We start from the raw sequence: 124,231 nt of genomic DNA on the forward strand, positions 1-124,231 counted from the left end.
CCTCAATTGCCTCTGTCCATGTTGCAATCTCTATTTATGGATATCACATACTACTGTTGTATGATGTTTATAGTTGAGCCAAGACTAGTCTTCCACTTTGCGCTTTATAAAATGTTTGTATAAACTGTGAAAATAAAATACCACATTTTTTGGTAGCTAGGTCAAATAGTTCAGTAACTTATCACTTTCTCCAGTTGAGTGAGTGCAAACACAGGTAGTGGTTCAGGCTTGTTGACTGACTCAGTGTACACAGGATCTTTGGGGATGGAGTTGCCATGTTTGTTACCAAGCTATGATAGGACGCTGTACATGTATGTGATATGTTGGTCTGCTGCTTTAGATGTTGTCGTGTAAGTGAACTTTGTAAATTATTCTTAGATGGTAAATACTAGTAGTTTTTAATATTAATAAATGTACAAAATGTACAAAGTTATTTAAACCACTGCAGGCATGTACTACATACATATGTACAACCATTCTCTCCACTGTCTATGCTACAACTTGCAATAGACTGTTTACTGTACCAACTAGGCAGTTGTAAAAAGAAGTAGAATATAAAGCATAAACTTCAAAATGTTGTGTTTTATATTCCTTTGTTTACATAGAAATACTGTAACAAATTTGGTAAAAACTGAATGGTGGGCCAGAGCCAAAATTCTTGTTTTTGGCAAGATGGAATTCTGATTGACCTTTTGATTTGTAGCTCTGTGCCTGTTGATTTTATGGATACTTCATGTTCCTTGTACTATAGAAACAAGGAAGTTATAGACCATTCACGCACAAGAAAAATAGTCCAAAGATTCAGCATGTTGCCATGGTAACACAAATTTAATGATGATGTGGCTGGATGGAAAGATAAACTACATGTATAAAACTAAATTTGTAAACACAGTGCATTTGTTAAATTTTTATCAAAAGTACTGGGATAAAACTGACAAAATTGTCTTTTCTTTCACTTACAATGAAAAATAATTGTACAATTTTGGTTGAAAAAGAAATAATTTTTCTTCCTTTCTGGAACTTACAAAAATCATCTCATAAACTACCATCCCGCCACATCAAGAGGGCGCTATAGAGTACCGAAGTGATGACGTCACAGAAAACTTTTTTTGCATTTCGGCGTTTTGAATACCATGTATCGGTGGAGCATGAAAAACATCCACAGTCCAAATTTGGTGGGAATCGGATCATGAGGGCCCGAGAGATGGCCACATGAATACCTACATGTAATTAGCCCCATTGAAATCAGTGTAAATTGGCCTGGTTCATAACTTTTTGGAACCAGGCCAATTTACACTGATTTCAATGGGGCTAATTAGTTATTCATGCAGCCATATCTCGGGCCCTCATGATCGATTCCCACCAAATTTGGACTGTGGATTTTTTCATCATGTTCTACTGAAATATGGTCATGAAAATGCTGAAATACAAAAAAGTAAATTTTATGACGTCACACTTCGGTACTCTATGTGTGCATTTTAGTGCTTGCTTTCCGAAATTGATTGGGCAAATTTTGCTCTTTTTTTTTTGCCAATTCATAAACTTTGGTTAATAGTCTATTAAACCAGCGGAGAAATTCACTCCTGAGACAATTTATAAATTTTAGGTTGAGGGATGACCATTTTTGGCTCTGGCCCTGGCCTTGTAGCCTTGAATTTTGACTTTTCATATTGAAGATACACATTTTTTCCCCCATTTTTTCCCCCAAAAGACCTGAAATTTTGAGGTCTTTTGGGGAAAAATGTATGTGAAAGTCAACATTTTCAAATGATTGGTGGCTTTTCCTCCCAGCTACATACATTTTTGTAGACTTTAATAAGTACCGTACATTTATCAATATCATTAGATTTATAAAGTTTACTTTAAGGACTGTTAAATATCAAAAATAAAAAAATATCATTCTTTAATAATTTTGCCATAAAATTTGTATTATACCGTGGATTTAAAAAAAATAAAAAATTGTTTGATATCAGAAGGACATTCCTCGTATTCAGAATACAATTCAATATGTCTGATCCTTAAGGGGTACTACACCCTGTGGTAAATTTGTGACTATTTTTGCATTTTTCTCAAAAAATAATAACACACTGGTAACAAAAGTTATGTATATTATTGGGGCAAGGAATCCAATTACTACACTGAAATTTCAGTGACACAAGACAAGCGGTTCAGTATATATGATAGGAAAAGAGGTACATCCTAGCGGTACCTTATTTCTTATCATAAATAACGAACCGCTTGTCTTGGGACACTGAAATTCCGGTGTAGTAATTGGATTCCTTGCCCCTATATTATACATAACTTTTGTTACCAGTGTGTTATTAGTTTTTGAGTAAAATGCAAAAATAGAGACAAATTTATCGAGGGGTGTAGTACCCCCTTAAAGGTGGGTGACCTGATTAACATCCTCATCCCTCCACTTTATCCCATCTAAATGCAGATTTTGGCATCAGGTGAAAGGTCATATTTTTCTCATTAAAAATATTTGATATCAGAAGGACATTCCTCATATTCAGAATACAATTCGATATCTGATCTTAAGGTGGGTGACCTGATTGACATCCTCATCCCCCCACTTTATCCCATCTAAATGCAGATTTTGGTATCAGGTGAAAATTCATATTTTTCTTATTAACATATTGAAATCAGGCGCGTAGCAAGCGGGGGGACAGGGTGGACGAAGTCCATGGGCCCCGAGGGTTAGAGAAAATTAAATAAGCGGTGATTAAAGAGATGCTAAAGGCAATTTGGAGGCCAAAAATTCAACTTGAGGAAGTCATGTGGGGCCTACTATAAGATCGACGGTGGTGCCATGCAGAAGCATTGCATATTAGAGGGAGATATGCATATTTTGTTCCAATCTTACTAGGACATTAATTTGCGCAAGAAATAATTGTCAATTTCAGACAATTTTAGCCCAAAATTAAGGTGAATTTTGCTATATATGATATGCACGAAGCGCGCAAAATTTTGCAATTTTACCATATTTTGGTCCAAAACACGGCGTTGTCGGGCTAAAAGGAACATGCACGGGCAATTTTGGGGGCCCTCTGGCCCAATGGTAAATCCGGCCCTGCTAAAAGGGCCCGCTCTGTTTCTTGTCCGTGGGCCCCCGAGGCTCTTGCTATGCCCCTGATTGAAATTAGGTATTCCGAATCGGTATATTTCTGGAGAAATCATCAAAAAACTGTCAAATTACTCTTGACTGTGGTGTACCACGTTTGAGACTAATTCAACAGTTTTTTTGATATCTTCAGAAATACACTGATTTGGATCTCCTAATTTCAATATGTTAAATGAGAAAAATAGGAAAGCCTCATTTGATATCAATTTATTACATGATCATGATAATTATCATTAATAAAAACACTGTAGACTAGTATCACACTGTTTAACTGTCAGTAATTCCATCCCGTGAGAATTCCATGTGACAATTACAAGGAACATTTATGTGTTCTTTCTGCACGATATTTGAAAGGGATTAACATTTTATGTTATATGTAAGTTTTAACGAATTTGATTTTCCAAATATATCAGGTCATTCGGGCTGGCATATAGTTATAAGGAGTTAGACTTAGAGAAAGAAAAAGAAAACAAAGAAAAGAAGGCCCACATTGATAATAGTATACATCTGAATGCAGGTTTAGATATGTTGCACAACATTGTCCTACATATTTTGAATGCATTAATAAGCCTTGTATATATGTTGTATCTTAACATTTGAATAGGGTAAACAGAACCAAACCAGAGTAGAACCAGCTCTGGATGATGTTGAAGATGGGGTTATCATGACAACCAACCACATGAGAAATGCAGTACCTCCTCCTGTAGGGGGAGGTAATGGAGGGCAACAGTTGGGTTCTAATACTTCACTTCAGAGGGTAGCGGCACCAAGCAGTCTGATTCATGCAGCAGCTGTTAATGGAGAGAAACAAACCCTTCAAAAACTCTTAGCCGGTAAGACATGGGAATGTTCAGATAGTTATTCCGAAGGACCGCTATTCCGTAGGGTGGTTATTTCGATGGTTCATTACTCCAAAGGGTCATTACTCTAAATTTTCAGTTAGGTTTGTTATTCCTAAGGGTCAATACTCCGAAGGCTCCTAAGGGTCAATACTCCGAATCCAAAGGCTTATTCGGAGTAATGGCCCTTCGGAGTAACAAACATTTTAAATTTGGAGTAATCAGGAATTGACCCTTCTGAATAACAAACCTTGTTGTAAATTCAGAGTCATTGGAATAATAAACCTTCAAATAACACCCCTTAGGAATTATAGTGGTCCTTCAGAATAACTGTGAGACAATATACATGTATGTCTTACAGTTATTATATACATGTATACAGACAAACAAACATCACTCTTGGTGATGATAAGTACAATGAGACCAATTTTTGACTGCAATTAATAAGCATGCATAAACACAGAAGTGGGGTTGTGATTTGTTAATTTTTTTAATGACATTAGGAAACATTGGTATCTCATTTGCTGACCATGCTGCATAGCAATGTGATCTAGTTTGCTTTTTGCAATAAACAACAAGGCATACAGGCTGACAAATGATGAACTTTCCTACATATGATTCTGACATGATAAACCACTGGGTTTGTATTTCTCTTTGTATGTGAACAGCTCATCCTGGTGACAAAAACAAGGGTGACCAATTTGGCCGATCCCCTCTCATGTTTGCTGTTTTGGCTGACCGATTAGATTGTGCAGAAGTTTTGATCAAAATTGGAGCCAAGGTGAATGTTGAGGATAACGGAGGCAGGACAGCATTGCATTGGGCAGCATACAAGGTAAAACATCAAAGTTTTGTTACTTATCAAATAATTTGATAAATAATAGAACAATTTGTGGGATATAAGATAAAAAGTTGCAAGTTGTAAAATGTAAATAATTAGTGGTTTACAACTGGGGTTTGGATGGAGATAGTGGATTACCGTTGGAGGTTGGATAAGATCACTTCCTGCACTGTAGGGAATTGAACCTGGGATCAGTGGTGGCGCTATGGGGGGCATTCCCCCGGAGCATTCCCCCAAATATTTTTCTTGCCCCCCCACTTTTGAGGCAAAAAGCCCAAAATCACACAAATTCCCACTTTTTGCGCAGAATTTTTCCCCCATGTCCACCCCCAATTCCTGGTGCCGCCACTGCCTGGTATATAGCGATGAGGAAGTGATGTTTTTGGCTGCTGTGTACAAGCAATGCAATAATCACAGAGTTTAAATGTCATAAGTACTGGAATTTCCAAAAGATCAACAGAACAATATAGATAAAAATATATTTTTCCTGATTGTTCAAAGCACAATTGAAAGCAGATCAATTTATTCCATTGCAGGGTAATTTTCGCATGTGTAAGCTTCTGTTAGCCAAAGGTGCTAACTGGAAGAAAAAAGACCACGAAGGACAAAAGGCTCTTCACCTAGCAACAAGACATCCAAATACTAAATGTATGTCACTTATAATGAAGCAGTTGGAACCAGGGGAAGTTGATGAGCAAGATAAGGCCAATGTGAGTACAAATTAAGGCTAGAATCATAGAATGTAGTTGCATGGTCTTCATATCATTTTGATAATAGGAAATTATTAAGTACAGGCTCTATGGAACAATCAGGTCACCTTTTGCATAAACTGTATAGACCTTGTAGGGTCTATGATTTGATTAAAGCCATAATGTATGATTTCTGTCAAATTTTAATTTTGTTATTCTTTTTACCCAAAATTCCTTTCAATTTTATTAAAATTACCAAGCATGCCTAGTATCACGCATAAGCACCGATGCTTGGGTGCATTTCAAGCAAAACACAAAGCGAAAGCGTGTATCAAGATTGAAGTCTAGTCCTGGTTCTTTGGTTTAATTCTGTGCTCAGGCCTTAGTAAAAGTGAGTAGGGTACCTATGGGCTCAGGGTAACTGTGGGCTAACTATGAGTTCAAGGGCTAGTACATTAGAATATTGTGTTTTCTAGAGTCCAACTGTATAAGACAATGGACTGATAAATGGTGTCAATAAAACATTCTGTTAGTAATTCATATACCAGCAACCACTTTACTTACTGTTGGCTAATGAACCATTAGCTTAGCAAGTTGGCCAATAGCAGTTGTTTTTGTTTGAGAAGCATTAGAATCTGATTTGACTACCAAATTACTTTAACCGTCATTATTGTTTTTTTATCACAGAGGACAGCATTACATTGGAGTGCCTCATATGGCAATGAGGAAGCTGTGGTTATGTTAATGAGACATGTGAGTATTGTTACCTAATGTTTTTATTCATTATATGGGGGGGGGTACAGAGGGAGAGGGAAAGAGAGAAAGATAGGCATACAGTTAAACATGCAGACAGTTGGAGACAGAAATAGAGATGCAGAGAAGATATGCAGAGTTGTTCTATTCTATACCCGTTTTTCAGTTCATTGTAAACAAAACTGAAAAAAATAAAAACACAAACATTCTGTTGGCTTCAGTATAAAGTAGCTGATACATGGTCAATATAAATATATTTTATCCAAATATTAAAAACATGACAGTTTTTTTCCATTCACACAAAATACAATCTGCTTTGATTTCCAACAGGAGCATTCAGTGCAGTTTTGATTTCACCTTTGTTCTGTTTTTTTTTCTAAACTGTTTTGTCGCTTTTTACCCCTACAGAATTCTAATATTGGCATACCTGATACCGATGGCAAGACACCACTACACTGGGCAGCCAGCTCTGGTGATACTCCATCAGCAGTAAAGACAGTACAAATCATTCTGGTAGGTGTAATTATTGAAGGCACTGTTAGTGCCATAAAATAAGGGTGGGGGAGGTTGGCATACTTAACACGTGACACTTATCCTGTTATGGGTGATTCTTTAGACCAGTAATGTGAGTAACCAAATTTTGTTATTTGGATGATGAATTGTAGGATTGCTGGCTCAATATGTGGACCTCCCCAGAAAATGTACAGCTGTAATTGGTGAGCTACGTGTATTAGTATATGGGGGAATGAGGTGATTTTCAACTTTTTTTATTCAGAATTACAATTTACAGCCCTTGTTAAACTTGTTAATATTTCTTATATATTTGTATTTTAGGACAAGGAACCCAGTGTCATCAACTGGCAAGATTATGAAGGCAGAACAGCATTACACTTGGCAGTGGCACATGGTCATTCAACTGTGGTCCAACAACTCATTAACTTTCAGGTGAGTCTAGCATGCTCAGTTACAAGGTTACAAGCTTTTCAGGGATCAAATTTTGTGCTTCCATTTGTTTAAAGATCAGATTAGGTGACACACAGCGTCATATCCACTTGTTAGTCCATCACTTTAGACAGGTAATTTGCTTCTTGGATAGCATTATTAATGCCTTTTACAAATGTTTTAAAGTAAAGTACTGAAAAGTATTATTGAACTTGGATTAAATCAAATTAATAAATAAAAGCCATATAGTATTACAGATTTGAATTAAGTCACTGAATCCACATTGGACTGCTAAAACCTGGTCCATGGGCTATTCAGTTGAAATCCATACACCCTATGGAAGACATAACCTTAATCTTCCACACAGGGAGTGTGCATTTCAAATGGAGTTACCTGAATGGGTGACTCCATTTGAAATCTGCACCCCCCTGTGTGGGAGATTAAGGTCATGTCTTCCATAGAGTGTATATGGATTTTAGCTGAAATGTTTTTGACATCAAAATATAGGATTAGCAGTTTTTTTCAAATACTAGGTAAACATAAATTCCTATCAGTGATCACAAATGCGATTTGATGTATATTTCATTTGCTTTTTGTTTTCTTCCACTTTTAGACTCCTCTAGAAAAGTGCAATATATCTGTTCTGGACAATGCCTTCCGTACACCTCTACACTGGGCAGCTGTCTTGGGTCACACACACATAGTTAATTTATTACTAGACCACAAGGCTAACTTCACCAGCTCAGACTCCAATGGAGCTACACCATTGCACTATGCAGCTCAAAATAACCATGCTGTAAGTATGGAGGGATTGCTTTTACTCTCAGAGATAAGACTAATCAATAGAGACCGTCAGCCTTTCGCCATCTTGTGGGTACAAATGATATGTGTGTTCATGCGTCGGACACTATGCCCAGGGCGCAGCTTGCCACGCAGCTGTTATCACGCATCAGCAGCGTGTACCCACAAGATGGCGGCATATGACGTCACACTGACGGCCTCTATATCCTGTAGCAATAAAGAATGAACTGTAATCAATCGATCTCTGCATTTGTCACTTTATTTTAATTTTACCACAAGATAATACTGTTAACTTTTATTTTCCCTTCGTCAGGAAACTGTTGAATCCTTTTTAGCCCGAGAAAACATCACAGATGAGCCAGATATGGAAGGTAGAACATCGCTCATGTGGGCTGCTGGAAAAGGGGCAGAGAAAGTGATTAGAAGTATTGTTAAACACAACCCTGATATTAATGCTACCGACAAGACTGGTGCAACAGGTTAGAGAGCGTGTGTATGTGTACATGTGACGTGTTGTGGGTGTAAATGCTGTCAGTTAGAGACACACACAGTTATGAATACACTGTTTAACTGGAGTTACATGGGGAACATGGCAGTCATCAGTTGCAAGACTCTTATATAGATCACATATACAGTTTCTGCCAAAGAAGAACGGCAATTGTTTACAGTTTGAAAGTGCACAGCGTAAACACTGAAGTGGGGTTCTGATTAGCTGATTCAATTGTCTGACAATCATAACAACAGACGTGGTAATCTGATTGGCCGGTTGTGAGTCAAAATGTTGGTCAGCGTAAACAAAGCTCCATGTATGTCATTCATTAACATGGTTGATCGCGTCAATCTTAGCAAGGGACTGCTGTTCTTCTCTGAAATCTGTAGTATACATAAAAGCACATTATAAACAATGTCCGCTGATAGGGGCGTATGCACAGTTATATTCTCAGATTTGGGAAAGGTATCAAACAGTCTCTGGTTTGACTAATAGAATTCAAAATGTGCATGCCTATGGTTGGACAGTGTATTTTAAGTTTTCCTAAGTGATGTTTTTTTTATTTAACTGTGCATTTATCTGTGCATCTTGTTTAATAGTGTCTAGCTCAGTTGATTATAATTTACATACGTTCATTTCCTTGTATTTGTTTTTCATTTCTGGTGTACTACGTCAATTGAAATGTTAGTTATATTGGTGTAAATATCTTTGCATACACACAGTATTGAGGTTCAGTTTTGCATCAGCACTGTGCCTGAGTATGTGGAGTGCTATTCAGATGGTTCTCCAGATATGAACTAGCGAGATTGCATGCTAGATGTGTCTGTTCCTCATCGGTATTGAATCGTGGTTGTCAGCTGGGGTCAGCAACAGTGAGATTTATCTTTTCTTCTAACTATTATAAGGAAAGATAGGCCACCAAAGTCGGTGCATTTTCATTGCTGTTAGACGATAAACTGGGAAACCACTTCTTGGTGCTGTAACTTCATCGTCTAGCACGCATCTCACTAAACTTTGTATTGAGAACCATGTGAATAGCAATCTGCATAGTGCTGCATACAGAAAACTTAATATTGGTACTAACATCTTTGTGTGTATGCAGAGTCTATATGTATGTTCAGTATGCTGCATTTGGTGTTAAGTTTGCTTGTGACATTTGGTTTTTGTGCTTTTACCTTTTATTTAAGTTGCTGCTTGTTATTTTTATTTGTAGCTTTGCATGCTGCTGCCATGTCAGGTCATACAAGTTGTGTTTTAGTTCTGATGGAGGTAAGAATATATAACTGCCATACTTATTTTTGTGGCACCAGTGTGATGTATATGCAACCTTTTTATGCCTCCTCTTTTATCAGGTATTCCTTCCTTACCAATGCTCTCATGTGGACCTTTTTTAAACATAAACTTACTTAAAGAGGCGTGGTCCAATTTTGCATGATCTGTTTTCTATCTTAGATTGAGGCATACCATTAAAAAAGTATGTTTACAAATTTTGTGTTTATACTCTAGTGGTTTTGATAAGATGAGAAGCAAATACGTGTATAGCAATGCCTGGCATAGGATACTGCAAACACTTCTGGTGTGGTTACCACAAATCACTACATTTTTGTTCACTACGTTTTTTGTGCACCATTTAAACGAAAAATATTTTGTGCATTAAATTTCACTGGAGAAATGAGAATATTGAGCTTTCTTCTAATAGCCAAATCTCAGTTTTGATGAAGAAAAGGGGGGATGAGACTGTCAATCGGATCAAGGACCTTTAACCACCTGCATACAGTACATATATGATCTAATAAAAGTTGGCTCCAAACATGTGGTTTATATCATCATGGAGTTGGGCTATTCCTGTTGAAATCCATACACCCCCTATGAAAGACATGGCCTTAATCTCCTACACAAGGGTGTAGATTTCAAATGGAGCCCCCCCCCCATTCTGATAACCCCATTTGAAATCCACACTCCCTGTGTGGAGGATTAGGGTATAATGTCTTACTTAGGGGGTGTATGGATTTCAACTGGAATAGCCCATTGGAGTTCTCAAAACTAAGTTACGGTACAGATTTTTGGTTCAATGCCCAAAATATAGAGTTGCTGTATGGTGGGGTATGGTTATCACTCATCTGAAAAGAGTAGACCTATGGGCAATGGATCAGTATGTTTAAGTATGAAACCAAATGTATTTGATTAAGAATATTAATTTTGATTCTATGCCTACAGCTTGGAAGCAATGTGAATATATTAGATGCATCCAAACATACACCATTATTTCGAGCTGCTGAGATGGGCCATACTGATGTTGCCAAAGTCTTGATTGAAGGTAAGCCAACAGACTTTAAGTATGCAGAGTAACTAAAAATGCAGGTTCCCTTGATGGAAAAGAAATGACAAGGGAGATCTGTACATTGGTTTATGTCAAGAAGATACATACAATCAGATGATTCGCAATTTTGTAACAAAATTTAGATAGCTATATTATGTATAGGTTGGCAAAAACAGTATAAACAATGAGAACTTAGTTTAAATGGAGTAAATATACATGGTTATCAACATTTGAAAGGATTTTTTTAATTACAGGTTTATGATTTCAATAACTCAAATTTTATAATGTTCAGCAATAGACTGGATGGATTATATTGGGCATGCCACACTATCATATTAATCTCTTTCATTAATTTTTTCCCTAATATACACACTCATGTTATTTATGTATTTTCAGGTGGTGCTGAAGTTGATATCATTGATCAAGAAGGAAGATCTCCTCTTCATTGGTGAGTTACAATGATAATGCAAGTAACATCAGATGCAGTTTATTTTACTTCTGTTACTGTCTACTGTCTAGTGTATACAGGTTTATCAATTTACCTCATCTGTGATTTCAATCTTGTAACCTATTATGTAATCCTGTACAAATATATCAAAATACACATTTACATCTACTTGGGCTATATGTAATATGCAGACCCAGAACACTTAAAAACAAATCGTTGATGGCCCTTGAACATGTTCATAGCAAAACCATCTTGGCAGTTTTGTTTTAAATATGTACAAAGGCCTCAAATGCATAGGAGGTTTTCCTGTCCAAAGAAAACCACATTAATACCATTATTTCATGTAAACATTTTTTAAATATTCCACTTTTAAATATTCCAGCCTGGTCAGTTATAGTCTCAACAAGTGTATTTGTATTTCTGCTAATTTTAGCATGTGATGTACATAAACAAAAGGCTGTGGTGACAAGGTTATCAATTAGTAAAATAAATTGCCACCGAATGATTACTAGTAAAGACAGATGTTAAGCATGAGAAACTTTATCATGAAAAACAAAATATTTAAAGTCAAAAGCCTCATCAATCAGGACACTTACCCCATATCTTCACAAAGAGCCAACAGTTATACAGGTGTTAAAAGAAAATATTTTGTTAAGTCCACCCCACGCACACCTAACTCTGGACATAAATGTGTTTTCCTCTTCCCTGCCACTGTCTTTATTATGACAGTCTGGCCATACCATAGAAAAGGACATTACGTCACTGGGGGAAAACCCTCATATGTACTTTTGGCTCTTGAACATGGATGAAGCAAGCCATTCAATATAATGTCTACACCTGCAAGGCTTTATCCATTTTCAAGGGCCAAAAGTAAATATGCGGTGTTTCCTGCATGAACTTTTGGCCCTTGAACATGGATGAAGCAACCTCTTCAATATAAAGTCTACACCTACAAGGCTTTATCCATGTTCAAGGGCCAAAAGTACATATGCGTTTTTTCCCGCCCAGTGATGATTACTAGTATAATAGCAGTCTGCTCTTGTTCATATTATCCCAATGTTATTGTTTGTTTGTTTTTCACTTTCTACAGGGCTGCTCTAGGTGGCAATACTTGTATATGTACCATACTCATCAACCATGAGATAAACCCAAATATACAAGACTTTGCTGGAAGAACTCCGCTACAGTGTGCAGCATATGGAGGATTCATAAATGCTATGTCACTGTTAATTGAAAAAGGGGCGGATACAAATATACAGGATCAGCAGGTACATTCTATTGTTACTGATGTATATTAAGAAACAAGTACACAACAGTTTTATCTTATGTAGTCAGTGGCATAAGTGCATTTTCCATTGTAGTAAATATCACCCATATTAACCTACACAAAATGCCAAAATGATGAACAGAAGTGATGAAAATGTGATGCATGATATTAAATGTTTAAAAAAGGCTTGCTTTATTCAAATAAAATGTTAAAAAGATACTGTAAATAAAGTTAGTGTGTGTTTATCCTATTGTATTGTCATCTTCAACTTTTCCTTTTCATTTTTGACCTCTCTTCTGCAGGGTATGACTGCACTTCACATGGCCTGTACATCAGGTGGTTTGGATGCAGCCAAGTTGCTCCTGGAGCATGGTGCTTTCCCTAATCACATGGAATACACTGAGGATCATTTCACTCCATTGGACTATGCATTACTAAATGATCACCATGAAGTATCACAGTACATGATAGAGCAGGGTGCACTGTCTATTACAAGTATTAGAGACATTGCAGCTATAAGAATACAGGTGAGGTTTTGTTATGCTATGTTGTACAAAAATGTCTAAATTAAAAGTTATACTTGGTCATGGATACGTTTGTATGTGATCTGTAAGTTTATTTTCTCATGTTTTATATTGTTTACATTTTATTGCATCTTGACTTAACTTTTATGTATCCAACTCATTTCAGACATATTTTCGTGGATATAGAGTCCGAAAGACATTTCTTGATCGCAAGATGCTGTTGATGAAGCATGAGCAACTAAGAAAGGATGCAGCAAAGTAAGGCATTATTTTTTAAACTCAATTAACAACATATGGAATGTGTGTATTTATTGACTTGTAAATAATTGAGTACTTTATTCAATTTCTCCAAATTCTCATACCTTCACTTACCTAACGAAGTATCTTTACTTTCTCACTCAAATACGTACTCTAATCTTGAAGTAGTCATTGGATATCATGTTTTTTGTGTCTACATCAGGGTGCTCTTGTCAAACGGCAATGGTGGGTAAGCTTGTATTTTGGGAGTTAACCATTTAGAATTTGTGGTCTAGCAGGTAATATCTGTTGTAAAGCTGGTAACTATTAAGTAGTACTGGACAAATTGTACTGAACAAATTATTAGTGCCAAATTAAGTTGCAGTACAACCCTACATGCTGGTGTAGAAGTAATGTATTTTTCAGCATTTGTTTATAATTCACCAGCTAACTTTATTCTGATCACAGCTGTTGAAATTAAGTCAACTTCATTGCAATTCCCAGAATAATTTGAACACAGTGGTGATCACCCAGTGATTGTTTCGCTGTTATACAGCCATAACACAAGTATTATGAAAAATTGTCCACACACACTTCAGTTAATATCTCCAATTTGTTTTTACTTTTATAGAAAAAAGGAGGATTCTTCCATGACTGATGATGAGAGTGAGTCAGGTGCAGTGGAAACTCTGGAAGTCATGGATATCGAAGCAAGAGAAACTGTAAACCAAGAATGTGATATGGAAAGGGATATAGTGACTGATGAAGATGGGAATGAGAATCCTATTACAGTTGGCAATGATGATAATCCTAGTAATAGTAATGAGAGTCCTGCTATATATCTACCTAGTGCTGGTAATGTATTGGAAGAAGGAGAAAACAATTATGACACAGAATATCATGAACAACCAAGAAGTTATCATAGTTCTCTTCCTGATCACAATGCAGTAAATGGAAATGTGAACAACAATAATAATGTGAAAGACGTGTGGCAGCATAGCTCTTTTGATAAGCCAACTGACCATGTGGATGTAAACGATAAGCGGTGTGCCAATTTGGACATTTATGATAATGATGATAGAACTATAAGAGATCTACAAAAGAGACATGTAGCAGAAAGAAGGCGGATTATAAAGCTTGAAAGAAAGAGATTAGCACAGATGAGACAGAAGAATGACGCTGCTATTGTGATACAGAGGAACTGGAGGAAGTAAGTGTGGTATTAAGAATGTGCTTATACATGTATTACATTGGGCTATTCCAGTTGGAATACGTACACCCCCTATGGAAGACATTTCATTTATTTCCCACACAGGTGGTGTAGATTTTAAATGGCAGACCATAGTTCCATGAATGTCTAAAATTGGGAGTAGTCCTGCCCCCTCCCCTCCTCCACACACACACATGCATTTTACCACTGGTTAAGCTGATTCTTCCTATCAACTTCCACCCTTAACAGTAACACTTTATTGAGGTAATAACAGTTGCCAATTCATGCTTGTTGTTTCAATAACCATAGTGCTTTTGTTTGGTAATGAACAGAGAGCATTATTTTTATGACAGAAAAAAGGTGATCATATGTTCTCATTTCAAATAAATAGGTTTGACTAGGGAAACTTGCACTCAAATTTAACTCATTCTTCCAACATAGCAAAAACAAATCTTAAGAACTAAACTGCTTTCAGTTTCACTGCACTAGCGCTTGTCAGACTCATATTAGCGACAAAGTTTTGCCAGCTGGCTTAGACAACTAATGTAATCTATTTTGTGAACACATTTCAGTTTCAAAGTCCGTAACATTGGCATTGTTAAAGCCCTGGTGAGATATCACAACCGACTACCAGAGGACACCTCTACATGGGAACGACAAATAGCAGCCTGTACAATTCAGTTAGCATGGAGGAGATACTACAGACGTAAGCTTCTCAAGATCCTTGGTCCAAACAAGAGATATCTACATTCCTGGCAGCCTGAATTTGTGGCTTTGAAGCAACATGTTCTGTTACATGCAATATACAGTAAGTGTGGTATGGTCTGATATCAGGACACATGTTTACTGTGAAGGATTATTTGTTTTGTTTGGACTTGGACATTTCATGGTATAGTTTGATGGAGCATTATTTTGTATTACCATAGTATTATCATGATTGAATATCCACACATCGTTTGCAGTAATCAATTGAGCTATTCAAGTTGAAATCTACACTTCCCCACAGTAACTACGTATTGCAAAGTGGCATTGAACCCACTTAGTCAGGACCTCAGCCCCTTTTAACCACCCAATGAAATGCTTTTTATAGGTTACTACCTCACAACCACCTTTAGATAGGAAGTGATGCCATAAGGTGTGAACAGGTTGAATGTAGTACAAGTACTCACATGTTTAGTGACCTCATGTACAAATGAAAATGCCACATAAACCAAACCAAGAAAAAGAGGGAATGATTTGTTTTACAGGTTTTGTTTCAAAATTTGTTAAAAGTTTTATATTTGGATCTTTAATTGATCCTAATTGTTTTCATCTTGTGTTTACAGATCAAAAACCGTTGGTAACCGAATGGCATCCCACACCACCCAAGAGATATCCTAGACCAAACTATCTTCAGTATATACCATCACCTGCAGGTATGTTGAACTGTCCAATAATATGTATTAATTTAAATAAATGCTGCTGGCTGAGATGCATTAAGAAAGACTCACATTTTTTTCACATTGTCCAGGATTTTGGGTTTGTTTCATTGTGTATCATTTTGTTGTTTTGATTTTGTTTCCAAAAAAATGCTTCTATCTTAAAAATATTATGTTTGATCATCGCAGCGATTCCAGCCATCATGTCAAGATGTTTTGTGTGTATGTGTGTTAATGGGGTTGTTTCTACATTGATATTACCTAGTTATGCATTTACTTGTCTACATGTATCAGTGAACAAGGGGAGGGGGGTGGAGTTTTCTTGTAAAAAAAATGAAAATTATAAGAACTTGTGAATGATTTCATTTGGATTATATAACTAAAGCAATAATGTGTGATTTGTTTACAGTGATACCATCAATTTTGAAGTGAAGTGTTACGTGTAATCCAATTAATCACCATGTCAACTGGATCACGCTTTTTAGTTCTACACCACTATGGAAATGATCGCAATACATAATCTATGGCATGTACTATCAATTCCAAAATGTGTGTGATGCAGTTACCAGGCGTTACATAACCACTTTGCTGACGAATTGTAAAACCCAATGGTGTGCTAAAATACCCTGTGAAAGGCCAAAGCCTGAAGTGCTTTACTTACAGTGAGATTTAATCATCAATTCCACCATAGAGCTCTCCAGTTACACCACTGAGTGGCATTCTTTCATTCTACCTCATTATTTTGGCATTATATGATCAGAAAACCTCTTGACATAACTTTGTTACAAATATTATGTAATCATTTTTGGCAAAGAATAACAAAATTTAAATTTGACAGAAATCATACATTATGGCTTTAAATGTTGTAACTTGTGACCAGGCTAGTCAATTAAAAAGGCACAAGCAGACGGTTGTGGCCATTACACATTGACACTACCAGAAAATCAACTTGACTAGTACTTGACCATGTAAATTGATATCAACAATGCAACCTACCTGTAATGATTGCATTCATTGGGCTTTGTATACCTGTCATGCTCTATTTGATAAACATTTGCCATTATAAAGTCAGACTTTTTGTTTGCATGGTCAAATATTCCTAAACCTACTTAATGTTACAGAACTTTACACAGTTAATTAATGTTTCTTTCATGTGTTATTGTCTCCTATCTTCAGCTTTGTCCTACAATTTTGCAGTAGACCAATATGTAACATCCTCAAGGAATGACAGTGACAGGCATCTGGGGAAAAGGAGTATTACCCCAAGATCCTCAAGACCAATATCTGCCACATCTAGGTCAATCCCAGATGGAGCAAGACAACATGGTAGGTGAATTCCATGGAATGAATCAGCATTAAATGCCTTCAAACATAATTGCTTGTTTTGTAGGGTTATCAAATCAAAAAGTAATCATTTAAGGGGTACTACACCCCTCGATAAATTTGTGTCTATTTTTGCATTTTTCTCAAAAACTAATAACACACTGGTAACAAAAGTTATGTGTATTATAGGGGCAAGGAATCCAATTACTACACTGGAATTTCAGTGACCCAAGACAAGCAGTTCGTTATTTATGATAAGAAATAAGGTACCACTAGGATGTACCTCATTTCCTATCATATATGCTGAACCGCTTGTCTTGAGTTACTGAAATTTCAGTGTAGTAATTGGATCCCATGCCCCAATAATATACATAACTTTTGTTACCAGTGTGTTATTATTTTTGAAAAATAAAAAAATAATTTACCACAGGGTGTAGTACCCCTTAAGTTTAAAGTAGGTCTTTCTAATAGCTCAGATGATGTTTCTGTAGGTAAAAACTGTCTCTGTCTGTGTAAAACTACCCTCTTAATTTGCTATACATTTATTGTTAATGTTTATTTTTTTTGTTCTTACTTTGCAGAAACAAAAGTGACCTTCCAAGAACCAAAGAGTGCAAGTCTTTATTCCTATAACCATTACCACTGACAGCAAATATGAAAGTTATTCTTATCAAGCATATTATGCAAGATTTGAATCAGGGAGAACTTTCAGTGCCAATGATGTGGCAAATTGGATCACCAGACTGGTGAATGACTCTCAAGTAGCCCCATTTTTAAAGACTCCAAAAAGACTTTTTGGGCAGTAAATCACTTGACTGATAAAAACTTTGGTTCTTAATGGGAAGTTACTGGTCAATAAACAAACCCATTTTTATTGCAATTTGGAGCTTCAAAGACCTTTATAATTTGGCTAAATTGAAGCAAAATATGTTAAATTACTGCCGCGTCTTGATACTTGCAGAAGTAGCCCAATTTTAGGCAAGTAGCAGCATGGTTTTCTGAGTAGTGGCAAAAGACAGCTAAATAGCTTATTTCGGCACATAAGGAGTGACATTGGCATCACTGTAGAAGATAACACAAATCCAATTCATGGCTCCAGCTCCAATAACACTTTGGTTAATTATTTGGTATATGACCCAAGGCTCATTTCACAAACTTTGTGTTTGATATTGTGATTGGCTTGCAATACATAAATCTTAAAGTCAATCATGAAATTGATGCTAACTATCGAGTTTTTACAGTAGTATTATCTTGAAAACTATTACCGAAAGCATTGTCAACAATATAATATATTATTTATATTATAGCTACATAGTTATTACAGATTGTTAAACATAGGAAATTTAGTTAAAAGAAAAGTTAACAACCAGAACAAGCTATGTCCATTTAGGGTAAGTCAATTTGTGACGAAATTCCTTCCCACAAATACCATATGCGTATTGCATAACAAAGAATATTGATTAACCTCCGAAATGTATCTTTTGTTATGCAAAACGTTTACTGCATTGTGGGAAGGAATTTCAGCACAAATTGACTCTGGTAGAGAAACCCTATATCTGCTATTCTAACATGTACTTCTAAATGTAATTCTAAATTTTGTACTGTACTTGGATATAGTTTTTGTACTTGGATATAATTTGTACTTGGATATATATTTTTTGTGTCAGAGAAATGAATGTCCTATATTTAGATAATAATTTCTAGGAATTATTGTTTTTACTATCTCTATCGTGTGATGGAAGACCCTAGGCAGGTCCAATAATATAGTAGTGACAACACCATGGAACCATTGGAATTGGGTACATACAATGTACAAGCTAAAGCACACCCATTGACTAAGAATTTAAAATATCTGTTTTTTACCCAGTAAGAATAAAACTAATAACCAGAGTATCTCAAAACATCAGATTTGGACACAGTCTGTTATGGTTCTTTACTCCTGATTTAAGAAAATTACAAAACTAAGTTTTTGGAATTAAAAATTGTTATCCTTTTTTTGCCAAATGAAACATAGCTAAATACTAATACTTTAGTTGAACCTAACTGCACTAAAAGTAAAATTGCAATATTTGGCCCCTGGCACTAAAAGTAAATTTGCAATATTTGGCCCCTTTTGAAAATAAAGCCCACAATATTGTGTTTTTATGATGTTCTTTGTATGTGGAGACAATCAGACCCAACAACTTTTCTAATTTCAGTCCAAGTATTCTAAACTTTGGCACATTTTCTATTTACCTTGATGACCAATTATCAAAATCAACGTAAAATAGTAAAATTACAAAGTAATATTTTGGCCTATAGTCAAGATTCTTAATGCTTAGACTTGTGCCAAATCTTTGAATTTGTTGCCTCCCCCTCCTGCCCAACTATTAGAATTGGACTTTTATTACCAGTTAGGTTCAACCAAAGGATTAGTTAGGATTGGGCTATTTCTTGTGGTAAAACAGAATAATATTGAGTGAGCCCTCAATAAGAAGGTAGGCTATAAAAAAAACATAATGACTTTCAGACTTTGTCAACTTCAAACAAAAATAGCTCATCAAAGAATTTGAAATGTGCAATAACTAGAATAAGAAAATGAAAAATGACTTGAAGTGTGACCAGTAGAGAGAACATATTTACATGTAGGGTGAATTATGAAAGTATCAAATTATATTTTGTATGATAGAAGACATTACCTGATGTAGTTACCCAGTAAACAGTGTTTTACAGAAAGCCTTTAAAAGTCAAGCTAGATGTAAAGGGTATAAAACGTTTAAATAACAGTTAAAAACATTTTTGATAACATACTTCAAAACATAATGTTATTAAGTGTTGACAAAATATTATTAGACAAAATGATTGCCAAAAATATTTTGTAATAAGAATTTGACAACAATTTTAAAATGTTGTTGTAGTGTTTTTTCATATAAACGTTTTAAAAATCTTTTCATGACCTTTATATATATAACCTGACATATAAATGTAATTTTAAATGTTTATAACACATTTATAAACATGTTTGTGTTTGCTGGGTAGCTCTCAAAAATGAGAACATGAGTCCTTTACATATCAAATCACTGCTGTTGAATTATGCTTTGATGGTGAGAAGAATAAAACCAGAAATGTATATAACTCCAAATATATTTACACTGTTCAATTTTGTTTTGTTTTGTGCTTGTTATTAACACTTATGCCAAATGACAATATTGATATATAAATATGACATTGCTAAAAAAACCCACAACCACCAATGTTTCTTTAGACTGCTCTTTGGAAGTTTTGGAGAAGTCCATCAACTAATCCTTTGGTTCTTAAGGTTCCTTTTTGTAGGACTGAGGCATTCAAGTCATCTTTTTTCAACCGCATTGTATCTTTGTGGAATCGGCTTCCTCCTAGTACTAGGTCTTCTTTATCTTTTTCTATTTTTAAAACTAATGCGGTTCTTTTTTAAACTCAAAATTTGATTCAAATTTGAAGCCAACAATACGTGCACGTGGTTTTCTTCATGTAGCTGCACTATGTGCAGGTCTACTTAAAGGGGGAGGGACTGGGCAAGGGCGGCTTATTTTTGGTCTTGAGGTGGGATGGTCTTAGAGGTGATACGCACCTGTTGGTCCCATTCTCTGCACTGGTATTAATTCGTATTTTAAACATGTATATTATTGTAATCTTTTCAGAATGTATTTTGCTATTTTATATTTAACTGTTATTATGATATTGTGCAATCTCCAGTGTATAGAGTCTAATAAATAAATAAAAAATAAATCAATCTCCATTCACCTATTGCGCAGTTCCGCCATATATAGGAGAGCCTCGACCTGGCGATAGACATGAAAGGAAGTATTACCTAACTTTACGTAATGTTATATGACTGGTTCAATTCCCATTCATGCATGCTACCAGATCGAGGCTCTCCTTGCAAAATGAAGCCCCAATTAAAGCCATTTGGTGGACCATTTTGGCCCCAATTGAAGCCATTTGGGGGGACCATTTTGGCAGTACAAATTGGGTACAATATTTGTTCAAAACAGCCCAAAATTGTTGAAATGAAGCCCCAATTGAAGCCATTCTTAGACAAGGTTTCACATGTGTCTGAGGGGGATGTTGCCCTTACTAAGTCAAAAAATGTTGCAAAGTGAAGGTCCAATTGAAGCCATTTGGTGTATTATTTTTACACTATTAGGCCTACTGAGTACTGGCTGCTTTAAAGAAAATATAAGGGGCGAACTCAGTTTGCAAAACTTTTACACTGGTCCTCTTATACTTTACAGACTGGCTTACAGGTAAAGCATGCATGATGCATGGATTGCTGTTAAAGTCAGTACGGAGTCTGTCATAAACTGACTTTCAGTTTCAGACAGTGGCGTAGCCAGGACTTTTCCAGGGGGTGGGCAAGTGGGGCAAGGCAAATTTCCAGGGGGTGACGAAAATGGGCTAAATATTACAAAAAGGGCCTCTCATGGGGGGCTTCTCACAGGGGCAGCTGCCCCGGGGGTGGGGGGGCACTTCGAATATGAAAGTGACGTACAAAGCTAGGGGTCTATCGGTGTAGAAATTTTCCGAAAAAAGGGGGTCATTCGGTGTTGGCAGTGTCAAAAATGGGGTGATTTTGTATGGGAGCGCCCAAAATTTCACATCATTGACAAACAAAAATAGCTTTTTACCCAATTTGACAGTACAAAATAGACAAAACTCACTTATTTTACTCAGGATGCGCGCGAAGCGCGCCGAAATGTAAATTTTGAGGACTAATTGTTCAAGAAAGGGGGTCATTCAGTGTAGGCTACTGAAAAAACGTGGTCATTGGGTGTAGGGTTTGCCAAAAATAAGGAGGTCATTTCATGGGCACATGACGTAGGTCAATATATGGGAGTGCCGACTGTGAACCTAAATCGTGCAAGTCTAGATTCTTACGATGCAGAGGGTATCTGAGGGGATGTACTCCTGATTTGAAGATACAGATCCAAGCCAAAGGCCACTCCCAACATTCAAGTGAACAATTGTACTCTCTCAGCTACTGCATGGTCGAGAGGAAGGAAACTTCTTAATCAAATCTCGACTGCCACTGAGTCGTTCATGCTGGCTTGTAATAAGAGAAAAGAAAGAAACGTAATTGAAGAATAAATCAAGTTTGTTTTTTGCCCTTTCTTTGGGCCAAGAATTCTTATTCTCATGCCCTTTTATGGCTGCATAAGGAAAAGGGTAAAAGAAGCACATTTAATGACAATATAACAGAACTTTCCATAATTGATCAAATTAATTACGGTAATTACTTTTATAAAAGTGAAATTACTTGCTTCAAAGAAGAAGTAAATAGATCATGTTTATTTATTTATTTATTTATTTATTTATTTATTTATTTATTTATTTATTTATTTATTTATTTATTTATTTATTTATTTATTTATTTATTTATTTATTTATTTATTTATTTATTTATTTATTTATTTATTTATTTATTTATTTATTTATTTATTTATTTATTTATTTATTTATTTATTTTGCACCAAGATCAGGAATGGCGAAGGTTTATTTTGTTTATAGAATGGCGGCCTCGTTCTTTTATTTGACATGTTTGAGTGGTTTGAGCTGGGAGGCGCATTGTCATTACATTGTTGGATGCATTGTCTTCTAAAATCGCGAATCGCCCAACTTTTTGACTAGACTTGAACAAGTCTTAATCCACTTTCATAGTTCAGCCTGGTTCAGCGTGTCACTAGTGGGATTTTTCACATAAATCATTTTGTACAACCAGGCGTGGTAAAAACTGCTATTTTAATTTAAAATAAGCAGTCGTTAACATTGAAAATAGAAATTTTTTCAAAGTGGGAACATAACTTTGACTATAAGTCTTGAACAAGTCTACGAAAAAGTAAAAGTTGAGATTGTAACAGGTGGCTCTTCCAATCAGCGCTCGTATCCCACTGCGTTGCTGTGATTGACTATTGTACAAAATGGCCGACGGTGGTCTCCAACTACGATGATGACAAGTCCAAAATACAAGGAAAATTCTATGCAATGGATGAAGATACCATGCATATTTTAGATGATTCCAGCAGTGATCGAACAAGTGATAGTGCTAATGGATCATTTATGAGACTTTGGGATTTACATAACGGTGTAACGTGTTCATCTTTGGCAACTCTTGGTGAGTGAAAACTTGATGAAAAGTTGTGTGGAGTGATCGTGTATACATTAATTGTACAACAGTACTGTGACCAGGGTTCGGTTTTTGCCGGCAAAAACCTGTTTTTGCCGGCAAAGTGGCAAAAACCTGGCAAAAACTGTTTTTGCCAGTTTTTGCCCGGTTTAAACCGGCAAAAATGGCAAAAAGTGGCAAAAACTCACACATAGTCACTCAAATATTAAAAAGTGACACAGAAAGCTCATAAACAGTAACACACATCTTTCAACGAATCATTCAACATATTTTTTGTCTCATCAAGTCCTTAAAATTAAAAAGTTTTGAATTTGATACATGCCACATTTCGATTAAATGCACTTGAGCAATGAATACGCATGCCTTTAATTTCTTAATATATTGCTTATAATTACAAAATCTGGCCTTGTTACACTCGGGAACTTATTTTTGTAACTTAAAAATTTGTTTTGAGATGAAAAAATTGAACTATAAATCACTTTTTTAGTTTTTGCCATTTGTGCAAAAATTGGCAAAAACTGTTTTTGCCAAGTGGTTAAAACCGCGGTTAAAACCGCGGTTTTTTCCACCTGCGGCAAAAACCTGCGAACCCTGACTGTGACTGTGTTTAGAATCCAATTCAATGCCGATTCGGTCAATGGTTCACTCACTGATGATGCATGGTGTCTTTTCATTTATAATACAAATTGTCAGACCACTGAGTTAGATATATTTTGTGTAAAAGACGTACATTTTTAATACATGTAAATTGTAATATGACAATTTATTTTGATGGTTAAAAAAATGGACAAATGGGCAATGATGAGAGAGAGGATACTTTCTGAATCATGATACTTTACCAATTACCATTGTCAATGAATACAGTAATCATTGACAATAACAGTGCATCGCACTTTGGTAGCGCTTTCAGAAATATAAAGGGGCTGTGCAATAATTATGAACCGGGGGGAGGGATAAAATTTCCAAACAGCCCGCCCAAAAAACTTTGCCCCCCCCCCCTATACATGCCAAATTTTTGGGGATCCCAATTTGCAAACCTTAAATGGTGATATCATGTTGCGAGCAAGAAAATTTGCATAATATTAAAGTGTTTCCGTACTGTTTTCCTAAGCCTTTTTAGAGCGTTTTATTTAAAAGGCGCCCCAGGAATGTGTGCCAAAAATCGCTTGCCCCCCCCCCCTCTTGGCCTGCCAAAAATCTTTGCTCCCCCCCCCCAACATGCCAAAATCCCAATTTGCAAACCTTAAATGGTCTTGATAAGGCCAAGTAAAAATAAAACATGTTTCACGTCCGGTTTTCGAAAAAAAAGGAGGAAGAGGGGCTTTTTATTTTCTATTTTTATTGCAAAATTGGTGTAAATACCCATACTTAGAGCTGTTTTAGCGTATACAATAATGCCTGGAAAAAGGAGGAGGCCCTTTTTTATTTGTTGTTCTGAGAGTTACAATTACACCCCCTCTAATGATCACAAAACCTTCCTGAAGTGTTTCTTGTATCTTAACAAGGCTATAGAATGCATCCCAACTTCCTAGACATATTTTTTGAAAAGTTATAACTGAATTTCAAAAAATAAAAATATATTTGAGGAAACCTCAAAAAAGGAAGCGGGAGGGGATGTGAAACATGTTTATTTTTTTATTTGGCCTATAAATATATGTTGCGAGTACAGCGAGCAGGAAAATTTGCATATTATTATTTTTAAGCGTTTCCGTACTGTTTTCCAACATGTAAGCCTTTTTAGAGCGTTTTATTGAAAAGGCGCCCCATGAATGTGTGCCAAAAATCGCTTGCCCCCCCCCCCCTCTTTCGGCTGGCAAAAATTTCTGCCCTAAACTTCATATGCCACTACAAATTCCCTGACAAAATATATTTCATTTTCTATACCTTGCCCTACTCCACCATCCGCCAAATAAATAAATAAATAACCCTACCCCACTACCCAAAGCACCCTACCCATTCCACCCTTACCCCACTACCATCACCACCCTGCCCCTACCACCCTACCCCTACTATAGTGCTACCTGCACACCCTCCTACATGTACATGTACTTCTATACTCCACACCTTACCTTCCGGCCTACCCTACCCTGCCCTGACTCAACTACCCCCACACCCTACCCAACCATCATACCATCTGTACCACCCTACCCACTATCCCTACCATCCTATCCTACCCCACACCCTACCACACCCTACTCACACCTTACCACCCTACTCCACCTGTCCACATTTATCCTGATGTTGTGTCCTGATTCCGCTATCCTACCACCCTAACCTACCCCACTACACCGAGGTACACCACTCTACCCATTACCCCTACCAGCCTACCCAACCTAAACTCACTATACCCAGATCCCACTATTATCAACCCACCCCATCTCCCTATCTTACCACCTACCCCAACATACATGTACTACATTGTACTCCACCCCCCCCACTGTCAGCATACCTCACCATGCACATATTTTTAAAATCTGTATGCATCTCTAGTACTAATGTTTTTTTGCTTGATGCACAAATTTGGCAAATTTAATAGCTATCGGTACATATTTTATGCTAAAAATCTTAATCAGGTTGACAGGTCAAAGTACCTGAAAAAAGAAGAATTAAAAAATTTTTAAAAAAAAGTTATAGACCCTAAATTACTTATAGAATAAACGATAGGAACCTTTATTTTGACTATCCTCTACCGTGTGATAGATGACAGGCAGGTCCAATATTTTGAGTAGTGGATGCCGGTGCAACTGACTTTTGGTGCCGAGTTTAGCTACCTCTTTCATGTAACAACTTTTGCCCCTCCCCCCATGCCCCACCAAAAGGTTCCTGTTGCTGCCACACACCGTCATCATCCCTATATCTTCGTGTTAAAAATTGCCGTGATAGTACGATGAATCCTCACGTTTTTCAACAACTACGCATGGTGATTTTATTCGAGATAGGCCGTCCAACTCAGGCTAAGCATACAATTTGAGATTTTGAGCGCCTGCCACACTGTTTATATTCTATGTTTTACGACTTTCGCATGATCAATATATGGCTGGCCGTAACCGCCACAACGTGGAGCTGCTACGCGTAGCTTACTTTTCGCTTCGCGGAGCTAAAGTGACCAATCATGTTAGATCTTTTCATTACGCGGAGCCAGTGGATGCATCCTCGTTCCAGAGAGAGAAAACTCTTGCCAAAATTAATGTTTACTATGGGGATTTTAAATGAATCGATTGTAAATAAACCACGACCAGTTGTACAGGATCAATACCATTGTTTGATTAGTGTATAGTCAATGTTACCTTGCATGCATGTGTCATGTGTGTGGCGTGTTTGTTTGTTTGTTTGTTTGTTTGTTTGTCTACTGTGTCAGGCCAGGATCACTGACACCCACGGTACTGATACTCTCATACTATCACGGTGATCATATTGTTGAATGTTGTTGACTTAAAAATAATCATGATGCAGTCATGTCTACAGTAGAACTCACCACGACCTTTGAAGGACTTAAACCCTATTAAAAGCTATTAAACCAAGATAACACTCAATGAAAACGGCTCAACTATGTTACATCAGATCTTCTCTGGTTAAATACGCACTGCACTTGTGTCTGTTTTACCTGTGCAATGAGCAATGAGCTGGTATTATAGTTTCAGTTGGGTGAACGATTATAAAGCGAACGCAAGGTAACAATACTGTGGGCTTTTGTTTACGAAATGAGACAATAGTCTGCTTATTGTTAACCAGCGTTCTTGAAAATGAGAAGCTTAATGACTTAACACGGTTTAGAAATAATTTCTTCATATTTTTTGGTACAAAAGTACCAATATTTCCAAACACCTAAATTAGCTAAAAATTTAGGACATGTTGCAAAACTATATTTTCTAGAATTTCAGAGAATACTTTAAATATTGGCCGGTTATTTTTTACACAGTAGTGACGTCAACTAGGCAATGGCCTATACTTCTAACATACACTATTTGTAGAGGTCACACGTCAATGGTGAGCGCACTGAGTATTGTGTATAGGAAAACGGACAGTAACTACAGTATGTATGGCCTACTACTAGTATATAAAGTAAATCCGAACTGGTTTGCAGTTTGCTGAAGGTCAATTCCGCTTGAGGGACACCGCGCAAGTTATACAAATTAGCTCCCGGCGATACACTGCAGATCGCAGAACTGTGTGCATAGTTTACCACCACTCTGCCTAGCTATATAGTTATGTACAATACTGTATGAGTTTCTTATGAGTGCATGTCCATCTTAATAATAAGTCAGTTCGTACTTTTCATAAACTACTTTTTGAATCATAACTTTCGTGACCGAGGATATCTTGCAACCACGTGACGCTCGTCTGGCAAATTCTTAATGAATAAAATGCTTCACGTAATGAGTAAGTCGTACTTAATTAGTCAGTTTTACCTCAGAGTAATGAAAAACTCTAACATGATCATGATTGGTCAATTTGGCTCCACGGAGCAAAAAAGTCAGCTACTGGCGTAGCAGCTCCACGTGGCGGTTGCGCCTACCATATCAGTATCCCATATGATATTTCTATTGCAAGAAAATTTTATTTGTTGTCAGGTTTTATCTTAAATACACTAACTGGAAATTAAATACACTAATTAGTGAGGACCGGTATTTTGCTGTGGATATGTTTAACTGCAATTTGCGGGTAAAAATTTGAAATCCTGAGTAAAAATTTTGATCATATTCAACTCTTTGAGAAAAAATTGATATAAAAGAATGCATGTAAAATCCAGCTGCAATACAATGTACATTATTGACACACTATCTTTATTTACGGCAATAATAGAATATCGATTTCAATCGAATTGAATACGATGCTCAGTTTTGAGTTTGTAGTTGACTACTAAGCGACCTAAGCGATCGATTGCTAGCCAATCAGATAGAACTCCTTTTCTTGCGTTCGGTGAAATACCAGTCGCCCGTCGCTCACCAACGGAGTATTAAATTTATATTTATTGAATAGGAAGTCGACACTGTGTGCCACTGAATACAAACTTGTGCCCCTCAAAACAGCCCAACATACATTAATTATCCCCTGTCCGAGTCCTGCAACCATTAATATTTCATTCACCCGTATGAGTTTTTGGTGCTGAAATGGTTATATAAATATTGCTCCCGGAGATCAGCTGAATAGGATAAGACACATGCTACCAATGGCGTCGGCAAAATACCGACGTACTCCATAACCCGTTTTGTGATTGGTTGCACAGACCGTTTTTCCAAATCGTAAGCCAATCAATGAATGCGACGGCCTTGTTTGGCAGTGTCTGAAAAGCAAAGTACGAATATTCTGAATTTCTGATTAGTCGAATAAACTACTTGGACAATGGCTAAGCTAGTACATTGTAAGTGTGCTCAATACATAACAAACAACCACGTTGGGGTTTAAATACCCTTTCGAGGGGGATTCCCCATCCCCGTACTTGTGTAATCGATGGTTTGTTTATCAATGTAAATTTTTTATTTCCTTTCTCTTGGTTTCTTTCATACTTTTCTTTTCTTTCTTTTATTTTTCTTTGTTCTTTTTTCTTTTATGTTTCTTGCATTTCTCTTGATTATTTTTGTTTTCTTCTTCTTTCTTCTACACGAATCAACTTTGATTTGTGTGTGTACCAAGTTACAATGTAGGGGAATCACAGCACGAATTTATTCGGTGATTCGCGTCCAAATCGAGACCCTGTACACATTTTTTTGCTGAACCACTAGCAGGTCATGTTAGCACATCTATGTATGAGAATGGCAAAGGTACCAAAATCTGAATTTTTATTATTTTTACGATTGTCCGGATGAGTAAATCACTGAATGGGCCTAAGGCAGAAGGCTCTGCTCAGCACCCCAGGCCAGGGTACCTCTCTGCTCACCACCTCGGCATAGACAGTAGATTGCTTATGGATAGTACAGCTTGACTCTTCACTATCTAGAGCTAACCCCTACCTGGGTGTAGCCATAAACTCCACATAGGCCTATTTTTTAGATGTCACAATCTCAAGTGTTTTCTTAGATGTTGTAATTTTTTGTCTGTTTTGATAAAATTGATAGTTTTCCCAGGTATGGTATACAAATTGTAAACATCCTCATGTGAAGTCATAGTACTACTATTTGGGTTGAGTGACCATGAGGACAATCACCTTTGAGCTCTTCATTGTGTATATAATCATAACCAAAGATCAAACCTTTGCACATGCTAAATGGTCATTTGAAATCTTGCCCCTAGATGCATAGCGATGAGACATTTTGCAGGAAAGTTTTCTCCCAATACCCGCACAGTGCATCTGTGCATACACATACAACATGTACTAGAGGTCGTTGACCCGTCATGTTTCATTGCCTCCGTGTTTTTTTAAAGCATTACATGTAATTCATATCCAAAGAATGGTGAATAATATGTGACCACAGATTATTAGAAGGAATTTATAATCTGTGATGTGATCCAGTGTTTAATGTCATCTTTATAATATAATAATTTTAAATATCGAGAAAGTACAAATTTAACAAAGTTCTCATGACTTACATTGTGGAGGTTGGCCTAACGCATTACATCAAAGACCACAAGGCCCTTTACAATTAAAACATGAGTACATAAAAACAAAATGCCAAATGAATTACATCATTAAAAATTTATAACAAAAATGATACAGGTGCAGCACAATGAACATTGCACAAAAGGGATTGCACGGAAAAATACATGCAAAATGAGCAAAGAAACAATTAAGTGACGGCTTTTAGCAACAAAGCAAAATAAGTTTAACCAGACGAATAACAATTTTGAATAAACAACAATGTAATGCTAACAAATATCAAACAAAAGTGGAAATTCAAATCATAATTTATCAATTACATCGTTATTTTAATCATATTTGATGATCACTGTCTGTATAACTTGTAGCCAAGCAAGGACATACAGAAATATCTGTAACTGCGGACATTACAAATATTCCTGGACGATGCTTGTAACACAGCATAAGATTACATTGTCTGCAGTTGCTGGTGTACTTTGGATGATAAAATTTAAATTTAAACCCCATCCAAGCTACATGTACGATAGGGGGTAAAAAAAAGGGGGGGGGGGTGCTCTCAAACGTATATACATTGTATGTGTATGCAGCTGGATTGCATTAGTAGAAACTCAAACTCAATAGTGGCCTATATAGTGGTGGCTTGACATGGTAGCTGATGTATGGGTGTGTGTCTGGTGGTAGGGGGAAGGGTGGTCAGTTTGTGAATGGGTGGGGACTGTGGGTATGACTGCAGGTGGATAGCATTAGTAGAAACTCAATAGTGGTGGATTGACATGGTTGCTGGTGTTTACATGTATGGGAGCTTATGGGTGTGTGTCTATGGGGTGGGGGAAGGGTACCAGTTCGTGAATGGGTGGGTATGACTGCATATTTTTTTGCCGTCACCTGTGCATGTTTTAATTTAATGTAAATATATGGTATGTATAATTTGGTTGCCTAAAATCCAAGGGTCCATGGTTGTGCTTTAATACAAGGAGTAAGGGCTGCAGGGTGTTTGTGTGTCAGTGGGGTAGGCAATGGGGCAGCTGAAAAGTCTTGCCTCTGTGGTATGCTAGCCGAATTTTAGGCCTATTTTGAACTTCTTAGCCCATTTGGACCATTCTCGTGAAATGTTTGCCCCCTAAAAAAAGCTTGTTCCCTTTTCCTCCTGTAACAAGTCCTGGCTATGCTGCTGATATATGTGTTGGGGTGTGTGTGCATGCGTTTGCCTTATTCATAGCATTAGGAATGGCAAGGAGGGAGGGGCTCATGCCCAGGAGGAAAGCACTAGACATTTATCCCCTAATTCAAATAACCACAACACCATCTGTTCAAAGTTGAAAAGTCTGGTGAAGTGATCTTTGAAGAGTTCATTGCCTTGTAAAGTGTTGCCAGAAGACTAGGCTTTTTTAGCTTCCAATCATGTAGTAAAATATGTTCAAACTAAAGTTGAAACTATAGGTGCCTCCCAATTGGGCTTATTCTGCTCATGGTCCATCAAAGTTCTGAGCATTCTGAATTGCTGCACCTACATTTTATTACCTGGCATTGATCATACTGTTACTGCCATGCTGTCGGATAGACAAAATTGTTCCTCAATATTGAATGATGAACATTTAGAATTGCTATAGAATAAATATGCCTGTGAATATAACAAATTTTGACGACAATGAGGATGATTCCATTTCACCAACATCTATGTGGATATCTTCAGCTATATACCGATTGCTTGGTAAGAAAATGACATGTAATGTAAGGCATTGTGTGATGCTCCGCAGTGAATATTTTGTATGATGTAAAGATAGCAAGATATTTTCTGCATGATAGCATCAATAGGTGCAGGGCGGCGCCACAGGGGGGCAAGGGGGCAATTGCCCCCTATGATTTTCAAAAAGAGGTAAAAGGAAGGAAAAGGAGAAAGAGAAGAAGGAGAGAGAAAGGGAGGGAAAAAAGAGAAAGGAGAAGAAGAAAAGGAGCCATTCCCTCCCTGGCCATGGTTAGAAGGAGGAAACTCCCTTTCGGACATCTTGACCCTTGTGGAATGCTGACCTCACGCGGTTTTAAAGTTGTTGGTTTTTATATTTTGGGCCCATTTTCGGCAAATTTCCCCCCATTTTAGCCTAAAAAGTGCCCAATTTTTCGCGCTTCGCGCGACTATATTTAACATTTCCACCATATTTCACTTCGTGCAGATTTGTACCATGAACTTATTTTGTTGCCAAAAGGTGCTGGCTTTACTAATAGGTCCATGCCTAAAACCAGCGGGCTGAAAGTCGGGCCCGTGAATGAAATCCATAAAAATATGCGGTTGGAAAATAAATAAATAACCCTAAAAAGGGTGAGAATGGTGCATCAAATGGCTTCATTTGTGCTTTCATTTTGAAAATTTTCTAAATTCTGAGGGGGGCACATCCCCCCTCAGACACCCCCCTGCGTCGCGCAAGCGCAACGGGCAGCGCTGTCGCGCTGCATAACAAATGTCCACAATTTTTGGGCCCCCCCTATCAAAATACCGTGGCACCGCCCCTGAATAGGTGTATGATGAGTAGACCCTACCTGGCTAGTTTATTTTCACAAGCCCACTCCTATTTGATGACAACATTGTTTGGGAATTTGTGGAAACAATCTTATATGGTGGAAGTGTGGAAAATATCTTACCTTCTTGGAAACAATGATAGAAGTGAAGTGACTTTGGTTTGTATCTAGGTTAGATTTACATTCCAATGGTCATGATGGTTATATTTGAGTCATTTGTGGGATACTAGTACACCTTACTACAATGTATGTAAGATCAAAGTTGTTAGATTTGTGCAATAAATCACCATGATATGGCGAACAGACCATCATTTGAACAGCCAGACTAGAGCAAAATGGGATACAGTCCCTGGCTAGATTCAAGAGTCCTAAAGAGACAAATGGAAACTTGTTCTTTTTTGCATAAATTTACTATCTTCATCAACTTTCATCTTTGACCCTGTGTAAACTATGGAATTTTCTTCTTCCGACAAAGTTCGAACGAATATTAAAAAGCAATTGCTTCGTTCAATGAAGCTACATGTAGAAAGATTGTTTCGACAAAGGAATACTTCGTTCCCTGGCTGTTCAATAGAAGCAACTGTAATTTACAACTTTATCTAGCCTTTGAAAAAAAATCTCAGAATTCTGAACTTTTTTTTCTTTATTTCTTTCTTCTTTTTTTTAGCAGTATTTCTCTGGTTCCAGCCTTCAATAACAAGTAATTTAGGGTCTGTAACTTCTTTTTCTTTTTAAAATTTGTTTGGGTTAGAAAAAATGCAATTGCACCCAAAAAAAGTACAATGTCTGAATTAACAGTAACACCCAAAAAGTTCCCGCATTTTACTGTGCACATTTAGGAGTTATTTAGGGTTAAAAATGTGTTGTTTGTGATTCTTTTTTCAATTTTTGCCCAAAAATATCATTAAAATAGCTGTAACTTTTAAATAAATTGAGTATTAAAATATTTTAAATTTCATTTCTATTGTAGATGTTTCATGTCACGTGGATTTCCAATACTGGTGAATAAAAATGTCACAACAAAAAAGCATAACTCAACAATATAAAAAAATGGCAAAATCATATTTTTGTGCTATTTTGACCAAAAAAAGTACTTTTTACATGGGGAAATAAATAAATATATATTTTATTGACTTTAAGTGTGTCATTATGTCAATCTAGTTATTTGGAACAAAAAAGTTGTAAGACAATGAATGTCTGTGAGCTACAGTTTTTGATTTGTCCAATATTGGGCTGAAAATGGTAATTTTTAAAATTTTTAGTAATTTTAACAAACTTTTCTGTGTCTAAAAAGTGGGAACTTCATTAATTTTGTGGATATAGTATAGTATTTCATTTTAAGCTATAGATCCACTGGTAGCTCGGTTTCCGTAGAGATGCATGGCCTATAGTCTACAAACAAAAAATTCCACTTAGATTAAATTAAATTATGAAGTGCATTACAGGTTCCATTTTTGTTATATAATTGTGGACTTGATCGATTGTTAATGCCTGAGGCAATGCCAAGTATTTGTTTAGGTCCAGGGACTCCTCAAATCAGGGGGAAAAACACCAAAAAATGAAATAAAAATCACACTTTTTACAATTACATTTTCCTAACCCTTGTGGTAGAGAAGTGGAGCACAGGTATTGGAACACATTGTGGTTGGAAATTGTGGATTCATGACATGTCATAAATGAAATTTCTATTTGAAAAAACACTTTTCAGTATGAATATCAACCAAGGATCAACTTAACGAACCCAGGATGCCGGGCCAGGATGGTAACATTATATAACAATAGCTGCACCTTTTGACCGCAGTTTAACACAACAAATAGCACACATGTAGAGCTAGCTCTTTTTATTGATGATTTCTATTGTGCACAAAATGGAAGTGAACTGTGACAGAAGTTCAATTATTGTAACCAAGTTTACCAAAAGACTTGTCTTTGACTTTTTGTGCCACCAAGACCTGTGTCATGCATGATCAGAGCTACGGATGACGCATTCTGCTAGGTATGTGAAAGTACCAATGCTTTGTTATTCTATAGTGTGATTTATGTTGAAATTTGGAAGATGAATAATTATCAGCAGAATAGTTTTTTTTTTGACCCTGGGATTCTAACAACTGACCTCCATCATTATCTATTCAGTCAGACTAGATTTTCAAATGATTGTTGAAATTGATGAAGCTTCTTTCTGTAATTTCACTACAAAATAATAAAAAATAAGACATTCTTCTGTTTTTAAATGCAACTCAATTCTCAGCTACATATCCCTGTGTAGGGCAACCTCGCCTTTTCAAGAGATGATGCCAGAACAGGGCATAATATAACCGGTATCGCATCACATTTTGCTAAACAATCCTAGCCAAATTGCTAATGCAATCACACAAACATATGTCATTGCTATACTTATCCTGATTATTGTTATACAAATTTTTGTCATAATTTTGCTATGCAAAATTCTGACACTAAATTATGCTCTGTGCCAGAACTTCATAATATCAACATTGGAATCTGGAAAATTGTTAAAGTTGTGTTATGTGAAGATATTTTGAAACTTAATGATTCATGTAGTACAGAATTGGTTTAATGTAGAAATTTACAGTCTTTTATGATGATAGCAGTCCTGAAGTCACTGACCCTAAAGAATTTAGACCCTGGACCTTCACCTTTCTAGTCCAATGCTCTACCGGTAGGCCTATACCTATTCAACCAATGAGTGAGCTGCATGGAAAAAGCAAAATGATCCATGTATAATTAATACTTGCAGTCATCAGGTCATCAATCAATGTTCCATTAGAAACACAATGTTTTACACCCAATTCAAATGACTTATTGAATGACACATTTTAGACCCATCCTTTGTGATCATTTTTAGTGGTAAATGTTTTTAACCACTGCCTTACCCTGGGGGTAACATCAAACATCGAGGGTAAGGGGTTGGTGCAGAACGGTTTAGCTGATGAGAAATATGGTCTATAAATGTGGTAGTAACTTTACTACTTGTTTTAAATAATACAATGTATGTACCAGGATCAGGACTATGTATCATTTCCATATTAGAATATTTTGAGATTTAGTAAGACACCACCAATGAAAAAGTATTTTTGTTGATATGTGATGTCCCATGTCAAAAGCAGACACTTTTGGGCAGGTTATCAATTTGAGGTTTTACATATCTTAAATATAGAGATATTTTGCTCCAAAACGCCGTTTTCCCCTGTGAAATCGGACATTATGGTATTATAAAATTGGAAATTGAGATATCGGCCTTTAAAAATATATTATTGACAATGTTGAGAGTAGGAATTACCAATGAAAAATGTCGCAAAAAATACAAGATGCCAGGTATATTCCGATCTGAAACTATCAGACAATATTTTAAACATTGATAACATCACAACTTCGCAACAAACCCAAATTGTGAAAAAATCACCCCCAGGCAGATTTTTGGCTATTTCTCCATTTAAGATCCTGCCCAAAAGTGACTCTGGTTTTGACATGGGACATCACGTATATCCCTTTTCTTCCAGTCAATTGGGTTTTTTTTAATGAACTATTTTTTGTTGAGATTCACCCTTTATAAACTTTCTTATGATTTTCATTACCTCAAGTAAGATAGTCCAATCTTACATTGAGGCCTACCAATACCATTGATCAAATTTTGAGGTCGAAATGAATCATGACTTGTTCGTAGTGTAACATATTCCAGAGTGCAAAATTCTGATCTTGATTTTCTACAGATTGACACAGGTAGAGCATTGTAATCCCATGGGTATTGAATTGTCAACTTTTTCCATCATATGAAATTATGTTGCTTGTCCTCAGTAATTGTGCATAATGGATGGGTGCATTACACTTATTTAAATTATGTACCTGTTGTCAATGATATGAATAATCTGAAGATGACACTAACTAATCATGCATGTATTGTAATTTCAGAGAGTGGCACAGATTTGGAAGGTCTTGTTGATGACAAGGATATTGCAGCTAAAGCAGTGGCATTTGTTGTCAACAGTAGTCGCAAAGGAGTTGTACCTCTGTGTGCTCAAATTGCTAAAATACTCAGGGCAAAGAGAAGGTAAGATAAAATTATACTAACCAATGAATTCAAACTGGAAAAGTGAATATTTTCTGAATGTGACAAACAAATGAACAAAATTATTTTATAATGCGCTGTCTGTTGTAGTCCCTGCCCCCGGGACTAGCGGGACTTAGGCGGGAACATAATTTTGGAAACTGTTACAAAGGTGTTTAATACAGTCCCGGCTAAGTCCAGGCGGGGCGGGGTAATATTTTCTTGTACATCCTCAGGCAAGTCTCTGTCCCATATTGAGAGTTATGAATTTTGAGACTCAAATCATAATATCAAAGAAGCTGGTTCCCCCAGGTGGTAAATGGATAGAACGGATCAGTGTTACCCCCACGACCCTGCTCAGTCAAGAGTACTGTTTTATAATGTCCTGGGTAGATCCTGGGCCCTTTCGAGATGCATATGATCCCCGTATATAAGTCCCCGCTATGTCCCGGTAGTGTATAGACACAATGAGCTGTTACATCCCAGGCTAAGTCCCTGCAATTGCTAGGGCCTGGGGGGGCAGGGATTGCAATTGACAGGTGCATAATGATAAACAATAAACAAGAAATTAAAGAAAAGTATCAGTAGATAACAAAACTCAAAACTTGTATTTCTGAGACCTTTCTGGGACACACTGGTGTCAGAAAGCACTCTCTGGATAAAACTAATTCTAAATACAATGCTTGATTTATTCTAAATTTCTAACCCCACCCTAAACTAACTCTAAACCATAACCTTAATCCTGGCTACGGCTTTGCACCCTTACTGTAAACAGGAACTACTGCCATAATACATGTACATACATTTGTTTTTTTGTACAAACATGCATTTGTACCCTAATCATAACCCTTAAATTCTAACACACTCTAATCCCATAAAACCCTAAGCCCCTGAACCGTAACCACTCAATACTCTCAACTGGAAACTGAAATAGGCATTGAATTCATATGCACCAGCCCAAACCATTTGGCCTTTCTAAAATGAAGGTGCATGACATAATCTTATCAAAATTGAAGTGAAATATTTTAATTCTAATGCTTTGTGGCATACACATCACTAGTTGTTGACTTACAGTTGATAGAAAAATGGCAAAGCTCTGTGTGTACACACATCAACACTATAGTTACATCAGTGAATTATAAATAGTTACTTTCATGCAAATTTCACTCCAGGGTAAACACGCCCTGACCTAAAGAAGGCAAATTTACTTAGGCGGTAAGCAAACATGGGTTGGGAGTCTAAGAAAAATGCTCTGTGTGAGGTGTTATAACAATTCAGTGAGTTTGCACTTTACATGAATGTTCTCGAATGCTTAATGTTAATTGTTTAGTTTTGTTGTTACAAATGTGTGGGTACTACTAGAGAAGCAGGATGCATGGTACTATAAAAGCTTTGTATTTTCATGAATGGGCAAACAATCATTTTTTGCCACAACTTTGGCAAGTTTTAGTAAAATACAGGCCCATAATCAGAGTTTTTTTTTTTGGGGGTGGGGGTGAGTTTGAAAAACTGTCCAGATCTTTTTCCCAAAACTTCCCAGAAACTGATTTTTTTGCTCCCTACACTCGCAAATTTATTGGGAATTTGTGGGACCTTTTGTATACTTTTGTAAATTTGGGGTGCCTGAATGGGGGTCAGAATGAATTAAGACAATGGCCTTGATGCTTAAAAAAACTGATATCTGAGTCAGGGGCATCTATTCTTCTGTTATTCTCCCCAAAGGGAAAAGGGGAGGGAATAATTTTACCCCTTTGTGGAAGAAGTTTGTGTTTTGAAAAAAAAGTGGTTCTAAGTTGGGAAATAAAATAAAATGTGGAGCATAATTTATGAATATTTTGGAACATGTATTAATATTAGGAGATGGGAGTAATATTTTTGGAACGAAATATATAGTTACTTGCTGGCAGCTACATGTACAGGGGGAAATTATTCATCAAGTTTCATTTAGGGAATTATATGGGTACATATCACACTAGCATACATGTAGTAGTCCCTTGGCCTACCCATCCCCATCCAAAAATACTGATTTTGAGGGAAACCAGGGAATGCTTTAGCATAAAACAGGGAAGAGTTGGGTCAGCATTTCTTCCCTGCCTGGGCAATAGTTTACAGTTGTATAAGAAATCTTTCCGGTCTGACAAATACCTTAGCATAGAGTCTGAAGTTTACCATTTTCTAAAATCCATTTTCCGTGTTGTAATCCGGGTTCGGTTTTTGCTAAAGCAGTGGCATTTGTTGTCAACAGTAGTCGCAAAGGAGTCGTACCTCTGTGTGCTCAAATTGCTCAAATACTCAGGGCAAAGAGAAGGTAAGATTTTTGCCGGCAAAAACCTGTTTTATGCCGCTGCCGATGTCAATAACCTGTTTTTGCCAGTTTTTGCCTGGTTTAAACCGGCAAAAATGGCAAAAAATGGCTAAAACTCGCATATAGTCACTAAAATATTAAAAAGTAACACAGATAGCTCATAAACAGTAGCACACAACTTTTGATGAATCATTCAACATATTTTTTGTCTCAAAAAGTCCTTAAAATGAAAAAGTTTTGAATTTGATATAATGCCACATTTCAGTTAAATGCACTTGAGCAATGAAAACGCATGACTTTAATTTCTTAATATGTCACTTATAATTACAAAATCTGGCCTTGTTACACTCAGGAAATTATTTCTGTAACTTAATAATTTGTTTTGATATGAAAAAACTGATCTATAAATCACTTTTTTAGTTTTTGCCATTTTTGCCGGCAAATTGTTTTTGCCAAGCGGTTAAAACCACGTTTTTTTCCACCTGCGGCAAAAACCTGCGAACCCTAAATCCGTGTTGTAAAATATCCATGTTTTATGAATAAAGCTTAAAATGTATAAACAACAATTATGAATGATATTAATGTCACAATAAAGTGTTCAATATCGCGATCAATATGCTCTGATTGAAATATTCTCACAATAATATAAGCCGACTGTTACGATGTTTGGATGGATAGGCCGGGGATTCATGCCTTGGTTATATAACTTTATTTCGGTATTATTAAACAGTATTTTTTATCATAAAAATTGACACACACAATATACAAACATTTATTTCTCTTATCTTTTAAAATTAAAAACAGGGAAAATATGACACAACATCCAATGGGGGAGTAACACAAGACATATAAACAAAGTTAAGAACCCGACTTTTGAAAAAGACAAAAACTTTTTGTCTTTTCGAAAAAAAAGAAAGAGTAAAAAGAAATCTGACATTACACAAAAGTTTTGTCTTTGAAATGTCTGTGTTTTTAACTTTGTTTATATGTCTTGTGTTACTCCCCCATTGGATGTTGTGTCATATTTTCCCTGCTTTTAATTTTATCCATTGCTAGTGTGACACTGTTGTATCCTTTTGGATCCATCCTTTGGTTCCCCGCTGGTCAGTTGGAACAGATTTTTCCTGTTTTTATGCCTCCACCGCGAGGCATACTGTTTTTGCAATGTCCGTGCTTCCGTCCTTCCGTCCTTCCGTGCTTCCGTCCGGACGCTATATCTCGGGCATGCATGGGCGGATTGACTTCAGATTTTCAGGATAGGTGGGTCATGGTCAAAAACTCTGGCTACTTTTTTTTGGGTGAGGTTCAAGGTCATATACTGAGGTTAAAGGTCATTTGAGGTCAGGGGCCCATTTTCCTTATTTACCTCTTTTCTCAGAGACTAGGGGTCGCACGTTCCTCAAACTTGGTGGGTGGGTGCATCTTGACCCCAGGCAGAACAAGTTTGTATTGGTTAGTGGGTCAAGGTCACCGGAGGTCACCCAGGGGTCATCTGAGGTCAAATGAGCAAAAACTGTTGTATGGCCATGATACTTGGTACATACGATCAACATTTAGAGCCCAATTTTTGGAAGGTCATTTTGGGGTCATCTGGGGTCATCTGAGGTCAAATTAGTAAAAACTGTCGTATGGGCATGAAACTTGGTGGGTACAGTCAACATTTAGAGAGAAATTTTTGAAGGTCATTTTGAGGTCATCCAGGGGTCATCTGAGGTCAAATTAGTAAAAACTAGCATATGGGCATGAAGTTTGGTGGGTACAGTCAACATTTAGAGCCAAATTTTTGGGAGGTCATATTGGGGTCATCCAGGGGTCATCTGAGGTCAAATTAGTAAAAACTGTCATACGTGCATGAAACTTGGTGGGTACAGTCAACATTTAGAGCCAAATATTTGGAAGGTCATTTTGGGGTCATCCGGGGTCACCCAGAGATCATCTGAGGTCAAGTTGATAAAAACTGCTTTGTATCAACTTTTGAGTGCCACATCGCTCCCTTTGGTGGAGGCATCACGGTCGACGCTATGCGTCGAAAACCGCGACATCCGAGAACCGCGGTCCATCTAGTTTATATCTATCTTTTAACAATTTTTGTCACATCATTGAAAAATGTCATTTTCTGTGTTGTACTTCTGTGAATTTTTTCCGTTTTCTGTAAAACGGTAAACTTTGGACTATACCTTAGCACATTCAATCAGGGAAGGGAGTGAACAAGAAACAATAAGGAAAAGTATGGTACATGTAGATGGCAACCATGTAGCATAAGATTTTCCCTTTGGGTCCATTTATGTGGGATTCAGGTTGGTGGAGAATCTGGGGAAGTACATGTAGGCCTATGTTGCCACCGCGCAGTAGGGTGAGGGAGTAATTTAGAGTTTCTGGAAGAATAGACACCCCTGTTGAGTAAAAAGAGAAAGAGAAGAGTAAAAAGAAATCTGACATTACACAAATACATACATGTATGATGTTGGACTGAAAATTTAGGCTAAAATTGAAGCAAAGCAACATCCTTTGCTACATATGCATGTCTAACTCTGTATTAAAAAAAACATGTTTGCAGCATACTGAACTGAACTTGGGTTCTGTAAGAACTTTCAGAGAGGCAAGAACCTGGATCTTAAATCGGCATAATACACATACATGCAGTGGCGTAGCTAAGGGTTGTGGCTCCCAGTGCTAATGATACATAATTGTGCCCTCCCTCTAATTCTTGAAAGAATTGTGTGCGGACTGCGCGCAAATTTAGACAAATAGGGCCTACCACTAATTAATTTTGGTTATAAATATAATGAAGTTGAATATCAGTCTTAAAATGGTCTTTCCAATGATGCTGTGCTGAAATGTGTGCAAAGCGCACAAACATTTTGACCTTCATCGCTTGGAGGGGTGCAGAATAAATGCTGAATTGGTCAAATCAGCGCCCCAGGGCATGTGCCCCACCTTGCCCCCCCCCCCCCGGTTGCTACGCAACTGCATACATGTATACCTGCTATGTCAATATCAGTAATTGCAACTGAGCTCTACAATATACATGTATATACATCTACATAGGATCCATTAATCTTAATAAAATATATTCATTTATTGTACATTACAGGTTAGAGAAAACAGTAGAACTACAACAACAAGAACTAGTTACATTACGTGGTCCTGGAGAGCCTCTCTCAGGATGCAGGTATAGTGGCAGAACCAGCAGATCCACAAGCCCTACACCACCATCATTGGCATCTTATGATGACTCACCACTCAATAGAAGATGTTCTAAGGTGAGCCAATATGTGAGAAAGTAACTTCAGGTGCAGCTTAATGTAGAATAGAAAAGACGGTATTGTAACATATGTGACACGATCTGGTCCATGGGGGCCAAAGGCGGCAAATTTGATACTGAGATAAAGGTAAAAATATGGAGTAAAAAACAATAAAATACATAAGAAAATAGACATCAAAACACTTCATAACTTTAGAACCAAGTATGCTAGACCTTTGGTGTTTTCAGTAAATGATAGCCTATTACATGTATAATGTAATTACAGTAACTCAATTTTCAAAAATGATTCCTTTGGCCCCCATGGACCAGATCGTATAAGATATAAGATGTATCTGAGTTGTGCTGTAGAAGCATTAGAAATTGACTCTCATGCTGCATCAGCCCACAGACAAAAATATTTCTTTTTGAAGCATGAAATGCAGTATTGTCAATTTACTGTGATGTTGTGTGTAGAGGTGAAACCAAAACGTCATCTTGCTCAAATGAAGAAAAAAAAGTGTTTCAGTTTGTATTCACTTTTATACTTGCTGAAAATGCTGAAAGCCTTTTGCGATTGGATCCATGATGATGCATTATCGATATACACATTTTCATTATTCACTGCACACATTGGATTTTGCAGTGTTGCACAGTGAAAACACATAAATGATACCTCATCAGGGGTCCACCCGGTCCAGTCACAAAGGCTTCAGATTTTTCAAAACTTTTATTGAGATGTGATCAGAAATCATTAAATTATTTTCATATTTCTTCAAAATAACAAATGAAACAGTGGCTGTATAAAAACTTGTATCACATAATTTAACTTTCAAGCATTAAAAAATAGAGCAATGTATTTATGACAGTCTTACAGTATAAAATTTTCATGATGATAAACCAACTGAGACAATTTTAAAACACTAAATTCCTGTTTTGTGTGTGTTATACATTACAGATAGTGGATCACAAGCCATCAAGATGTAGCCAGTATTCTTCACTCTCTTCTTCTCCTCGGGATTCCCAGTCCTTAGATGATCAACCCGAATCACTCTATACCATTACCTCATCTCACGTACCAACATCAATAGCTGATGACTTGTCACAAGACCACGCCCATCAACGGCGGAACGACAGGGTACCATCACACCAGCATGTAATTCAAGCAGAGATCCATTCAGTACCAGAGGATAGTACTAGGGTTAGTTACCACTCTCTCTCTGTCTGTAACAAAAACCCACAAGTTAATAAAAAATAACACACATTATTTTAGAGCATAGAAGAAGCACAATCAATATTTTTAACCTCCTCCCTCCCTTACAAAACTAGTTTTAAGATTTCATTGTTCTTTTTGGTTTGCTCCCTTATTTTGAATAAAGTTTGAAATGCAGAAATAATATGATTACAATCTGTGTGTTTCTACTGGGGAACGGTTGGCGGGTAATGTGGTTTTAGAGTGTTACCGGTTAATGTGCTCAGTGGAAACAGATCGGTTCAGAGTGATGCGGTGTGGACACCCGGCAACCGTGATCCACCTCATGAGGTAGTCCATGTGGTGTGACACCCGGTATTTCTGTCAGTCGAAACACAACGGTTAACGGTTGCTGGGTATTGAACTTCATTTTTTATGTACATTATGTATCACATTGTGACCTTAAAAGCAGCTTGGAGGTCAGGAAAATATTTTCAGTACTTCCGGTACACACCACAACCCTTATTTTAAGCATCGGTAGAAACGTGCTGGTTTCTGCCTGAATCGGATTGTGGGTTACCCAGTGCTGTACGGTGCAAAAACTGATTGAGGAGCCAATGGCTCCTAACTTTATAAATTTAGGCGCCCAAATTTTGCTCCCAAGTAAAAAAACTGAGGCGTCAACGCACCGTATTCCAACTTTTCTCGAAGTCATTCTGCCACAATGTTTATATCTACGTTCAATGTTAAGGGGTTTCCCTGTCACAGCCACATGTTGCGTTGAATGAATCATAGCTGCTGTACTCAATCAACATACTCCATACACAGCATGTACAGTGTAGGCCTATAGATATGTTTTCCAGAAAGTCCCCATTGAGATGTCATGATATTCATAGCCGTACATTTGTACTATTGAACAATACATTATTTACACGTTCTGCATTTGCTGGCGAATAAAAGCTTCAACAGTTGGTCGCCATTGGCGCCAAGGATTGAAGGTTTAGTCGCATCAGAAAAAATCTAGTCGCCAATGCGCCTAAATTGGTCGCACCGTACAGCACTGGGGTTACCAGGTAATACCGGGTAAAAATACAGAGTGCTCAGTGTAAACACGCAGAATGAAAAAACTTGTAGGAGATAGGCATAAGATTCAACACTCTCTTTCATGAAAAATTATTGGACATAATTTATGTACATAGATTGTGTCACTACGACCATCGCTGGTCAAACTGCCATGTTATTCACATAATGTGTGCATCTTAAAGATTAATAAAGACACTTAAAGATTAATAAAGACATGCTGTTACCTTCATATCTGAGTGGGTGAAAATGTGACCATCCACCACAAAGTGGTAGTAAAGTCGGCTCTAGGTCATTTTCTTTTTATTGCAGATTTTGAAAGAATTCACTTTCAGCTTCAAAATGACACCTCAACCAGCTTCATCGGACATCTGAAAGTGAAGTTATGGTTCATCAAAGGTCAAATTCCTAATATATTTTACATAGAAATCCATATACTGTTTTTGATTTATCTCAAAATGGAAAATGCCGACTTTACGACCAGTTTGTGGTGGATGGGCACAAATGTTCCTTTGGGGTCAGGCGTGTCTTGGATTGTGATCCAGTTTCCATATTTGTGCAGGACTAAGACAGGACTATAGTATTAGTACATGTTGCTACCTCTAGGAAGTGATACAGATCATGCAGATGTACCACCCTTGATCGCCAGTTCTTTGAATCAATGCATGGCAATTTAATACTGCCTCAAGGAAGCCAAGTGGTCTATAGCAGAAAAACAGACACTTTTCAAATTTTACCTACACTGCTGTCATGAGAGTGTTAATGAACAGCCCCATTGGTCAGTAACATAACTAGGCTTGTTTTCATAAGATATTTGAATGACATATTTATATGATAATTGCTTCAGCAGGTACGGAACCCCACTGATCCAGTAGAAAGTAGCAATAGACTTCAACAACCAGATGTGGTTAAACTATCCAAAGAGGTGCAATGTTCAACGCTAATGGAGCAGTCGGAAGAACTGCAGAGAAAGTATCAACAAGGTAATTCATACTTAGCAATAATAATGGGACTGGAGTCAGCCAAGAAAAGATTTTGTTTTAGTGATTTTTGATCAGGGTTTGAATCAGGGACCTGTATATCACTATCAGCCAGTGCTCTAATCAGTTATCAAGGTAGCCATTGGGTCAGTCCATGTCAAAACAGATTAAGTGTACACCCCCCCTCTTGGATTTTGCTCTTCTTTGGCTCAGGGGTACCTTTCATGGATCCCTAGGTGAGGTCACAAGAAAAAATTCAAATTCCATTTCGCTTATGAATGGCGGGCAATCAAAGTTTGGCGACCTCGACCAAAATTGGGAATTTAAGGGGTCCAAATGACAAAGTGCTCTCTTTGAAGTGGCACTTTCTTCTTAATTGAATCAGTTGTGATCCTCTTTTTGCATGTGGTCACTCACTGGCTGTGTCTGAAATGCCTAATGCCAAAAAAAGATTGATTTCGGATTTCGTTGGGATTTCAGAGGGGGGTCAAAATCAGCACTTGTACTGTTCAATCAAATTATCTTGATTTTGAAGGACCCATGATAATGTCACAGTGCACTTATAGGTCCTAATTATGTTCAAAATGGATTAACCATATGCCAATGTCTATGAGCAATTAAAAAAAAGATAAATTTCTAGACCCCTACAGAATTTTAGGCCACCCCTAAAGTGGTTCAGCCACAAATGGCGCTTAAAATCGGCAAATTTTGACCCCTAATAACTTTAGGTGTACACCAGATATGAATTTCTAGTCTTTTGCATCTGAAAGAATGTAGTTTAATGTTACTAGGAACATAAGATTTGTTTTGTATTTTTGTGTTTTAGTATTAAGTTGACGCTTTCAAAAATAGTCATTTTTGCCTAACATACCATGCATACAGGATACGGTACAAAATGCCAATTTTAGTATGATATTTTTTATATTTTTGATCACTTTATAGCCATTTGTATTATTTATCCTGATATTTCAAGTTGCTCTTGAGTCAAGTAATAAGAAAAACTACTTTCTAATCCTCTGTATGGATTTTTAAGGTGGTCAAAAATGCACTTCCTGGCAACGATGCACATGCAAAGTACAGGTTATGGGGGTCAAATTTTCAGAATGCTCCCAATTATGTCAAGTAATATATCAAATTACTCGTATGGTCATGAGGATTCCAAAATGTATAGTTTGTTATGTGTCAGACCTTTCAGGAGGCGCTATGACGAAAAATGTTCATAGGTCAACGACCTTTTGAATTCTGACCATAGTTAACAACGTCTGATTTTGGTAATTTATTATATATATGTTTTCTTGCATGAGAAATACAACTAAGCAAATTAATAAACTATACAAGGAACCGATGACCCTCTTTTGCAACATGGCTGCCAAAAGCATCCATATTGTAATAAGGAGGTCATTGGTTCCTTGTACAGTTTTTTAAGTTGCGTAGTTGTATTTCTCATGCAAGAAAACATAATTAGACACCAAAATCGGACGTTGTTAACTATGTAATAACAGGATAAATAAGACAATTTGCTATAAAGTGATCAAAAATAGAAAAAAGGGTATGTTAAAATTGACATTTTGTACCCATAACCTGTACATTATTAGTCAAAAATTGGGATTTTTAGCACCATCAACTTAGTATCAAAACACAAAAAATACAAAACAAATCTTATGTTCCTAGTAACATTAGACTACATTCTTTCAGATGTAAAAGACTAGAAATTCATATCTGGTGTACACCTAAAGTTATTAGGTGTCAAAATTTGCCGATTTTAAGCGCCATTTGTGGCTGAACCACTTTAGGGGGGCCTAAAATTCTGTAGGGGTCTAGAAATTTCTCTTTTTTGAATTGCTCATAGACATTGGCACATGGTTAATCCATTCTGAACATAATTAGGACCTATAAGTGCACTGTGACATTATCATGGGTCCTTCAAAATCAAAGATAATTTGATTGAACAGTACGAAGTGCTGATTTTGACCCCCTGAAATCCCAACGAAATTCGAAATCAATCTTTTTGGCATTAGGCATTTCAGACACAGCCAGTGAGTGACCACATTCAAAAAGAGGGTCACAACTGATTTAATTAAGAAGAAAATGCCTCTCAAAGAGAGCGCTTTGTCATTTGGACACCTTAAATTCCCAATTTTGGTCAAGGTCGCCAAACTTAGATGGCCCGCCATTCGGAAACGAAATTGAATTTGAATTTTTTTCTTGTGACCTCACCTAGGGGTCCATGAAAGGTACCCCGAGCCAAAGGAGAGCAAAATCCAAGAGGGTGGGTGTACACTCAGTATGTTTTGACATGGACTGACCCCATTGGTATTGAAGTGTAATAGTATGAACAATACAGGTCCATTTTCGGATTGGTATTTCTCTTACTTCTCCAATGGCAATTTAAGGAGAACTAAATATTTTCTAGCAAATCAAGTGACAAAGTATTTGAAGTTGATAGTATGATGGCAGTTTATTATTTCCTTCAAGTAGACCAAGAAAGGAAATATTTTCAATCTTTGACTAAAATTGGACATTATGATTTGATACAATATTTGCGAATGGCAGTGATAGCTATGATGTGTATGATAATTTTGGTAGCATGTCTTGCAGTAACTTGGCATAGCCAAGGTGGGAAGGGTGTGAGTGCTGCCATTTATTTTAGACCATATAGTGCTGAAACAAGTTCAGGAGCAGAGTATACTGTTTTAGCCCACATTTAGTAATCTAACCCAAGATGCTGTAAAAATCACACAACCAGCAAAATGGCAAAGGCTAAAGACAGAGAGTTAGGTGGCGTATTTGCATCATTTGGCACCAAAATACATCTGATCTCATTGAAGGAGCGCTTCATGATTCAAAGCCCCTCCCCCCACACTTTTTCCAAAACAGACATTCGTATACCATCAAAAACCTTTACTACATAATGTTTGTTACAAATGTCATTGAAAACTACAATCCATATTATTTCTGTGATTTTGATTCTCAGCTGCCCAGGCACAATCGCAGTTGGAGCTTGATCTGTTGAAAGCCAAGGCTGAGATAGAAAGGTTAAAGCTACAACTCAAAGCTGTTGATGAACTCAAAGATGAGGTAAGGAAATCAGTGAAATGGAAAGCAGCATCATAATTTTGTTACATACTTTGATTTTATGAGAATCTTTGCAAGAAACATTCAATTTTCTCCCAGATAACTACAATATCAGAAAAAAGTTTGAACACTTAAACTAATTTGTATCCTCTTACCACAGAGCATGTACTGTCTGAGTTACATGAAACTAAGAATGTGAATGAGATCTTCTTCTATGTAGCTTTCTCCATGACAACATGGTGATGATCATAATTATTTTGCATTCCAACATTAAATGGTGTGAACATTTTTTTCTGAAATTGTAGTGTATAAAAAACTATAAACCTAATTTATATGCTTGAGAATCCTCTTGGATTCTTGCAAATCTAGTCAGGAGAATCATTGGGAGAATGGATACTCGGATTCTTGCCAAATGTGTGAGCATAGAAAGCCTGATTTATATTTGAACTAGAAAGCCATGCCACGAAAGGAAAATTAGAGGTACAATTTATATGTAGACCTTAATAGAGAGGTAAAAAAATGTATAGGAATAGGGAAAAGCATGATTTATGTACTCCAATGCAGAAAACACAGCAATGAAGAACTGAAAGTCAATAGGTAGATGTACCAGAGATTGGAGCCAATTGAAAGAAAGGAAGGGGTAAAAACAAAGATAGGATAGGAAGGATGATGTAATCAAGGATAATAATTGGGATGTCACAGAAAATATTTTTCAGATTTTTTTTTACTTTTACTCATTGTCTCGTTTTGATGATCACACATTACATGTGAAAAAAATCTATTGATGTAGAACATAAAATATGAAGTTATCTGCTGAATTTAACCAACAGAGACTTGGTTGATCACATGATCACTATGACCCTAAACATATTATTAACCTAAGGTATATGTATATTTACACCAAAAATATATGTCCTTATTATATATTCCTATTTTCAGCGTCAACGGGTATGCGAGATGAGGATAGTTAATGAATTGCCAAGTAGAACGACCATATTAGATGAGACGATATATCCTAAAACCAAAAAATCCCCATCTACATCACCGACAACATTGCCACAACTCAACTCAGGCGCAACAAGCCCCAGAAATCGGTAAGCATAATGATGTCATGCAGAAAATATTTGGTGCTGATCAAAGTATAGCAAAAGCTGTCAATAACTTTGCCGTAGCACAATTATTACTGGTGTGTTCTCTGTGCCATTTGCATCTATCAATGTTTAGTGAACATAAATGCTACATTGCATCTTGACTACATGCTACCCAAACAGTTTGTGCATCTAACTGAACCTATAGATAAATCTAAAGATTGCAAGTTCGAGCCCGGCAGTGCCATCATGCTGTGCACTTGGGCAAGGCACTTACCCTTCCTTACCTCTCTTTACCCAGGGGTGTTATGAATATTATCCAATGAGTGCCGTCCAAAGGTATTAGCATGCCTTAGGCATTGTATGGTAGCTGACATATTGTAACAACAGCAGAATAAATGTAAACTTTGAAGCAACAAAGCCTACTAATTGTAAATTGATACAAATTTCTGTTCACTGAATTTCTTTGGTTTGTAGATAATCATTATTCTTGTGGCAGTTTGTTATACATGTAGGCAACAGCTTAGTGATTGATGGGAAGAACATTGTGTTTTGAAATAGAAGTACCAAAATGTTTGCTAGTACTGAGGATAGCCTAGCTTGTTACGTAACAAGCCAAAATGACATCCTATAAATGGAAGTCCCTTCGTTCAAGGGAGAGGGAGTCAAAAGGTCCTGTTATGTTTGTAAGCAACTAGTTCAAATATTATTTACAGAAATTACAGGATGTGATCGAACTTTAGGTTTGTACACTTGTGCATTGTGATCTCGCAAGATCTTTAAGCTAACAATTTGTAATGTGCCAGATAATTGGAAATGTTCTTTAGAAAAGAATCAACATTGATCAAATGTTTTCATCCATTTTGTATTTTCAGTAGTAACAGTAGCAGTAGTAATAAACCAGAGTCTCCTCGGCCAGCGCTTGTCATATTACCGGGGTGTAAGTGCACAAGATGTACTGATCATCATCAGCACCCTAAATCAGCTCATGGTAGGGGCAACTTTAAAGTACCTAGCCCACCTGCAGGGACAGGATATACCACATCCAATACTCAGAACAGGTAATTTATCACATGATATTCATTGGCCTACTTCATTTCCAGTTTGAACTCGAAAGTCATTTTTGATTTAGTGAACATTGTTTTGTTTTTTTGTTTTTTTGTCAAGGTGGATATCATGTGTGCAAAAAAACAAGTAAAAATGGTAGTTTTCAGGGATGTGATGTATGTGTGTACATCTTTTAGGGTGTCAAAAGTCAGAAAAAAGGTATATTTGAGAAGACCTCGTACATGAAACATCACAGAGTACATTCATTCAGGGTGTCATAAATGTCAAAAATCAGGAAAAAAGGGTGTGTTTGAAAGGACATAGAATATGAAAGATATATCGAACAGGAATACAAGTGTGTCCCCTGCAGTGAAGTAAGAATTAAATTGATTCCCCTTCTTCCCGTACATAACATTTTTTTTTTATTATGTTTGTTTCATATTACAGATTGACTATTCACCTTGATGATCATGTCTCAGTTAAGGGAGATCGGACAGGCTATGTCCGGTACATTGGTCACATTGACCATTCCACTAATCCACAAGCCATATATGTAGGAGTACAACTAGATTTACCAGGTATGCGTTCATTTCTGTCAAATTTGCATTATTGGTTAACTCTAAACGATGTTTGGTAACATCAAAAAACCTCAAATCCAACAGCATATGCACAGGCGGGTATCCCATGTGATGCGATTGTGTCATCATATGAACAGTGATATGGCGACGGAAAGCTTGGCCAGGCAAGCTACACCCCCATGGCAAGGTAGGCCCGTCGGTGGTTCAAAACCACACCCGGGAAAAAAAGTTTTCTCTTCTTTTTATGTCTTCCTTCCTTCCTTCCATCTTTCCTTCCCCCTCGCCTGCCAAAAAGCAACTGGGGCATTAGGGTTAATGTAGGTGTAGTGCAAATTGATCACATTTTGTGTAATTGATGGTGAAAATATGGAAATAAATAACAGTGTTTAAATAAAATGTATACTTCCAAAAATATTATTGTCAATACTTATGTTATATCATTGATAGTATGACAACTTGACAAGAGTGTATCATCATTTGTGATGTGATCAAGCATAATCAGTCGGAAGTTGGAAATACTGATTTTCAGATAAGAAATAATTTCTTTAAATACAGGAAATAATTTCTTTGTCTATTGTTGTGGAAACGGTTCAACTGTTTATATCTTCATTGTTCAATTTCAATGGGGTTTGCCGCAAAATGTAGCTTTGCAAATGCTCTATACAATCGTGTACAAAACTAAAGATTGAATATGCCCAACTTTATATTGCTTGATCACACCACATTTGTAAAATTCACTATTCAATATACCAATCATATGCATGGTTGAACTTTTATGCAAGTACTGCATACTTTAAAAAAATCACGCATATGAGCTTTGGATAACAACTGCATCACTTTTAAAGCTATAATGTACGATCTAATAATATGAATTTATTGTAACTGTAAATTATTGTAATGTTTACACATGTATCAACTTACACCTAAATGGAATCGGCCAAATTTGTTGTGTTTCTAGGTCAACAGAGTAATTTTGACATTATGACTTTATGTTTGCCATAGAACTCCATGTTAAACAACCAGTGGAGTTTCTTTTACTTTCCCTTGTTATTGAAGTTTAAAATGGACAGAAAGCCTTTACGACAGTTATTACTAATATTATTTCAGCATTTTGGGTAAACGATAACAAAATTAAAATTTGGCGGAAATCGTACAATATGGCTTAAAGTAACAAGATTTTACTTTTTGTTGTTGTTGTTACAGTTGGTAGAAACGATGGGTTGATTCATGGCAAGCGGTACTTCTGGTGTCATAGGAATCATGGTGTGTTTCTCCCTATACAGGATGTCACAGCAATCATCAGTAGAAAGGTAATTATTAGCAACCCCATATGGATGTGATCAGGATCCGCTGTTGCTATGGTAATTCTATAAATGATACTAGCTGATATGAAAATTAACTCATTTATTAACTGCCAGATGAGCAGATACAAAATGTAAGATTTCTTGACAGCACAGGCTCTATATGTGTATCATAAGAAAGAAAGTTTATTGCAAGTTTTAACCGATTTGATTTACCCAAAGAGATTTCTTTAAAAAATTGGTATATTGATGGATCTACTTTCAAATTCTAAGTGGCACACCCCTACCCAAACCAAACTTGAAGTACCCACGGGGTGTCCATTACAAACTGTTTTGCCATCACTTTCATAGATATAATATTTCTTGCTTTATCACTTTTCCAACAGCCATCATCGAAGAGGCCTAAAATAGGCGGTGAGAAAATTCGCAAGCATTCCTTGGATAGTGACAGTAGTAGTAACAGTACAAAACCCAAACCAAATGGCTACCCAATGAAGAGAAACAAGGCAGGGAAACCCAAACGATTGCTGTCTGCAGATAGTTGTAATCTTATTCAAAACAGGTAAGCCAAATAATTGATACATGAGATAGGGAGATTGGGCTATTCCATTTAAAATCCACACTACCCCTGAGGGAGTATGAGTTTTGAACAGAATATACAGTTGGGTATCTTCCATTTGAAATACTCACTCCAGTTGTGGAAGATGAAGGTAAAGCCATAATACAGGGGGAGTGTGAGTTTCAAAATGATTAACCCTGACTAATTACATTTGAAAAACATACTCCCTCTATGGAACATATTTCCAAAATCTTCCACAAGGGTAGTGTGGATTTCAGTTGGAATAGCCCATTGTCTGGGAGGAGTAATATGAGAGAGGAGGAGGGAGAGTAAGAAAGAGTGTAAAGAATAGCAAAGGAGCATTAATTAGCCTGATAGATAGAGAAAGGGGGAAAGTAAGGGAGGAAGAGGTAGAGAAATGGAGGGGAGAATTTGTCTGATAACATATTCATTCAAAACATGTTGTGACAAATAGATTATTCAAATCTATTTTCCTTTTTTTTTCTAAAATACCATTTGCTACTATTCCTTCATCATACATTGTTGTATTTATGGCAATTCAAATAAAAATGATTGTCGGTGCCGTAATTACCTAATGTTTTAACCGACTTTACTACAATCATTTTGATAGGTTGGTCAATCAGGGCAATGATTAGTAGATTAGTAGCATAGCCAATGTATAGTAAATTTTCTAATTGTTCAGATTTACGGGTGCACAATGGTAATAATCAAGCATGTAGAAGAGGCAAAGTCTCTGCCCCCTTTTCAATGCGCAATGGGTCATCTGCCTTGTTCTCATGATTGTTAATCAACCAATCAGTGTGATTGTGTATCGCTTGTGCATTCACACTCATATACGCTTGACACACGGCACACAAGTCTGAACTATTAGAAAATGAAAATACATTGAGAACTCAACATCAATTTTGCTTTGAAGAATTACTAAAATATATTTTATATATGGTTTTCTTTAACAGTGAAATCCAACCACAACCGCCAGTGTCCACATGACAAGCATGTACAAGGCAAGAGCTGATACACAGCATACAGTCACCTTCCATTATAGAGGGCAGGCTTTGTGCACACCATCTATTAAGTGTTGTCTTCCTGATACGGTGATAATACACCATCATATGATGCAACTTCTCTGTGTATTTTGCCAATAGTAAGTTATATCGAGTATATAGATAGTGCTGTCATCTGTGCATAAAGGATATGTGTATATATTACATTATTTTGTTTTAGAATGACAAGTGTACTATGCATGTCCCGATTTGATATAGTTACACTAAAGTTAAATTGACGAAAGTGAAGGTGTTGGTGAAATTGTCTTTCAGAATGATCTGAAATGTTATCTGCTGCTAAATATTTACATTACAGATTGTTAGGGATGGGTGGCATAAAGTTGTAAGCATGCATGTGAATGCCTTCTCAAAACCACCCTTATCCAGAATTTACATTTCTTCAGAAAAGACCCCGGATGAATTTTGTGACCAATTTTGCATTCCTCTCAAAAAATAACTACACACTGGTTACAAAAGTTACGTATATTATAGGGGCAAGGAATCCAATTACTGAAATTTCAGTGATTCAAGACAAGTGGTTCATTATATATGTTTAGAAATGAGGTACACTCTAGCAGTACCTCATAAATAACATACTGCGTGTCTTGAGTCACCGAAATTCCAGTGTAGTAACTGGATTCCTTGCCCTATAATATACATAACTTTGTTACCAGTGTGTTATTATTTTTGAGAAAAATGCAAAATAGTCACAAATTTATCAAGGGTGTAGTACCACCTTAAAGATTTCCTTGATACATATACATTTAGCTTAGATTACACCTTTTACAAAGGAATAAACTACTTTTAAGAACCTCTTACCAAAGACTGACCTATAGAAACAATAATTAGCACAGAATGACTTGTAAGACACTTAATAATGGTGACTACTTGTGTGTGAAGGTGTTAGTGGAATGTCTACCCTTCATGCTGGTGATGTCCATCAAATGGGTTCAAAATCTGCAAAGTTGATACCCCTAGCAACCAGTTGCTGATTAGATTAGATCATAACCTAGCTAATAAAAATACTACCTATGCCTAAAATCTGACGATTCTGTCAATCAAACTCCGAACTGGAATGTGATTGACAGGATCGTCGGATGTGAACCAGTTTCTTTATTCCTGGCATTTATTATCGTGTATATGTTCACATGCATGCATACAATGTTTGATTGAGTGGTCTGTAAAGTTGTTATTGGTGTTAAAGTCATGTAGTGATACATGTAGATGCTGGAAGACAGCATTTGCTTTTGACTAGCACATATTCTCATACTTTTTTTACCAGAAAAGAATAATGTATATTAATATTATATTGTTATTTTAAAAACATTGTTGAAATAGTTGTTTACTTATTTGGGATGATAAACAGGTTGAATGTGTGCACTACTTTAATGTTTAAAGTAATATAAATATGTGCATTTTATTATTGTCTTCTCCAAAGTCTTTCTGTTTATAAAGTTGTGAAAATAATTTACAATTAAAAATGGGTTGAAATGAATTAGTGGTGTTGTTAAATTGGGTTGAAATGAATTGGTGGTATTTTAAACAAGCTGAAAGTAGTGACAATATTTTCTCTTTCTATATTGATAGTTATATGTATACATAGATAAAGAAAATTTACAATTAATATACAATTATTTTGATTTTGACATGACTCAGGGTATACTTTTTTACTGAATCATTCATTTTACATTTCACCACATCCAGCGGCGGTACCATTGGGCGAGGGTGCCAGAACTCCCCCCCCCCTTTTCTCCCTTAGTAAAAACCCAAAATTATGAACATTTTAACTTTTGCGGCAATTTCGCATAAAATTTGTTGATTGTGCCTGCCCCCCAAATTCGCTTTGCTCCCCCAACTTCGCTCTTCCCCAAAAATGAACAAATTACTGCCGCTGCCACTGATCACACCAAAATGGATGTGCGAAATATCTTGTTTGCTGGTGACCATGTAAATAATGAACAGTAAATGACCATTATACCCTGTTACTTAGATTAGTGTAGATTAGCATACTACAAAGCTTATACATTCTATTAAATGGATGCAAAGAAGGATTGCAAGGTGTCAATTGCTTTCATCAATATCTGCATCCATTTTTGGCATAGTCTTAAGATTGCATAGAAGGTAAAAAAGTGAAATTGGGCTGAAAAATGTAAACATTTTAGATAAATATATCCCAAATCATGAACTTTCTGTGAAATTTGTTAAAAAATATAGGCTCCAAAAATGTATTGTAGAAAGGTAAAGGTCTGATTTGGCCAGAACGAAGAATTCTCCTGAAAAGGTCTGTATTTGGAAAATCCACGCCCCCTACGAAAAGATCCTGGCTACGGGGCCTAATTATGAAAATCATATGAAAAGGTTTCATGATTGTCTGCATCCATTGTTTGACCTACCTAAACTGGACTTACACAATATTTTATATTTTCAGTATGGTATACAAATGTAGCTGATAATTATATTTTCCAAATATTTTTGTTCAGTTATCTAATGTTTTCTAAAAAAGATTACAGACAGTCTTCATTTCCCAAATGTACATGTAAATGTGGTCTAGATTTGAAAGGAAGGGATTACAATGTCTGCTAGGGTTATTAAAGATTATTATTACTTGTTGCAGACTGTATGTATGTTGTTTTGAAAGTATTTTTATATGTGTAATGCGATTAATCAAAATCTGCCGGAACTTGGAAATATTAAATTTTCTTATAGGATAGTAAAAAACATTTACAAATCTGGCTTTTGCACAAATCCCATTAAAATTGAACAACCAGTTCCAAAGATGTGAGGAATTAAAAAGTTTCCAAAACAACAGGAAATAAAAGGAAATATTTCCTTTGTTCGGCCCCATCGCAAAATCAATATTTCTGAGTTGCGGTTGATTTTGCTTGATCGCATCACATATATTAATATTTGTGATAATTCTTTGTAGCAATTGATATATTGTTTTTTGGTTGCCGTTTTTCACTTTTGTGGAAAAGGTCGGTTCGGTTTATGCAGCAGTGTGAATCCCATCAAATATACATGTATAGCGACAAAATGTGAACATTTCTGTATTATTCTTAATCGTAAATACCCAGGAACAGCTATTTAAACAAAAAGTGTATTGTCCGAAATAAAGAGGGGCCAGCTGCAGGATGCAACTCCTGCAATAAAAATATAAAAAACAGAACATGCAGTTTATCAAACATTAGATTGTCAGTCTTATTTTGCCAAACTTTGTTCCATGCAAGATGGCATTTGATATTATACCCATGTAATGTGGGTCAGGGTCTATGTTAGTTTACAAGTTAAGCTTTATGTAAGTAGTGTAGTGTTTGTAATTGTGTAATTTTATTCTTGACTGGAGGTCTTTGTAGTCTGATCAATTTTGTTCAAGAAATGCCAGTTCAGTCAGTATGTTGTCAACCCTATGCATACTATAGGCAAAATAACTAATTCTCGATCATGAGAGGATGCACCTTCTGCGTTAGTGTACCTTTTGTAGAACAACACGGTCGAGCGATCAAATACCGTTTTCTCAAAAGATGTACTTGTGCCGTAAGCATGTAGTCTTTGCGTAGTACGCTGAACGCAATATCTGTGCGTACACGAGACGGCTCTCATGATCGAGAATTAGATATTTTGCCTATAACACTAACACACACACCCCCCCACACACACATACACCCCTGCACCCCCTCCCCCACATACCTACCCACTTGTTGGCAAGCACACACATACAAGAATGAATACATCACAGACACTGTTGACCTGATGAGAACTGGCAATTTTCTCTGAATAATTTTGTCACTAAAAGACCTCATACTCTGTTTAACAAAGAGAGTGCACCTTAAAAAGTGAGACCCATGAAATGAGTTATTGCATGTCCAATAACATATTTATTGGGGTTTGCTATTTTAGGGATACTCTCTGTTTCTGACTTGTCTATAGGAGAAGCTCTACACTTAGATATTGTGTTGGTTCTTTTTCTCTCTCTATGATCAAAATATTGTACTTTTTTAGCTCAGCACTTAACCAAGAAAGTTACCAAAAACATGATAGAACTTCAACATCACAACAAAAGCTGAGTTACGAAGAAGAATATTGGCCAATAATGTCAACAAATAGTGGATTTTGAAAGCAAAAGTAATGATTGTCAGAGCTTGCATTTGTAAAGTGACTTGCAGTTTGGATAAAATAACCCTCCTGGTGCAGTTAGTAACATAGTGTAGAGATTGAATCAAGCTTCTGTATTATGATGTGTGATGTTGAAGTTTTACCCTAATTTTTTTTAAATTAGTGTACTTTCTTGTATAAAAGAAAGGTGCTCTAGATGTGAGGAGCAATTTTAATATGTTCATGAACTATTTTTGTACATTTTATATATTTTCAGATGTCATTTTTTTTTTACTAAAAGTTATTAAAATTGTTTAATATTCAAATAATATTTTGAGATATGCATTTGTAAATACTATTTTTGTATGGTAGTCTAAATCTCAAAGCTGATGGGAGGTGTGTTTTTAGATTACAGTGTATTTGGTGTAGATTCAATAAAATAGTAACTTCTGTAACTTCGGAATGGTTTTATCAAACTAGATTAAATCGTTACAAATTTTTGGCTGAAATCTTCTCCAAAAGAGTTTTTTTAAGGAATGGATGGGTTATTCCGTTTATTGTCCTACACGTTTAACGCATCAGTGATGCGTGCGTTTAACGTATTAACACGCATTGATCCAGCCCCGTCTGGCGGCAAGATTTCATGAATATACGATAGGTGCGGTGCACCTCACAAAACCGGAATTTGTTAGTACCAATGGCGCCGTACACAAGGTAAAATTCGCGAAGTCAATGGCCCAAACATGTCAGAAACTATGCATTATTTCGACGTATTAGTGTTAAATAATGAATGTTTTGAGCAAGTTTCATGTAAATTATTAAGGTCGTCTTCAGATTTTGTTACTTTCAACTGTTGATTAGCATTAAAAATGGAAAATTGAAGGTTGAAAATGACTTGCGTGTTACATGTTACCACAATTGCTAAACGTTTAACAGATCATGTGTGCGTTTAACGGTACATGCGTTTAACGTTCCCATGCCTAATGGAAAGCCAAGGGGGGGTGGGGGGCATTGATTTTAAATTTTAATATTTTCATTGAATACATGTAATTGTTGTTGCACTTTGAAAACTGATGTCTATGTTATGTTAATATTAATATGTTGAACTGAATCTTGTGTCATATCTTGTCACTTATACAGGTAAAATAATTACGATGAACAATGGTACAATATCAGGTTTTAATAGGTGTGATTACTCCAAGGTGTTTTTATACATGCATGTAACTTTAGATTGTTTTGACATTAATATTATATTGACAAGTTTTGTAATGTTTCTACAGTGGGGGTTTCTATTGTGAATTTGGTTGTTGTCAATGCATATTGTTTGGCAGATAGAATAAAATGATGGATTTAAAATGGCACACTTCATGCACTATTGTGCACACAACACATTTACGGGGATTGAGGGTGGGAGTACCAAAATGTGTGTACCTAGACAAAAATGGAACACCAATGTTTTTGCTTGCTAGTGACTCTAAACACCCTCCTGAACTACATACCCAAAAAGGACAAAAAAGGACATGGGGAAAATGTTAATTTGCGTATTTCCAAAATGGCCGCTAATGCAGGCCTCGTGTTTCAAAATATGGGGATTCTTGATTAATTATATTACTCTCATTATTAGGATTCAGAAAAGGTATACTTTGACCTATCTCCGATGTACAGTTCTTGAGTTATAGGCATAAAAGTCAAATGTCAAATTTTGGTCTCCATCATTATATACAGGGGTAAAAAAAAATCAAAAATGCCCCGATGCTTGGAAAAACATTTTAACCAAAGAATAGTTTCCCATATCTCAGGTGTTTTGTTACTTGGGTAACAGGGCAACAACTTCAAAGCCCATTGAATCATGTTAACTTTGACCTATTTTGTAATGTTACCCAGGTAACAAAATACCTGAGATATAGCAAACTATTCTTTGTTTAAAATGTTGTTCCAAGCGAACAATTTGAAACCACTTTGATCAAAATCAACTTTAAAATTTTTTTTACTCCTGTGCACAATGGTGGAGACTAAAATTTAACATTTGATCTTTATGCCCATAAACTATACTTTTTCTGAATCCTAATAATGAGAAGAATACAATTAGATTTGTTTTATCCATATTCACCCAATTTTGAAATTTGAGCCCTGCATTAGTGGCCATTTTGAATAGATGCAAATTATCATTTTTTTTCCCTTTGTCCTTTTGGAAGTTGTTCAGGGGATTGTTTCTAGCAAGGAAAAACATTGGTGTTCCATTTTGTCTAGCTCATATGTGTATTGACTCCAGATTGCAGAAACCAAACAAAAACATTGCGAAGAAAAAAACAGCACCAACATTGGAATCATCAAGGGATTGTAAAATTGTTGTTTATACAAAATGTAAGGGATGTCTCTAAAAGCTGTCTAGACAGCTTTTGTGTTAAATCTGTGTCACTTTTGTAAGATTGATATGAAACTGATGGAATCATCAGTACTGTCAGGAAAGTGCAGCTTAAGGCCTAAAAAAAGAAGTGTCTGTTACCCTTTTCCAACCTATCCAAAAATATGAGATTTTTACATATTTGAATTTTGTACTTGATACACATCTTATCCATTTGTCCGGTGAAGGTGTTTAAATGTTTGGATCAGTTTTTCATATATGACTTTTATATGTAGCAACTAATAATAAAAAATCAAAATCTGTTCTACATAGAACATTAAAAAGTGAACTAGTTATATCTTGTCTTCATTACTGTTGTCTGGTCGAGTTGAACGAGTAGAATGATTTTCAAATGCAAGACTGGTTTTATTTGGGTAACATTAAAGGAGTGAATTTTAAATTTTGCTGGGAAAAATCATTTTCTGTTGGCATATATGAGACTTTTTAGTCAAAGTAGAATATTCAATGTTTTTTTTGTTGGTTTAAATATAACATATTCCCATTCTATTTCCAGTTAAAAAGTTCTAAACGAATGTTTGATGCTGTAAAATCGATAATATATTTGTACTAACTAGATATTCTACGTAACATATCGATTTTACGTCATCAAAGATTCGTTAGAACTTAAAACATTAGAATGAGAATGAGACTAGATTAAATAACGTAGATATGTTACTTCAAATATTCTACATCGAATACTCAAAGTCTGTAGCGGCTCACGTGACAATGTCAGCAGTCATTACTGATGATGCATACAGAAAAATTAACTTCTAACCATCTCAGTAATTCCCATTGCACTTGCAGAGGATTAAAAGCATCTAAAGCAAGGTAACTACATTCAAGGTAAATACATTGTCCTTTGCAATCTATGTCTTTCCATGCGACAGCTGTTAGCTAATAGCTATAGAATTTTCTACAGTGCACTGGCTCGATCAGGGTGCTCAAGTTCCATCAAATTGCTACGAATAGTCCTATAAAGAAAAGCACCTCTAGGTCCATGCGAGAGCGGGGGCAGAAGATTAGGACTAAAAGGATGGACTCTACGGCAACAACCTCTGAAAACAACTAATAGATGAGTAGTTTGAATACTACTAATGATAGTGGTTCTACCTGTCCTATATGCTTCAAGAATGTGAAGCTCCATCAAAAAAGATCTGGAAGTGGAACAAGTTCATTACAGTCATGCTCATCCACGAAGGCATAAGTCAAACCAGTCGAAGTTATTTGGCGCATCAAAACCCAAGAGTAGAATGCTAGGATATACCCCTCACTGTTTGTGAGTCGATAGGCAAGAGTTTTTATCATAAAAAGAAAGACAAAAGAAGAAGCCCACGTGAATGTCAGAAATGTCAGAAATCTGCCGAAGCCATCTGGAGACTCAATCTGGAAATCCTTCAATGAGCAACTATATATATGAAGAATTACCAACAGAAATAGGTTGAATTCATAATTAGCATGATTAGCAATTGACAAATCTGGAAAACACAAGCTACAGTACTTTGGTCATGTAGCAAGAGGCAGTGCAGGAAACCTTGCTAGAACCCTGTTGCAAGGAAAAACACAAGGTAACAGAGGCAGAGGACGTCCACGTATATACATCATGGGAATCAAACATCAAATCCTGGACGGGAATGACCACATACGCTGCGACCCAAGCCACACAAGACAGATGCAAATGGAGGCTCATCACAAGACTGGCTGCAACCCACCCCCATGATGAGGATGGTGAGGTGAGGTGAGGTGAGGTGAGGAGACTCATGTCTATAAGAGACTCATAGACCAGATTTGGAGTCAAACCAGCAATCTACAGAAATGCTGATAAAAAGCAGCAATGCTCAAGATAAGAAAGAAAGCTAAGACGGTTGAAGAAATACACTAAAAGACAATATAAACAAGCCCAAATTGATGGAAACTGAAATTGTACAAAGTAAGGTAACTAGAGCTGAAATCCCTGAAATCACAAGAAAGAAATTCGGACAAAATCCACGCAAATACGTAAAAAGTCTACTGAATGAGAAGCAAGCCAGAGGTCTCTTTCCTTCAGCAAACCAGCTGCAAAGAAGTTCTTTCATATACTTAAACAGCGACAAAAATCGTGAATACAAATACCATCCCCTCTGAAGGGCATGAAGAGACCACCAAAGCCGACCAAGCCATTTAAAACCAAGCAGCCCAGTCTGTCAGAGTTTAACAACTACCTTCAGAAAAGAAGAAAATACCAGTGCTATGGGTACCAATCGCATCCCATTTCTAGTGTGGAAGATATGCCTTGAACAACATGGCGTACTTGATGTAATTTGTGGTTTCTGGAATACAAATTCGGGAGTTCCTACGAGTTCGGGAGAGACAATATTCTTATATCCAATGAAGGGTTTCATGGAGAAGATATCAGGATGTGTGACACAAAAGAGGTGAATTATAAATAAAATACTGGAATAACTTACGCATTTTGCGAATTTTCATCCAATCTCATTGGACTTCATCTGGCAACTGCAAAGATGCTCCGGTATTGATCGTAGTCGGAGACTGGTCACGTGTCAATCGGCAAGGAATATTGACAATTTATCGATGAATCCCAGGCGTGCGACAGTTGGAATCTCAGGCCCCCTCGTTTGTTGAGGGATGGCTTCTCCACTCGTTCCCAAATCGCTTCTCGAACTCCCCGCTCAAACCACCTCTCCTCACGATCTAGAATGATAACATCCTCCTCCTGAGATTCCAACTGTCGCACGCCTGGGATTCATCGATTGTCAATATTCCTTGCCGATTGACACGTGACCAGTCTCCGACTACGATCAATACCGGAGCATCTTTGCAGTTGCCAGATGAAGTCCAATGAGATTGGATGAAAATTCGCAAAAATTCGTAAGTTATTCCAGTATTTTATTTATAATTCACCTCTGTTTCTACGACTGGATGAATCATAATATACATCAACATGTGACACACAAGCATTCCAAGATACCAAAATGAATGACAAACCGATTTGTGACAACATGGCTGGACCTGCAAAATGCATTACGGTACTGCACCAGTCCAATCACCTCGGGGACTGCACGAGTGGGTCTGACATCACAATATTATACCGTCTGCTAAAACATGATCGTGATGAACAACTTCCTCAAGTGAACACGGACCATGAAAACCAAACCAATGGGTTGAACTTGACTGTGGACATGGGCAACCCGTGCGGTTTCGCGGGAAACTGGAGGACAATACATTAGGGACATGGTTAACACAAAGTTTACACAGATGCTGCATGCAGACAACCGACACAAGTTAACAAAACAAAATAAGTGGACTTATGAAGTTGCTGATATACAACAATGCGATCGTACCCACAATGACATGAGAGTTTACCATATCCTACATATCAAAAGCACGAACTACCTGTATCAATGGCCAAGAATAAGATGTGCCCGCGCTCAGTGGTCTGAAGTAGATAAAGTAAAACAAGCAATATGGAAGTACCCAGACACTCTACATGAAATGCATAGAAAGTAAGAAAAACAAAGCCAAGTGGAATGGTGTGAAAGAACTAAAACAGAACTTCACGCTATCTAATCCTGAATGAGATGGCTAGGGGTCAAACCAGAAGCTGATCAGCGACATATGCCATCAAGAACACAGGCATTGCCTCGCTGAGCTGGTTAAAGATCAGATGAGGAGGACTGTTGTTCTACCTATGGATGTGCGAAACAAGGACAATGGCCGAATTAGGAGTCTGTCATGCAGGTCGATACCTCCTGGAAGAAACATCTATACTTGGACACCAGAGTTGCTGTCCTTCCACAGCAACTCTATTCATTATCAACTTCCCTCTCTTGTCAATCTGAAGCTGTGAGGCAAGACCAATCTAGGACTCTGCCAACTATGTCACGCTGTTCCACATCCTCAATGGTTGCAGCTACTCATTTAATACAAAGCGGAAGGTTCAACCACGCCACGACTAAACACTACTGCACTGAGAGCAATAATTGCATCAGATCTGGCACATACATCTATCAAAGACACCAGATATCACCATCTTATTTACAAGAATACAGACTACTAGATATCACCATCTTATTTACAAGAATAATAGAATATAGACTATTATCATCGTAGAGCTGACAGGCGCTAGGAAGAACTGCAAATACCAAGATTACCAAATACCAGAACTGCTTCAGATCCAACCTAACTTATACTCACCGGTACCATCAATGATCTAGCGTCACACCTTGGAAGACAAGAAAACCATCGACGTGGTTGTGTTGGATTTTACGAAATTTTACGAACTTACGACTCAAGTTCAATTTACTTGAAAAGAGTTTATGGCACTTGTCACCTTCAAACTTAGAGTGAAACCGCAATACTCAGGTCCGTCATCCTAGTATTTTCAAATACCAAATACAATACTTAACACTAAATAGTTTTAAAAGTTCTAAGCGTATTTAAAACGACCGAGTTACTTTTTGTGAGACCAGTATGTACGATCCCATGGGTTAAATGTTGCCAAGATGGAAATGGTCTTGTGCTTTCACCAGCGGGATCATCACTTAATTGCCACCTGTCTTGGAGAGTTTCGGCCCTCTTATAATCAAGACTCACTCGGGTGGTGAGCTACTAATAAAACTAAAACTATGCTTCTAGCATCTGCTGCTAAATAAATATCTGCTTCTCAGAAAATGTATCGGGCGCAGCCCAGCCAACCAAAAGAAGAGATCAAGCACCAGTTAGCACCCATTCTATGTCAGCTTGACAAAGCAAGAAGCTTTGCCCATGGGGCCGGATACGCCATCACCGTCAAAAGGGGATATGTGTATGTGTACCCCCAGATTACCAAACTAGTCTGTACTAAGCAGACGGGGTCCGGCGCCTCTAATCCTACCATGCAGCTGGAATCACTTAACTCTAGCTATATGAAGAAATGAGAACAGGTAAAAGATATGGCTAGCTAGCTTGCCTGATCTGGCTGAGGATACTGATGATGTACTTCACTTTCAGATTATCTACTCCTCTGAATGTACTTGGACCATGCCCATGACGATCCTGATTCTGCAGCCTCTGACGTTGCCCTGCTAAGTGACTTTATCTCTCTAGATCTCGCAACCACTTTTGGAAAGAGTGTGCAACAAAACCACGGCAGCCGACTTCGAAGGGGTAGCAAGAAGCCTTCCACCCTCTATCCGTGCATTCTGTTCTAAATTCTGAATACTTGGTCAATTTTCTCACATGAGTTTCATCAATGTTGTCTTCCCATGGGACAGCCAGCTCATCCAGATCAGCCCTAATACACCTGTCGTTTGCTGACGAAAGGATGCTCGATCTTAAACTAGCTGTATGACCTAGACTGAGAGCCCTCCCTCACAAATGATATGTAGCGCGCTTGATGTTGGTGGGAGCTTGTGAAGCATTATTCTGATCAAATTGCAGCTTGACTGCCTCTATGATCCACTATCACTCCGAGGATCAGGTGTACAAACCACTTGCAAGAGTAGGTGTACATGCACTCGGAATATGTTGCAAAGTACCCCTTTTCCACATGTTACAACAGTCTGTTTTGTCCTCATACCAGACGCCCAGGCTAGCTAGTGTTGGCAATAGATCATAATTTATGTTGACCTGCACAGAAACGAGAAGAGGTTCCATCCGCCAAAGCACGCTCCAAGACAACACTCTCTCACCGTGTCCAAGCGCCTTGTTTAGCTTGACCCACCGCTATAGCCAGTCTCTTCTCTTCTGCCTCTCTGATCTCTTGCGAAACCAGCTCTTGGCGTTTCTTGTCTGAAGAAGATGACCACCATTTGTGCGGAGTCCAACCAAGCCCCTGACGGCCTAGCTGGGTAGCACCAAATCATCTCCTTGTGCTTAAGTCTTGACCTTGCCTCCTCAACTGCCAAGCTCGCTGTCCACTTTCTCCTTGACCTAACATCTGCCTGGGTATTCTTGGGTCCTTTGAGTCTCTCAGGGTCATAAATGATCTTGCCTTGGACACCTTGAACTCTTCAACAAGAGAACGCACTGGAACAGTCAACATAATGCGGCTGCTGTGGATTACGATGTTTGTTAAGCTGCGTGGAGCTCCAAGCCACTTCTTGACAAAGTTGTTGATCTTCCACTCCATTGCCTCCACATGATTATTGCTACCTCGTAGACTGTGATATGTGAGTGGCCACATGATTGGTGGCATGAGACCATATTGCGAGCACCACAGTTTCAAGGCGCACTGATCGATGGCTTTAAGACCTTCATTGACTTGCTGTGCTTTATCTTTCACTCTTCTCATGTCCTTCAGTTCCTCTGTGTACTAGCGCACAAGGCTTTTCACTGGTCATTGTTCCTGTGTTCCTGAATAGTTGGGATCTCCTCTCCACAAAGGGTGAAATGGAAGTCGGTCAGCTTTCCTCGTCTGAGTACAAGGCTCCTCGACTTTCTGGTCTTAACTTCATCCTTCCCACTCCATAAGCTACGCAAGCTTAATACCTAGGATTGCTTCAACTGCCTCTGTACTTGGATTAAGGAGGGTAAGGTCATCCATGAATGCTCGTATTGGTGGTAGTTCTTCCAATTCAACACCAGGTCCTGCTTTCTCTGCAGCTCTAATCACATCTTCCATTGCTAGCACAACAGGATTGGAGAAATTGCGCAGCCCATTGGTATTCCAACTTCCAGCCTCTGCCATGTGGTTGTGTACTGTGTCGTTGAAACCCTCATACGGAAATCGCTGTAGTACTGCATGATGAAGTTTCTCACCTTCTCAGGACTCCACAAGAATGCCATGGCAAACTCAATCAGCTCATGCGGAACAGAACCATAAGCATTTGCCAGATCGAGCCATACAACACTCAGATCCCTTCTCAACTTCTTGAATTCCTGTATGGTTTGCCATTCTCATACTGGTGTGCTCTAGGCACCCTGGGGACCCTGGTATTCCAGCCTTTTGTACTGATGTATTGACAAAACCGTTCTCAAGCATAAATTACGAAATTCTCTCTACTAAGATTGATTCAAAACATAATCTTTCCTTCTACATTCAGCAGCGAGATGGGACAGAACTGGTTCAAAGTACTGAAGCATTTATCCTTTGGGATGTAAACACCTTCTGCAGTACTCCACTTTGCATGGAACTCCATTTGGGCCACGTACAGAAGCTGATCTAGCTTTGTTGATGAACTTCTCAACTTCAGCAAGTTTTGGTTGCGGAAGTTCAAACTTAACGCCTGGTTGAGTTGGCGTCACTAAACCTGTGATGTTAGTTAGGCATTGGTACCTGACGTTGCTGGTCTGAATAGGTTTCCTTCAAATGGTCCTCTAGCTCTTCCTGTGGGGCCCTAAGTTCTCCACTCTTGCTTTGCTCAAAGAGTCTCTTCGTGAACTGGTGTGCTTGCACGCCGGCTTGCTCACGGAGTTATTTGTGCCGGTCCTGGTTTCTCTTCTTGCCCGGATTTCTTCCATCGATGCTTCAGTGCTCTTAACTCCTTCCTCAGCTTACTGATCTCCTTCTGGTGTCTGTTCGGTTTCAAATCGCACCTTTCCATAGTCATAAAATCAGATCGCCCATCACTTCCAACTTTCTCTTTGATAATTTGGAGTTTTCATATTACAAAACCAAACTTTTGAACACTGACCTGACAGTTTCGTATGTCTTGGACGACATACTTCCTCAGAGTGATTGGTATCCCATCATCCTCTTAGCTGCTGGTAACACAGCTCCATCCCCAGGTGGCGTGGTCTTGAGGAGAGGGTCATACACGTGACTGATTGATTGATTGATATTACTTTTGACGTTCCCTTCAGAGTATTTTCCAGCATCATGCTGATATCATCATCAAATTCACGCCAAGCTTTCTCGATCTCATCTGCCATTGTTGGCCACGTGACCTTATTCTTCCTCTCAACCACCTCCTCACTACTGGCCTTGCGGGGGATCTACCTGGGTACTGTGGTGTGAACATATTAAACCCACAGCATATGCAATGGACGATGGTGAGTCATGCGAGGAGATAGTTGGTGTTATATCACTCATACATAAATTCTAGACAGTTCATTGGTTGATTACCATTTGCCATTTTTACTATCACCCTCCGTGTGATAGTCTTTACCATCATGTGCTCTGGCGTAGTGCGCCTGCACAAAGCCGTGCGCTGACTCTTGGACTCGCCGATTTAGTTATGGGGTGGACCCCAAAATGTGAAATATATCACAGCAAAACATGGTGTAAAGTTAATGAAAAAATGTATTTCCTACCTTAAATAGTATTTTAGTAATAGAATTTATGCATGAGTGATATAAAACAAATATTAACTGTCTTAAATTCGTGTAATGGTCGAAATATAATCACTCGGTGAAAGATGTATTGTTCCATTCCACTCGCCGTTCCGGCTCGTGGAATGGAACAATCCATCTTTCACCTCGTGATTATATTTCGACCATCACACTCATAGACAGTTAATATTTGTATACTATATACCCAGTTAGGACGAACAGGGGCTTGGATTGGCCACTAACGTGGTGGTCTTTTGCTGCTGGTAAAACTTGGTCAGGAACGACGTGAATTGGTAACAAAGGAAAACCGTGAAGCAGAAGAGAAGCGGTGATCAAAAACAGCAGGAGAGACTAGGCCAGAAAGGAACTTTTTTGACTCCTTGGAAAATTGTTGAACAACTGAATTTATCATGGAACATACTGTGAAAGGTGGAACATCTCCGCATCTTATTTCAGTGTATATAATGAGCTTTATGACCTACAAGACCAGCCATCCATGAAATATTAAGAAGGGTGTTCTGTAACATATTCTCCAGTGCTATAATCCAACATTGGCACGTATACTGGACAATACTGGAGGCATAACGATCAACGATTTAACAGAACACTCCTCACATGTTCAGAGAAGGCCTAATGCCAAACACCATCTCATTTGCGAAGAATTAAGGGCTCTCAACATGCTCAAGGCGTGCCGCTCAAGTCAAAAATCTTCAGCTTACTATACTGATTTGGACTGATTTGGAGAGCGATTGTGGCTTTCCAAATATCGTCTTATGGTCTGGTACCAGTATAGGAGGCGACTAATTGGAGAGCTAACAGTATCTTTTGGGAGCCAGACAACTGCTTACATGTGCAAAGCTCATGAACGCAAACTAATCAAGACTACTATGCAAAGTTAAGAAAAATAATACAGTAAATAGGTTAACTTCTTGCTAATGCATACTATCACGATATTGTATAAATGTTTTGAAAAGGGTTTATGTGGATCTAATGTTGCATCAGTGATAAAGTTGCAGGCCTAATCATTGGTTGGATTAATGTCTACTGTATGTCCGTCTAGACAGGTGCGTCATTCATCATCTATTGTTTAAAACGTATAAATACCATACCCATTCCCATCTTGGCAACATAATTACTGAGAACACTTTAAGCGCAGAATTTAGTAAGCATTTTGTCACCTGCTCGGGATACTCGATCCCGATAGGCCTACTTATAAAATAAAATGAATTCTAGCAATAGAATTCTGCATCCTAATCTACTTATCATTCTTTGGCTCACCGCGTTCCGTTGTTATTCAGTTTTATCATCTCCGCTGAGCATACCGCCAACGGCAATATCTGTACCGTCAGCATGGTTAGAAGAGGTTGGCAGTCGTGACAACGATGCGCAGCAGTTGACGCTAGATACGCAGGTAAGTTCCAACCATGATAAATGACAAAATCAGTCAAAACGGAAGTGCATGCAATTACATACCAAACTGGTATCTCTAATGAATGTTCTTAACTACTGGCTTTCTTTTCGCAACTTTGCGACGTTGCGTCTGGAACCACCAGGCAACAAGAAGTCTGGTGGTTCCAGACGCAACGTCGCAAAGTTGCAAAAAGTAAGTTGCAGTATTTGATTTAATTTTAAAACTCTGGTCTCTCTAATATCTTGTGATACAGAACTTCCATGCCAGTGCATGTTTCAGTTGTGTCAGTAAGATAATCGTTTAGCTATTGACATGTCATTATCCCTAACTGAACAAGATCTCGCTATTAAAACCACTGCTCGTACATGCATCCCACGTGACTTGATGACGCAATCAGCCTAAGTCATATGGGAATCGCTGCCCGGGGCAGCGAGGCTCCGTGGCTACCCACACCACTCCACGCCATACATAAATTCTCCCAGTCACATTTCCCCAATGGGTATTAGTCCATATGATATCAAGGAGGTCCCCACCTGACCCCCTCAGATTTGCTTTATATTTTAGTCATATGTTGTACCTGTAAAATATTAAAACCTGCAAATTTGAGGTCTGTAGCTCTTACGGATTTTCTGTGGCAGCCATTTAAAGTTGAAGTATGGGGTCTAAATTTGGACTCAAAAGTTGCCCTTTAAATAAATGTCATCTTTGGGAGTCTGTGACTTCTTTACAAAAAGAGAGAGGTCTGAAACCTTGTATACACACTAACTGCATGACAATTTGTCAAAAGTAAAAAAAAAAAAAATCTGTAATTGCGCGTTGTGTCACGGGGTCATTAAATATGCAAGAAAAATGTAATGTTTTGTAAACTGGCAAGTTTAGCCCCTCTAAATTCACATTTTTTGTCAGATTAATTATTTTTTGTTGTCACTGATGCTAAATATAGGATAAATACAATACATATCCAAACAATTGGGGTCACAACTCATTTACATTTCGAACAGCGCCCTCACGAAGATGAAATTTATTGCAAATTCAACATTTTCAGGGGGTCCAAAGTCGATGTGGTCCACCTTCAAAATTTATAAAACATTTTTTTTATATGACTACTAGTCTTATATTACAACTTTGCAAAGTCTCAGTAATTGTCTAGGTTGACTTCATATAAAACGACAAGCCCAAAGTTGACCATTTTCTTATGATTGCATGTACTGCAAAGGTGCCGAATTTGGAAGGCTTAAAGTCAAATTGGCCCCAATATTGAAAATAAAATGGAAATTAAAGTAAATAGGGCCAATAACTACGCATCTAGTCATTTATTTTCAATATTGTGGCCATTTTGACTTTTAAACCTTCCGAATTCGGCACATGTGAATTTAGGGGGGCTAAAACTTGCCAGTATACAAAACATTAATGTTTTAGTTTCTAAATTCACATTTTTGTCAGAATAATTGTTTGTTGTTGTCACTGATGCGATATATAGGACAAATACAATGCATATCCAAGACATAGAGGTGACAATTTATTTACATTTCGAACAGCGCCCTCGCAAAGATGAAATTTAAGTTGCAAATTCAACATTTTCAGGGGCCCAAAGTCAATGTGGTCAACCTTCAAAATTCATAAAACATCACTTTTATATGACTACTAGTCTTAAAGTACAACTTTGCTATATCCCAGTAATCTTATAGGTTGACTTCCTATAAAACGACAAGCCCAAAGTTGACCATTGTCTTATGATTGTATGTACTGCAAATGTGCCGAATTCGGAAGGTTTTAAAGTCAAAATGGCCACAATATTGAAAATAAATGACTAGATGCGTAGTTATTGGCCCTATTTACTTTAATTTCCATTTTATTTTCAATATTGGGGCCAATTTGACTTTAACCCTTCCAAATTCGGCACATTTGCAGTACATGCAATCATAAGAAAATGGTCAACTTTGGGCTTGTCGTTTTATATGAAGTCAACCTAGACAATTACTGGGACTTTGCAAAGTTGTAATATAAGACTAGTAGTCATATAAAAAAAATGTTTTATAAATTTTGAAGGTGGACCACATCGACTTTGGACCCCTGAAAATGTTGAATTTGCAATAAATTTCATCTTCGTGAGGGCGCTGTTCGAAATGTGAATGAGTTGTGACCTCAATTTTTTGGATATGTATTGTATTTATCCTATATTTAGCATCAGTGACAACAAAAAATAATTAATCTGACAAAAAATGTGAATTTAGAGGGGCTAAACTTGCCAGTTTACAAAACATTACATTTTTTCTTGCATATTTAATGACCCCGTGACACAACGCGCAATTACAGATTTTTTTTTTTTACTTTTTGACAAATTGGGCATGCAGTTAGTGTGTATACAAGGTTTCAGACCTCTCTCTTATTTTGTAAAGAAGTCACAGACTCCCAAAGATGACATTTATTTAAAGGGCAACTTTTGAATCCAAATTTAGACCCCCATACTCCAACTTTAAATGGCTGCCACAGAAAATCCGTAAGAGCTACAGACCTCAAATTTGCAGGTTTTTAATATTTTTACAGGTACAACATATGACTAAAATATAAAGCAAATCTGAGGGGGTCAGGTGGGGACCTCCTTGATATCATATGGACTTACCCCAATATGAAATTTAAAAAAAGTTAAATTTTAATATTACTTCTATTAAAGTTTGGCAGAGGCGGGGTTCGAACTCACGGCGTACCACGCACGCCGCTTTAGATATGCTCTATGAGCCTAGCGCCTTAGACCACTCGGCTACTTGTCTTGATGGAATCCATTTGAAACTTATTTGAAGATATAATCGCAACTTCAATATAGGCCTACCACGTGACAAGCAAAAGCAGAAAACGTACCATATTTTGGAATTTTATTTGCCTAAAAACATTAATGTGTATTAATAGCGCTCAATTGTTGTTAATCTGTCAATAAACATGATAAATGCGCGTCTATATGGACAATACATTATATCGATTTTGACATGTGCTCGCACGGTGTCAGTACATTTCCATGGTCAGTAAAATACTATAGAGGAACCTACCATTTTTTTTTTTTGTCGTTCGATGTTTTTATCAATTACATAAAAAATCCATTTTAGACCCCAAATGTTTCTTCAGGAAATAAAAGATTAGATTACCATAAAAACGAAACAGTAATCTTTTGCCGGGTCTAATGTTATTTATACATAGAATTTTTAACGTTTTTTCTATCCTTATTCTTGCTCAATTAAAAAATATTTTGACGTATATAAAATTGAAATAAAATTCTCTGTCTCATAAACGACCTCAAATGTGCCACAATTGGGTATCACGAATCGTTATATATGATGTGCAGTTAATATTCATATTTTCTTTTATACAGAGGATGCTTCAGTTTTGACAGGAAAAATATTTTCTTGAAAACCCTCTCACTCGGTTATTTCAAAACGGTAACCACGCTTCCCTAGAATGTGCAATAATTTAGCATTAAAATTTTTCTTATTCTAACAGCAAGCGTTTCTAGAATGTATTATGGCGAAATGTGGTGTAGTGGCTACCGGGTCGGTGATCTTCTCTTAAATTGGCCGATTGAAATGTGTCAATCTGTTAACGATTTATGATATGAATCATTGATTGAAAAACAGATTGAAATGGTTTTTGTTTTCACTCTAACTCTCTTTGTAGACTGATTTCACTATCTAATCAAGTGTTACGCCTAATGTACTGCCAAATCACATGTGTTGCATATGTTTGGAATGAGATATCAAACTGTTTTAGAGTGAACATTTTCAATCTTTTTTCAACTGGAAAGGACTTGTCCCTAATTTGGGACGGCAAAAGATTGAAAACAATGAAAATCAATCCTTTCTTTTGAAAATTCAATGGGAAAAGATTTGCCCCTAACCGTGCTAACTTTAATCGCTAAAAGATGGTAAAAGATTGAGAATCACTCCTTTTGATTGAAAAAAAAAGTTTTAAAAATTCAAATCACCCGACTGAATATACATGCGAGGGGTACCAAGTGACTTCTTTCTTCATCTTCTCTCCCACAGTATTTTTTGTGGGACACGAGAGCACATCAGACATATCGAATTGCATTCTGAATACCAAGAATGTCTTTCTGATATCAAATAATTTTCATTTTTCGCCAGCGCATAGGGCGCTGGTACCTAATTCTGAGATGGGGTTTGTGTACACTAAAGATTAGCTAAGATTATAGCCTTCTTCTATTGGTATGAATTATTTTTTTACTTCTCGTGGTGGAAATGTTTTTGATGTCTGCTAATTCGATTGGCAAGGAAAAGAAAGTATGTTTTGCCGTTTCAACGAACGAAAACGATTGAGTATTGCCAAAGTTATGTTTGAATTAATTATGACTTAAAAAGTTATCATAGGTTAGGCCTACACATATAAACATAAACTTGTTCAGCAATCAGCATATCAAAAAAATGACATGGTCAAAGCGGGGAATGATCACGAGGTCATATCAGTGGACTACTGCATGAGCATAGCATGATGTTTGGTTGCCTGTGAGTGCATAATTGATATGTTGATAACAGATCTAATAATGTTGTGGAATCAAAATCTTCATTATATGGACCACATTGAAGTCAAAGTAATTATCTATCCTATCCTGTATCGTTTTATGGATAAAATTGACTCAAAATGTTATTGATGATATTATTGCTATCTTTAACATCAGTTTTGTCTTTTCAACGGGAAAAATCCGATTGAAAATAAAGTTTTTAGGGGCTAGCTATAATATTGAACAATATATCCCATATTTTGACATGCACTTATAGAAAATAAATAAATTATTGTCTTACTTTATAAATGATAAATACTGTAAAATGACACATAACTAAAGTGAGGCCAATTTCTATCTTTTTTATTTGATTCATAAAATTACATTCAACAAAATGATTGAAGACTGAGAAAACACACAATGCAGACTACAGAATGGAGTAGGTAAGATGCCATGTCCATAGCTTTGCAGGAGTTTCGGACTAACAATCAACACATTCAAAAAATACAGTTTAAAAGTGAAGATTGTAGTGAATGATCAGTCCTTTATCATGTGCTTGCCACTATCTACTTTATAATAAACTATACATTGCGAAATAATATAAAATTATTTTAAAATAAAATGTGCATGTAAGTTGAGTTAACATAGCGAATTAACTAACAACTGCAGTGTATTTCTTGATTTATAATAAGCATGGGTAAAAAGCAGTAAAGACAAAAATACAGAACAATTTGGAGTAATGAATTAAAGAGTTGACAGGAGTTATAGGAGTTAATGTGTTTTGCTGTTTCAGTGTGCATGTTTTCACCATTGATGGTTTGGTGAACTGTCATGTAACATGGATGTAAGCGTGATCCTAAAAATGCCTTTCACGGTGACCCAAACTATTTACAAGACCTCTTCTGCATTGACGCTGGCCTTCCCTTTTAAAGGGAATTTTTATTTGAAATTCACGATAGGCCTATAATACAAATTTTATGACAAATTTTTCACATTTTTGATATATAACAGTCCTCGAAGTAAATTTAATAAATCTAATTATATATTCTCAAAGTGTATGTAGCTGGGAGGAAAAGCCGACGATCAATTGAAAATGTTGACCTTTCATATTGAAGATATGGACTTTTTCCCAAAGAGACCTATTTTTTTTTGGTGTTTTGGGAAAAACAAATCCACCTTCAATACGAAAGGTCAAAATTTTCAATTGATCGTCGGCTTTTCATCCCACCTACATAAATCATCAGATTTATAAAGTTTACTTCGAGTACTGTTAAATATCAAGAATAGGCTATCAATTTTTAATCATTTGCCATAAAATGTGTATTACATAGCGAATTTCAAAAAATCTAAATTATTTGATATCAGAAGGACATTCTTCGTATTCAGAATGCAATTCGATATGTCTGATGTGCTCTAATGTCCCACAATAAATACTGTCCAAACGTTCATACCCCATCCCTTAAATCGTTCAATTAATAACAATTTCAAACCATGAATATACATCATTCATTATAATTTCAAACCAATTATACATCATTATAATTTCAAACCAATTAGTAAATTGAAATAGACCAAGACTTACGAACTTATAAGGGCCAGGATTAGGAAAAGGCGTTGTAAGCATGGCCTACTTGCGTATTTAACTCGTGGTTTAAGTAAAATGTCATTTTACCTTTTTTTATCACAATTTACCTTGCTAATTTATGTCATTTTCTATCCCGTAATTGCAGATATTTCCAATCACGAGTCCGTCTCCGATAGATCGTGCATTGTATTATACAATTTTGGAGACATTAAACATGTTAAACAGGACTGAAACCCCCGGAAAGATTAGGCATTCGCAACATCAACATAGATTTGTGGGTGGACTTGGAAACTTGCAAAGAGTTAAACGTAAGTTTGCTAGTGATATATGAGCGCGGTGAAGTTGGCTCGAGATTAGAAATTAGACATTTGTTATTACGTTGAATTTTACACTTTTAATCATTTTTCTACATCGATCAAGGGTACTGGAGCAATTTTGGCCCAAACATTTCAACATTTGGGTTGAAATTTTTGGCCATTCAAGGATCAAAATCCATAAAAGGTTTTTTTAGGTTGAATTTCGCCCAAATAACGAAGTTCATAAATTGTGAAATCTTTGGCCAAAATTTTTAGATTTTGAATGTCCAAAAGTGGTGTCAAAATACTCTAGAACACGTGATTGATCCATAAATTAATGTGGGTTTTAGGTCGAAATTCGCCCAAAGAGGGTGACGAGCATATTTCGTTCCGATATTACTACGTTTGCGCGCGAAGCGCGCGAAAAAATTAAATTTCAGACTATTTTAGCCCAGATGAAGGTGAATTTTGATATGTAATGGGCTATAGTGCGCGCAAAGCGCGGACATTTTTTGCAATAATATTTTGGTCCAAGTGTTTTGGGGCCCAGGAACGTGCACAGGGCAATTTTGGGGTTCCCAAATGTTGGGGGGGCTAGGCCCATTTGGCCCAATGGTAAATCCGGCCCTACTAATAGTTTGATGAGGGAAGTATAAACCAGTTTCCCTGTTTGATAGACGGTCAGTTTCAAAATCGTGCTGAATTTGTCTTAAAATCTATTATTGCAGGTACTGGTAGCGGTAGTTCAACCACAACGACGCAAGCCACAACTACCGCAAGTAAGTTTTCAAACTGAATTTGTAATCGTTCGAGAAGCCTGGTCGAGAGGCAAGTGGTATTTTTTGCGCGCTATATGATTGGCAGAGCTGAGTTTCTTGACCGTAAAGCTATAGCTCTTTTGATGTCGTTCAATCGGGGCGAAGAATAAGAATTGCCCAATGCAGTATAGCATAGCCAAATTGGTGCTCATTTTACAAGTTGTGTTTCTTGGGTGGATTTTGGATTTAAAAGGTAACACGGACCAAATTTCAAAGTTGGTAAATTTGGGCTAAAAACCCATACCAAAGTAGGCATATTCCTCTCATCCTAAGGATTAAAAACAATTATATTCAGGGAGGGATGTGAGAGTTCCTCTTTTCAGCTGATTTCCTCTTTTTTTGTTGCCTAAATTTACGTATTTTCTTTTGATTTTCAGTCCATTTTTGGCAATTTTGGCCCGGCTTTACGATGTTTTTCAACTTTTTTGAGTAATTTTGAGGCACCTTGATATCTCTGAAGATAGCTTCTGAAGATATCTTATACAGACATGTTGCTATCTTCTGAATATAACTTATACAGACATGTTGCTATTCTCTGAAGATATATAGACACGTTATAATAGCTTATACAGCTGACACTTTGATATTTCCTGAAGATAGCTTTTACAAGTTTACAGGCACCTTGCTACCTACTGAAGATTGCATTTATCTACTGAAGATAGCTATACATGCACCACACTATCGAAAGCTTATACAGGCACCTAGCTATCTAGAAGGTAGCTTATTCAATTGGAACATTGCTATCTTCTGAAGATAGTCGACACCTTGCCATCTATCGAAGATAGCTTTTAGTTATACATGCACCATATCGAAAGTTTACACAGGTACCTATACTTTGTATAGCTCGTATAATCGACGGGCGTTATAGCACCGCGGATTAATACCAATATATTTTATTTTGAAAATTGTCTTGTGCCATCTCGCCAGAAGCATCACAAACTATTATAATTCAAGCCCTATACTGTGTTTACTTCTTTAACACACAAAATATAGACCAGACACGTCAACAAATGGCACCACAAATACCACACTATCGAAAGCTCATACAGGCACCTAGCTATCTACTGAAGGTAGCTTATTCAGTTGGAACCTTGCTATCTTCTGAAGATAGCCGACACCTTGCTATCTACCCAAGATAGCTTATACATGCACCATACTATCGAAAGCTTAAACGGTACCTAGCTATCTGCTGAAAGTATTATACATTGTAGAATGTAGCTTATACAGCTGGAACCTTGATATCTCCCGAATATAGCTTATACAGGCACTTTGCTATCTACTGAAGATAGCTTAATATAGCCTACTCCTGAAGATAGTGGTATGTCGCAGATAGGTCAAACTATACTTTTGACTAAACTATACCTTAGGATGGAAATTTAAGTACTGGCAATGCTGTGTAATGGCTGCACTCCCTCTGCAAGAATTTGAATTTTTGGAAGACAATATTGAACTTGATGATGTTGATCATTTTAAATACCAATGATTTTGAAAAGGAAAATAATATACCTAACACATAAGAGAGTCATGAGGCAATCAATGAATATTTTGTTTGTTGGAAATAAATAGCACAGCAAAATGTTTCGCCTAAAATACCACCAACTTCACATGCAAAAGATCCAAGTTCAGAAATGATATAATTTTGCATGGGGTATTTTTTCACAAAATTGAATAAAATGAGAGGGTCCCATGATTTCTCATAACTTCTGAGAATCTGCCATACACATTACATGTAGGGGAAAGTGGGGTAATGCCGGACGGTGGGTAATCCCGGCCACATCGAGTGCAGCTCAACGGAGAAGGGTGGCCCTATTATACTACCTTAGGGTATTAGCTACCTCAAGGTGTACCTCACGTTATACTACCAGCGCTTTGGGTCTCGTCTCTCTTGGTGAAAATTACGAAAAACAGAAATTGTCATTTTTGACTTGTTATCTGAAAAGTGATTTATTAGTTAATGCGATAATGAACACTGATGAAGTATGGATAAAAATTATGTTTGATACTTGATTGTTAGCTGGATGTATAAATTTGGTATCTGAAAAGTGGGTTAGTAGAACAAGCACTCAAAAATTAAGTCGGGACCGTGAGAGGTAATCCCGGACACACATGCGTCTCTATACAGATGGGGTAATGCCGGAGACTTGTTATGTCGAAAATATAGACAACAACGACAGCCCCCATAGTTTTATGCTTGAGGTAACAGAAGTACCTAATACCATCTAGGGGATTATCATCCTACTATACTTTCCCTCTTTGCAGCAATCATTGTGTCCGGGATTACCCCGTGTCCGGATTACCCCGTCATTTTCTACCATTTTGTTTTTTAATTATAACTTATTAACTAGATGTTGAGTTATTAAAAACTGGTTACTAGTTAGATCATTACTCCTACTTTGCATTGATACGATTTTCACTGATGAACTTTATTTAATGTTGTTCCTGTGTAGCCTTAACGAAAGGTGCCCGGGATTACCCTACTCTCCCCTACATAGACAGATATAGTGACCGCATAGTCTCTTTCTGAACAAGTTCAGGCGAGACAAAATAAAAATCCCTTTAAAAAGGGATGGACCGGGACAAGGATGATTCCATGTGAAGTGTATGGCCTACTGATGCATTTGACATGATATTTATTTCATATTTGGGATTGAATAACAATAGCGATTCGCTCTCTTTCTCTTTGCAGGATGCCAAGATCATAAGCTCATACTATGCGGTTAAGTTCATCACTGAAGTATTGCAACCATGACGAGTGTGTGCCACCCATCTGAAATTTGCTTCCAAGCCTACATTCCACTTGAAAAAGATAACGCTATTATAGTAGTATATTTGTGTGCATAAATTGTTGTTTTAAAGGGTATTTTTAAATAAGATTTCTGTGCTGGTCATAGTGTTTTATAAATTGTATTTAATATGTATTCATGTATCTTGATATTTGTAAAACTTGTTTTGTTATTTTAATGTACAGCGCTTTGAAACTGCGTTTATAGCGCTTTATAAATGTATTTTATTATTATTATATGCTAAAAATCACTTATTCAAATGAGCATTTCTCATGGCTCACGTTAAAGGGCTATTTTGTGATCCTATCACCCTCTTTTTATGACATTTTTCAGTAGATAAAAAAGAAAAAAGCTTATTCCCATAATTGCAGTTGATTCCAATTTGCGTTTGCGAGTTATGCCTTATTATGTGTATTGCACTGCTCCACCAGCCACTGTGTTGTTATTTCGTTATTACCGAACGTAAATACAAAATTGACGATCATGATTTTGGATTAATGAATTAATCTGTGAAATATTTTGTTCATATAAACATTATGTAGGTTTCCAGCGCTATAAACATCTTTTTTTTTTGACTGAGAAAAGCGGATGAAGCTGTGGATCACAAAATGCCCCTTTAACTCTAATTTTCATGAACACAAGTTCATAATGGTGCCCAATGCCCAGTACAGACTGTATCAAAATGGTTGGTACTCATCAATTTTGATATTTGGTACTCATCAATTTTGATGTTTATTGAAAGTCTGCTTCTACAACATTGGATCTTTTTGAAATGTCCAGAATATATTACTTGCTAGGAATAGGCCTATACAATTAATCTACAAATTATTTGAATCTTGTGTTGAATTTTAATGTGTCCGACTCATCCAGTATCAATGAAAACTGATGGCTAACAATCATTGCCTGGCTATACATTTCTCTTCACAATTTCTCACTTGCTTGCCCTATTTTTTTATATTTTTTTTTGCCAACTGGGTGTGCTGTGTTGTACAACTCTCATATCAACACTGGCCTTCATCAGGCATCTGTATCATACTTATGTCATTTAAACACTGGCCTTTTAATGATGCTGAAGAAGTCTGATGTTTCAGGACGCAACTTAACCTAGTGAGAAATTTCCAGTTTTTTATTTATTTGTTTACAAAGGTGTATCTATTCAGGATAATTATGATATTTTAAAAATACTACAATTGTGAATTTAACTTATTTTTGCTTGCTTTAAACTTAAGCTTGATATCTGTATAGAAAAGAAACATGAAAATAAAACCTATAATTTGTAAATACAGTAAATCTGAATGTTTGATTTTTAATTGTATAAGATGCAATTATTGATTTGAATATTATATTTCAGAATACAGTGTGTCCCAGAAAAAAATACTGGGTGAATTATTTGGATGTAAGTCGAGAAATAGTCAAACAATTTAAATGCAGCACATGCCGTAGCTCATGTTATTGTACAATCATATTCGCACATTTTATTTGATTCAGTTGACTGGTTGCAAAGAAATTAGTGATTTAAATGGGTGCTTTAATGCAGTTCATTCCAAGTTCAGGCATTTCTTTCTCACCCTGACAGGGCATAATATGCAAATAAATACCCGAGTGGAAGAAGGGCCTAACTCCAACACATTTTTTCCGTATACTGTTGTCATCTTGTGGGGACCATTAGTACTGGTACATGAACATACATTCTTAAACACTTGAGAACGTTCCTGCAATCTTATTGGTTCTTACCCGTGTGATATGACACGATATCACACGGGTAAGCGAGTGTGTGCATCGGCGCTATTTGAACCAATCGGAGGCGCACTGCAACAACGGGACTGGTCGATTTTAAGCCCTAGGTAATTCCTTGTAAAATGTAGAATTTAATTTGATTAAAATTTGTAATACTTACGATATTTTTATTTGAATTAAAGTAGTTTAAGAATGAGAATAAAGGTATTGTTTTTAGTCGCTGTCGTGCATCTATCGTCTCATATATCATAGGCGACATCATTATTTTTCGCGTAAAACAACTCGGCTCCGCCTCGTTGTTTTACTTAAAATAATGATGTCGCCCGTGTTATATGAGATGATATATGCAATCCAGCGGCTAAAAACAATACCTTTATTCTCTAATTATAATATACATGTGAAATGATATATGTTGCAATGGCAACGGTACATGTCTTTTAAAATAAGATTTAAAAATTTTTTGTAAAATGGAGTTGGGCCCTTCTTCCACTCAGGTATTCAATTTATAATGTATGTAAAATAATGTATGTCTATTTAATAATCTGCACCACTTTCTTACATTTTTAATATTAATAGAAATAAATTAATGAATATGTTTCAGCTGGGATACCAGATGGAATGTGTCACAAACACACTATTTGTAAAAAACAAAGTGATCAGTCTAACTATCCACACAATATCTCTAAAATAAAACACAGTAGACAACTTAAATTTTTGAAAAACATTTTGAGACAGCTTACATGTTTTATCTTTGGCACTAGAAGTTCACTATTACAGTGAGAAACATTTACAGAATTGCTTAGAATACTATTACATATACAGTAACATTTACAAGACATGAATACATTTGACATCATGTGACCTAACACATGAATATGAAGCAATGGTAAGGAGTGGGTAACATATGGATTTAAAGCTACATAATTATTATCATTAAACACAATTTTGAGAGTCAAATATGTGCATAATTCATGGACATAAATATGCCCTTCGTTGTCAATTTCTCTAAATTATTCAAATGCAATAAAATCATATTTCCATACATGGATACAGATATTTAAGTTGCAAATAGAGACACTTCAAAATCAAATAAAAATGTCATTCTGAGTGAAACACATTTATTTTTAAGAGTATGTTTGGTATCATTCCAATGCTCATTATAATTGTGAGATGTTAAGCAATGCAATGGCAAAGATATAAAGAATTACATTTAAAGAAAACTTAAATATGAGAAAGATATTTAACACAAGTCTCCACATGCATAAATGGCAGCCAGTGAAAATTTTTTCACTCACCATCCAGGATTTAAACCGGGGACCTTAGGAACTTAAGTTACGAGTGATAAAACAGGTATCAAGCTTTATTAGATGAGTTACTACATTGGCACAATTATATGGTCTTATGTCACATTTGTTTTCCATATATTAAAACTTTCATACCGACATTAGCCTCATCGACATGTGTTAGGTCACATATTACAAACAATTAGTTAGCCCAAGCGCAATCCCACTGCATCTGAATAATTACAAACTTATCCTAATTCATCATAATTTTTATAAATCATCAAATACACTTAGACCCAGGACACACTAGGTTTATTGTAATGTTTTAGGTCATGGTGATATTCTTTTTTTTTTCTCTTTGTACCAAATTATATTTTCTACTCCTTTGGATGTTTTCTGAACAGGAGTCCATACAACACCAAGGTTTTCATTTAAGGGTAGGTCATCTAGAGACCATTCACCAAAACACTGAATATACCGGTAAGATGGTCCCATGGAATTACAGTTTCAAAATGCTCAACCATAATATACACATAAAAGCAAAATAATACCCCCTTTTTTTTTAATGGGATATTTATAGAGAACTTTTTTACTCTCCAAATCGAAGGTGCTGGAAATACAAGATAAAGTACAAAAAATTAGTTCCAACTGTTAACCGGGAAAGCAACTTGAAATGATTAGCACAAGTGTAATTTTGTAAGCTATGCTTATTATACACTTACAAGCTAAACATTTAATGTCGTCTTTTTTTAGATGTTCTGTACAGACAATTCGACATCTGCTTTGTCTTTTATTTCTCTTAATAGCTTTGAACACTTTGAAACAGCAATTAAATAACCCCACCTTCGGTATTTTTTAAACAGCCTAGAAATAAAGGGTACACCCATGTATATGACATTAGGGAACACGCATATGAAATTAGGGTACACTTATGTATATGAAATTAGGGTACACACAAATGAAATTAGGGTACACCCATGTATATAAGCTAAGTAATTTTGGCATTTACCAATACATTTTCAATAACTTTAAAACCCTAGAATGTCCATCCATGCTGGTCAGATCATGAAAAAGATGATCAAAACAACCAAAGTATAGTTGGAGGATGCATTATTGGTCCATATTGACTTAAGGGATCTAAAATGAGTGTTTATTATGTTTCGACAGTATTTTTGTGGGACATGAGAGCACCTCAGACCTATCGAATTGCATTCTGAATACTGAAGCATGTCTTTCTGATATCAAATAATTTTCATTTTTGAAAATCACAATATAATACAAATTTTATGACAAATTATAAAAATTTGATATTTTTCAAATTTTGATATATAACAGTCCTCGAAGTAAATTATATAAATCTAATGACATATTTTAAAGTGTATGTAGCAGGAGGAAAAGTCGACGGTCAATTGAAAATTTTGACCTTTCATATTGAAGATATGGATTTTTTCCCAAAAAGACCTAATTTTTTTGTGGTGTTTTGGAAAAAAATCCATATCTTCAATACGAAAGGTCAAAATTTTCAATTGATCGTCGGCTTTTCATCCCACTTTAAGTATAAATCATCTGATTTATAAAGTTTACTTCAAGTACTGTTAAATATCAAAAATATCAATTTTAATGATTTGCCATAAAATGTGTATTAAATTGCTAATTTCAAAAATCAAAATTATTTGATATCAGAATGACATTCTTCGTATTCAGAATGCAATTCGATATGTCTGATGTGCTCTAATGTCCCATAATAAATACTGTCCAAACGCTCATACCCCAGCCCTTAACTTTTGGATTTTGCATACACTTTCACTGGCTTTATGCAAGCCCTATGTGAACTGCAATGACCAGAGTAATATGGTATAAATTTTGATGACTCTGAGAAAGACATATCTCAAATAACTGTATGTTTGATTGCTTGTGATATGCATGCATTTAGTGCATGCCCAACAGGAGTAAAATGTGCTTCACATGAGAGGAATTAAAACTCAATGTATATCACAGACAATCATACCTACAGCTACTGATGGAGATGTCTATCCGCAACATAGCCATCAAAGTTTTAAGCGTCTAAATGTTATGCAAGGAAAACATTTATACTTCAAAGATACATCAGAGCAAGCCCATCGTACTTCTGATTTTCTCCTAGCAATACTACTCTCCCTAATTGGATAGAGGAAAACCAGTTAGAATTCATCTACCTAGAGCTGAAGAATAGGTCCAAGTCTCATTCATGCTCATACACAACTTGCTGCAGTATAGATATTAATACAGGGATTGATCGAAAATATCTGAAATCCATGCAGCCGTCTTTTTCACATATTAATGAAACTTTTACAAGTGTTTGCCATATCTTACGGTATTACCCACGGCTTATCCACAAGACAGAAAGCCTTTAAAAATTACCAGTAAGTGAGTACGCATTTCAATTATGTTTTGTGCACTTTGTGTAACAATTGGCCTTCAATTAGGGTTTAAAAAGCCCCCTGCCATGAAAAAATTTTCCGGCTTGCTACATGTAGGCTTGCCCAATTTTATGGCAAATGTGACTTTATTGGTCAATCTGGGGGAAGCCAGAGTGGGGATCAAAATCGCAAAACTACCCCCTTTATTAGAGGTTGTGGGCCTCCTGGATCCACCACGGTCTTCAATGACTGATGTAGACTTCACCTTAAACTTTCGATACAACTTTTGATGAATTTGGGTCATAAATACACATTACTCAAAAAGCAGGGTTAGAATTTTGTCAGTGCCAGAATCAATTTGAATCTTGTAAAGGAATTCAGCAGTCTGTATCATTTGATTTTTTGCATCTACATAGACTGTAAATGTACGAGAATCGATTTTGATTTACCCGGATCTTTTTACAAGAATCTTTCCAACGGTTGATTCCTGCCAAAATTCCAATCCTGGAGAACTGAGAATTGAGACACAGCAGCAAAAACGGGAGTAGTGACAATATAGTACATCATATAGTATTTAAAAAATTACAGCTCGGTGATTTTATACATATTTTGACTAAATTCTTTCTATACATGTATATCAACACTATAATACAAAGGTTAAAATCATTACAGCTCTGGTGCTTGTTGTATACATACAGCATGGAATACATGCATACGTCTATTTTGTTCTCTATGGCACATAATATACTGCCTGGCTAATGGCAGCCATGCCTATGAAATATATACACACATTTCTTAATAAATGTAAAGAAAGATTTATGCATGGTGCAATTCCACAACATGATCTCGTATAATATGTTATATATACTCTGATCGATCCAATTGTTTGCATTCTATTTGAATGTTTGGGACGAGTAGAATTGTGCTATACTACATAGGTTATGACTAGAGGAGGCAACCCAATGAAACTAAAAGACTTCAGGTAACAGGTTTATGTGATGTGATCAAGCAAAATGAGTCACTTGTTGGGCAGAATCAGGTTCATTATATGTACCATTTTCAGAGCTCTATTTTGATGAACACCCCATCATAATTGGACTTACAGTTCCAGAGATAAGGTCATTTTAGTGTTGCTCAGAACAATGAAATACAATGAATGTTGTGTACTACTATTGGCTGTATCTCAAAATCAATATTATTAGCAACAAACAACTCATTTAGCTTGATCACATCACATATTTGATTGCAAACATTTAATGTGTTACACCCACTAAAGCCCCGTTCTAAACAAACCAATTAAAAGTATGTGACCACAAAGTTGTCAAGATTACAAGTACTAATTACAGTTTCTGCCAGAGAAGATAGGCAGTTGTTTACATTTTGAGAGCGTGCACAGCATAAACACAAAAGTGAGATTCTGATTGGCTGATTCCACCGTCTGACAATCATAACAACAGACACGGTAACCTGATTGGCTGATTACGCAGGGTACACACATCAATCTATGCAAGGGACTGCCGTTCTTCTCTGAAACCGAATGTAACTTGGGCATCCATTGTTTGTTTGCTTTTTATGTTGTGTTAAAATTCTTGGCAAGACATAAAAAAAATAATAAAAAATAACAGTATTTAACAAAAATGCACTTGAGTTTACATTAAAAAAATGCTGCCATATTGCTAAGCTGTGAAGTTTGGAAGGACATATTTGGACTTGATCAGATTGTAGAGCAATCATTGTTAACACAAACAAAACAGTGGATGGATGTTGCCAGAACACAAAGAGAATAGTTCTAAAAAGGAGCAATACAACCTTGTCTTAAACCTTTTCTTTGAAGATTTTTGTTAAATATACAGAGCTATAGCTTATTTAAAATCACAGTTGAGCTAATATAGCTCATTTGTGGAATATAAATGCATGAAAGGCTTCCCCTTCCAGCAACATGGTGCATATTTTGATCAATATCATGTTTCTATTAATTAAGTCATCATTAATGCTCCAAAATAATATATTCTTTTACATTAAAGGGGCATTTTGTGATTCACAGCCTCATCCCCCACTTGTGAGATTTTTATACCACTGGAAATCTCTTGCTACGAAATGTTTACCTGCATTCTTGCAGATTTCTTTTGCTTGGCAAAAATATCATCAAATTTATATAATCTGCTGCAGAATGAAATTATAACACAGCAGCCTATAGAGCAGTGTAATATAATCATGCATAACTTGCAAACACGAAATCGGAATCAAATGAAATTTTGGGAATTAGCTTTTTTCATAGATATCTACAGAAAAATGTCATAAAAAGAGAATGCTAGAATCACAAAACACTCCTTTAAGCAAATTAATTAAATTGTCAATTTGTAAAGATTTGTCATGGAAAATGCGAAAAAAAAACCAACAAAGAGAATGCAAATTTGCTACTAACAAATTATTGGTTTGAGTCGCCGCTTTCTAGACCTAATTCACCTACAGTAGATGAGAGTTCCGAGGCATTATCTCCTTCCCCATTTGATACTATGTTACCAAGGTGAGGAGATGAGGATGAGGTATGCTGTGCTTCAACAAGCATGGGAGACAGTGATTCTCCATGAATGGATGATGAGGATGACATCCCATCTAGAGCTGTAGATACTGCATCTAAGAAGAAAAAAAGAGATACAAAATATTTTTTAATGTGTTTCGTAAAATGTCATGTGTCCCGGGCCAATTACAAGATCAGAAATAGCAACGTTTGTGAAGAATGAACATATTAACATGACCTCAAATGCCCCCCTCACACTCATTGTGTTGAAATCACATACGCAATTGTACAGTTTGTACCCAAGGTTTCTTGTGTCCAAGCCCTATTGAAAACTTTTGACCTTGTATCTGTTGACATCACACATGTCAATGTACCCAAGGGTCATGTGGGAGAAATCCTCAAAAAGACCTGCATTCACATTTTTCAGCACACAAACACAAATACAGCAAATGAAGCCCATTTCATAGTCACATTTCCTACTCAACAGTCTTCGGCGGTGACAATAAGTTCAGAATGTGTTACTTTTAACACCATTTTAGAATATATTTCAAATATATCAATTTAATATCACAGGTGTACTATAGTATTCAGCAAATTCATTCAGCAGTGTCTGTCTGCTCTCAGTGCTCTGATTATTGTTTAAAAAGAACTAGGTCATACGTTGCTTGATCAGCAAATGAGATACTGATATGATGGTGACATGATTCTATTAACCAATCAGAACCACAGTTCTATGTTTACAATATAAACAGTGCCAAATCTCAGACTGCTGAAGAACCTTGCTGAAAACTATCACATATTATTCTTTGAAAATAACCTTAAGATATTAGCATCATTGTATTGGCTAAAATAATTCAGGTTAATCTAATCCTATCAAGTTACCCAAATGACCCAAGATTAACTAGTTGTGGTTCACAAACATTTCAATTTGCCTGGTGATGGTTGTTTATTTTTCGTCACCTAATGGCTCAAATGTATGTTATGACGTCAGTGCAAATTGTAACAAATGTTGAACAACTTACTTGATGCGTTTACAACTGTCAATGGGCAAGTAGGTCTAGAAATTTGGACAGAATCTGAAAATCCATTCTTGAACAGTTTCTCCTGAATTGATTTGTGTGAATCTAAAGAGGTTCTTGTAGATTTTTCAGCCTAAACACTAAGGGGGGGGAGGGGGGAGGGGGTGAACAATCTAAGGATTCTCGTAAATTGCTCTTTACAGAAGTAAATTCTACCTTTGGCCCTGATTCCATCCACTAAGTTACACCAACCTGTTCTGCTTGTAGATGATTGTTCAGTTGTTGCTGGGGTATGTGCAAGGTTGGCAAGGGATTCTGGCCAGAAGCGCTGAGTTGAGGGTCGATTCTGGGTCTTTGCTTTCTTCGTTTTGGCACCAGGGTCAGGGTTGCTTGCATCAAGCATTGGTTGTAGTATTCTTCTCCTTGCATTGATGAACCTGTAGGAAATAAAGTTTGTTTTAGCAATATCTCCAACACTAGAACTTTTGGTAGTCAATTATTCATTCAGTTTTCATCTACTGTGCTGTTTCCAATGTGTCAAATGTTTTAATCGCAGGCAGCATTGAAATTGTCTCAAAACAGAAACAGACGCCTTGATATATCATAAAAACATTTCCCACCTGTAATAATTAATTATGTGCAGCCATATCAAAAGGATGCACAAGTTGGCACTGACATACAGCTCCTTTCCCAAGTGCCTACCAAAAATATTTAATCCATTCATAACTCCTATAATAATGAAATCTGAGGATTATAAGTATGCTTGGTCCTATATGCCCATCCTGGTCTCAGTAGACCTGTTGGATTTGCTGCTTGAAATCATGGCTACTAGAATGGCCATATTACATTACGTTTGTATTGGATACTACCACTTGTTCTGATAATGACTTGTGACCAGGCATTCAGAAAAAGTGATAAATGCTATACCAACCTGTGGATCCTTTTGATGTACAATTCTAATTATACTCCACATCTTCCCACAGAATGGTTATAAAACAAGCAAGTTGGACTTCACCAACAACCGTCCCACCATTGAATCTAATATAGCCTTAATATCTGATATAGTTAATGCAACTTACCAATTATTAACTTGTAACAAAGTAAGATTAGTTTGACCTGCTATCATTCTCTTTTCATCTTCAGTTGGATATGGATGCTGCAAACAAGAACAACACAAAAATGTGTTTGAATCGTTTTAATAAGTATACTTTTGGGAAGAAAAACTGTATTAAAGAAAAAGAACACAAGAAGTTTTCCAGGTTTCTATCCCTCCTTAGCCTGTACTGTAATTGCAACTATAAATGTATGCTATGGTAGAACATCTTTCTCTTTTTGAAACTGATGAGTTGCATGCACTGCATATATGGGTCACAGGTCTAACAGGTGGCAAAGGATTAGTTAGGAAACTTGTGAACATATCATAATTAATTAACTTCTTTTATCCATTTGCACCTACTTTACTTGGACATCCAAATGACTAAACTACATTTTATGCACTGGTATCAAAATATCCCTTTCATCTTGAAACTAACTTACTTCTTTGCAGTTGCTACCATGGAAAAACAGCACTGGCTGGCATGTGTGCCCTGTTTATAGCTTAACAACAACAGGCTCAGGCCAGACTCATGCGGCTATTTTAGCAAATGAGGTAGCCCAATTCTGAGTTTACACCAGTGTATCATGCGCTGAAGTGGAAAAAAGTAACATTCATCTCTGCAGAGAAAAGCCAGTTTATTGATTCAAACCTGCTACATATACCCAAAACACATCTACAAAAAAAAAAACCCACCCTGCCTGAGTACTTACCACTATGTGTTGGAAGAGCCATGACCTCATGATATTCGTTGCATGTTTGGGCAGCACGCCCCTCTTTGGTTTCCTTTTATTCAATAGTTCATTCATCTCTAGTGAGTCACTTGTCACCACCGACACCGATGGTGATGATATTGCTACTGACACAGCAGTATGATGTTGTGGAGTTGATGAGGATGGTTGCATGCCAATCTGTGACAGTGGAGTAGAGCCATGTATAAGCGGCACTACCTGCTGTTGGCCAGATTGTGGAGAGGTCTGAATGTGTACAGTTCCTGGAATGGCCTGTGTGACTATTCCTTGAGGTGTCATTACTCCCTGTGGAATGACCGGAGCATAGACAACTTGCCCAGCTGAGTTGACTACAGTAGCTGCTTGAAAGTGGGCATGATTTAGCTACAAGATAAGGAATGAAAAGAAAAAATAAGAAAATTTGATCTGTGTGAGATTTGGTTCATTCAATGAAGATACTTTCCTATCCAATTCTAAACTTCTGTTAGAATTGGATAAAGTAAGTACCTTCACTGATGAACCAAGTGAGACGTGGTTTTTTCAATGAAGATACTTGCCTATCCAATTCTAAACTTCTAGTGTTAGAATGGGATAAAGAAAGTACATTCACTGATTAACTGAGTGAGACTTGGTTCTTTCAATGACAATACTTTTTATCCAATTCTAAACTTCTGTTATTGAATTGGATAAGACAGTACCTTCACACAAAATGAATCAGGTCTCACTCGGTTCATTCAGTGAAGGCACTTTCTTGTCCAATTTTGAACTTCTGTTTTCCACAGGCTGAGAACATTTTCTGCTTAAATAAATTTGTTGGTCAGTAATGACAAGGTTTGAAATGAGAGTTATCAAGTTATCCAGCAATACTTTTATGGGAATGTGATCAGGAACTTATGAATCAATCTGGCAACTTTTTTCACCTCTCAAAAGCTTGTGAACATATGATGACTTGAAAGGAACATACCTGTGCACCTGCTTGTATATTCTGGTTAGGTTGCTGCAGAATAAATGTACCAGCTGATGTTGGTGTACCTAATACTGTGGCTTGTTGCCCTGCTCCTGGTGTATGCACCTACATAGAATACCCAGAAAGAATACATGGGGTCAATAACCCAAAGGCTGTATACATTACTTACTCAGTTTTTGCTCTACTTCATTCAATTAGCTTCTAAATACTGCTTCTGTAAACTAATGAAGCTGGTCTAAATTGATGTGTGACAAAGCAGCAGAAAGAGTGTGAACTTTCCATACCTGACTAAAACCAATAACTATAAAGTATCATGACTGTTGTTTAGTTCAGTCTGGCTACATCAACCACTGAGTTTCCTTGGCCTTATTTTGGATTATTATAATGACCAAACATATAAAGAAGGTTTGTATCTGGTTTCACAGGAGATTGGAAATGCAATACAGTATGCATTTCTTTTTCCTGTCAACCATAAACAAGCATGCATCCAACACATAACATGAAATACTGCCTGGGAAGGAGACCTTCATAATACATGCTTATGATACATAATGCTATTTATCAACACATATAAATATTTATATATATTTTTTGGCCCAAGCTGAGTTTGTAACTTTGTAATAACTAAATGTACAATACATACCTGTTGTGGAGTGTGTACAGCTGGCTGAGGCTCTGGAGATGCTCCTGGTGAATATCCTCCTCCCGTGCTGCCTGATCGCTCATCTCTTAGTAAAATATCACTGTGCATCTTGCCTTTTAGACAGGTTGTGTATCTATGACAAAAATCTTTACAAAGTTCATTCACTTTTTCCAATTCTAGAAGATGAATTCTTAGTACTTGTATTGCTTTAACCATCTGCAAAAGGAGAAAACAAACAGCATGTTAGAAACAGTACCCCCGATATCAAAGTTATTCAATTCTGTTTTGTCATGTGAAACTGGTCAATCTTCATATTCTTTTTTTAAAATTTTTAATTTTAGTTGTTTTAAGGTGGTACTACACTCCCTGATATATTTTGTGATTAATTTCGCATTTTTCTCAAAAAATAACTATACACTGGTAACAAAGGTTATGTATATTATATAGGGGCAAGGAATCCAATTACTTCACTGAAATTTCAGTGATTCAAGGTAAGTGGTTCAAGACCCCTTGTCTCAAGTCATTGAAATTTCAGTGAAGTAATTGGATTCCTTGCCCCTATAATATACATAACTTTTGTTACCAATACCAGTGTGTTGTTACTTTTTGAGAAAAATGCAATAATAGTCACAAATTTATCAAGGAGTGTAGTACCACCTTAAAAGGGCAAAATTATTTTGTCTACTACATTGTTACCCTTAAATTCTGTTAATGATACAAAAGAAAACACGACTGGTTTCCTTACCAAATTATCAGCCTCTGGGTCATCACTGAAGAATGGTTTCCCTTCCCTCTCTTGACGATGCACAAACTCCTCTATGTCCACGTCAAAGCTGGCTGAGGTTGGCGGGTCAGTGCTCTGTGTGGCCTGTTCACATTTCTCAAAGAGCTGTGCCATCAGTGGAAACAAAGGGTGTCTAGGAGAAAAAATGGAGATTGGAGAATGGAAATTACATATTTTCTTGTAGACCCTGTGAAATAATGTTATATTAAGGCTAAAGATGTTTTCTTTGGATTTTGTAAGCCAAAATGTGTTGAAAGAGGATTAACCCACTTGCAATTGACACAGCATTCTATGCAACATACAAATTAGGCATTCATATCATTACTGAAAATTAAATACTGGGATGAAACTGGAGAGTGAGGGTCAAGGTCATTCAAGCGAGGTGATGAAACCGGACCATACAAGTTTCTTGACTCCTTTCCTTTGGCACCATTTTAGAAAGTTGCAGGTTCAAAAGTTCAAAAACAGCCACACAAGTCAGTGGATCATAACATTCTCCACATGATTGGTCACGGATGACCTGTGGTGACCAGTGATGACCAAGCACTCTAGCAAACAATTTAAGCAAGCTATTCAATGGGTTTAGGTGCATCTTTTTAATCAGCATATTTTTCATTCAAAGGGTCACCATGGCAACACATATTGGGCTATTAAGACATATGCGGCATCAAATTTGCAGAACAAAACTGTGCTTTTTTTTGCTACTTCAATGTTGAAATTATTTGAAGCATACAGTCAGTCTACTCTGAAGTACAAAGTATCGACGCGGATGCACTGCACACATGAAACCAACTTTGAAGACACGCAAACCTCAGCAGAGACGCAGCACTGCGCAATGTTTATGCGCTGTACATGCGAGCGTTGTCACTTTGTACTTCCAGAGATGCCAGTCAGTTTCACTCAAAAAACCTGAAAAGCGTGTGAATGCAGACCAAAAAGCCCCAAAACAGGCTGAAAATAAACCGGGAAAATAAATAAAAACGCGGGAATTTGAACTCACAAGAAACCTGAATTCAAGTTAAAACCTGAAAACTGGCATCTCTGTTAACTTTAGAGTGGACAAACTGTAGATTCAGGTATTATCTGGTAATGAAGGCAGACCTGTATCACTTTATGTGATAAGATGTATGTGTCTAGTGTAAAACATCACATCAGCTGAGCACTGTTTCTTTGGATCTGAGCTCAATTATGCTACAGAAAATATGAACTTTATAGTCTGCACTTTATAGTTTTGCTCATGAATACTTACGAGTAGACTGCTCTCTTATCTTTTTCCAACTGTGCCTGGACTTCCGGTGACATTCCAGGAATGGTGGTTGCCGTCTTGCTTGCTGTAACAGGTACTTCATCGTCTGACGCGGACGTCTCTTCTTGTTGCGCAGTCACTACATGAACCTGTTGTGTCTCCTGGTAGGTGGGCGTGGCACCTGTCACCCTGGCAACAACCTGTACTGCAGAGGCTTGTTGCATGCTGAAGAGCAACCACACATACACCACCTAAAAACAATATAATATGGTATTTGAATAAAGATACTTTCAAATTAAACATAAACATACTAATTGAATCGGGATCATAGATGCATAATTATGGTGCAACACAAATTGAAAAGGAAAATTGCAAATTTTTCACTCATATGGCCATTTATCAAGGCTAATCTAGTTAGCATCTAGAAGCACATTGCAATTATTTCTGGCTGATTTTGTGCTGATCCCCACCAGTCTACACATGCCATTGTTTCCTAACCATCACAAAGCTGATCAATAATGACGGCAAAATTCAGAAAACTGACTTTAAATGACAAACAAACAAACATTTACATCAAAACAATTTCAATGTTTTCAAGATAGAATTCTAAAGCTGCTTATTCATTGATAATTTTCCATCTTAGGTATGGAAAGAGCCTGACACAAGTCACAAGAAACTCATGAACACTTGCATGCACACATGTAGCTCTGGTGTTAAGTTTCAGATGTAACGGTGCTGAACAATGCATGTATTTGTAAGCTGCAGTGTTTTGATTCGAGTCACAGATAATGACATGCATGTTAATTAGAAATTGAATCCTTTGCTGCACAGTAATCTACCTTGACAAATTATTCATTGTTGTGGTGAACATGCAATGGTTCTGGTTCTGTCTGGTTGAATCATAATAATTGACTTTTGTATGTATGGCAATGAGAGGACTCAAGTAGTGTCCGCACAATGTTTTTTTGGCATGTTTATATCTCAAAGACCTTACTTTTTAGGGTCGGTGTTCAGAATCTGGCAGTATGGCACCCTTGGGCATTGTGAAATAAATTACGCCAAAATGGCATAGGACTACATGTAGGAGTCAAAAATTGAAATTTATTAATTCAATCAAAGTATATCAAATACCGTATTCATTGGTGCTTTAACAAAGTCATTATGGGTGGGTGCTTATTTTTTACATGGTTTACCTAATTTTTTCACAACAGGCATTTATTAGAGACAAATTTATGTATGTTATAAAAGGGCCCTAAGATATTCTAGTAGCTTTTCTGATGCAGAAAATATATTGCATATTTACACAGGACTTCTAATCCCCCAGCTATTTCACTATATCAATGTCTATCCGTCACTTCCAACATTAATATGGTACCTTAAATAGCAAATTGAAAATACCCTGGGTGGGCGCTTATTGGGGCATGGGCGCTTATTGGAACAAATATGTACGTTATAAAAGGGCCCTAAGATATTCTAGTAGCTTTTCTGATGCAGAAAATATATTGCATATTTACACAGGACTTCTAATCCCCCAGCTATTTCACTATATCAATGTCTATCCGTCACTTCCAACATTAATATGGTACCTTAAATAGCAAATTGAAAATACCCTGGGTGGGCGCTTATTGGGGCATGGGCGCTTATTGGAACGAATACGGTAATTGTCTATTAATATTTGTCTAGTTTTGGAGTGTTCCTGGACCTAGAGCTAAAATGCTAGGATCATTTTTGGTCTTGTGAAACTGGAATTTCAACTTTTTTTGGGGGGGGGGGTTCTAGTGAACTAAATTGGGCCAAACTATAGGCTGCAGAACTAAGGGTGGTGCGATAATTATGTGTACCTCAAGGGTGGTGCATTATAGGGGGGAACAAAGATTTTTTGCAGCTTTTCAAAGGGGGGCAATCATTTGTATGCCTACACTGCAAGGCATACTGTATTTGCAATGTATGTGCTTCTGTTCTGATGCTGTATCTTGTGAGTGGATGGGCAGATTGACTTCAGATTTTCAGGATAGGTGGGTCATGGTCAGAAACTCTGGCTACTTTTTTTGGGTGAAGTTCAAGGTCATATACTGAGATCAAAGGTCACTTGAGGTCGACATGTTTGTAAATTATAATTTGGTCTCATAATAAACAGTTCAAATCCTATTGCAACCATTATTATGTTTTGATGAATCCAAGTATGTGAAAAAATTGGATCCAACATATAATAATGATAAAATTGGATGCTTTACGCCCAATATTTATTGGTCTTGCTATGAGTTTTTAAATATTAGTATTTATAGCTCGACCAATAAATATGGGCTAAATCGATCCAATTTTATATCATACTTGGGTCATATCATAGCTGTACTATGGAACCCTCATTTATTGGTGGTGTTCAAGGTCATAAACCGAGGTCAACTCAAAGGTCATAAACTGAGGTCAAGGGTCATTTTGTAAAATACCATTATTTTTAAAGACTTTTGGTTCTCATATATGAACAGTTCAAATCCTATTGCAACCAAACCTGGGTCATAGCTGCACTGTGGGAACCCTCATCTGTTGGTGGTGTTCACTGTCATATACTGTGGTCAAAGTTCAATCTATAAAATACCATTATTTAAAGACTTTCGGTTAAAATCTGGTCTCATATGAATGTTCAGTTTAAATTTTAATGCAACCAGATTTGGGTCGTACTCGTACTGCATTAATCCATACTCATAATTTATGCACACCTTCATGTATTGGTGGTATCCAAGGTCACATACAGAGATCAAAGGTCATTTGTTTGTTTACCACTCATACAGTGTGATATTTCAGTCTTCCTGAATTTAAATTGCCCCATGCCGTGGAGGCGTCAAAAACCACATCAAGGTTTCTTGTTTGGTAGATGTTAAGACTTGGGGGGGGGGGGACAAGTGATTTTTGGCAGGTCAAAATGGGGTGGCAAGCAAGTTGGTAAGGTCCCTGTTTTGGGCACCATTTCTATGCCCTAAAGTAAACACATGCTAAAAACCTGTAGAAAATCGTTTTTAGGTACACATTCAAACAAATACCGTATGCAAAATTTCCTGCTCGGTGCGCTCGCATTTAATATGTATGAATATGATAAAACAGTTAAATTTGGCTTCAATAAAATCTTGTACAACTGGGGGGGCAAAGATTTTTGGGCACATCAAAAAAGAAAGAAAAGCAAAGCAGGTCAAAAGGGGCGAAGATTTTTGGAATGGCCAAGTGGGAAGTATGACAGACGTTTTTAAAGTTTATCACTCAGTCACAGTCACTCCAGTATTCAGCAGTACAGTAAAGGTATAGCACAAATCATAAATAATAATTAATATGTTTATCTATCATGGCCTGATTATTCAATTAAACATATACCGTGTGTCGAAAGTCCGTTCCGCCCTATATTCCGACTTCTCCAGGAGCTAATCTCAATATGGAAGTACCCCCTCTGTTTATTTGCCTTTGGGCTACTAGCTGCAATGAACCTTAAGGCTCAGTGCAGCGAAAAAAATATGTCGGCCGTTGTTCTAGAATTTTAGAGCTAATTTTGTATGTTATGGCAGATTTAAAGGTCTGCAAACCTTGATTTTCAATGGAAAAACAATAATAACCGAGGTTTGCAGACTTTCGGAGGTTATCGACCATAAAAAGACAACAACTTCAAATAAATTGCTAAGTGACATTTATATTAATCCAAAACAATATTACCAGTAACAAATTAATATCAAATTAATTGTGTAAGTTTAATTTAAAGCATGTTAAAATGGTTTTCCTATGGGGGAGGAACAGACTTAGGACCAGTGTTAGAATTTAGGAAAAATAAGTGGTTGTCCCACGGACAACCAGATTACAATTTCTGGTTGTCTGTCTAAGTTTTTGGTTGTCCGTAGGCCTACAAATGTGACTTTTGGCTAGATTTATGGTTGTCCGGCGGACAACCGAATCAGTATTTTGGTTGTCCGGTGACTTTTTAGTTGTCCCGGCAACCGGACAACCAAAATTTGAACGCTGCTTAGGACACATGGTATACATGATTGATAAATGCACAAAAATCAAATGAAATGTACACACACATCATGCATGTCATGGATTTATAGTCAGGCATTGTTTTTAGTGCACAGTGCACTGCACAGAGTGCAGCACAAATGCAATGGCAATTTGCACACACAAATCCAATGTACACAGGCACACACATGCACAGAATAACTGCGAACCTAAATCCGCCATTGCTCTGATCACGCTCACGCAGCTAGCAAATAATGCAAAATTATTTGGGACCGTATCGCTGAATTTAGTTCTATCTCTTTGGGGATGAGTCAGAAAGAAATGCTCGTCTTCCCAACAGCATGACAGTGAGTGACAGTAAAAGAGCCTTACGAGCCCAATAGGGATAAATAAAAGACAGTAAGAAAATCAGACAGCTGTCTTTTAGCGGCTCTCAACCCCTCCCTAATCGTTATGAGCAAGTGCCATTCAAACCATCATTACGGGGTCAACAAAGAAACAAACCCCGAAATATCCCTCGAAATCATCCCAAAATTGATAAGCTTAAACCGCTTTCTGGTCATAAATATATTTCTGGAATGTAAGTCCAGATATTAAAGTGCTACTCACTTAGGAAAGTGTCATCAATTATGATCGGATGCCGGCGGATTGGATGAGTGAAAAAAATTAAGACATTGATAGACGTAGCTGAGATGTGTCAATTTCAGCAGTCAACAGCCATTCGTTTACTGTGTTGTCTATGGTCGTGTATGTCGATTGGCACAATGACGCCGCAACTGATTGACATACGTCACGTGGTTAATATGATTTATTTACAAAACAATCATGAATAATTCAACAAGGCGGGACTTACATGAGCGATTTTATTCTATTTTAGGGGGAAGTTATGTTTACCTTCTTTTACAGGCAACATTTAGCCAAAATATAGCTTTCTGTTTGAGACTATTCAAAAAGGACAGACAAACAAGCAAGTTTTTACAACCGGTGCATGTATTTGAACGATTTTACCACATATTTTTTACCTGACTTTGCGCTCAGATTGTCACTCTACCCTATCATAAAATTAGAGGATCACAAATCATGAATAATTTATCATTTTCTAGGTTGACCTCGTTGTGTCAATATTTTTTCTGTCAACAACAAGAGGTTTGGCCGACTCGGAAGATTAATTGTTTCCATGCCATGCCACTCTCATGCACATGGCCATGTCCAAGTTTAGGAGCTGTGCAATAATTAGGCCTTTGTGTACCCCGGGGTGGTGAATTGCCAAAGTGGTCTGCCAAAATCGCTCACCCCCCGTGACCGTGCCAAAAAAAAAAAATTTGCCCCCCCTTTTTTTTTACTTTTGACATGCCCAAAAATCTCTGCCCCCTCCTCTATACACACTAACATTTTGAGGAACCTGAATTCCTGAAATTAAAACCTTAAATTGTCCCATCATACGGTAATGCATCTGCATTGTGCCAAAAATCGCTTCCCCTTTTTTCCGTGACCTGCCAAAAATCGTTTGACCCCCCTTTCGACCTGCCAAAAATGCTTTCCCCCCTCCCTTTGATCTGCCATAAAATCTTTGCCCACCCCCCTATAATTCACCACCGCGGGGTATGATCATTATTGCACCACCGGCCACCCCAATATCTATAGGCCCCTAGGCCTACTTAGGGACGCACCATTTATATAGGCCAATACCGGTATCGGGGGAGTTTTTTTGAAAACAAATTTAATAGTGAGAATTTTACCTAGTCTCGGTCCCAGCCGATTAGCTCCGATTTGTGCTCCTTCGTCACTAATTTGTTTTAGTGACGGAGGAACACAAACCGGCTGGGACCGAGACAAAATTATACCGTAGGCCTACTATTGTAGGGAAGCTGTGGCGGCACCATGAATTTGTTTCGGGGGCATTTTTGGGCTAACGGTGAATTTCAGGGGGGTGGGGCAAAATCGACAAGTTTTGCGCAAAATTGCCGCAAAAAGTGGAAATTTACGTAATTTTGGTTTTTTTGCCTCAATTAAAGTGGGGGGGAGAAAAATATTGGGGGAGGAGCCCCCCTCCCCGCGAGCGCCGCCACTGCTGTAGGTGAGCTCGAGTGTGTAAATTGACCTCCTTATAAGGCCCTTCACAATTAATTCTTAGTTTCCTGTTTCAAGTTTGAAAATAAAGGACGAGGTGACTTTTAATTATTAATTATTAATTATCTATTAATTATTAATTATCTATTACTTTCTTTATTTTAAAAATGTGGTCGTGACTATTATCAACAGTTCATTTGGTCATTTTGACTAAGACTACGGATTTAATTATTTTACCTTTATAATTGATTTTTTACATTAATACTAGTAGGGGACCCTACAATGTTCTTGTTTTATATTCACTAGCGGGTACCCGCGCTTCGCGCGGGGCCCCGCTAGATGAGTAAATGGGAGCGGTTAGTAAACGGAAGCGGTTAGTATATATAAACGATGGAAATGGTAATGGCAATTGGTATCGCTTTTAACAGCTCAATTATTACGCGGTTAGTGATGGTAGGCCTACCAGGCCTACCATTTTTTGCCTCTACATTGCAAACGACTTTCTTAGCATAAAATCTGTTGCGTAATTGTTGTATCAAACACCCTTTTTACTTACTTTTTTTTCTTTGTCTTTCCTTTTTTTTCTTTCAGTTTCTCTCTCTCTTTCCTGCGTTCCATTTCTTTTCTTTCTTGTTCACTTTCTTTCTCTCTATCTCTGTCTTCTTTCTTTCTTTCTTTCTGTATGTCTATTTTTTTTTTGTCTTTCCCTTTCTTTCTTTTCGTTTGTCTCTCCCTTTCTCTTTCTTACTTTCCCGATGTTTCTTTCTTTCTTTTCTTCTTTCTTTCTTTCTGTCTTTCTTTCCCTCTTTCTTTCCCTCTTGCCTTCCCTTTTTACTTAATTTTTCTTTGTCTTTCCCTTTTTCTTTCAGTTTCTCTCTCTCTTTCCTGCGTTCCATTTCTCTTTCTTTTTCTTGCTTGTTCACTTTCTTTTCTCTTCTTTCTTTCTTTCTTTCTTTCTTTCTTTCTTTCTTTCTTTCTTTCTTTCTTTCTTTCTTTCTTTCTTTCTTTCTTTCTTTCTTTCTTTCTTTCTTTCTTTCTTTCTTTCTGACTTTTTTTCTTTGTCTTTCCCTTTCTTTCTTTTCGTTTCTCTCTCCCTTTCTCTTTCTTGCTCTCCCGTTGTTTCTCTTTCTTTCTTTCTTTCCATTTTTTCTTCCCTCTCTCCTTCCCCTTTTTACTTATTTTTTCTTTCTTTTTCCCTTTTTTCTTTCAGTTTCTCTCTCTCGCTTTCATGCATGCGTTCCATTTCTCTCTTTCTTTTTTCTTACTTGTTCACTTTCTTTCTCTCTCTCTCTTCTTTCTTTCTGTCTGTCTATTTTTTCTTTGTCTTTCCCTATCTTTCTTTGTTTCTCTCTCCCTTTCTCTTTCTTGCTTTCCCGTTGTTTCTCTTTCTTTCTTTCTTTCCCTCTTTCTTTCTCTCTTTCCTGTCCTCATTCCTTCCCCTTTTCGCGCGGGCCCCCGCTAAATGAGTAAACAGGAGCGGTTAGTAAACGGTACATGTAGCAGTTAGCATAAACGATGGAAATGGTAATCATGGCAATTGGTATCGATTCAACAGCTCAATTAGTACGCGGTCAGTGATGTGGTACCATTTGTTGCCTCTATTTGGAAACGATTTCCTTTAGCATATATCTTTTGCGTAGTTTTTGTACCAAACACCCTTTTGACTTTTGTCTTTCCTTTTTTCTTTCAGTTTCTCTCTCTATCTATTTCCATTTATTGCTTTCCCGTTATTTCGTTCCATTTCTCTCTATTTCATTTTCTTGCTTGTTCGCTTTCTTTCTTTCTTTCTTTCTTTCTTTCTTTCTTTCTTTCTTTTAAATTTGTTTCTGTTTCATCAAGTAGGCCTATAATAGCAACATTGGGTTTCAAGATATCCCCCCCAATATTTTGATAAGGGCAATGGTCCATACAATCACCCCCAAGAAAGTTGACACCTGTAGGCCTATATACATGTGGGTTTCTGACAATATCAACCTCATATTTGGCCAAACTAAAAGTGCCCATTTTGCGGTCTTCGTGCGAATTTGTTCCACTTTTGCATCATATAAAATACCATCTTCATTATGGCCATAAATTATTCTGTCGCCAAACGGTGCAGGATTCACTGTAGGCCTATTTCAAGCAATTGAAACGGACGCTGCCCCCGGGACCCTGCCTATCCCCATATCAAAAGAAATCTACGCCACTGTTAATGTTGCCAAAAGGTGCTGGATTCACTATTATAATATGCCCACTTCAAGTTCAAGAAATGTTTTTCATATCTCTCTCCCCCCAATGTCAAAAAGAAATCTACGCCATTGAGATATCATAGTGTTTCGTTGCGGTTACCGGTTACCATGCTAATAATGCTCCACCCTCCCCATCGAAATTCATCACAACATGACAAACGAATAAACTCAAATTATACTTCCAATATTATAGGCCTACCTTGAATTTAAAATCTTCGGAAAGTTATCACAAAATAAGTTACCAACAGTCATCGTAAACGAATGCAGCTGATTTATTATATAGCGGTTGCGGTTACCATGCTAATAATGCCCACTCTCCATCGAAAGTCACCACGAACGGATAAACTATGATCACTTTCAAAAGCTCACTTAAAATTTTTTCGAAAATCATCTGTGTAGCGGTTACAGCATGAAATATCCGCCGTGAGCAGTGTGTTTGTCTTGAACATGCGCGTATAGGATACGCGTATTTTAAAGCTTGTCCGTAGCAACGAAGCAACGCGTGCGGGTTCACCATTGGTTGATCTACCAAATAAATCCAAATAATTCTTTGTATTTATTAATTTATCTATCTATCTATGCATTTACCATTCATCCGGAAATGCTAGAACTTATTTATTTATCTATTTATTAATTTATAATTTTTCTATAATCTCTGAGATGATTTATCTATAATCTTCAAAGTATCGATTAGTATCGATTATCGGCAAGTTCCTCTTTAATAGTATAGATAATCAAAGTTGAGATGATCAAAAACAGATATTAGCAAATAAAAGTAATTAAAAGTCAATTAAAAGATGAAAATACCTAAATAAAAATAAAATAATTAAATATTTTTCCATTCTTGATTTTGGACGCGCGAGGGAAACAGGAAACTAAGGATCAATTGTAATTGGCCTAATCAGACACTTATGGGGTAATATGGCCCCCTAAAACAAAATTGTCTATAGGCCTACGCCATGCCGCTTTTATCTTTTTTAATGCAAGTGGTTTAAGTTAATGAACTAGCTGGCAATTAATTTGCATACAAACTTTACACTGATTTACACAGGAGGCAATATTACCCCAACTTTTGGGTAAATTAATTATATGCCCCGGGACCACCCTTTTTTGGAGCTGCGAACTTAACAAGTCAATCTTTTACTGCGAACAGTCAAAATCAAGGGTCTTTCTTGGCTTTGAGGTTGAAAATCGTCTGGAAAAAAAAACCCAAAATGTGAGAAATGAGCATTTAAGGGGTATTTTAGAGCTGCAAATTATCACTTGGGGCGGATGTGTTGCTATATAATATTTCACAGGGCCGTCGGTCAGCCGGCCTCCCGGATTTTATACGCCGTTTACTTTCATGGCTGTTTTAATAATGACAATTTTTGGGTAAAAATTTGTTGAAAGTCATTAAAAGAATAGGCTTTTTTTCCAAAAAATCTCAACATGGTGCCAGTCGTAGAAGGTCTCCCGCAACGACTGCAATAAATAGTACCCAACAACAAGCGGCTGGGAAACGAGACTATCATTCATGTCAAAGCAATGTCAAAGGTCGAAACCATGGGCAACAAAATGTTAAGTACATGAAGTCGCATCAGTGTGTGTACAAATTTCGTGCTTCGTGCAGTAAATTTTGATCGATTTTTTACCTTAATTGCTACTTGAAAGTAAACTCGTATCTAAGGCAAATAATGCCTGCTGATCTGGGGAAACTATGTAGAAGAACAAAATGTGTTGAAGTGACTTTAGATCCGAGAATGTTGTTGATGTTTATCGGTAAGTTTTTGTCTAAAAAAATACATACAGATTACAGTCAATAAAGTAAGGCAAGCTTATGTCAATCATGACAGTCATCATGGACATGCAGCAGTTCCAGTGAGTCGACAGTCATTCACAGTAAAAACTAAAATCATGAAATTATATACACAAATAATTACACTTACAGAGACTTGGTCATAATGGTGGAGAGATCCCACTGACATGCATTTAGCATGTGCATGCATCAATCATTCATTTTTTGGCTTGCATGATTGCGTGATAGCCTACAGGAGAGGCGTTTGCAGAGTAACTAACCAGAACCAGAACATGTGCCAATGCTGGCATGCCAATCATCAATGCCAATGCTTGATGCACAAAAATTAATGCACATGCCTATAAAAATAGCTCAAATAATAATTTCTCGATTATGAGAGTATCTGTATGGTATCAATCCTAGGCTATGTTCCAGGATCGTGCACATAGGCAAACTGTGCACATAAAGCCCGTGCGTTGATACTCAACCATTTGAGGTAAGCACGTATAAGGAAGGAATTTATCATGGTATGAATTAGTCCGAATAATCAGACCCAGAACAAAATATTATAATTTCATGTCAGAAATTAAAATTTCTGACATGATCGTATTCTTCTTCTTCTTCTTTGATGTTACTCCGCAACGCTCCAAGAGTTGGAACCACACGCAGAGGAATAGGTTGTGCGCAATAAGATGATATTAGTTGCTTAAGTTCCTTTCCTGCTTGTAGTGCGTTAACAGTGCTTCTTAATAGAGTTTCTGTGTTTGCTATGTTGATGAGGTTTTCAGGTAGTATGTTCCAGTCCGCGATTGACCACAGAAAAAATGTGTTTTTGTAGCAGTCTTTCTTAATTTGATATCTTTGTCCTTTGAAATGCTTTACTGTTGTGGTGACGGGTGGGGCGTGTAACTGGCCGCAAGAACTTTTGCGCCGGTATGGCAACCTAACAATTCTGGATCTTGTGTAATATGGGCGAACCTGACTTTTAGACCACTCGAGCTATATTATTATAAGGTACAAATTGCAAATTTATCAAATTAAACTTCCGCAACAAGGTTAAACATGTTTTCAACTGTACAAACATACCTTTTATTCCATCGAACAAGCTTTATTTTGTACCAAAATTCATGTTTTTATAGCTATTTTTGACGTAAAAGAGCTGGTAACAAAACCGGTGATGCCAGCTCCGAAGTTTTCACGTAGCACAAGCACTTGATGTACGCTTGTTTTGACGGCAATTTACGCTAGCGTATCATGCATTTTCAAGCGTGTTTGACATCGTTTTACTGCGTGACGCAATTCTGCATTTATTCAAGATGGCGAATTTCTCGAAAAACATGATGTATTTTACCCCGTAATTTCCCTCATTACCCGGTACTCAAAGCCCTGCCCTCTTTTAGCTTCTTGGATATCATCGGAAACATAGATTAGTAATATTAGGTAGGTCATTGTATTTTTAAAGATTTTTTAGATGATTTTTACAGTAAAAAACGGGTAAAAAATCGTTTTTAGCTTGTTGGATGACTCTTTAGATGAAACTTTTAGTTTAAGCTTGTTAGAATATTAAACCTTGATGAAATAGTAATATTTGGGCCCTATATAGCGCGGGTGGTCTAAAAGTCAGGATCGCCGTAACATGGCCATCCTTGAGATCTTTCTTCTTGTTTGAAGTGGCTCCCATTCAAGACGCTCAATCATGTCTGTGACGCTACTTCGTCGACCATAGTCCCTGCACACGAAGTGGGCAGTCTTTCGCTGAACACTTTCCACTTTCTTTATGTCTTCTTTGGTGTAGGGGTCCCACATTGTAGCTGAGAATTCTAGGTGTGGTCTGATGAGAGTTTTGTAGGCTGTAGACTTGAGCTTGGTTGGACAGGGATGCAAGTTTCTACGCACCATAACTAGGCCTTTGAGGTAACATGGGCAATGTGATTCCCCCACTTGAGATCATTTGATAAGTGAACCCCTAAATATGTATGTGACTTGACTTCAGCTAATGTTGACTGGGTCTGAACTGTTTCCATTCTATATATTCACCAAAAACCATGCCTCAAAGTGGCTTTAAAATTAGTAAGATATTAATTAATTTAATTATGTCGTATTTACAAAACATTGAATTGTCCGCATTACATATAACGACGTATTTGCCGATATACTGCGCAAGCCCAGTATATCGTATCTGCAATTTGAATTTGCCGTTTCACATACTGACGTATTGGCGCAACGTATTTGCGCGACTCTGTCATTTCACAGCAAAATTGCTGTTTTGTCCTTTTCACATACTGGCGTATTTGCGCAACGTATTTGTCTTTTGAACGGCGATAGTGAGATGAGTCCGTTTCACATAGTGGCGTGTTTTATTTAATATTGATTTTTTGCAGAATGAGTCATGCTCTGACAGTGATAAGTGAATTATATTGAAAATATGGTATATCTGCATTACTGTTAACCTGGTTTTAATCGACAATAATATTTTAATCAAGATTATAAGGCAAATGAAAATCGCTAAATTTTCAAGTTCGATTTTTCTCGAAATGCGTATTTTGCAAATACGTCAGTATGTGATGCGGCCGACGAATTGCGGCCGTGTACAAGGCCTACCACACACGCTTTGGGTACGCTGCATTTCCTGTGCGTGCACAAACCACATCATTTTATATCAAATTAAAGCCCTTGTGAGTAAAGAAAGCCAAAACTGAAATCCGTTTTGTCAAAGCACTTTCCGAAGCAAAGTCACCTCTTGTCAAAGGTTGACTTTCATCAAAAATATCACAGACTTTGAATATTCTTGTTACTAGATCAAGGGTAAGTCATTCATGATTGTGCTTTTCCATGAAATGTGCGTTTGATTCAGTGTATGCATTTACAGGTCAGGCCACTTACCGGACTGAATATTTTACTAACCCTGCTCTTTTCCAGAATATTTTAAGTAGCAAGATGTATTTATGACTTTCTTGTGATTTTGTGAACACTCATGAATGCAATTGTGGATTGTTAAACACCTGCAGACTGTATGTGGTGTGAGTATGGTAAAGCAGTAAAGCACACCTGTGTGATGAAATACTGTGTTATTTGTTAAGAGCAATGCTTATTCAGTAGACTGGCCTACATGTAATTTACACCTCCGCTTGAAAGAGGGTATTAGAAGTGAATTTTCAATGAAAAAATCTGAGGACAAAACTCGCAAAATACGACTTTCTGTTTGGAATACAACATGGCAGTGCCGAAGCAGAGTCACATACTCGCATACTTTGAAAGGTTCTACGAAATTAGATCTGTAAGCAAGAATGTGATTTTAAATACCGTAAAACCTTGTCTGCAAGTGCAAGCATATAGAGCGTTTCTGATGAAGCTAAGTAAATAAATCCAAGCGCCATTTTGGAGTTTGAGGAAATAAATTATGCTTGTTTCGTATTCATTTAGCTTTCATAGAAAATACTTTATATGCTTGTAGATGAGGTTTTACGGTATATGAACAAAGAAGAATAGTTTTTAACAATATACTTTTTCTTCAAATCTTACAGGTCACTGCTTTGATTTCAAGATGTGAAAAGAAAATGTCAACACAACAAGTAAGAAATGGAGTCACCCAGTGGGAGAACAGAAGGATCAGCTGGCAGAATTAAGGCACACAATCTTCATTTACTTGTGGATGATAATAACGGAAATGCGATGGATGAGAACGCACACAGACCTCAGAGTGCCGCAAGTCATTCATCTGAAGACAGTCGGCAGATGGATCAATCGCCCACTGGTAATAATCAGTCAGATGATAGCTTAGAGGCAGAGATGAAATATCAGGAGGAGTTGAAAGAAAGACTGCGTGCATCATTTGCAGATCTTGGCATGGATCCTGAAGGAGTGCTACGGGATAGTTTAGAGGAAGATGACTTATTAAGAGATTCTTTGGATGATCCCATACCTCGGTTGCAGAAGGAGAGGACTTTTGTGAAAGATACAGATGAGCAAGGTGATAATTACCCTCTACTTCAAGACAGTCTTGATGCTACGCAGGACAGAAACAACAATGATGATGATGATGACATATCAGTGCAAGATAGTCTTGATGGCAAGCAAGATAAAATTATGCCAAGTGCTGATAAAACACCAAACCATTCAAATGACAATCACATGGTTGCTTATCCAGCAGTAGATCCAACTCTAAAAAGTAGCAGGCAATCATCTGGAGGGTCTCATAATGCAAGTAAACCTAGCAGTAGAAGGAATTCTAGAGATAGTCGTCAAAACTCTCCAAAGGTTACATCTACTCTAGTTAGGTTAAAAGATAGTCCAAGTCATAGGAAACCGCCATCTGGACAACTGTCCAGACAAAAAAGATTTTAGATTAGACCGACTCCATTGATCAATCGAATCCACCTAAACCCGTTGCTATACCAGGTATTAACACACATTCAAGAGACTCAACACCTGCCGATGGAAAGGTTCGTGAACGCACTCGTCCAAAACTGTTAAAGACTCATTCCAAAGTTCATCGTTTAGATAATGGTGAAGCAGTACGTGTTGAGTACATCTCGGATGATAGTGGGGATGAAGATATGCATTTTGTGGATGAAAAAGGAAGTCCTGTAAATAACTATGGCATACCTTTGAATGATAAAAATGTAGATTCTGAAATGCCAAGACAATATAGAATTATTAAGAAGCCTATGCCACCAAAAGATCCTAGTCCAAGAGAGCAACAGATCTTGAATTCAAGGAGAACATCTTCTGGCAAAGCTAAAAGAGAAAATGAAGTGGTTGGATTGTTGGAAAGCTCTAAACCCCAACATAATCAAACTGTGCAAGAACCAATATTGATTCAAAAAACTGAAGCACAACCGCTTGGAATCAAAGATAGCACAATACCACCGCAACACAAAGTTGATTCACCTTCCTACCGATCTCCACTTGAGAGATTAGATTCTTCTAACAAAAGACTGGACTCTCCCAATCAAACTGGTGTGTTTGGTGCAGTGCGTGTTGCATCCAACACAAGTGGAGGTGGATCATACAGTGCTCAAAATAGTGCCTCTAAGAAACGCAGTAGTGCAGACACAAACGGAGGGGGATCATACAGCTGTCATAATAGCGCATCTAAGAAACGCAGTGGCACAGGTCCTGATCCGTACAATGATCTTAGGTTTGATATTGATGCTGTCAAGAAGGCAGCAGCAGAGCAGGAAGCTGCTCTTAGAATGCAAAGTAATCCAAGAGATAGGCAAATAACTCACAGTCCCACAAGTGACAATAGGAACAACAGTGGGAATAAGGAGTCTGAGGAAAGTAGTCAAGAACCAAGTTTTGATAATTTAGGGCATTCAGAGCAAAACGCAAGACAAAATCCTGCTTCAGTAGAACAGTTACATCAACAGCAGCAGCAACAAAATATGGATAATTTTTCAGTACCGCAGCAAGACAGAAGACCTGATGAAATAGATAGGTATCATACTCCTCAAAGAGGTGATACTCAGTTACAAGATAGTCACCAATATAGTGATGCTGGACAGCAATCTTGGCAAGGTGCAGCTAATCAACCATTGCCCCATGGAATGAATCAACCAATCAGAACTCGAGGACAACTTGGAGGTCAGTATTTACAGGGTCCACCTCCAAGAGAACCCGATCATTATTTTGATTACCAGCAGCAGCAACCCCCACAACACTTCAACCAGCAGCCAATGGATGGCGCATATCCACAGACTTTTCAATTTAACACAGACCTGTACCAGCAGGCTATCATCAGACATTCCTGTAAATCATCAGCATCCTGTACAGTCTGGATTTGAACCTAGCGTATCAAATAGTTTCCAGCAGCCTGACATTGGACAATCTATGCAGCAGCCTCAGCAATGGCAATACCAGCAGCAAGCAGGATACTCATCTGCACAACCACAGCACCAACAGTTTCAGCCATCTCAACCAAACAACATGTATGCAGGCCAATTTTTGCAAGGATCCGGTCATTTCAATGAAGGTTTTAATCCAAACTTACAACAGCAACCACAATTTACTGAGCAATATCAAGGGCAGCAACTGACTTCAACTCCAAATGGGACACAGCATGGCTTTATGGAATACAACCAAGCACCAGGAAATGTTCCAAACCCAATGAATCAACAGTATAGTAGTGCTGGTCCTCAAATGCCATTCTCACAGCCAGTGCCTCGGAGGCAGATCCAAAGTGGACCGGTCTTATCGCGACCTCCAAGGCAACAGCCAAAGCGAGTCGGACCAGATTTTATCGCAAGAAATAGACAATTTTTAACATATGGCCCTCCTAAAAAGACTTATGGGCAAGTGTACGCTAGGAAAAAAGACACCGAGACACAAACCCCACCATTAAATCCCAATGCACCTCTGCCAAGTATTTCCCGTGAAAACTCACATGACGCTGGTGAAGAAGTCAAAACCTGGGCTGAAATTGATGATGAAGCTTGGACAAGACAACTAATAGAAGAACAAAAACAGATGGCTTTATTAATGAGAGGTCAATCTGAAACTAATATATACACTGGAGTGCAACAGGAAGCCCCAAATAACCTGAGGAATTCTTATGGAACTCAAGCAAGCTGGTCAGCTGATCATGCTACTGCGTATGCACGCATGCAAGCATCCCAACAGCAGCAACAGATTGTATCGCCAAGAACAAGAGTCATGTTTGATGATGATATGTACAACAGTTTTGAGTCTGAAGATTTGAGGAGCCCAAGAGGACAATCCAACTCGCATCCAAATAGCAAAAGAACCAGTCCATATCCAACTTTGCCTGGGATACCATCTCATAAGAAAGGTTTGTTTTTCCTTTGTTTTGTTTTCCAGTTATGTACAAGGAGATTAAACTGGGAGATCATAGACTCTCCATGTTTGCCTGTCACTCTGTATGCAAATGGTGTACCTTCAGATTTGTTGCCATGCATGCACCACACATTGTACATGTATGCGTAAAACTTTTGCAAAGCTCATCCTTTTCCCACTTGATTTACTCCTACATAAAAAAGACCTGAACTGAAGTATAACTCCCTAAGAATGACAATACAATATGGCAGATTCCTGTAGCATTATACATGGGGTTATGTATTGAGTTCAATGAGTTGAGAATTCTCTTAGTCTATTCTTTGGTTTTATGCACAATAATAATGTCGCATACGTTGGACTGAGTACAAGAAATATAGGCTTACTTATTTTAGAAGCCTGTTGGTGGTTTGGTTATATACTATGAAGAGAATAATACAGTCTGTTTCATATATTTATATAGCTTTATTAGGTTATATTTTTTGCCTAATAAAGTTTTATCAGAGAAATCATTCATCAGAGGTAGGCACTCACCTTCATGGAACCATTAAACCACTTTTAGCATTTGGTAGCAAATGTCAATAGTCATTTTGCTCTACTTTATTGGGACTTTGGATGAAAGAAAGCAACATTTGAATCAGAGTGAAACTTCTAAAATATTGTGAATTACACTGGTCAACAAGCATTCTCTTAATTTCCTAAATTAACACATTATATGCATATAAATTTTGTTCATTACAGAACGTGAGTCACCTCTACGGACAAGTGATCCAGATGGATACCTGGTGAAATTACAGAAGGCAAAGCAGGGTCCCCAGTATAAAGAGTACACCATAAAAGACTATCGTAATCTGAAGAAAGATATGCGGCTTGGTGGATTAGGACCTGATGCAGAGGTAGTATCGGAAAGGGTAAGTACAAGGGACCCCAGTATAAAGAGTACACCATAAAAGACTATCGTAATCTGAAGAAAGATATGCGGCTTGGTGGATTAGGACCTGATGCAGAGGTAGTATCGGAAAGGGTAAGTACAAGGGACCCCAGTATAAAGAGTACACCATAAAAGACTATCGTAATCTGAAGAAAGATATGCGACTTGGTGGATTAGGACCTGATGCAGAGGTAGTATCGGAAAGGGTAAGTACAAGGGACCCCAGTATAAAGAGTACACCATAAAAGACTATCGTAATCTGAACAAAGATATGCGGCTTGGTGGATTAGGACCTGATGCAGAGGTAGTATCGGAAAGGGTAAGTACAAGGGACCCCAGTATAAAGAGTACACCATAAAAGACTATCGTAATCTGAAGAAAGATATGCGGCTTGGTGGATTAGGACCTGATGCAGAGGTAGTATCGGAAAGGGTAAGTACAAGGGACCCCAGTATAAAGAGTACACCATAAAAGACTATCGTAATCTGAACAAAGATATGCGGCTTGGTGGATTAGGACCTGATGCAGAGGTAGTATCGGAAAGGGTAAGTACAAGGGACCCCAGTATAAAGAGTACACCATAAAAGACTATCGTAATCTGAACAAAGATATGCGGCTTGGTGGATTAGGACCTGATGCAGAGGTAGTATCGGAAAGGGTAAGTACAAGGGACCCCAGTATAAAGAGTACACCATAAAAGACTATCGTAATCTGAAGAAAGATATGCGGCTTGGTGGATTAGGACCTGATGCAGAGGTAGTATCTGAAAGGGTAAGTACATAGGAGATTGATAAATTACTTGCCTCAAGGAGATGTGCATCACATATATATATCAAAAATCTACAAAAACCAAATATCATGATTGCTTTGTTTTTGTAGATTTTGATAGCTCACAAATTAGGCAAGTCCTGCATAATATATGTGACTCTACAGATGCATATTAAAACAAAGCAATTCAATTATTGGTGTTGCTCTAGATACTGCTTTTCCAGACTTGTAGTCCAAACTCAGTTGAGTTGCAAATAGATCACTATTTGCCATACAAAGATATGTCATTTTGATATATAGTTAATTTATGTTTGAATAGGCATATGACCAAATGAAGGTAAAGTCATAGCCATAGTCAACATAGAGTCATTTTGTATCCCAAATTTGTTTGTTACCCAAAAGGATTTTCTAGTTTTGAAATATTGTAATTCTCACTCATCATGCTGATCTAAGCACTTGGGTGTGGTGATCATATTTTCATACATGATGCATTTTGAAACAAAAACATAAGGATACTTTGAATGGTTTCAATTTATTATTACCATATATAATTATTTTGTATCGTATCATTCTTGCAAATTTCACAGGCTACTCTATCTTTTTTTGAAGTATTTGAAGTCCCAGTACTGAATAGTGTTATTAATATCAACATTGTATCCAACCTTGTATCATTTCAGCAAGAAAAAGTCAACCGACAGCGTGATTATGCCAAAGCAGTCATGCAACAGAATAAGAAGGTACTTCATCAAACCAAACAGAAACCGTGGCACAAAAAGGCACCTACACCAACAAATAAAACTCCTGAAACACCCTCCAGGCGAAACATAGTAAGTACATGTACTTTTGCGAGAGTTGACTTTATTCTCATGTTTTCTTTTTTCTTGTGTTCAGTGAAGTTAGATACTATTCTGAGACAAATACTGTACTTTAATATAGAGGATGCATACTGTTTAGCGGTCCTGTGATTTGTCTTTTCATACATGCCATTTTTGTGCCATCTTAAAGGTGCTTGTCCAGATTGACAGCCACATCCCCCTTGAATGCAGATTTTGGTGTCACAGGTAAAATCTCATATGTTTCCCATAACCCCAGTGAAATTTTAGGACTGGCATGTTTCATTTTAATATAGGCAGTATGAACGAAAACATTGTGGTTTATGGTTACCAGGCATTTTTTCATTCTAAAATCCACATCGCTAGACCAATTAAACTCAAACCTGGGAATAACAATGAACAATGTTTGGGTACTGGGCTCCAATGTGAAGTAGAAAACACAATGTGTTACAATCTGGTCACACACCTAATGAGGGAACAAAATACTTTCTGTGAGTGCTGAGTGAAGAATATGTCCAAATGTATATTATTTGGAATTTTGTCAAATCACCCATATACTTGGTCTTATTCTCTGTAGATGATGTCATCAGGGAATCCCGCTATGATCCAGCTATCCCCCAGACTAGTTGATGGCTATTATAAAGGCAACTAGTGGGGAAATTGGCATGCTGTAATGGAATGTATCGGTTTGATGGTTGGTTCCCCTTACATGATTACAATAATGCACATACACATGATCCAGTATTGTTTTGCACATTGATGTTTCCAGTTTGGTGGGCAACCAACCAATCAGTTGGTACATTTCATAAAATTACAGAATGCTTATTACCAGTTACTTGTTTGGTTTTCCACCAATGATTATAGTATATGCACACATGCAATTTCATTATTAAAATACAAAAATGCACACTTTATTGCTGCTGTCAGAATGCACATCTTAGGAGATTGCTGTTACCTAACTAAGGCCTCATTTTTGGAAGATTTGTCACCTAAAGACCCTCATTTTGTGAAGTTTTTGAGGCATGTCTTCATAATTCCAATCCAAAAAGTGAGAGAATTCATCATGTAGTCAAGTAGTTTCTATTATCAGTTAGGCTACTTTTTCAGTTACATTGTATGATGACACTCATGTAACAAAATGAATGACATGGTTAACATTCCTGTTTGGTGTGGTGTTTTTTTTAGTATTTTTTGTTTTATAAAAAATGATTGTTGTATCATTGATAAGTTTGAAGCACTAACACTTACAGTTTTTTCTTTTATAACAGAATGTAATAGTATAGTTCATACTGTAACTTATCTAACACAAAGTAAAGAGAGCAATCGATACTATGCTAGCTTGAATCCCACTTGATGTAAAGGTTTTTACTGTGTCGCCAAACCTCCCATGTCACATGACTGTGTAGAACTGGTAATAAGAATTACAGTTTGTTCCTTGGAGTGGAGCGATTTCAGAATAGCACTGGTTCAGTGCTGGATGTGACGTACACATACAAACTATCCCTTGCAATAAACCAATTGCATGTATACCCTAGAGGGCTTGGAGCAGCCATGCGCACTCCGCACGCTATTCAAGAACATTGCTATCAGAGGAATTGAGCCTCTTCAGAATAGTGGGTGGTCACCTCACCAACCCAACCCTAATAATCCTAACTCCAATCCAAAAATGTAACCCTAAGGGATGATGGCAGTTGTTTTAGTCTGGCTGTTTTTGAGTTTTTTCTTTTTTCTCTCTTAGAATGTTTGGTAATAGTACATTGCATGGTTTGACAATACGTGTCTAATAGATTATTTCTTTGGAACAGAACATTGTTGAACTTATCTTATAAACTATAAATTAAACATGACATGCATATGGGTAATTTGCTGATAGATATCTTCACATATATTACATTTTATTTTCATTCTTGGAGAGTATCCCAACTAACTTTTCCTGGTTTTGTGTAGGAATCTCCAGAAGTTAACAAAATAAAATATAATAGCTGTATGATTTATGTAATAATCATGTGTTTTATTTCTAATTTGATCTGTTCCTGCAGGCCATTGAATATGCAAAAAAAGTCCCTAAACCTAGAGTACCTACTCCACCTGAACAAGTTCATGAGAGGCTGTATGGGTCCAACTCAAGGCAACAGGAAGACCACCAGGAGGATGTTGCTTTGGAAATGGCAAGGCTGGAAGAGCTGCAAGCAAGACACATGAAAGAAAAGCAAGAAGTGGATAAGCTCAGAACTGAAATACCTACGTAGTATTTCAAAATGGCTTAGTTAGAAACTGGTGTGATCTATGAGGTGATTAATGTTAACGTGATGAGGTTAACATTTATGTGCAATAGAGCAGCGCAGGGATGAGTGAAGACTAGTCCTGCTGTAGCTTTTTGCTGCTTTGCAATGCGAAAAGTTGGTAAAGATTGGCTGTAAGTAGCCAAGAACGGCCTGCATACGTCAAGATCAGCAAAGCGTAAGCAGGTTTGCATACCAATTTTATGAGCACTAGATATGCACAAACCTTGAAACCAGTAGAGCTCAAATGATCCGTGGTATACCAATGAGCCCAACAATAACACACCATTGTATAACCACGAGATGATGATATAAGACAGTGGTTCTCAATCACATTTGGTCACAGGCAACAGAGGGCTGAACTTTTTTCAAAGATCAGTGTTTGAGGGCCACACACACAAGAGCTTTTCAAGGGCCAACCTCAATTGGTCGATGGGCCAGATCTAGCCTGTGGGCCGCCTATAGACAACCCCTGATCTAAAAGATTATCCTGGGAGCATGTATATAAAAGTTAAAGTTAAATCCTTCCCAAGCCTTTCGGCCCATTGGGCGGCGCCTATCTCCGTTTCATAACCCTAGGCCACATGTCTGCAAGCAGAAAATCTACAGCAGGGGGTTAGTCCACTGGTAGCCATGTGTTTAACATGTATATACATATATGTTACACTCAGTTTCAGAGAAGAATGGCAGTCCACTGCTCAGATTGACGAGAGCGGCAAGCGCCCTGGTAATGAGCGACATGCGCAGAGCTTTGTGTTCCCTTCAAAAGGGCTGATTTGCACCGACCAACGTTTTGATGAGTTTTGATTGGCCAATCAGATTATCCATCTATTGTTATGACCGTCAGAGGATTGAATCGGCCAATCTGAACCCCACTTCTGTGTTTACCCTGTGCATGCTCTCAAAATGTAAACAACTGCCGTTCTTCTCTGCCAGAAACTGTCATGCAAGCCTTACTATAGATACATATATTGTCTATGTATGATAGAATGTCAGAATGAGATGGGTGGTGTGACTGTGAGGTACTCTGGTACATACTTGCAGGTAGCTGTTGCATATGTAATGGTGTACACAAATAGTCTAGTAAACTTGATAAAGAATGAAAACTAGTTGAAATTTTTATAGGGTTCAAGATTTTAAGTCAAAACATGTTTTTGCTTCTTGCCATTTCATTATGCTTAGGCATCTTCCTCCAGACTGAATCCTTTTTCATCTGCCAACTGTGCATGTTATGTATTATGCTTTACATAGTTTTCAAACAGTGCTGGACAAGGGAAAATATTTGTGTGTGACTTTTTATAATGTCATGAACCATGGTGTGACTTTCCATGTGTCTGTGTCTTCTGTTGCCATGGTGAAAGGATTGTGTGATGAATGTTCGAAAAATATGTGTCAAAATTACAAATGCAGTTCAGATGGTTAATTGGACACAACTGCGCAGGCTTATTCTGCCAGGTTCTGGTTCTGAGTCTTGCACAATATTTGCATGGAAGTTTCTCAGTCTTCAACCCAGAACTTTGATGACTGAGGGCATCAGTCTAAACTTCCTCTGCATATTATCTGCATATTATCTGTCAATGCTAATATCCTAAACTTGTCGTAAACTTGTCATCATGTTTATATATTTTCACGTTATTGTTACTAAATGTTATACACAAATCAAGTTCATCCAAGTTAAAATATATTTTAATTGTAATTGTATGCATTTGTTTTAAAAGATTTGTAACAATCAGTTAAAACCAAAGTACCAAAATTTGGTTCAGCATGTCTTCATATCATACTAACAACCGTCCAAGAAACTAAAACTGCAGGTAATATTAGTAATGTTGACTTGAGGTTATTACTACGTATATACACCTAGAAAGTTATCAAGATGTAAAATTACTTAAGAGAAGTATAATATTGCCAAGTTGTTTGTTATGAACTACATTATTCACAAATATATACCACCAAATATCAATATTGCAATGGATTGTACTTCCATTCTACATGAGTATGTATGTATTAATTTTAAATTTGTTGATGCATTGTAGAGTTGGGAACAAGTTGAAGCAAGTAATAAGTATCTTCTTCAGTTTTTTTTTTTTGCTAATCCACAGCAAGGCATTAGCCAGAAGGGTATCTTTAGGGTGTCCAAAATGGCCAAAAATACCTAATTCTACAAAATCAGGGTGTCCACTTCCTATTCACTCCATTATAAATATAGAATTTTAGGGTGTCTTAATTGAAAACAAGGGTGTCCAAATGACACCTGGACACCCCTCTGTCTAATGCCATGATGCCGTGCAGAGGTGATACCATGAATACTAGGACCTACTAGTTATTTAAAATTATCTGCAAATTGTGTACCATATGGCTCTCTTAACAAAATGATCACTGCAGACAATTGGAAGGTGTAAAGGTTGTGATAATGTGAACTATATAGGCCTAGTATTCACTGAAGATGGCCAGACATCTACATCAAGTCACTTTCATGGGAGTACAGGTTGATGCAAATGGTTGAAGCACTTGCCTCTCAACCGCTGCAGCTTGGGTTCAATCTTACTATAAATAGGGGAATGTTGTATCTATGTATCTATGTATCTATGTATGCCTATAAAGGCTCCGTCAGTTTCGATCCAAATGTCGCCAAATTCATACGGGAGATCGATGAAAATACGGGAACGTGTTTAAACTTTATTTGGTTGAAAACGGTCAAGAATTGGCTGCAAAAACAGTGAAAATATGGGTAAAAAGCGGGTTTTTGTTATGAAAATCGGTGTCAGCCTACGCGTCACTGCACCTGGCCGGCAGCGCGTCGGCGCCTCGTGCGTAATGCGCACTACGCCAATGGGCGCATAAAAAACGAAGAGACAAGCGAAAGCGAGCCAGAGACTAGTGGACATGATATTGATAATACGGAAAGAAGGAAAAATAAAGGACAAAAAGGTACATGGACGGGTCACGGGATTATGATAACGGTTGAACACGTCCACAGACACGCTATGAGAGGACGTAATAAATACGGGAAAAAGATGTTTGTTGTATAAACAACCGATGAAGCGGTACTAAAAATAAAAATTAAATTAAAATCACGGGACAAAAAAGTACGAGTAATAGGCGAAACGTAGGCTTACGGAGGGTCAGGTTCAGATAAATAAAATTTACCGTTTCAATGATTCTACCTGTTCAGTAATTCCTCCTGTTTTAGTGAACGCTCTCCCATTTACTCACCTAGCGGGGACCTGCGCGTAGCGCGGGTGTCCCGCTAGTTCTCTCTAATGCTGTATGGTTGCTCTCGTTACTGGTTTGGGTTTTCCTTGTACATTTAGGACCTCTTCCCATTTCTGTCCTATCTTAACCATCAGTTCACCTCATTTTGTAGCCCCATTGTATTGCATTCCACAACAGGGACTTGAGAGGTCCACTTGGTGGATGATAATTAAGTAGCACATTTTAATCCCAATATTTTAATTGAATGTGGGAATTCCACAGTGTATCACATGGTCATTTGGTAGATTCAGGACAGTAGCTGTAAACTTACAACACTTTTGAGGTGAACAATATAAGGCCAGCTTATTTTGGGACATCCTGTATAGACTGGGATCAGTTGGTTTTAGTGTTATACATACATGTATGTGATGCGATCAAGCAATATCAGTCAGAAGTCAGAAATTCAAGTTTGCGTGGGGGCAAACCTTGAGTTAACATATTTTGCTTGTGGACAGAACCATATTATGGCAATATATGTTTGATGTTCCTCAAAGGTATGTGTATGGATTTTAAGATATATGTGACCCCTCAGCACAACTGAGCCCTGAAGTCGCCAATCATCATTTTTGAGATATTCAACCAAAATATTCTGCTTGAAATTAGCTTTAAAATGATGTATATCATGTCTATAGTACTTGACATTTAAGTAGTGAAAAATCAATAAAACAGTCAATAAATCCTTTGTTTCTTATTATTTATTGTTAAGTTCAATGGAGCATATCTCAATAGTGGCACTGGCGACATCCGGGCTCAGTTGTGGAGGATAGTCACATATAGGCTACATAAAATATTTTCTTGAAATGTTCTTCCTGTGGATTAGGATTTTGTTAATGTGTATCAGTTCATTTCTAGTATTTTAAACAAGTATTGTATGTTCTTGCCTTCCAAATATTTATTGTCCAATATTAATTGTAACCAAAGATTATTATGAGTGTACTTTTATTATTTTGTTGATATTTATAAGAGGATTATTTATCCTGCATATATGATCTTGCCCTTGGATCATGCAAATGATTGTTCCTGAAGTAAAGGTGGCCAGCATGCTTAGAAAAAGTAAAGGATCAAACTATTTATTAGAATTTTTCAAAAACAGCATTTTCATTGTAAATTTGGATAAGTGACCCTACAGACTTTTTATTCGACATAAAATATTTGATGTAACATGTCAATAATATATTTCTACCAGATATTTTACGTAACATTATCGATTTTACGTCATCAAACATTCGTTAGAACTTAAACATTACTGGAAATAGAATGGGAGTAGATTAGATAACATAGACATGTTACATCAAATATTCTACCACAAATACTCAAAAGTCTGTAGCGGCCCTGAGTGTCATTTTATTCAGTGCTGTTCATGCAACAAAGAATGAGAATAAACGGTAGAGTTTTTGTTTTTACTATCATCTATCACATAGTGTCATAGAATATTAAAAATATTGGCTTTGCATATCCTCAATGACACTATACGATAGAGGATAGTAAAAACAAACTTCCTATTGTTTATTCTCTAATTCTTGGATAAGTCAATCCCTAACTACACTGTTCACCACAGGTCATTTTTGTTGCACTCGTTAGAATATTTGCTAATGCAGTAGTAACTTATACCCCCTACAATGAATAAGCTGGACACTGTATTTCATATCAAGATAGACCAATCATAATTCTTTATGCCCAGACATAAGAATTCCATGCAAATCCAAAAGGAGATGCAATGTCAGAGACGGCCATATTTCAGGTTTCATGTAATTTTGTCAACATGTTTCTAAAAAGGAAATGGTTAAAGGGGGTACAAAGGGTATTTTTCGCGATAAATAAACCATTTTTAACAACTTCAGTAACTTTTAGATCTCTGAAAGTGCCTTTAACACCCACCCACCTACATGTGCCTTCATGGGACGTGATACAGATCTTGTGAACTCAGCAACATGAGAAGTTTTATGATAAAACATTCTGTATATTAAATATGCAAATTAATTGTGCCTTTTGCAGAAATCTTACCAGACCAAGATTATTATAATTGTTTTGTAACATAATGTAGATATGTATAACATGTACATGTAAAGGTGAAAAAGTATATTTTTATGTAAATATCATTATTAATAATAATACAATGTACTTCCCAATGTATGAGAAATACTATAAATACATTTGTATGCTGCTTATTTATGACATGTATGCTCTATCAAAATTGGACACTTTTGTTCGGCTCAATTGGGGAAAACTGGATGATCTTCCACAAGTCCAAACCAGTATGTTGAATTTCCATAACAAAAATGGTTGGAATATATTTAAAATACACCTTTAAGCTTATTGGTAAACACACAGATGACTTGTTTTTCTTGGTCATGTTATTCACTATTAAGATTTTGAAATATTTTATTTCCATGTGAAGTCAAGTGCAACATTCAGAAATAATGAACCAAATTGGTATAAACATCTCAGCACTCATATCATAAAGCTTGGAAGTGTCTGATTTGACTAAGCAGGTCATGTTTGCAATGCAAAATGGGGTTTTCACTGCTCCAGAAGAAGGAAAGTCATATCAATGTGTAATTGCTGTGATGTATCTGAACCAATAATTGAATAAATTCAAAGAAAGTGGATCCTGCTGTCTGCTTGTTGAAATCATTACCACTATCTGTAGCAAGGTAGAGAGTTTGTTGAAATTTAGGATTTTGAGCCCAGTAATATATAATTTGATAAATTTTCAATTCCAAATCAATCCCCATATACCATTTCTTTATGCCTGCATTTTCAAGAAGATTACCATGCAACGCAAGATAGATCCTTGGGCACCCTTTCCATTTTCGTAGTCCGAAGTCCTGCCGAGGTCACAACTATATGTACTTACGTAGTGATGGATCAAGCGGTTGCATGACGACGCTATCTATGCTGTACACGTCGATGTTCTGCTGTTTGAAAATCAAGTTTTAGCCATTTCTTACAGGTTTCACTGCCTAGTAAGCTTTTGCAAGATGTTTTCCTTCTAAAATTATGAGGTTTCAGGTCTTAAATACGACTGGTAATTTAAAAATTTGATATATAAATTCCATACATTGATATCGCCATTGCGGTTCTCATAAAAGCGTGATCCAGTCGCTATGGTAACACCCGGGGTCACCAATAAGACGTCATGTCTATGATAGCGAATTAGTTCCAAGATCTACTCCTGTTCCCTCACAAACCAGTTTGTAAGACCCCAATTCCTCACTCCAACTTGGTTCATACAAAACCCTCAGTTTGAGTGGAGCCTGGTTATTTTGCAAAGCATGGTAACTAACTCCCATTGAGAAAACACTCCTTGTTATTTAATTGACCTCTTGCAAGTACACAGGAGCTGATCATTGAGATGTGATCTATTCCCTACATGGCTTCATAGGGAGATGAATTAGGGGTTCATTCATAGGATTGAGGGCATGATCGCGGTTTATAAATAAATCAACGATCATGCCCGAAATCCTATGAATGAACCCTGTTCATACATACCCAACATTCTGAACATTGTTAGCAATCCAAAACAAATGAAAATAATAAGGTTTATAAGTTTAAATAACATTTTCATACCGTTTTCCTTCAAAAATTGGGAGAAAATGAGTAGGCCTACTTGCAGAAAGCAGCTCGTGAGGTCAACGGCCGGGAGTCAACGCGTTCATCTCTTGCGCCCGCGTGTGATGGGCGCGGTAACATGCTTGTATGTACGCAACACTAGCAAATCGTGGATCGCGTTAATTGGGTTCCAACGCTGCGTGGCGCAGCTTGTTTATGCCCTGCGTACTGGTCATAAACGGTATTTATGACCAGCGAAAAAGGGCGCAAATCCAATCAGAAACGTCGTTATATCGTGAGTATGTATGAAATTGTCATTATTCCACACAAAATCAAACCCAATGTGTAGGCCCTAACAGCCTTGTTATGGCAAAAAGCTGTAACTTAAATTTTGTAATTCTGATAAAAACATATTCTTCCTACCAAACTTAAATCTAACAATTTTTATTTTCATTTAATTATTATCTGAAATTAATAGCATTTACAAAAACTACACCTCATTTTATTACTTTAATTGAGTTTACCATTGCTAGTGTATTGCGTTGCAAACACAAACTCCAGAAGCCAATTTTGATGGCAAAAGAACATCTTTTAATTTTGTATTGTGTCTGAGATAGACCAAGTGCTGTTTCAGCACCATCTAATTTTAAGGGCGCACAACGCTAATAGCACGTCCCATTGAAATACACATGAAAACACATCCCTTCTTTGCCCGATTGGAGACCTTTTCGGCAACAAATTGAACATAAATATACCACCAATCGATTGCAAATCGATGAAAATTTAATATATGTTTCAATGTACGGGTAGTCTTCCGATTAGATTTCAAGATATGGGCGTTTAAACAGCACCATGACCATTTTCGACCTGTTTTTTCCTGAAAACCTGTGTCTGGTCATTTTCTCAATCCGAGGGCCTACTTTTTTCAAAAATTGGGTTATGCAACTTTTTTGGGATCCAAGTTCATGTATAGGTCTCAAACTTTTATTCAAGCTATAACATGCTTCTCTTTTTCCTTACAAGTCCACAGAAAGGCCCAAAATACCTCAAAAAAGATTTCGTTTTTACCGGAACTCATCCACATTACATAGAGCGCGGAGTGATTTAGAGGTGTGTGCCCTTAAGATACCGTACATTCTTCTGCCATATGAAAGTAGCAAAAACTCAAAATGTGTACGAGATAACTTTCAGAAATGA

At 37.1% G+C, this 124,231-nt stretch overlaps 5 protein-coding genes across 7 annotated transcripts; 4 read left to right on the plus strand and 1 right to left on the minus strand.

The window, feature by feature from the left end:
- Positions 1 to 201: 201 nt before the first annotated feature.
- On the plus strand, positions 202 to 20,339 carry LOC140155038 (uncharacterized). Its single transcript, XM_072177718.1, has 20 exons — positions 202 to 350; positions 3,729 to 3,957; positions 4,632 to 4,798; positions 5,341 to 5,514; positions 6,181 to 6,246; positions 6,655 to 6,759; positions 7,081 to 7,191; positions 7,802 to 7,984; positions 8,303 to 8,468; positions 9,693 to 9,748; positions 10,697 to 10,796; positions 11,196 to 11,247; positions 12,338 to 12,515; positions 12,817 to 13,041; positions 13,205 to 13,296; positions 13,907 to 14,485; positions 15,058 to 15,293; positions 15,811 to 15,900; positions 17,080 to 17,229; positions 17,808 to 20,339. The coding sequence occupies exons 1-20, from the start codon at positions 321 to 323 to the stop codon at positions 17,870 to 17,872; spliced, it is 3,054 nt and encodes a 1,017-aa protein (XP_072033819.1). The 5' UTR covers positions 202 to 320; the 3' UTR covers positions 17,873 to 20,339.
- Positions 20,340 to 23,138: 2,799 nt separating this feature from the next.
- LOC140155039 (uncharacterized) lies at positions 23,139 to 54,459 on the plus strand. Of its 3 annotated transcripts, none has more exons than XM_072177719.1 (12): positions 23,139 to 23,356; positions 36,345 to 36,483; positions 41,880 to 42,048; positions 42,985 to 43,227; positions 45,146 to 45,281; positions 48,253 to 48,356; positions 49,293 to 49,447; positions 50,317 to 50,502; positions 50,936 to 51,066; positions 52,270 to 52,376; positions 52,754 to 52,929; positions 53,904 to 54,458. In XM_072177719.1, the coding sequence occupies exons 1-12, from the start codon at positions 23,227 to 23,229 to the stop codon at positions 53,935 to 53,937; spliced, it is 1,710 nt and encodes a 569-aa protein (XP_072033820.1). In that variant the 5' UTR covers positions 23,139 to 23,226; the 3' UTR covers positions 53,938 to 54,458. The 3 variants fall into 3 exon arrangements, with proteins under 3 accessions (XP_072033820.1, XP_072033822.1, XP_072033823.1); XM_072177721.1 differs by having other exon boundaries at positions 45,149 to 45,281; XM_072177722.1 differs by lacking the exon at positions 23,139 to 23,356 and adding an exon at positions 31,447 to 31,614 and having other exon boundaries at positions 53,904 to 54,459.
- Positions 54,460 to 68,936: 14,477 nt separating this feature from the next.
- On the plus strand, positions 68,937 to 81,423 carry LOC140155040 (uncharacterized). The gene is made up of 4 exons (XM_072177723.1): positions 68,937 to 70,144; positions 76,382 to 76,544; positions 77,261 to 77,311; positions 80,037 to 81,423. The coding sequence occupies exons 1-4, from the start codon at positions 69,956 to 69,958 to the stop codon at positions 80,069 to 80,071; spliced, it is 438 nt and encodes a 145-aa protein (XP_072033824.1). The 5' UTR covers positions 68,937 to 69,955; the 3' UTR covers positions 80,072 to 81,423.
- A 5,619-nt stretch (positions 81,424 to 87,042) lies between these two features.
- Positions 87,043 to 99,315, minus strand: LOC140155041 (homeobox protein PKNOX2-like). The gene is made up of 9 exons (XM_072177724.1): positions 99,159 to 99,315; positions 94,560 to 94,807; positions 93,272 to 93,443; positions 92,527 to 92,742; positions 91,881 to 91,988; positions 90,899 to 91,300; positions 90,172 to 90,248; positions 89,345 to 89,529; positions 87,043 to 88,189 (listed from the first exon to the last, which is right to left on the minus strand). The coding sequence occupies exons 2-9, from the start codon at positions 94,778 to 94,780 to the stop codon at positions 87,981 to 87,983; spliced, it is 1,590 nt and encodes a 529-aa protein (XP_072033825.1). The 5' UTR covers positions 94,781 to 94,807; positions 99,159 to 99,315; the 3' UTR covers positions 87,043 to 87,980.
- An 8,888-nt stretch (positions 99,316 to 108,203) lies between these two features.
- On the plus strand, positions 108,204 to 116,474 carry LOC140154370 (uncharacterized). The gene is given in 6 exon segments (XM_072176936.1): positions 108,204 to 108,881; positions 108,974 to 110,368; positions 110,370 to 111,414; positions 112,158 to 112,327; positions 113,793 to 113,942; positions 115,988 to 116,474. Coding segments are annotated over 6 exon segments (3,648 nt in total). The 3' UTR covers positions 116,198 to 116,474.
- The last annotated feature ends 7,757 nt before the right edge of the window (positions 116,475 to 124,231 follow it).

The sequence above is a fragment of the Amphiura filiformis genome, chromosome 6 (genome assembly GCF_039555335.1).
Source record: "Amphiura filiformis chromosome 6, Afil_fr2py, whole genome shotgun sequence".
Lineage (NCBI taxonomy): Eukaryota > Metazoa > Echinodermata > Ophiuroidea > Amphilepidida > Amphiuridae > Amphiura > Amphiura filiformis.

What these genes read in the sequence shown, in the direction of transcription:
- LOC140155039 (XM_072177719.1), top strand. Translation starts at nt 23,227, where the DNA reads ATGGATGAAGATACCATGCATATTTTAGATGATTCCAGCAGTGATCGA. An exon ending in TACCAGAGGATAGTACTAGG is followed by an intron (nt 43,228 to 45,145) that starts GTTAGTTACCAC and finishes TAATTGCTTCAG; the next exon opens with CAGGTACGGAACCCCACTGA. An exon ending in AGTACAACTAGATTTACCAG is followed by an intron (nt 51,067 to 52,269) that starts GTATGCGTTCAT and finishes TTGTTGTTACAG; the next exon opens with TTGGTAGAAACGATGGGTTG.
- LOC140155041 (XM_072177724.1), bottom strand. Translation starts at nt 94,780, where the DNA reads ATGCAACAAGCCTCTGCAGTACAGGTTGTTGCCAGGGTGACAGGTGCC. An exon ending in GATAAGAGAGCAGTCTACTC is followed by an intron (nt 93,444 to 94,559) that starts GTAAGTATTCAT and finishes TTTTTCTCCTAG; the next exon opens with ACACCCTTTGTTTCCACTGA. An exon ending in TTGTTACAAGTTAATAATTG is followed by an intron (nt 89,530 to 90,171) that starts GTAAGTTGCATT and finishes TATTTCCTACAG; the next exon opens with GTTCATCAATGCAAGGAGAA.
- LOC140155038 (XM_072177718.1), top strand. Translation starts at nt 321, where the DNA reads ATGTTGGTCTGCTGCTTTAGATGTTGTCGT. An exon ending in CGACAAGACTGGTGCAACAG is followed by an intron (nt 8,469 to 9,692) that starts GTTAGAGAGCGT and finishes TTTTATTTGTAG; the next exon opens with CTTTGCATGCTGCTGCCATG. An exon ending in CTAAGAAAGGATGCAGCAAA is followed by an intron (nt 13,297 to 13,906) that starts GTAAGGCATTAT and finishes TTACTTTTATAG; the next exon opens with AAAAAAGGAGGATTCTTCCA.
- LOC140155040 (XM_072177723.1), top strand. Translation starts at nt 69,956, where the DNA reads ATGAATTCTAGCAATAGAATTCTGCATCCTAATCTACTTATCATTCTT. An exon ending in AAACTTGCAAAGAGTTAAAC is followed by an intron (nt 76,545 to 77,260) that starts GTAAGTTTGCTA and finishes CTATTATTGCAG; the next exon opens with GTACTGGTAGCGGTAGTTCA. An exon ending in GCAAGCCACAACTACCGCAA is followed by an intron (nt 77,312 to 80,036) that starts GTAAGTTTTCAA and finishes TTCTCTTTGCAG; the next exon opens with GATGCCAAGATCATAAGCTC.